General features: G+C 44.0%; 2 protein-coding genes across 3 annotated transcripts; both read left to right on the top strand.

The window, feature by feature from the left end:
* Nucleotides 1-864: 864 nt before the first annotated feature.
* On the top strand, nucleotides 865-18943 carry LOC141141113 (catechol O-methyltransferase-like). Its single transcript, XM_073628824.1, has 5 exons — nucleotides 865-999; nucleotides 5828-5999; nucleotides 9150-9343; nucleotides 10075-10206; nucleotides 18537-18943. Exons 2-5 carry the CDS (start codon nucleotides 5861-5863, stop codon nucleotides 18714-18716), a joined length of 645 nt encoding a protein of 214 aa, XP_073484925.1. The 5' UTR covers nucleotides 865-999; nucleotides 5828-5860; the 3' UTR covers nucleotides 18717-18943.
* An 18077-nt stretch (nucleotides 18944-37020) lies between these two features.
* Nucleotides 37021-98690, top strand: LOC141141095 (catechol O-methyltransferase-like). Of its 2 annotated transcripts, none has more exons than XM_073628814.1 (5): nucleotides 37021-37170; nucleotides 63146-63318; nucleotides 70167-70360; nucleotides 92111-92242; nucleotides 97546-98690. In XM_073628814.1, the coding sequence occupies exons 2-5, from the start codon at nucleotides 63180-63182 to the stop codon at nucleotides 97723-97725; spliced, it is 645 nt and encodes a 214-aa protein (XP_073484915.1). In that variant the 5' UTR covers nucleotides 37021-37170; nucleotides 63146-63179; the 3' UTR covers nucleotides 97726-98690. The 2 variants fall into 2 exon arrangements, with proteins under 2 accessions (XP_073484915.1, XP_073484909.1); XM_073628808.1 differs by lacking the exon at nucleotides 37021-37170 and adding an exon at nucleotides 52535-52693.
* The last annotated feature ends 7302 nt before the right edge of the window (nucleotides 98691-105992 follow it).

Raw genomic sequence — 105992 nt, 5'->3', positions numbered from 1 at the left:
TGTGCCCCCCCACTACACTGATCACCCCTTCCTGTCCACATCCCCTTCCCTCTGCTGCCCAGATAGGCTGTGTGGGGTTATGTGATATCTAACAGCAGCCCTGGATACCCATACATCAGACCAAAAGAGGGACAACTGAGGCTGCGCAAGGGGCAGAGGGATGGGGTTCAAAAAGAGAGTTGGCAGGAATGCAGTACATCAATGTGCATCACAAAACATATTAAACTAAAGCTGGCCACAGATCAAATCAATTCCCTCATCCACACATTCGAGGTGAATGGAGGAATCTCCCGCTGTGCTATTATAATCTGGCAGCAGGGACTTTTCTGCTGCCAAAATAAATTGATCAGCACTGCATACTATTGACTGCAAGTGGCGATTGTGCAAAAATATACTGATAGTCCTATTTGGGAGGTAATGATCACTAGATTAACTCCTCTTGAACAGGAATGGATCGAAATTTGGCTGAATCCTGCTGAACCGGGCAGATTTCAATCCATATATGGCTAGCTGTACAGTAATTTTCAGCTTTATCTGTAACGTTCCACAAACTTTCTAATGCCTTTATTCAGCATAATCAGTTTGGCAGGCCATCCTGACATGTAATCTAGTTAAATTCTTTTCAAAGCCTGGCTCAGAACAGCCTTGTATCAAAGGGCAAGATTTTGCAGACAAAAAAAACTTGTTTATTTGCCTAGCACAGTTCTGATTACACATTCTGTGAGGGAGAGTAAATTGACTGATTTGTATTAAGCAGAATGTTATGTGCTGAACACTAATAAGTTGTGAATCTCATTCTTTTTCTGCCAGGTAGGACAAAATCCAGTGACCGTACGTGTCTGCTTCCAACCTACCAGGAATGGCAAGCGTTTTGCAATGTCATTGCTTAAATTTTCCTTGCTGCGGACTGGCCAGTTCTAAAGAAAACAATAGAAAAAATAGCACGTGATTTGAGGCCACTTCCTGACTGAGCGCTGAGAAGTATACACTGTATACACTGTAAGTATGATTTATGGTAAAGACTGTACTTGGGATAAACAAATGTCAGGAAACATAGGATGCATGAAAATAATCATTTACTTCTACTTGAAAAACCAGAGGCTTGTACTACAAATCTGTAAAAACATTAACATGCGTTAGCGAAAAATCTTGTAGGGAAGGCAGTCAGACCAGATGTGTAGACTGGGAGAGGAACATATTCAGGAACTCACTGCCTGAGCCCTCTACATATCTGCGCTGTAGTGTCTTTGATTACTGTTCAGCCAACATCAGCTGGACCTGAAACAAAGGGTCATTTATTCCTGTGATCGCTGTACCAGGAGTATACACATTAACAGTGCAAGGTGTGCTGTGTCCAGTGCTTACCCTGCAGTGTCCCCTTTGCAATGAAATTTACTAAAACTGGTGCACACAGAATCTGATTGGTCACTGTGCACAGCTTTCAGCGCTGTCACACTTTGAATGACAATTGCGTGGTCATGCAACACTGTACCCAAATGACATTTTTATCATTTTTTTTTCACACAAATAGAGCTTTCTTTTAGTGGTATTTAATCACCACTTGGGTTTTTATTTTTCGCTAAACAAACAGAAAAAGACAGACATTTTTGAAAAAAAAAAAACCATGTTTCATAGTTTGTTATAAAATTTTGCAAACAGGTAATTTTTCTCCTTCATTGATATTTGCTGATGAGGCTGCACTGATTGGCACTGATAGGCCTCACTGATGGGCTGCACTGATACGCACTAATAAGACGGCACTGATGGGCACTGATGAGTCGGCATTGATGGGTGGCACTGATGGGTGGCACTGATGGGCATTGAAGGGCACTGATAGGTGGCACTGATGGGCACTGATGGACATTGGTAGGTGGCACCTATGGGCACTGGTAGGTGGCACTGATGGGCAGCACTGGTGATGAGGCACTGATTGGTGACATTTATAGGTGGCACTGTGGTCACTGGTGGGTGGTACTGTGGGCACTGGTAGGTAGCGCTTGTGGGCACTGGTTGGTTGCACTGTTGTACACTGGTTGTGCACTGGCAGGTGGCACATGTGGGCACAGATGACTCTGCAGAGGCTCTCCACGATCGGGACTGACGTCCCTCTCACAGCCACCGGTGATCGGCTTTTTTTTTCTCCTCACGCTATTAGCGTGAGGAGAAAAAAGCCAATTACGGCTTTGTTTACATCACATGATCAGCTGTCATTGTCTGTCACGTGGTAAGGGGTTGGCATCGACCCCTTACTCCGATCTGTGATCAGCCGAGTCTCATAGACTCGCTGATCAGAGTGCGCGCGCACGCTGCAGTGGGCACGCAGGCCACTCGAGCACAGGAGGACGGCTATTGACGCCCTCCCGGGCAAAGTAAGTCTGCGCTGTAGCTGTCATTCGGCTATAGCGCAGACGGGAAGAGGTTAAAGCTAAACTCCAAGCACAACACCTTTAGAGCAGCTGTAAAATTAATTTTTTCCTGAAATAATAAACATGTTATATTTACCTGTTCTGTGCAATAGTTTTGCACAGAGAGACCTCCTCTTCTGTGGTTCCCTGCTGGCAATCTCCACTCCGTCTCTTCTCTGAGTGCCCCCATAGGAAGTCTGCTGCTATGGGGGCAATCAAGTGGGCGCACTCCCGGACATCCGTGGACAAACCCATGTGTGCATCCATGGACAAACACAATGCGGCTCAGCCTCACCCAGTGCCGGGACAAGGTCATGTAGAGCCCAGGGCCAACATGCCAAACTATGCCCCCCCAAGATTTATGAGCTATATGTGCAGTGGTGGCTTGTGTTTTTTTTTGGGGGGGTGGCACACAACTACGGCCCCCCTCCACCCAGGTGGGGTGGGCTCCTACAGGTGGCCGCCGGGTTGTGGGTTCCTATGTGCGGGTTGCAGCTCCTACGGGCGGGGGGGTTGCGAGCTCCCTTGGGCGGCAGGTTGCGGGCTCCTATGGGCGAAGGGCAGCGGCTCCTGTGTCCTCTCTGCATCACGGCGGCTTCCACTGTGCAGCTCCTCCCTCCTCCTCCTAGGTGTCCAATAGAATCTGTCCTTTCAGCCAATCGGGTGACCGGTGTCAAAACCTGATACCGGGAGGAGGATCGGTGTTACAACAGCGAATATTCATTCACTGTTGTAACACACCTGGGTTGGCTCGAAGTGCAGTCTCTGCGTCCCGAGCCCACCCTATATTGAAACCTATTAGAGCCTCTCGCTCTAGAGCCTAATTGCTCTAATCGGTGCTTCAAAAAAACAGCCCCTCCACATTGGAATCCATGGTCTGGTGTCCTGAAAGGGGCCGGATGCATGGATAGGGGAGGCGGCGATGGACGGGGGGTGGCACCCGTGTGCCCCTAATGGACAGGCCGCCCCTGATTATGTGTCAGCAAAAATCCCCTCACAAAAACACTGAGCCCTAATCAGCATGCATAAATTCCCCCTCCTCCAAGTACAAATCCGCCCCCTGCTGAATTACCACCTCCAAATCCACCAGTTTAAATGCCCCCCCCCAAAGAAATTCACCCTTCCTAATACAAATCCTCTACCACTAAAATGTCCACCCCTAGTACACAATCCCCCCACTTCAAATCTCCCCTTCCCAGCACCAAATCCCCCCGCCTAGCACAAATCTCCCCCCATCCTCCCTCCCTACACAAATCCTCCTAAAACACCACTCTTAGCACTCCCCCTCCTAGAACAATACTTACTCCCTGCCGCCCCCCAAATTCTCACTTCCAACACAAATCCCCTCCCATCTCTTTGTGGCGCCCCCCTCTCACCTCACATGATACAACAGTGCCCAGGGCAGCCGCCCATACTGCTCACCTCTTGTCCTGGCCCTACCCTCAGCTCCCTCCTTACAGGATTTGACTGACAGCAGCAGGAGTCTATGGTTCCCGCTTCTGCTGGGTTTCCTGTGAGAGGAGAGAGAAGGAAAGGGAGTTGCTGCAAATGGGCACAGCGCTGGGTCAAGGTCGAGCTCAGGTAAATGTTTAATGGGGGGTGGGGGGAGAGGCTGGGGGGAGCAGCTATTGAAAGTTTTTTTTACTGTGATGCAAAAAGAGGCAAACTTCTGCCTTTATAGCCACTTTAATTTAAATGTATACCTTAATAATTGTGAAGCATAAAAATCAACTTTGAAAGCACCAAATGCCCTTGCAATCCCAGTTATTTCCTTGTAAACGTGGTAACACCACCACTGTGCTGTACTTAGCCTCTGCAGAGAGCAGAGATTTGGGAGGTTCACAGCAGGCCCCACCCACTGCATGCTGCCTGCACAAAAGGGTTGCAGACAAGACCAGGACCAGTAGGCAAAACTTTACGCTGGATTACTGCACAGATCTGGAAGAAATACACAAAGCCCAACAAGCTTCAAATAGGAATACATGTTAATCTAGAATGCACCTTTCTAGTACGACTAAAGCGCAACAAAATTATTCCCCTTTAAATCCTATGTGACTTTTCACATTTTGAAAAGTCCTGCATGCTGCATCTTTGCTGCACTTTTCAAAAGCGCACCTTCCATTGTAAGTTAATAGAAAAGAAACAATCCCTGTGTGACATAAATTGGCATGGGGCCACTCGCTGACATCATCTGGAGGCCCCGCCGCTTGTGAGGTCGCCACCCATCATGCCCCGGTGGACGTCACAAGGGGCAGGGCCTCTGGATGACGTCACCCGGTGACCCCCGCCCCATGCCAATATAAGTAGTGGCACACTGCGCACCTAGCATTTGAGCGGGAGAGAGCGTTGAGTCAACATCGGAGGAAGAACAGATGAAGAACAGAGGGAGAAGACAGCGCAGAGAGGGGACCGGGCAGAGGCAAAAGACAGCGGACAGAGGGAGACAAACCGGAGAGGACTAGAAGACATCAGCGGAGAAGAACCAGAGAGGGGAGAAGAACCGGCAGAGGCAGAAGACATCAGCGGAGGAGGGAGAAGAACCTGGGAGTGGAGAAGAAATCGGAAGAGATGCCGGAGCTGCCTTATTAAATTATTTTAAAAACCTGTGTAATGTGTTTTATTTTTCTCACTTTTTTTTTTTAATGCGTTGGGGTATACTCATTCACATAGGGTGGGGAGCAGGGATATGGGGGCCCCCCTTGTTGAAATGGGCTTCCAGATTCTGATAAGCACCCTGCCCACAGTCCCCGACAACCAATGGCCAGGGTTGTCGGAAAGAGGCCCTTTTCCCCAACAACATGGTGGCAAGGTGCTTTGGGGTGGGGGCGCAGGGCTCCCCTCCCCCCTGTACCCTTCCCTACTGACTCCTGTCCTCTGTCCTGCTGACCCCTGTACCCTTCCCTATTGACTCCTGTCCTCGGTCCTGCTGATCCCTGTACCCTGCCATACAAACTCCTGTCCTGTTGACCCCCTGTACCCTGCCCTACTGATTCCTGTCCTCTGACCTGCTGACCCCTGTACCCTGTCCTACTGATTCCTGTCCTCTGTCCTGCTGACCCCTGTACCCTGCCCTACTAACGCCTGTCCTGCTGACCCCTGTACCCGGCTCTACTGACTCCTGTCCTCTGATCTGCTGACCTCTGTTCCCTTCCCTACTGACTCCTATCATCCAGCTGACCCCTGTACACTGCCCTACTCATGCCTGTCCTGCTGACCCCTGTACCCTGCCCTACTGATTCCTGTCCTCCGTCCTGCGGACCCCTGTACACTGCAAGAAATGTTTTCCATTTACATATTATTTATTTTTGTGCATTGCTTCATAAAGACATGCTCAAGATGCTCTCTGTCTGCAATAGGGACCACAGAAAAATTCTAAACATGTATATGTGATAATGAGCCATGCTGTCATTTTAACTCTCTAGGTACCAGGACTGAACTGAAGCTTTGCAGTATCTATGGCTGAAACCAGGGAACAGAGGATCCTGGAGTTTGTGCTGCAGAATGCAGTACATGGCAACCCCCAGAGTGTGCTGGACCACATTGATAAATATTGCCGAGAAAAGGAATGGGCCATGAATGTGGGAGATGAGAAAGGTATTTCTGGAAGTAAAATGGGATCTACTGGTACTGGTACATTGTCTTACTAGTTATGTTTATATATAAACATAACTATACAGTAAAACCTTGGTTTGCAAGCATAATTCCTTCCAGAAACATGCTTGTAATCCAAAGCACTTGTATATCAAAGCATTTTTTTACAGGGTATAAAAGAGAAGAGAGGCACCTCTAATGCCCCGTACACACGGTCGGATTTTCCGACGGAAAATGTGTGATAGGACCTTGTTGTCGGAAATTCTGACTGTGTGTAGGCTCCATCACACATTTTCCATCGGATTTTCCAACACACAAAGTTTGAGAGCAGGCTATAAAATTTTCCGACAACAAAATCCGTTGTCGGAATTTCCGATCGTGTGTACACAAATCCGACGCACAAAGTGCCACGCATGCTCAGAATAAATAAAGAGATGAAAGCTATTGGCTACTGCTCCGTTTAAGTCCCGACGTACGTGTTTTACGTCACCGCTTTCAGAATGATCGGATTTTCCGACAACTTTGTGTGACCGTGTCTATGCAAGACAAGTTTGAGCCAACATCCGTCGGAAAAAATCCTAGGATTTTGTTGTCGGAATGTCCGATCAATGTCCGACCGTGTGTACGGGGCATTAGTGTAGCAATAAGTTGCTAAATGTTGTACCTTCATTAAATGTAACCATATTGCTACACTTAGAGACTCCTCTCTTCTTTTTTATACTCCAGTTGTGACATGACGCTACTCTTATATCAAGACATCGCTTGTTTATCAAGGCACAATTTATTAAAACATTTTGCTTGTCTTGCAAAACGCTCTCAAACCAAGTTACTCTCAAACCAAGGTTTTACTGTATTTGAAACTAAAATTACACGTGAGACTGCATGTGTTAAAGCCCAATTTCAACCAAAACATGTATTTTTTTTTAGGTTTTGGTGGAGGGGTGAAGATTATAATCTCTGTCTTCATTTTACTGATCTTTGCTCCTTTTAGGGAGATTTCACATCACTGTGGTGTCCGTTTATGAAGCAGTGAAATCTATTCACTGCTTCATTCTCTGGCATTCACAGTAGAGAACGTTTTCCTCTGTGTGCCTGTTTATGAAGGGGGACATGACAGGGGAACATGCTTACAGTGTTGGGGGGTCTGAACGAGGTAGAAGGAAGTTAAAAATCTTCCTCTTTCCTCCTCAGATCCCCCAGGATTCTCTCTTCACTCCCCGATTCACCACCTCTGAGCTGGTGAACCTAGGAGTGTGAATTCTGACTCAGATCGCCAGTGAAGCGGTGAGATCACCGCTTCATAAACTGGCCGTTACTGTGCCATTCAATGAGGATTCTCCATATGCTGAGATCATCCGCGGGAGAAAATGTTCAAACACTTCTCCCCCCGATTATCACTGTTTCATAAACTGTTTATGGACTGTGATCAGCGGCGATCCTCGGGATCGCCGCTGATCACTGCTTCATAAACGGACACCTTTCTGTGTATTCTCCAAGATAAGAAGTAAGGATAGCTCTCTGCAACAGTGAAACAACACTACATATTTTATAGTATACTGGGCACATGAGTATTCTAACAGTACAAACAAATGGCCACTGCCCCCACCTATAACTAGCCTTAGCAACAAGGGCAACGCATGTAAAACAAAACCAAAGAAAGTTCCCAGCTCAACTTGTCAGTCAGCCTGCAACCAACCAAATTACTGTGTATCAGTTTACATTAAAAAGGGTTTAGTTTGCACACACTTGCAAATACATGCGTAAGCTGCAGAGGCCACAACAAGGTATCCCATTATTATCCACAGTCTTAACTCTATACATTTTTGAGAGCCTCCATAATAGAAGCACATGCATTATAGTAGATAGGCAGAGGGGTGTGCCTGGAAGGAGCCCACCCCTCCTTAAAGGCACATGGGTGCAATGGACACCCAGCATATTATTATAACATGAATACATTTACTACTTTTTAGGATTTTGACAATCGTGTGTGCAGGCAACATGTGTTTTTGTGCCTGCATCTGCCCTGAGCTGTGTGCAGGCAGCCTATAGAGGTAAATGCAGACTCAGCTGCTACATGGACACAGCTGTATTCCAAAATTTGACATGCAGTGCAAGAGCAGGTGCACAGATCCGAATGCGCACTGTCTGTGTTTTGTAACCATAAAACTGCTCCTGTACGCATGTCAAATTTTTACATGTTGTCCCAACGCAAAACTGCGCTTGGATGATAATGCTATCCACAGTAAAAAATATAAAAACCAGCAACTCTGCTGTGAAATATCTTCCACAGAACAGATTCAAATTTGTCAAAAAGAGACACGCTATAATACAGTGATAATCACCGGGGACGGAAAATGGGTAATTGGGCCCAATTTTGACATTTTCTCTTAAGGGTGTATTCACTTTTGTTGCCAGCGGTTTAGACATTAATGGCTGTGTGTTGAGTTATTTTGAGGGGACAGCAAATTTACACTGTTATACAAGCCGTACACTCACTACTTTACATTGCAGCAAAGTGTCATTTCTTCAGTGTTGTCACATGAAAAGATATAATAAAATATTTACAAAAATGTGAGGGGTGTATATATGGGCACAAAGCACATGCCTAAAATTTTACTTGAAATGCACGCAAGCTTTTTTTAGCACAACCATACATAATTCACTATCCAAGAAAAAAAGATTCTAGCACTGCATAAAACATTTAATTGCAGTGATATCAAAATGATCAAATACACAGAGGATTTAACAGCTAGACCACGGATTTTTCAGTAATAATTCAGTTTGCATACAAAACTCATGAATTTAAGGATAATAGGGAACATGCATATGTAGGATCAACACTGTATTGTATAGTCTATAAATACACCTGGTGCAGTTTCAGTAATTCCATGTAAAAATTTGACTTTTTAAAATTATTTCATTTTTTTGCCATATTTGAGGATGAATATGCGGGCATTCGTTAGGAAGCATGCATGTGTTGAATTTTTTTTTTAATATTGCTGTTGTAAAGTGTGCTTTGAGAAATCTTGTTGTATGTATACAATGACAATAAAGTATTATCTTATCTTAACATTTATCCATCATGTGTACCTCTTAGTACTGCATTCACTATCTGCATTTCAGATGAATGTTTTACTGTTACTCCACTTTTAGGCCTGATCCTGGATAATATGCTACAAGAAACTAACCCCTCCACAGTTCTAGAGCTGGGCACTTATTGTGGATATTCCGCCATCCGTATAGCTCGCTTACTGAAGCCTGGATCTCTGCTGCTCACCATAGAGATGAATCCTGCGCATGCTGATGTGGCCAGACAAATTATTGAGTTTGCGGGAGTTAAAGACAAGGTACACTTGGCATATAAAGTGACACTGAAGACCAAGATTAAACCCAGTACAGAGCATTTAGCGTTCCTGTGAAAGGCTGCTTTGAGTTTTATAATCCTCCCTCTCTCTCAAATTATTTGAGGTTTAAAAAAATCAACTTGCATTTTATATAGAAAATAGGAAAGTAAAAGTATTTCCACAAAAGTTTTGGATTCACCAGTTTTATTATGGGTGGGAACTAATATCCATTAGAAATTTTCACTATGCTTTTATTTTGTATGTTTATACAGTATCTGTAATGCATTTGTATATTTTTTACAATAACTAAGTAATTATGATCTATTTGACATCATTAAACCAGACTTTTCTCTACAGATGGCCATAGGCATTGATATGTGTATTGCGATTTTCAAATGCAGTATGACCTGCCAGTTTTTAGTGCACAATAAATAAACCATATAAGGTTTAAATCTGTATGATGATGAACAATGTTTGCAAGCTCTAAAAATTGATAGGATATGTAACCACTAACTATGGTTTATAATGGCATATAATATATTCCCCATAACCACAGAAATAATGGAAACATTTTCATTTCCATAATTCACACTGGTTTACAACCATAAAAGAAATAACCTATGCTTTACATCTTCAGTAGATTTTCCTCTGTTATTATAATGATAAGGTCTCTGTGTGGGTTAATTGGATTCTGCCCATATATCTGATTTTTAATCCATATAACTCTTCTGTAGGTGAAGATATTGCAGAATTCCACAGAATACATCATCCCCAAGCTAAAAGCAGAGCATGGAGTAGAACACTTTGACTTTGTGTTCATTGATCATTTTGGAAACAGATATTTGCCAGATACTAAGTTACTCGAGGTAAGGGAAATATTTTCGTTATTATAAATAATAAAATGAGTAAAGAGTTTTTTTTTTCTTTCAATGGTTTTTATTGAGTTTTAAGTAGAAAAGGTAATACTCAACAGGTACATTAATTACAATTAAGATACAGTTGTTGTGCATCAGGATACAAAAAATTCTCAATGAACGAGGAGATCATATGGTCAATATGAATTTCACTATGTTTGGAACTCATAACGGTCCAGATTTGTGCACAACAAAAATATGCCTTCTCCTGCCCAATCACATTTCATCTCTCCCCTCCAACATCTTGGCTCGGGAAGTAGGAGGTAGGGATAATGTTGCGGTGCAAAAGAAAAGAAGGAACATAGAAAAGCAATGCAAAGGCAGGTGTGCACTCTAGTCTGTAAAGAAAATAGTAATGTAAATGTCCTATGCGGCATTCGAGAGATATTTAATCCATAGGTCCCAGATTTTGTGAAAAAAGGCAATTTTATCATTTAGGACCGCCGAAAGGCGTTCATTCACCATCATATGAGACTTCCATGATCTGGCGTGGCAATCCTAGCCACCAGAAAAATTAATGTTGCGATTCCTCTTTTGTATCCTGGGGGGCCTCCCCGGGGGGCCCCAGAAGTGCCTGTATAGGTGACTTAGTAAGGTTCACCTGAGTGAGTGAATAAATGAAACTGGAGGTGTGGATCCAAAATCTCCTTACTTTTGGGAAAGTCCACCAAATGTGAAACATTGTGCCCTCCATTCTGCAGCCTCTAAAGCACAGCGGGGAGGCCCTGGCGAAACAAGACGCCACTCTCACTGGCACCATGTACCATTTAATAATACTTTATAATTTGCTTCCATCAGTGAGGTGTTGATAAGCAATTTAGATGCATATTGTGCTAACTTACACCAGTCTTCCATTTCCCAAGTCTCATTTATATAATTTACCCATTTGTTCATATAGAACTGCTTAGAGAAGGTAGAATTCAACATGGTGTATATTTTGGAAATGTGACCAGTGTGTTTGTCTAAGTTCCTGCATAGGTATTCCATTGCTGTAGTAGTAAAACCTTGAGGATGGAGACTTGGGGTAAAGGCAGGATTGCCCAATAGTGGGGCCAGAGGGGCATGAGGAGACTTGAACCCGTATCTTGTCATCAGCCTATCCCATAAATTCAATGAAAATGACAGGGTGGGGCACATCATAATTGGTCTGTCCTTGGCTCTCAGCCACATCAGATGGCTGATTTTCCTAGTTGGACAATGAGATGATTCAATGGTCATCCAAAGTGGGGCGGTGTGTATGAAAGCAAATCAACTGGGTCAATTAAGTTGCTTGATAATATTTAATCAGACTTGGTACTCCCAGTCCACCCCTTAGCTTATGGGTATATAAGGTGTGTTTATTCACCCTGGGTCTCTTATCCCCCCCATATGTATCTCAGTATTTTCCCTTGAAACGACTTAAAGTCCAACATATTTATCGAGACTGGGAGGGTCCTAAAAAAATATAATATCCTGGCAGGACATTCATTTTTATCGAATACAGTCGCCCGAACCACAACGGAGGATTGTTTAACCACCTTTTAAGATCTTCCGACAGTTTTTTATAAAGTGGTGGGAAATTCTTTTGATACAGCGTGGAAAGAGATGTAGTTAGAAAAATACCTAGGTAGGGAAGGGCATCCAATTGCCAAGGGAAGGGGAATGAATTTTGTATTGCACGGTCAGTGTGATAGATTAAGCGCTAAGGATTTTGAGTGGTTAACCCTAAGACCCGAAAGTGAAGTGAAGCGTAGCAGAACCCTATATTGATTAGGTTTTAATGTAGCTGGAGACAAAAGGAGCATTAAAACATAGTCCGCAAATAGGGCACATTTGTGCTCCCAATCTCCACAATATATCCCCTGGATATCTGATGTGCTTCTAATATTAACAGCCAGAGGCTCCAAGGCTAATATGATTAAGAGTGTAGATGGTGGGCAGCCCTGTCTTGTACCTCTATGTATATTAATGGATTGGGAACTTGGATTGGGTGTATCCTTAACTGAAAATGGGGCTGTGGGTTCACTATAAATAGCTTTTAGGGTAGTTAGGAAGTTTGTGCCAAATCTATACCATTCTAAAGTAAAAAAAAGGTAGTCCCAGGAGAGAGAGAATCGAAGGCCTTATGCGGGTATGGAGATAACAGCATACCCTTCTGTCTCTCCTGCCTGTCCCAGTTAGAATTCATGGCGGATATAATGTCTATTAGCCGTCTAGTTTGGTCCGGCGCCTGTCTATTGGGGACAAACTCCACTTAATCTGGATGAATAAAGTTGGAGATAAAAGTGTTCCGACGGGATGCTTTTCATCATTATTTTGAGATCTGCATTTATTAGTGAGATCGGGCGGTAGTTTGTCCAGTCTCCATGATCCTTACCTGGTTTGGGAATGACACGGATGAAGGTGTTATTTTCATATGGTGGCAGGAGACTACCTTTTTGCAAATCATTAAAAAAAGAGCATAAGTGAGGGGTCAGAATTTCAGCTTATTTACGATAGTAATGTCCAGAAAAACTGTCTGGACCCGGTGCTCTGGATGGATTAAGGCTTTTGATAGCCATCATGATCCGCCCTCCGTAAAATCGAAATCTGTTAGTTCTACATGAGCATGCTCTATTTGGGGGAGAGGGAGGTCTTGAAAGAAATCTTCAGTCTGGGCTGCTGAGTAGAAATTAAAAAATTTCCTTACAATCAACTGTGGGTTCTGGATCGGCTTACCATTCTGCAGTCACAGTTTCGGCAGGTCTGAATTAAAGGGCCTGGGGACTAGTTTTCTCACTAACAATGTGCTGGGGTAATGAGTTTTTTTAATTAAATTAGTGGTATTTTCCTATGAAGGTGACCGATATTATTATTAAAAGACTTTTAAAGAGTCTCATGCATTTGAATGATATTACATGCCATCTGTGGCCTGGAAATTTGTAAAAGTATTTATTGGTTATACATATTGATTACAACAGCTCTTCATTTTCCATCAAATGAGTGTATGCAGATATTTCCATTTAGCAGGAGGGCAAGAAGAATAGGAGCTCATTTGCATTCACTTGTTGCACTTTTTAGCATTAAATTCATTTAGAATAGCCCCAATGAACAACTAGTAGGCAACGCATTGACACTGCAACACACCACAGCGCACATGTTATGCATTGTGGTGCGCTGCTTTAAAAAATAGGGTCATTCCTTTTTTTATGCATTAAAGTGCACTACCAGCTAATTTAATGTTATTGGGCTGCCTCAACACAGCAACCCTTAACACATAGTAGCGCATTGCGTTAGTGCATGTGTGTTAATGCATATTGTAAGATTTTGGAATAGGTGTTAATTTGTCATTGCCAACACAATCTAATACAGTTCAGCACAAACTGATTAAAAAACACCAATTAAAACCACTTAAAGTGGGGTTCCACCCAAAAAACAAAAATACCTGGAAAAATTCTAAAAAAAAAAACAAAAAAACATTTGGATATTTTTTTTTTTTTCACTTACCTCTAAAATGCCTGTTGCTAGGTGGTCCCTCGTAGTCTGCCTGTTCCTTTACCTGGGCTGGTGACATCACTTCCCCCCAGGCACAGGAAGGGCTCCGCTCTGCTCCCTCCCTCCTGTCAATCATCTGGGACCCATTACAGGTCCCAGGTGATTGAGCGGCCAATCACGGAGCGCGGCGCCGCTCGCGCATGCGCAGTGGGTGCCAGGCTGTGAAGCCACAGCCCGGCGGCCACAGTTGAAATGCCGGCGCCGACGAGCGGAGGGGGGGGACGAGCGGGGCTTCGATCCCCCGCATCGCTGGACCCAGGGACAGGTAAGTGTCCAATTAAAAGTCAGCAGCTGCAGTATTTGTAGCTGCTGACTTTTAATTTTTTTTTTTTTTTTTTGACGGCCCCCCTGGGTGGAACTCCTCTTTAAAGAGGCAGTAAACGCTTCCTCTTTTTTTTTTTTTTTTTTGCTGACCTGCAAAGTAAAGGCATCGCTGTCGCCGCTGGAGGCCGCATTCATCTTCGCCTGTCTTCCTTCCGGGTTCGCGGACTCCGGCTGTGTGACGATAGAAAATTAATTTTCGCTATTTTCACACTAACCTTCCTCCCTGCCAATCAGGAGTCAGGGTGTCAGATCTGTTGCCTGATTGGCCAAAGCACCGGGCCACCCTATTGGATGCCTGGTGCTTAGGAAGATGAGCAGAGGAGACATGTGCTGGAGTGGAGGTCGCCGCTTCTCTGGTGCACAGAGCTGCTGCCTGGCGGTAAGTGTCGGGGCTGCATGCGGGGGGTTTGGGGGTGCTGCCAGAGCCGTGCGGGGGGGTTGGGGGTGCTGCCAGAGTCGTGCATGGGGGGGAGGGGGTTGGTGGTGCAGGAGCCGCGCATGCGGGGGGGTGCTGTCAGAGGCACGATATATCGCAATAGGTGGGGCGCTCCCAAGGGGATGGGGGTGGGTAGTATACAGAAATAATATAATATTTTCAGTAGTAGGGTCATTTTTAGCTGCAGCAATTCTGCTAGTCTATGCGAGAGTGTATGTCGACCATGTATTTATTTCCTCCTCCATAGAGGCATACAGCGGTATATAATAGGCCCAGTACAGTGGGTTTATCTTTGAGGTGAGCTTAATACCTAAATATGGCAAGGCCTGAGGTTGCCATGTGAAGGGGTATGAGGTTTTAGGTGAGACAAGGATCTGGTCTGAGAGGTTAATATTAGGAACTTCTGATTTAGAAGGATTGAGTCAAAGGCCCGATAAGGCACCAAATTCCCACAGGAGTTGGAAGAGGTTAGGGAGTGCAGTGATGGGCAAGGTCACAAACAGCAGGAGGTCCTCAGCAAAGAGCGCACATTTGTGTTGTTTCCCTGCACTCTGGACTGCTTTTATATTGAGGTTCAGAAGAATTGCAATTGCCAGCATTTCTATTGTGATTACAAATAATAAGGGTGATAATGGGCAGCCCTGTTTGGTACCTGTTTGTATTTTTATTGGCTCTGACTAATAGCCATTAATGTTTATGTTGACAGTTGGATTCGAGTATAGGGTGTGCAGAGAAAATTTGGACCAAAATTCCAATGCTGCAATATAGTGAAGAGGTATGGCCAGGGCAGGGGGTCAAAAGCTTTATGTAGATCTAGGGATACCGTGTTTCCCCGAAAATAAGCCCGGGTCTTATATTAATTTTGGCAACAAAAGACACAGTAGGGCTTATTTTCGGGGTAGGTCTTACCATGTAATGTGCTGTCTTCTCTCCCCCTCTCTCTCCCTGCCTGACAGGAATCTCCAGTGGGAACTGAGTTAAAATGCTTGTAAAATCCTATAATCCACTCTATTGTAGTAGTATATAATGTACAATGTGCGTGTTTCTGTAATATAATTGTGCCAAATACCTTCATTATAGCGCCGCTCTGCACTTCTGTGACCCGCCGGGGCTCTCTTGCCCACATTTATATTACAGAAACACACACATTGTACATTGTGTACTACTGTAATACAGTGGGTTATAGGATTTTACAAGCATTTTAAACTAGGGATGATTTTCGGGGTAGGGGTTATATTGCAACCCTCCTGGAAAATAACGCTAGGTCTTATTTTCGGGGTAGGTCTTATTTTTGGGGAAACACAGTAGTAACATGCCCTGACGGGTTCTGCCTCTGTCCCAGTTGGACTATAGCAACTAGACAATGTTTATCTCCCTTCTTTTGACTTGATCTCTTGCAATATAATATTCCAGAAATCAGTTGTTTCTGTTGGCAGTTAGCAGTTTTAGATTGTGGTTTATGAGGAAGATGGGCCCGTAATTCATCATCACGTTGCTATGGTCCTTATCAGGTTTAGGCAGCATGCATGTAGTAGCTTTATTAGATCCCACATCGAGAGGTACTCCCTCTTCTAGAACATTGAAAAGTTTTTGTAAGTGTGGAATTAATGGTGGGGAATTTCTTAAAATACAATGCGGAAAAACCATGGCACTTTGGATGTTTTAGCTTATTTGATGGCTTGTAAAATTTCTTCTCCCAAAACTTCCTTTTCTAGTAGACCTCTGGGGGAAGCAAATAGGGAAGAAATCATAAGGCTATCCGAGAAAGCTGTCATTCTACTTTTAGGGATAGTTTCTGTGGTGGTGTAGAGCTTTGAATAGTAAGCTTGGAACAGTTGTAAAACCTTCTGAGTGAAGGAACCATTTGGTTCCTCAGTTTTGGGATAGCAGTATATTGGAGGTGCTAACAGCGTTCCAGGGCGATCTGCTTAGGTATAAAAATTCATGCATGACAAGCGAAGGCTTTTATCTGCTTTGGTGATCAGGCAAGCATTGAGTTATAACCTGGCAGAGTCAATCTTATCCTTGACATCAAGGTATGGACTTTTCTTGTGTGCTTCGAGAAGGTCCTCCAGGATTTGTTCCTTTTGTTTGATTTGTTCCTTGGAGGAGTTCTTCAGTCTGGATACTATTTTAATTTTGGTCCCCTGGATTATGGGCTGCACAATTAATGATAGGATAGTGTCAGAATGGTCATTATGATCAAAGAACTCTTTTGTTTGCAGTTCAATGTCAAAGCACACAGAGGGGTTACCTAAGAGGGAGTTCTTCAGTCTCCAGGAGGTGGGACATGTGGGTCTGCGGAGGGAGGTGCAAACCGCTAAAGGAGGTGAGTTGTCTGACCAAGCGGCATTATTAATTCTGCTAGAATAGAGCAGTGGGATATTGGAGGAGGAGTGGTAGTGCTGGAAGGCTTTTCATCTTTTTACCAGCGAGCTTAGGCCCTGGACATTGTGTATGAGAACTGTGGCCATGTAGCGGGGGGATTAGCCATCATAGTTTACAATAGAGAGATCTGTTCATACTGAATATAATACAGGTCCAGAATCAATGTTCCAAAGGGGCATGCGGTGAAGGAATGGGGTAAGAGTGAAAGCACTGAGTGAAGTGAGGAGAGTAGAGATTGGAAGAAATGGAAGACCAGAGTGGGAACAGAAAAACAGGAGAGTGCAGATTCCCCTGCAAAGAAAAGAAGTGAGATAAGTAATAAGAAAAACTCTTAAGTATACTGAGAACAACATTCTGAAATGTGGAGGGAAGTCCACAAACAAACATTACCTGGTGAGAAAGCACTTGGTACCTAGTTTGAGTTCAGTCCTGTCACTAAGGAAGGTTAGGGTCAAACAGGGACACAATGCTGCCACGGACGGCCGTAGCCTAATATAGATAAAAGAAAAAAAAATGAAGACCATTGGCAGGGAAGTCGAGTACCCAAAGCAACTGTTTAAATATGTGTCAATTGAGCAAGTAGTGTAACCATATTTTGGCAGCATTCTCCAACTGACATTGTTAGGTAGGATAATTTCCATCTCATGCCAATACATTATAGCTGCTAGATGTAAGATGGACGCCCTAGCTGACATAGGGCCTAACGGTGACAAACAGAGTCCAAAAGGGCAATTGTAAAAGATGGGAGTTGTTTTTGTCTTCCCTTTGGCCGTGTAGGGGTGCCCCAGCATGTGTGGAAGCAGAGAGGGTGGTACGCGGGCTGAATCGGGTCCCAGATCGGCAGTGCTCAGCTATAAACGACTGGCGCGGAGCCGGGCTCTCGTACATATGCCATGTCCAGCTGCGTGCATGCACCCTCAATATCATAAAATGTTTAAGTATTTTACACCTACCTGACAAAAAATGTCTTATCTCTTTAAAATGACATAATGCGGAAATCAAGAAACTGTTTATTGTCCAAAGAGAAACGATAAGAAGTGATGAAGTATTGTACATCTTAGGTTTGCAGTCACTGTGGATACTTAAAGTGTATCTAAACTCAAGAACAAATATGTTTTATATTGCAGCTTACCATTCCTAAGATGTGGTGGCTGCATTCATTTTGTTTTTTAGTCTTTGTTTTTCTTTGTGATCTAGCCAGTAACACACCACCTGTCTTAGGGTGGGTACCACTGTTACATTGAAGAAACAACGTAGTCACCCTTGGACGGGGTAGCATGGTCAACCTGTGGAGATATTAGATAGACAAGTACATTTAGATAAACTTTGCAAAAGTGACTAACAAATAATTTCCTTTTACAGCTAACATTTTTAAGCAGTTATGGCAACAGATTTTTTTTCTTTAATGGATAAAGTTTTACATAAGTAAAAGCTGATCATTGTAAGCACCCCTGTCAGTGTTAAATGGCTGGTCTCAACACATATAGTGAAACTGTTACAGAGGGGAATTTTGAAAAATAAAGCCTACGGTTTTATTGCCAGTGACAGACTGCATCATATCTGTCATTTTTGGTTTTGCCCATAGTTTCACTTTAACTAATTTATCATTCATCCTCTACAGGAATGCTGCGTCCTCAGAAAAGGAACGGTGTTATTAGCAGACAATGTTTCCTTCCCGATGTCTGCAGACTTCTTGGAATATGTCAGGACAAGCGGCCACTATGACTGTACCAACTATCCTGCTCATTTAGAGTACTCAGATAAGCCTGATGCAATGGAAAGGGCTGTGTATAGGGGGTAGCTGTAAACAGTAGAAATGATATAATATTAAGAAACCCACAAAAGTAAAAAAGAAAAAGAAAAGTCAGATTATACATTAAAGCAACTTCAGCAAATCTGCTTGTAATTTTCAGGTATATTAAAATGGATCATAATATAAAACAATGCATCATTTTTCATAGATAAAGGTATAAAATAAAAATAATTATACTTAACAGAAAATGTCAATAAAAAATCATTGCTGACAAAGTTTGATATCCTGTCATTTATCCACAAAGAGTTAATGTGTTGCTTCAATACTCTATGTCTGTTTTAAATGACTACAGCAAATTTGCCTTTCACTGATTGCCTTTAAGGGCTGGAGGAATCCTAAGGGCTCATGTACAGAGTTGCATTAAGGTAATGTGCATGTCTGAAGACACAAAACAATTTCATTTAAATATAGTCCTCAACAGCCTCAAAAGATATAAATCTACTTTTTATGTAACAAATGGCTTTGTAAAACCAGATATTATCTTGTAAAAGTAGTGCTGACGTAGTCTGTGCAGGGAGAAAAGCTGTGGGAGGGACCAAGCAGCTCCTCCCACTACAGGCTGCCTGCATAAAAATGGGATCCAGGGACCAGGAGGGGCGACTGTCCTGGGCATAGTGTGGGAGGGGGCGCCGGGTTGACAGCAGCAACATGCAGAAGAATCTGTGCACAGAATACTAAGGCTATGGATCCACTTGATGTTACAACCTGCCCAAACAGGGGGATAAGGATGTACCCATACATATTGCCTGCCTCCTCTCTACAGCGGCAACCTTGCCCGTCACAGAGGGAGAGGAACTCCCTCTCCCGGGCTTGATTTCTCATTAGTCTGGCCGGTGTTCTATTGATTTGTGCCCTCCATCGAAAAGTGCCCACGCATGCCCAGAACGAATGGCCACCCCAGCTGAGTTACCGATCAGCTGGAGTGACGTCCTGCCCAGGCCAATTTTCAGCTTTCAGCGCTGTAACATTTTGAATGACAATTGCGTGGTCATGTAACACTGTGCCCAAATGACATTTTTCCCTACAAATAGAGCTTTCTTTTGGTGGTATTTGATCACCTCTGCGTTTTTTATTTTTTGCGCTATAAACAAAAAAAATCGACAAGTTTGAAAAAAACACAATTTTTAAAATTTTTGCTATAATAAATATCCCAATTAAAAAAAAAAAAAAAAAAAAAAATCTTCAGGCCATTTGTACTCTTCTACATATATTTTTGGTAAAAAAATTAATTTAAAAAAAATGGCAATAAGCCTATATTGATTTATGGAATATTTATTATTATTTTACTGTCACTGGCAGGGAAGACGTTAACACTAGGGGGCGATCAAGGGGTTAAATGTGTTACCTAGGGAGTGATTCTAACTGTGGGGGATGGGACTGACTAGGGGAGGAGATCGATCAGTGTTCCTGTATGCTAGGAACACATGATCTGTCTCCTCTCCCCTGAAAGGATGTGGATCTGTGTGTTTCCTGCTCTGTCACAAGCGATCGTGGGCGCCCGGCGAAAATTGCAGCTGCCGGGCACGCGCATTGGCTCCTCGGTGATGCGGCAGCTCGCCCCCTATACTGCTGGGAAGCCGATGACATCATGTGACGTCCACCCAGGATGGGAGATTCCATCTGCGGACCTCATATGACAATGGACAGGATGTGAAGTGGTTAAACATGTATGACTCCACTTAAACCTTGGACATGCATTTTGCATGTAAACTGTATATCCATTTCAAATCCAATATGTCACTGTGGAAGTCTATGATGGACAACAGACCAGGTGAACATAATATAATAGGTATTTAAAGGATAAGTTCACCTTTTTTTTTTCTAAATTCCAGTTCCCCTTTGTACCAATATAGCATTCATGTACTTTTTTTGCAAAAAATGTTAAAGCTTTCCAATCTACAGACACGTAGCTTGCTGTTCTACATCCATGATTCCAAACGTATCTATTGCTTCTGCCCTACGTCCTTACAGACTGTAGGTCATGACACAGGCAGGAGTTGACCAGCTGACCTCATTAGCACACATCCTGTATCATCCACCCACCCATTGCCAGGTGCAGGTTTTTTTAAATGAATTGCAATCAATCAGTGATAACCCTTCTCACTAAATACACAATCAGATTGCATAGTGTATGGCCATCTTTATACAAGGACATAGGAGGGAGTGGACAGAAACACTCAGCGATCAAGGCCTGTTCACATCTCTGCATAGCGGGAACTCACATTCCCACCTTGTTTTTGTTTTGTTTTGTTTTTTTTTTAGCGAGGCAGGGAGGTGTTTTGGAGCATTTTCACTCATCACACATAGGGCAGCCAACCCACCCGAATGTGCTGCCCTACACACAGCAGTCGCCCCAAAGATGCTTCAGAACTTTTTTGCTTGGTGCGTTTTTTACTGCGATTTTTGGTGCAGCGCATTTCTGAAATGCAAGGAAACACACAGATGTGAATGGAGCCTCATTGTTCTTGTGTTACCGCACCAATTTCACTTTCAGGCCCCATTCACATCTAGCATAGTGGAAGTGAACGTTTTGTGTCTCGCTTTTCCTGTGACACGCATAGGGCAGCCCATTGATTTTAATGGGCTTTGCTATATGTGGCTTATGGGACATGTTGGCGTTTTGTATGTTGTGTGATTTTTACTGTACATTTTGCAGCATTTGCCACTCGTTTTTTCATATGTCAAAAATTTGTATTTGCTTTCTGTGTTTGGTTTACCGTTACCAATTAATGGCACTGAAAGCGCAACCAGTAATTTTAGGTGTATAAAGATGGCCATACACTATACAATCTGATTGTACAATCTCCTTTAGATATACCAAATTTATATAATAGGAGGAAACGCTAGCTAATCACTCTATATCCAATCCAGCAGGTCCTTGCACTACATAATTGATGGCGGATCTAAAGGAGAATGTACAATCAGATTGTATAGTGTATGGCCACCTTTATACACCTAAAATTACTAGTCGCGCTTTCAGTGTTAACACACAAAACACAGAAGCAAACACACATTTTGCCATGTGAAAAAATGAATGGCAAATACTGCAAAACGCACAGTAAACACGCAACCCACAAAATGCCAAAATGTCCCATAAGCCATATATAGCACAGCTCATTTAAATCAGCAGGCTGCCCTATGCGTGTCACAGGAAAAACGAGACACAAAATGTTTGCTCCCACTATGCTAGATGTAAATGGTGCCTGAAAGTGAAAATGGTGTGTTTAACACGAGAACAATAAGGCTCCATTCACATCTGTGTGTTTCCTTGTGTTTCAGAAATGCGCTGCACCAAAAATCACAGTAAAAAATGCACCAAGCTCCACTCTAAAAAAAAAAAGCTCTGAAGCTTCTTTGGGGCGATTGCTGTGTACAGGGCAGCCCATTTAGGTATATGGGCTGCCCTATATTTGATGAGTGAAAATGCTCCAAAACACCCCCCCCCCCCTCTAAAAAAAAAAAAAAAAAAAAAAAATGCATGTGGGAATGCGAGTTCTCGCTATGCAGAATTGTGAACTGAGCTTAACAGCTGAGTGTTTCTGTTTACTCCCTCCTATGTACTTGTATAAAGATGACCATACACTATGCAATCTGATTGTATATTTATTGAGAAGGGTGATCACTAATTGATTGCATTTCATTTAAAAAATGTGCACCTGGGAATGGGAGGGTAGATGATGCAGGGTGTGTGCTAATGAGGTCAGCTGGTCAACTCTTTCCTGTGTCATGACCTACAGTCTGTAAGGACGTAAGACAGAAGCAATAGATACGTTTGGAATCATGGATGGAGGACAGTAAGGTACGTGTCTGTAGATTTTATAGAAAGCTTTGATATTTTTGCAAAAAAAGTACACGAATGCTATATTGGTACATAGGGGAGCTGGAATTTTGAAAAAAAAAAAAGGTGAACTTAGTCTTTAAAGCGGAAGTAAACCCATCCATAAAACAGTTTCATTTCCGTCACATGCCGGAAATGTAACACTCCCATTGGTTGTGCTCTCAACCAAACTGTCAAACAATCCAATGGCTGGTGTCATAATTGGTCACATGTGCAGCACCATGGCAGTTGTAGATTAAACAGAGGCAAAGATGGCAGCTTCCTTGGCTAAAAACAATAGGAGGGTTTACTTACACTGAGCCTGGGTTCACACATGTGCGGTGCGAATTGAAGCTCAGGTTTCACTGGGAAGATAAAAATCAGTTGTTCAAAGGTTTCTCTGTGTTGTAGCTGCAGAATAGTGAGCAGGGAGAGGGGGGAGGTGTAGTGAGGAGAAGGAGAAAATCCATGTTCAGAACGCAATGCATGTGCGAATCAGATGCATTCCCATAGGAGATAATGGGCTTGTAATTTGCACCGCAATGCCCAAAAACGCACACGTTTTTTGTGCAATGCGTAGTGCGAATGCAATGCACATATGTGAACAAGATACATTCAAATGAATGTATTTTAAAATGTCCTGCGAATTGGATGCGGTGTAAGCCGCATCTAATTCGCATAGGTGTGAACGGGGGCTTAAAGTAGAGTTCACTGTTATAGTATATAAAATGCAGCTTGGTCCAGAGGAGGACTGGGTGCCTCAAAACCACAGAAATTATACTCACATGCTGTAGTTGGACAGTATACGATCATATGTGTCCCAGCGAGTTGTAACAGGTACCCTTAAACATTCAAAATGCAGGTCACATGTGGTGATCTGTAGAAAAAAGGTGAAAGCGTGGTCCAGAGGAGGGTTTCAGTGTGGTAAGTCTCTCTACCTCTCGCACACGCTCATAGCTGGCCACTGCAGATTTAAGAATAGCTGGAGGATCATCTCTGGTGTCTAGTAGGAACATAGTCAGTCTACTTTAAATAACTATCATTCTATGTTCACCTGGATGGGATCTGTTGTCTATCATAGACTTTCACAGTGACACATTGGATTTGAAATGGATATACAGCTCACATGGAAAATGCATGTCCAATGTTTAAAATGGACGTACCATACAGCATATATGGATAATGAATGTCTCACGTATTTCATAAAGAGGGATTTTTTGCTATCTTTGATAAGGAACTGCACTGACCATATACAGTATCTCACAAAAGTGAGTACACCCCTCGCAACCTATTGAGCATCTGCTGGGCATCCTCAAACGGAAGGTGGAGGAGCGCAAGGTCTCTAACAACCACCAGCTCTGTGATGTCGTTATGGAGGAGTTGAAGAGGACTCTAGTGGCAATCTGTGAAGCTCTGGTGAACTCCATGCCCAAGAGGGTTAAGGCAGTGCTTGAAAATAATGGTGGTCACACAAAATATTGACACTTTGGACCCATTTTGGACATTTTCACTTAGGGGTGTACTCACTTTTGTTGCCAGCGGTTTAGACATTAATGTCTGTGTGTTGTGTTATTTTGAGGGGACAGCAAATTTACACTGTTATACAAGCTGTACACTCACTACTTTACATTGTACAAAGTGTTATTTCTTCAGTGTTGGATAAGGGAAAATTATTCCCGCGCTATCTAGTATGGAAGAGGCTGTGGGTGGAAAAGCCGCAAACACCGATAAGGTGAACACCTAACCTTTTAGATAAATGTATATAAGTGAGTGGTGTTGCGCTGATCCTTATTATAAAAACAGGTGAACAATGAATAATAATAGTCAATGCGCTAGATAGGAAAATAGTGAAATAGCGTAAACGTGGGAAATGATTCGTATTAGAAAATGTTCATTTCAATAATCAATATCTTCAATAGTGCATAAAAAATAACGTAAGTATACTCAAATAAAATATCACTTCAATAACCTAAAAATACAATCCACGTGAATATAACGTGATACTATCAGGGCACCAGTAATTAGCTCTGAATTTAAATTAAAATAAAGTGCATAATCAACATACATGTATAATAGGACCAGTGAAAATAAAAAGTGCAGACCAGAGTGCTATGTGCAACTCGGAATTTAAAAGAGAAGTGACTAGCTATTTCTATATAAAGTGCATATTGTGCATATTGACATCAGATAATCCATACAGGTGAAAAATATTTCAAATGGGAGAAAATCCTGTTTTGCACAAAAAAAAAAAAAAAAAAAATTGAATGTGATGTGACAGCAACGTGCTAACATGCACACGTTGCAATTAAAGTGCTACCAGATGCATTCATAAATGTTCAAAAACAGTCCTTGTGTATAATTGTGACAGCAACGTCCTGGCATGCACACGTTGCAGTTAGAGTGCTGGGGTGAATCACATCTATTTCTTCGTGTGCTAAACACTTTGGTGGGTAATGGCCCCTTACCTTCAGGTAATGGGGCAAAAGCAGGTAACAAAATAATTGTTAGGGGCGTCCGCCTATGGATTCCAGCACATCCCTCTTTATCCTGGATCTTGGGTTGGAGTTCCCTCAGGTATAATGTAGGGGGATTGTATTCATAGGGGGTAATCTTTTGTTGATTACCCCCTATGAATACAATCCCCCTACATTATACCTGAGGGAACTCCAACCCAAGATCCAGGATAAAGAGGGATGCGCTGGAATCCATAGGCGGACGCCCCTAACAATTATTTTGTTACCTGCTTTTGCCCCATTACCTGAAGGTAAGGGGCCATTACCCACCAAAGTGTTTAGCACACGAAGAAATAGATGTGATTCACCCCAGCACTCTAACTGCAACGTGTGCATGCCAGGACGTTGCTGTCACAATTATACACAAGGACTGTTTTTGAACATTTATGAATGCATCTGGTAGCACTTTAATTGCAACGTGTGCATGTTAGCACGTTGCTGTCACATCACATTCAATTTTTTTTTTTTTTTTTTTTTTTTTGTGCAAAACAGGATTTTCTCCCATTTGAAATATTTTTCACCTGTATGGATTATCTGATGTCAATATGCACAATATGCACTTTATATAGAAATAGCTAGTCACTTCTCTTTTAAATTCCGAGTTGCACATAGCACTCTGGTCTGCACTTTTTATTTTCACTGGTCCTATTATACATGTATGTTGATTATGCACTTTATTTTAATTTAAATTCAGAGCTAATTACTGGTGCCCTGATAGTATCACGTTATATTCACGTGGATTGTATTTTTAGGTTATTGAAGTGATATTTTATTTGAGTATACTTACGTTATTTTTTATGCACTATTGAAGATATTGATTATTGAAATGAACATTTTCTAATACGAATCATTTCCCACGTTTACGCTATTTCACTATTTTCCTATCTAGCGCATTGACTATTATTATTCATTGTTCACCTGTTTTTATAATAAGGATCAGCGCAACACCACTCACTTATATACATTTCTTCAGTGTTGTCACATGAAAAGATATAATAAAATATTTACAAAAATGTAAAGGGGTGTACTCACTTTTGTGAAATACTGTATATATGGGGCTGCCTTATGAACCACCAGAAAAAGTAATCTTGACATGGGATTACAGAGCATTTATCAGGGCATCTACACATATTATGCTTGAGCAATATGGAGGTTATTTTAGATCTCAAATGTAATGTTTACATGTCTTGTGTACAATAAAGTGGATTAATTTAATGCTTTGGCTGTAAATCCATAAAGCGTATGTAAGAATATATGTTTGGGGACCGCTACAGATCTGGCTGAGTCCATAACTAGTGTTATAATAATTTTTTTTTCAAATCACAAAATTAACAAAGATGGCCAAACATATAGTTTGAACCTCTCGCTCAATATAGTCAATCCTAATAATTGCAGAATGAAAACCTAATTTGCCTCTGTGACTGCTCCAGTGAGGAAAGAATGTTGAAAGCGGGCAAAAGTATTGGGGCCCGCTTTCTTAGGACTGGGGCCACCTGGCCCATATGGGTAAGAGTAGGCGGTTCTGTCCATCTAATTAGCTCAGGTACAGGTGAGGGATGTCCAATGGATATCCAGGGAAGTTTCTGGTTCCCCAGGGAAGTTTATTTAAGGACTGCAGAGGGTCTAGGGCTTCCTCTGCAGCGATCTAGGAAGAAAGAAGAGCTGCACTTGCCTGTGATGGAAGCCCTGATCCGTGGCTTCGTGGAGAGAGCAGAGAGCCGAGGGGGTGAGGCCTGGCTGCGGCGCTGCCTGGAGATGCCAGTGGAGGAGGAATATGAGCTACGCGGGGCGGACGTGGAGGAGGATGGACAGCAGCATGACGGTGCGGAGCAGTGCAGCCTTCCCCTAGACGGCCCACACGCCGGAGTGTGCCCCCGGAACGACAGGGGAAGGAGGGCAGTGTATCTGCTACCAGTGCGGAGGTAGTCAGCGGGGCGGTGGAGCCCGGTCGGCGGTCTGGGCAGAAGAGGAGGCTCCAGTCAAAATCCCCTGCGAAGAGGAGGGGCGGGAACTCACAACCTCGGAGAGGAGGAATCTGAAGAATGTCGCCGCCTGTCTCTGTGGGCGCCGGACATCAAGTGGCAGCTTCCTCTCAGCTGCTGGCTATGCAGAGCGGCCTGATTTCAGGCACACTACTCAGCAGGGTGCAGACAGATCCTGCGGCATCAGCTTGGGGTCCAGCACCACCAACGTCAGTTCCTGTCACAGCGCCAGCACCAGCTTCAGTGCCAGGTCCAGTATTGGTTACAGTACCAGCGCCAGTTCCAGGTCCGGTGCCAGCTCCAGTACCGGATCCAGTGTCAGCTCTAGTTCCAGGTCCAGTATCGGATTCAGCGCCAGCCCCGGTGGGGCAGGGTGAGTCTTTAATGCATAATGTGTTGCCTGATGTAATGGTTTACCTGTCAGCTATTTCTGCTGAACTTTCTTCTGCTGGTATTCCTATTTCGGTGGGTTTACCTGCTTCTGCATCCTCCTTGGGCTCTACCTCCTGTTCTGTTCTTCTCATGCTGCTAATGCTCCTGTTTCTAATGTCGCTTCCGTGTCACACAGTTTGTTAGGTAGCACTGTGCGCAGCCCTGCTTTGCGCTCACCTCACAGCGAGATTGTCAGTCCCTGAGGTGAGTATGAAGGAAGTGTTGCCATGTGAGATGTCCCCTTTAGGTTATCTACCGGGGTCAGTGAAGGAAAAAATTTGGGCTGGGGATTTTGTAGATATGCTATCCCTTCTTCCGGCATCAAAGGATTTTATTTTTAAAACGGAAAAAAAGGGGAGGATAGGCAGGAGGAGGATAGGCGCAGGCCTATTGCTCGATCGTTTAATAATTGGTTGCAGGCATTTTTTGTTTTTTTCAGTGTACTGGTTGAAAAACAGCCTGAGCTGAGCGGAGGCCTTTTTCAGCATATGGATCATGTGCTAGAGGCCTATAAAAGTTTTGGCGGATTGGGCTGGTATTTTTATGATGAGTCCTTTCGCCAGAAACTGGCGGTGCATCCGTCACTAAGGTGGGGGATGAAGGATGTGGGCCTATGGCTGAATTTGATTGTTCCTCAGAGACCGACCATAGGTAAGTTGGTCCAGGCTAACCCTGTTAACGCAGGGTACCGCAGGGGTTGTTGCTTTGCATTTAATGAGAGTTCCTGTCGGTTTAATGCAACTTGCAAGTATAGGCACGAATGCTCGGTTTGTGCGGGGCCCCATCCGATAGTAAAATGCTTCCGGAAGACGGCTCCACAGTCTTCGCAGGATATTTTTCCAAAAAGCCTGCACGCCAGTGAGGCTGGGAAGCATGCGCCCCTGGTTGGACCTGTACCCAAACAGGGAGGAGGCGCTTTTATTAATTGAAGGTTTTTCGTGCGGTTTCCCCCTTCCATTTTTTTCAGGCACAGGTTGTACGGTAGTGGAGAATTTAAAATCTGTGCACTGTTTTCCGGAGGTAGGGAGAAGGTGTTTAAGGAAATAGCGGAAGGGCGAATGGCAGGGCCTTTTTCTTTGCCTGCTTTCCACAATTACCGTATTTCACCAATTGGGGTGGTGCCTAAAAAGGAGCCAAACACCTTCCGGTTGATTCAACACCTCTCTTCCCCAAGGGGGGTTCGTTGAATGACGACATTGATGGTGCTTCCTGTTCGGTGGTTTATGCCACCTTTGAGGAAGCTATCGTAAAGGTGAAGGCGCATGGCCGTGGGGCTCTTTTGGCTAAAGCCGACATCAAGTCGGCCTTCTGGCTTTTGCCCATCGCCCCGGCAGCATTCAGTTCATTGGGTTTCTGTTTTGAAGGTGCTTATTTTTTCGACAAATGCCTCCCAATGGGGTGTTCCTTGTCTTGTACTTATTTTGAGACTTTTTCCACTTTCCTACATTGGGTCATGTTTTTCGAGTCTGGACAGGATGCGGTGGTGCATTTTTTAGACGATATTTTGTTTGTCGGCCCGGCAAATTCAGATCTCTGTTCCCGTTTGCATTTGTTTACATTAATTGCAGGACATTTTGGTGTTCCCCTGGCAAGGGAAAAGACTTGTCTGCCTACAACGCAGATGGAATTTTTGGGAATTCACATGGACACTGAGGCCATGGAGTTTAGTTTGCCTTTGGCCAAGGTTGCGAGGATGTGGAACCTTATCGCTTTCTTTTTGAGGAGACAGAAGGTTCTTTTGAAGGAAATGCAGTCATTGCTGGGCCTTCTGGCTTTTGCATGTAAAATCATGCCGATAGGAAGAATCTTTTCACAACGTTTATATCTCGCCACTTCCGGTTTTAAATCCCCGTTTGCGCACATCCGTTTGACGAAGGCTTTAAAGGACGATCTGGTGGTATGGGCCGATTTTTTGGCAGAGTTCAATGGTAGGTTCCTTTTTCAGTCAGACTTTATTTTTGCACCAGATTTTCGCCTATTCACGAATGCAGCTGGTTCCAAAGGTTTTGGGGCTATTTGGGGGTCACATTGGAGCTGTGGTGCCTGGCCGGTGGCTTGGGTCCACAAGAAAGCGACGAGGAATATTGTGCTCCTCAAGCTTTTTCCAATACTGGTGGCTGTCGCGCTGTGGGGACGGTTCTTCACCAATAAGCGGATTTTGGTGGAGACCGACAATAAAGGGGTCCTTTTGCGGTCAACTGTCTCTCTTCAGGTTCCTTATTTGTGGTTAAAATCCTGCGACATTTGTTTTTTTTTATGCCTGAAGTTTAACATATAGATTAAGGTGCAATATACGCCAGGGAAGTTGAATGTGGTGGCAAATTCTCTCTCCCGTTTCCAGATGCAGCGTTTCCGTCGGTTGCTTCCGGAGGCGGACGAGGAGGGCACACGGTGCCCAGACTACCTGTGGGAGTTGATCTAACACCAGTTTGGGATGTTATCAGACAATCAGTGGCTCCTCATACATGGGTGGATTATTCTACTGCTTGGAGGAGGTGGGTGTCGTTTACTGGTAGTGCCGGTTTTGCTTGGGGTGCGCCATCTGAATCTGCTATTTTGGCATTTCTGGTTACCTTGATGGATCGGCAGTTTTCCTACAGCTACATTGCAAAGACGCTAGCGGGGGTATCCTTTTTCTTTTGACTATGGCAGCTCCCGCCTTGCTCCGGTTTTTTCTCAGTCAAGCAGGCACTGAAGGGATACAGGAAGCGACATTTCGCCCCGGATGGGAGGAGGCCCATTAGTGTTGAATTACTAAGGCGGATTTGTGAGGCTACGTCGGTAATATGCTTTACAGGTTATGAGGCCTTGCTTTTTCAAACAGCCTTTGTATTGGCATATTTTGGAGCATTTCGGGTCTCGGAATTGCTTCCGGGTTCCGAGAGGTGTTCTCGGGGGATGTTGGCTGAGCATGTTTTAGTGGAGCAAGGGAGGGTATACCTTTTCCTGCGTCAATCAAAAAGGGACCAACTGGGTCACGGGGAATGGGTTACTTTGGTAGCAGGTGAGGATAGCTCCCTGTGCCCAGTGGTGGTAGTCAGCTGTTTCGTGGTGGTTCGTCCGGGGGGTGGGGGGTCAGTTTTTATTGCATTTAGATCTGTCCCCGGTCACCAAGTATCAGTTTTCTTATGTACTAAAGCGATGCGTGGCACATTTAGGGCTAGACAATTTGACGTTTTCCTCTCATTCCTTTAGGATAGGGGCGGCATCTGACGCAGCCGTTCAGGGTCTCCCGGCTTCAGCCATTATGGGTTTGGGTAGATGGAAGTCCGATTGATTCAAACGTTATGTCAGACCTAACCTCTCTTTTTGATATAGGTTTTCATCATTTTGTTTGGATTCTGGGCCATTCCTACATATACTGGGCACGGAAGCGTGCGGCTCAACGTGGGTATTCGACTAATCTGTCGTTACAGCCGGAATCCTTCACTGTTTATTGGAAAGGTGTGCGAGGCATGAAGTGGAACCAGCTTTATTTTCAATTATCACAGTTGTGCCAGGTTTGGCCATTTCCCTCGATACTGTTAGTGCATTTAGGTGGGAATGATTTAGGTAAGACCCGTACGCTAGACTTGTTGTCCTCGATTAAGAGGGATTTGTCCCGTTTTCATTTAACCTCCCCGGATACAATCATTGCGTTTTCGGAGATAGTGCCACGATTGAGTTGGCTGTTATCTCCGTTGCACAGGGTGATGGAAAAAATGAAGGAGAGGGTGAATCGGGGGATGGATAAATTTATGCCCTCCTTGGGGGGTTTTGCATATCGGCACGTTGATCTGGAAGGTGGATTCGCGGGGTTGTATAGACAGGACGGGGTCCACCTTTCGGATGTAGGTGCTGATATCTTTAACCTGGCGCTGCAAAACAGCATTGAGATGGCTGTGTATGTGGGGTAGGCCGGGCTTGTTGCTCAAGTCCCGCTGGTGGGGACATATTTGGTGTTGATACAGTGAAGCTGCCCGAGTTCCAAAAACTGGGCAGAGATTATGTGATTTATGGTATTAGTATTAAAGTGTTTCAGTTATATTTGGTTATATAAATATGTTGTTAAACCAATAAAGTGCCGCGGTCATTTCTGCCAAATAAACTGGTTTGGGTGTTTGTTTTATATGGTTGTATCTGGGGAATAGGTGGGGGAGGGTGTGGCCTACAGTCCCATGGTTGAGAAATGAAAACTTGACAGGCCTAACGTATCTAATGTTTTGGAAAATACTTTCCAAAACTGAAAATAAATAACAGGTGAGGCATCGTCATGAATTAAAATGGACCCAAAAGGAGGAGGACTAAAAGCCAAATATTCATGGACCCTAAATACAAGACAAATACTAACCCTGGGAGAGGATTTAGCACTACCCAGGAACCACAACTAGCTTAATAACACGGAAAACGTGGATATATTTTGACATAATCTTACAACATAAGATTTCATCACACAAACTAATGGTAGCTATAGAGTGTTTATTGGCTGCAGTGATCTCAAGAAGCTGAAAAACTCCAAAAAGGAAAGGGAAAAATCTGCCTGAAACAACAGTCTCGTAGCTTAAAAAACCAAATTTCACCTAAGATGCCTTTATTTTAAAATAACAAATCTATAGACATACAGTAGGTCATCTATCATCTGGATATTGAAAATGCCTCTGCATACCTCTAAGGATTTAATGAGTCATAATAGTGTAGCCAGTCACAGTCCTGTGATCACCACACCAGCCACAGTGTCTCCAGACCAGTGTAGCTAGAATCAGTGTTCCTGTGGGGTTCAGCAAGCAACAGTTTCCGTCCGTCCCACCATTCCCAGTGTCACCAGCCCAGTGTACGTCAACAGCAGTGTTCCTGATTGATGTCACACTAGTCCACAGTGTCACCAGACCAGTGTAAGCCAGAAACAGTGTTCCTGATAGCCACTACACAAGTCCCACTATCAACAGTGTTCCTTATCACCACCACGCCAGTGAGGTGTTGACTCTGCATACCACCTGTATTAACCCTGGCCTTTTTATTGACCACATTTCTGCAGTGCTGCCTGGACCTATCATTTGCCTGTTTGCTGACCATGTCTCTACCTGCCTCCCGAACTGTCAATCTACACGTCCGACTGACTATGTTACTGCTAGACACCAGTCACAGCCATCCCCTGTGGACAACTGCACTCTTGAAACCACAGGAACTTCTTTGTTCTTTCTTTCTTCAACCTGGGGTTGCCATCTCATCCCTTTAAAACAGAACACATATTAATTACACAGGTTCTGTGGCTGATTATCTCTAATGCCCCGTACACACGGTCGGACTTTGTTCGCACATTCCGACAACAAAATCCTAGGATTTTTTCCGACGGATGTTGGCTCAAACTTGTCTTGCATACACACGGTCACACAAAGTTGTCGGAAAATCCGATCGTTCTAAACGCGGTGACGTAATACACGTACGTCAGGACTATAAACGGGGCAGTGGCCAATAGCTTTCATCTCTTTATTTATTCTGAGCATGCGTGGCACTTTGTCAGTTGGATTTGTGCACACACGATCGGAATTTCCGACAAGGGATTTTGTTGTCGGAAAATTTTATAGCCTGCTCTCAAACTTTGTGTGTCGGAAAATCCGATGGAAAATGTGTGATGGAGCCTACACACGGTGGGAATTTCCGACAACAAGGTCCTATCACACATTTTCCGTTGGAAAATCCGACTGTGTGTACGGGGCATATCAGAAACAGCTGTGTAGGAAGCTTAAAACTACTAAGGTAAGGCTATAGAAGACCGTTTCATGTCACAGATCATACACCATGACAAGATTGAGCATAGTAACAAATATACTGCATCAGCAAGGTCTCTCCCAAGCAAAGTCTTCAAAACACACTGTGGTTTCAAGATGTGCTGATCAAGCTCTTTTGAAGAAGCAAAAATAAATGGGCGCCATTGAGGACCATAGACACAGTGGTCAGCCAAAGAAACTTAATGCAGCAAATGAAAGACATAATTAATGCTTACTTCCCTTCGACATCGAAAGATGTCCATCAGTGCCAACAGTACAAAACCAGCGTAGACCAGTGGGACCCAGGTACATGCATCTACTGTCCATTACTGTGGTGTAGAAAAATGGCAGCAGGTGCTCTGAATGATGAGTCAGTTTGAAATATTTGGCTGTAGCAGGAGGAAGTTTGTCCACTGAAGGGCTGGAGAGCATTACAATAATGAGTGTCTTAGGCAACAGTGAAGCATGGTGGAGGTTCCCTGCAAGTTTGGGGATGCATTTCTGCAAATAGAGTTGTAGATTGGTCAGGATCAATGATGTCCTCAATGCTGAGAAATACAAGCAGATATTTCTTATCCATCATGCCTGTTTAATGGTCCTGTGAGGTTAGCCACAAACTTTCAAAGCACTTCTGAGATGTCCATTTTATTTGTCTTCAGACTCAGTGTTACCATCTCAGTCCTAGTTGTATTAACCCCAGTCTGTCTTCCAGTGAGTGGAGGGAGTAAAAAATGCAGATAATAGTGTGTGTTGCTAAGTTTTCTGCAGGCTTCACTGTCCAAGTCATTCCCCTCTTTGACATATAACAAGGAGATTGTTGATCTGTGTATCTTCCCATGTACACTTGTTGATATTTTTTATCTACCGTGTTCACCATAAGTATACGCAGCCTATTGCATTAGGGTGTGCATCCCAAAGATCAAACACACATGCGTGTGTGTGAATATACAGTACTGTGCAAAATTTATAGACAGGTATGAAGAAATGCTGTAAAGTAAGAATGCTTTCAAAAACATATATTTTAATTGTTTATTTTTTTTAGCAACTTACAAAATGCAAAGTGAGCGAACAGAAAAGAAGAAAAAATAAATCAATATTTGGTGCAACTAATGCGACCGTGTGTATGCTCCAAAGTCACACAGGTACTTGATTTGAGGGCCGCTCTGCCGCAGTATGTGTACGTGGAGCGGTTAACTGCAGATCATTATCCTTGCACCATCTCCACAACATATCTATTTCTGCCTGATATAGATCCCATAGGTGTGTGCAGCCTACTGCATTAGGATGTGCACCGTAAAGCTCAAACACAGTGCTGAGTGGCTTACTGTTCATTCACAAGCTGAAGCATAGTAAACACAGTTTACTATGCTTTAGTTATGAATCGACACAGTGAGCAAGTGTGTAAATTACATATGTACTAGTTCCTTCCCCTGGTCTCCATCCTGAAACATCTCCCACAGCAGCAGGGGGAGAGGAAAGGAGGGAAGCCAACAGCATTGCGGGAGGGCCAACAAGGGGGGGAGGGCCCAGGCAGTAGAGGGAAATCGCCATCACACATAGTGATTTGGGTGTGCCCAGGCACACCTGGCACATCCCCTGTGCACACCTATGATAGAACCTCATAATTATTTGTAATCCTGCGTACAATAGTACTGTCCTCCACAAATATAACATAATTTCCCTCAAGGAACAACACAATCGGAGGTATACAAGATAAAGAATAGTGGAGTACCTGTATGTCAAAATAACAACAATTTTAACTACCTACAGCCTATATAGTTCCTAAATATATTAAGTTCTTATTTATGAAAGGCTCAAAAAAAAGTTTAATTTTTTATTTTTTTTTAAATGACTGTGATAAGATTTATATGTGGCTGTGAAACACATAAAAAGGCCCTGTCACCCACTTTTTTATTTAGATGATTTTATTAAAACATACATACATAACAGATACATGTGTACTCTTTTAAAAAAAAAAACTGATTGGCTTTTCCTTTATTTATAAACCCTGCAAAATGAGAAGAAATCCGACACTTCAGTGTCCAATCTTATTGTCTTCCAGCCCTCCACTCAGTGGCATTGCTATGTGGGTGCAGGGGATGCAGATCGCACCCGGGTGACACCCGCCAGAGGGGTGACACCAACAAGTAGGAAGTGATATCCGACTGCAATGGTGTCATCCCTATCTGTGACAGCACATGGGTCAGCGCACCGGAACTAAACAAAGCATTTACAGGGGCTGGTTTGGGGTGAGCTGCCGGCCTAAAACGAGCCTGACCAGTGCCCTGGGCACTGTGGCAGGCTAGACAGGAGACAGCCCAATGTGCTAGCCTGCCCTGTGTCTACTACTCTGTCCTGCTTTCACTCTACAGCAGCAGGACAGAGCACTGTGCCAGGTTAGATAAGGGTGAGAAGTGAACACCTAAATCAAACTACTAGCCTGCTCAGAGCCCTTCTTCTCTTTTCGGTCTTTACTGCAGGGCTCTGTGGTAGGCTAGATAGTAGACCTGGCCAAGGAGGAGCCTGGAGGGTGGAGGAAGATACTAAATCTGGACTATGCATATTGCGTATAAGAATGAGCTCAGGCGTGTTCACAACTAGCACGTGCAGAGCCCGCCAGGAGGTCGGCACTGCACAGCGCTAATCCCAAGCAGTGAGACATTGTCCCGATGCGTGGCTGCAGAGATCGAGGAATGTCTCACTGCCTGTGATTAGCGCAGTGCCGACTTCCTGGTGGGCTCTGTACGTGCTAATTGCGAACACGCCTGAGCTCATCCTTAATTGCGTAGTATACGCAATGTGCTTAGCCAGAATCTGCCTCCCTCCCTGCTCCTGTTGTCTGGCTGCGGCCCTGTTGTCCTGCTAATTCTTCATTGGCCTCTGGGGAACAGTAAGTGCTGAAATGCTGAAAAGCGTGGCTATTCTGCGTTTATCAGCGTTTTTGAGCCAAAAGCTTTTGTGAGAGTATAGTTTTGCTAAAAAACGCTACTGCAAAACTCACTCTACAGCTACAGCTTTCTACAGGTAATGCTATTGGCTTTTTTATAACATTTAGTGTGCATGAGGCCTAAAAGTATTTCAAGATTTTATTTGCTTTTTAACATTTGATTTTGGAATAAATGGACTTTACTGAACAAAAAGCACATACCCTGTTAGGAACCTTTCACACTAGCAGAACGATTAGGTGCATCTGTCAGTTTTTCAGGCATATCTAAATGGGCTCTCCAGTCTTTTCTATGGAGTGGCGGGTGTCAACTGACATGTGTCTGACACCCACTTTCGTCCAATCCGATTTCAGTCTGCTAAAAACGGATGGGGATTTATTCCACATCTGTCTGGTGGACCGGATGGCAGTCGTGTGTAAATGGACAGACAGTCTGTTTACATCCAACCACCCATAGAGGAGTATAAACAGAATGAACATGGATCAGCTACCTGCCTGCTCAGTGGGGACCAGCGGGCAGATACCCTGCTGAACAGACGGACTCCAACAGAGCCCCCCCTGTGTGGAAAGGGCCTTAGAAACTTTTACAGTGCAGAAAAAATGTTTATATCTTGCTCCTTGGAATTTTCTCATCCCTGTGGTCAAAAAGATGATTTGATTGTACTAATGATTAGAAAAACAATCAACAGTCTCACAATTAAAAATATTGAATGAAATTCTACTAGTGTATATGCAGCCTTACAAGTCTGACTGGAATATACTGACTTATTTGTTAGTATTAGGAGGAATGTTTGTGAATGGAATGGAGCACACAGCTCCCAACGAGTCCCCCCACCTCCTCAGCCTCCTCATTGTGTAGGAGAACACTGTACTCAGTACTACACACACACTTCTGCTTAGTCATACCCAGTGTAGGCCTCTCTGAGGAAAAGATAAATAGCACACATGTGTAATAGGGGAACCATTCCTTCCTGACTACAGAGGAGAGCATACACAGAATACACAAGGTGAGAGAACGTATATATGTGTTCCATGCAGGGCTGTGAGTACACAGCTCAATGCTCCTGTATCCCGGGTGTACTCCTCATGGACAGCACCTGGAACCTGTGTGTGTCTGACTTTACCCTGTTATCATGTATTTCTATAGCTAAGGCTGGCTATACACTAGTAGAATTTCAGATGGAAATTCTCAGAACATTCCATTGTCGTTCAATAGGTTTTGTTTGCTTTTAACATTTGATTTTGGCATGAATGGAGTTTACCAAACGAAAATTGCACACAAATTCATACATTCAAGAGACATTTTCCATCCTGCTCCTTCAAAATTTTCTCCTCACTGTGGGTCAATTTGATTAGAAAAATGAACAAATGTTTTTACAACAAAAAAATGTTGCATGCAATACTACTGGGGTATACCCAAGTTTAGAATATGTATGGAAAGAAACTTTCAGGTGTGATTACAATGGAAATCCTAGCTATTGTAGTGTACAGAGAATATGGACAATGTATGCCACCGCAGAGGACTTCAGCTGCCATTAATGGCAATGATTTGAGATTTTATTGTAGCGTTTGTCACTCTATGACTGATTTATAATATAATAATTGAGTTTCACTCATACCTACTACAACACTTTTTGGGTTCATTTCAGTTTCACATTTCACAATCCACCACCACATGGTGCGTTTGGTTTTGGATTTATCTATTGTGGGCATATGTATACACATTTTCCCTGGCTGTAGTTCCCTTAGTTAACACACTCCATATCTCTGCAGTAATTACACACCATTCATCGCCTTCACTCACTCACAGGCATGGGTTCATCCCATTAATAATACATTCATTTCACATGGTTCTATATCCTTGCAGAGCAGTGTGGACTGTTAAGCATACACCAGATTCACATGGTCATGACGTGGTCGCCTGGTCTTCACCTGGCTGCTGTCTCTGGTCTGGATGGGATTCCTCACCTCAGCCCCGGGGGGAGATCATCATCCCTGTCCCCTGTCCTTCCTTGGACATAGGTTGGGCATCACCACTGGGCCGCATTGTAAGTTATAGACCTTTATTTTGAGAGATTGTTCTCATTTTAAAGGGTATCCTATATTTATAGATATCGCTGATTTAATTTCAGAGTATTTTACTCCTGATGATTGGCATGAGCCATGTAACGTGCGTCGAGTATACATCGGACTGATGCCCAGACAAGTTTGGCTCATCATGAGCAATTGTTTATGTTCATTGCACTTTTATGAATGGATGAGTGTTTTTATGTATTGTATCACTAATTATGTTATATTTTATTTTGAATAATAACTATATATTCATAGAAGTGTATCATAGTACATTGTGTCCTGTATCACAGATTGACACTTTTTATAACGTGATTTGAAATTAGTAAATCTATGAATGTTATGAATAAGGTATCCATTCAGTGACATGCCTCACACAAAGGCCCATTCCTTTTCTCTTTCCTGTTTAATACAGTGGTCATCAACCCTGTCCTCAGGGCCCACTAACAGGCCAGGTTTTATGTATTACCTTGGGTAGATGCAGACTAGAATACTGCAATCACTGAGCAGCAAAGGAGATCACCTGTGATGTATTTCAATTATCTTGCAAACCTGGCCTGTTAGTGGGCCCTGAGGACAGGGTTGATGTCCACTGGTTTAACACACATTAGGGATGGAGGCTTGCCACTGCTATAACCAGGTTGTGTCAGGTCACATTATTATATTGCTTTATAATAGATTTCAGCACTGCATATGACAGGATAGAAAATCATTTCCAACAGTACATTGGTGTGCACAGCCTATCGCATTAGAGTGTGCACCCCTAAGATCAAACACATGTGCGTGCATACGTATATAGCATATATATACAGTATCTCACAAAAGTAAGTACACACCTCACATTTTTGTAAATATTTTATTCATTTATCTTTTCATGTGACAACACTGAAGAAATTACACTTTGCTACAATGTAAAGTAGTGAGTGTACAGCTTGTATAACAGTGTAAATGTGCTGTCCCCTCAAAATAACTCAACACAGCCATTAATGTCTAAACCTGACAACAAAAGTGGGTACACCCCTAAGTGAAAATGTTCAAATTGGGCCCAAAGTGTCAATATTTTGTGTGGCCACCATTATTTTCCAGCACTGCCTTAACCCTCTTGGGCGTGGAGTTCACCAGACCTTCACAGGTTGGCACTGGAGTCCTCTTCCACTCCTCCATGATGACATCACGGAGCTGGTGGATGTTAAAGACCTTGGGCTCCTCCACCTTCCATTTAAGGATGTCCCACAGATGCTCAACAGGGTTTAGGTCTGGAGACATGCTTGGCCAGTCCATTACCTTTACCCTCAGCTTCTTTAGCAAGGCAGTGGTCGTCTAGGAAGTGTGTTGGGACATTGTTATATTATGTAGGAATACTGCCCTGTGGCCCAGTCTCTGAAGGGAGGGGATCATGCTCTGCTTCAGCATGTCACAGTACATGTTGGCATTCATGGTTCCCTCAATGAACTGTAGCTCCCCAGTGCCAGCAGCTGTAAAGTAGTGAGTGTACAGGTTGTATAACAGTGTAAATTTGCTGTCTCCTCAAAATAACTCAACACACAGCCATTAATGTCTAAACCGCTGGCAACAAAAGTGAGCACACCCCTAAGTGGAAATGTCCAAATTGGGCCCAATTAGCCATTTTCCCTCCCCGGTGTCATGTGACTCCTTAGTGCCAGTTCACACAGGGGCGCCACGAGTTGCAGGTCGACTCACCGAGGCGACCTGCACACGACTTCAGCGGCGACTTGCAAAATGACTTCTGTATAGAAGTCAATGCAAGTCGCCTGAAGTCGCCCCAAAAATACTACAGGAACCTTTTTCTAAGTCAGAGCGACTTGCGTCGCTCCTGTTAGAACGGTTCCGTAGTAGAGAATGGGACGCGACTTGTCAGGCTGCTAGGTTGCCTGACAAGTCGCCCCTGTGGGAACCGGGACTTAGTGTTACAAGGTCTCAGGTGTGAATGGGGAGCCACTGTGTTAAATTTGGTGTTATCACTCTCAATCTCTCATACTGGTCACTGGAAGCTCATGGCAAAGAACTCTCTGAGGATCTGAAAAAAAGAATGGTTGCTCTACATAAAGATGGCCTAGGCTATAAGAAGATTGCCAAGACCCGGAAACTGAGCTGCAGCACCATACAGAGGTTTAACCGGACAGATTACACTCAGAACAGGCCCTGCCATGGTCGACCAAAGAGGTTGAGTGCACTGCTCAGTACCAGATTTAAAGGTTGTCTTTGGGAAATGGACGTATGAGTGCTGCCAGCATTGCTGCAGCCTGTCAGTGCTCAGACAATACGCCACACACTGCATCAAATTGATCTGCATGGCTGTTGTCCCAGAAGGAAGCCTTTTCTAAAGATGATGCACAAGAAAGCTTGCAAACAGTTTGCTGAAGACAAGCACACTAAGGACATGGCTTACTGAAACCGTGTCCTGTGGTCTGATGAGACCAAGATAAACTTATTTGGTTCAGATAGTGTTGAACATGTGTGGCGGCAACCAGGTGAGGAGTACAAAGACAAGTGTGTCTTGCCTACAGTCAAGCATGGTGGTGGGAGTGTCATGGTCTGGAGCTGCTGGCATTGGGGAGCTACAGTTCATTGAGGGAACCATGAATGCCAACATGTACTGTGACATGCTGAAGCAGAGCATGATCCCCTCCCTTCAGAGACTGGGCCACAGGGCAGTATTCCTACATAACATAACAATGTCCCAACACACTTCCTAGACGACCACTGCCTTGCTAAAGAAGCTGAGGGTAAAGGTAATGGACTGGCCAAGCATGTCTTCAGACCTAAACCCTGTTGAGCATCTGTGGGACATCCTTAAATGGAAGGTGGAGGAGCCCAAGGTCTTTAACATCCACCAGCTCCGTGATGTCATCATGGAGGAGTGGAAGAGGACTCCAGTGCCAACCTGTGAAGGTCTGGTGAACTCCACGCCCAGGAGGGTTAAGGCAGTGCTGGAAAATAATGGTGGCCACACAAAATATTGACACTTTGGGCCCAATTTGAACATTTTCACTTAGGGGTGTACCCACTTTTGTTGTAAGGTTTAGACATTAATGGCTGTGTTGAGTTATTTTGAGGGGACAGCACATTTACACTGTTATACAAGCTGTACACACACTACTTTACATTGTAGCAAAGTGTAATTTCTTCAGTGTTGTCACATGAAAAGATATAATAAAATATTTACAAAAATGTGAGGGGTGTATGGGGCTGCCTTATGAACCACCAGAAAAAGTAATCTTGACATGGGATTACAGAGCATTTATCAGGGCATCTACACATATTATGCTTGAGCAATATGGAGGTTATTTTAGATCTCAAATTTAATGTTTGCATATCTTGTGTACAATAAAGTGGATTAATTAAATGCTTTGGCTGTAAATCCATGTAGGGTATATAAGAATATGTTTGGGGACCCCTACAGATCTGGTTAAGTCCATAACTAGTGTTATAATAATTTTTGTTTTTTCAAATCACAAAATTAACAAAGATGGGCAAACATATATAGTTTGAACCTCTCGCTCAATATAGTCAATCCTAATAATTGCAGAATGAAAACCTAACTTGCCAGCCTCTGTGACTGCTCCAATACGGAAAGAATGTTAAAAGCGGGCAAAAGTATTGGGGCCCGCTTTCTTGGGACTGGGGCCACCTGGCCCCCTTTTAGGTAGTAAGGGGTTAAGGTGATATGGGTAAGAGTAGGCGGTTCTGTCCAGCTAATTAGCTCAGGTACAGGTGAGGGCTATCCAATGCATATCCAGGGAAGTTTCTGGTTCCCCAGGGAAGTTTATTTAAGGGCTGCAGAGGGTCTAGGGCAGTGATGGTGAACCTTGGCACCCCAGATGTTTTGGAACTACATTTCCCATGATACTCATGCACTCTGTAGTGTAGTTGAGCATCATGGGAAATGTAGTTCCAAAACATCTGGGGTGCCAAGGTTCGCCATCACTGGTCTAGGGCATCCTCTGCAGCGATCTAGGAAGAAAGAAGAAGAGCTCCCTCCCTCCCTTCCTGTCGCGGCATCTTATGTGGTTGGGTCAGCCCGGAATCCGGGGGGGACATATTTGGTGTTGATACAGTGAAGCAACTGGGCAGAGATTGTGATTTATGGTATTAGTATTAAAGTGTTTCAGTTATATTTGGTTATATAAATATGTTGTTAAACCAATAAAGTGCTGCGGCCATTTCTGCCAAATAAACTGGTTTGGGTGTTTGTTTTATATGGTTGTATCTGGGGAATAGGTGGGGGCGGGTGTGGCCTACAGTCCCATGGTTGAGAAATGAAAACTTGACAGGCCTAACGTATCTAATGTTTTGGAAAATACTTTCCAAAACTGAAAATAAATAACAGGTGAGGCATCGTCATGAATTAAAATGGACCCAAAAGGAGGAAGTCTAAAAGCCAAATATTCATTGACCCTAAATACAAGACAAATACTAACCCTGGGAGAGGATTTAGCACTACCCAGGAACCACAACTAGCTTAATAACACAAAAAACGAAGATATATTTTGACACAATCTTACATTATAAGATTTCATCACACAAACTAATGGTAGCTATAGAGTGTTTATTGGCTGCAGTGATCTCAAGAAGCTGAAAAGCTCCAAAAAAGGAAAGGGAAAAATCTACAGACATACAGTAGATCATTTATCATCTGGAGATTGAAAATGCCTCTGCGTACCTGTAAGGATTTAATGAGCGATAATAGTGTAGCCAGGCACAGTGATGGGATCACCACCACACCAGCCACAGTGTCTCCAGACCAGTGTAGCTAGAATCAGTGTTCCTGAGGGGTACAGCAAGCAACAGTTTTCCTGAACAGCGTCCCACCATCCCCAGTGTCACCAGACCAGTGTACCTCAACAGCAGTGTTCCTGATTGATGTCACACTAGTCCACAGTGTCACCAGACCAGTGTAAGCCAGAAACAGTGTTCCTGATTGCCACTACACAAGTCCCACTGTCAACAGTGTTCCTGATTACCACCACGCCAGTGAGGTGTTGGCTCTGCATACCACCTGTATTAACCCTGGCGTGTTTATTGACCACATTTCTGCAGTGCTGCCTGGACCTATCCTTTGCCTGTTTGCTGACCATGTCTCTACCTGCCTCCCGAACTGTCCATCTGCATGTCCAACTGACTATGTTACTGCTAGACACAAATCACAGCCATCCCCTGTGGACAACTGCACTCTTGGAACCACAGGAACTTCTTTGTTCTATCTTTCTTCAACCTAGGGTTGCCATCTCATCCCTTTAAAACCAAACACATATTAATTACACAGGTTCTGTGGCTGATTAACTCTAACAGAAACAGCTTTGTAGGAAGCTTAAAACTACTAAGGTGAGGCTGTAGAAGACAGTTTCATGTCACAGGCCATACACCATGGCAAGCTTGAACATAGCAACAAATATACTGCATCAGCAAGGTCTCTCCCAAGCAAAGTCTTCAAAACACGCTGTGGTTTCAAGATGTGCCGATCAAGCTCTTTTGAAGAAGCAAAAATAAATGGGCACCATTGAGGACCGTAGACACAGTGGTCAGCCAAGGAAACTTAATGCAGTAGATGAAAGACATAATTAATGCTTACTTCCCTTCGACATCGAAAGATGTCCATCAGTGCCAACAGTACAAAACCAGCGTAGACCAGTGGGACCCAGGTACATGCATCTACTGTCCATTACTGTGGTGTAGAAAAATGGCAGCAGGTGCTCTGAATGATGAGTCAGTTTGAAATATTTGGCTGTAGCAGGAGGAAGTTTGTCCACTGAAGGGCTGGAGAGCATTACAATAATGAGTGTCTTAGGCAACAGTGAAGCATGGTGGAGGTTCCCTGCAAGTTTGGGGCTGCATTTCTGAAAAAGGAGTTGGAACTTTGGTCAGGATCAACAATGTCCTCAATGCTGAGAAATACAAGCAGATACTTCTTATCCATCATGCCTGTTTAATGGTCCTGTGTGGTTAGCCACAAACTTTCAAAGCACTTCTGAGATGTCTATTTTATTTGTCTTTAGACTCAGTGTTACCATCTCAGTCCTAGTTTTATTACCCCAGTTTGTCTTCCAGTGAGTGGGGGGAGTAAAAAATGCAGATAATAGTGTGTGTTGCTAAGTTTTCTGCAGGCTTCACTGTCCAAGTCATTCCCCTCTTTGACACATAACAAGGAGGTTGTTGATATGTGTGTCTTCCTATGTACACTAGTTGATATTTTTTATCTACCGTGTTCACCATAAGTATGCGCAGCCTATTGCATTAGGGTGTGCATCCCAAAGATCAAACACACATGTGTGTGAATATACAGTACTGTGCAAAATTTTTAGACAGGTATGAAGAAATGCTGTAAAGTAAGAATGCTTTCAAAAACCTATATTTTAATTGTTTGTTTTTTTTATCAACTTGCAAAGTGAGCGAACAAAGTGGTGCAACTAATGCGACTGTGTGTATGCTCCAAAGTCACACAGGTACGTGACTTTGCGCTTAAGGGCCGCTTTGCCGCAGTATATGTACGTGGGGCGGTCCTTAAGCGGTTAACTGCAGATCACTATCCTTGCACCATTTCCACAACATATTTCTGCCTGATATAGATCCCATAGGTGTGTGCAGCCTACTAAACGATCAAGGGGTTAATATGGCGTACAATGGAGGTAGCCGAATACATATAACTAAAAATGGTGGGGGGAAGGGGGTGGGTTGTGGGTTCCTGAGAGGGGGAACTTGATGGTGGTAGTTTAATGTTTCACAACAAGTTCAGGTATTAGTCCATGTAAGGATAAAATGATGCTGAATGAGTGGAAGGCAGCCAGTCTATAAAAGCTAGAAGAAGCTCTGGAACAATAAAAAAGAAAGAAGGACGGCGCACTCTAAGTGCAGCATGTATGTTAAAAATATTTATTACAATAGATAAAAACACTCACATTTGAGTTGCTAAAAACCAGCATGTAAAGTAGTTTCATCAGCGTGCTCTCCGGGGGATGTGGGTGTCACGGGCCAGTGGGGGGGTTCCTGGGATATGAGTCCTGTGACCTGGGTCCTGGTAGCTGTTCCGGTGGTGCCGAGGGTCCTCAGAGCCTCCGGGCGGCCAGGAAGTTGGTCAGGGATACTCCGTGGAGCACTGTGCTGACCTGCGTCTTCACTTCCGGGAGCGGGGTGAGGCGGGCGGTGCTTCGCGTTCGGAGCATGCGTGCTCCTTCATCAGGCTATGCTGGTGGCCATATTCAGTGTGGGAATTTATACCATAGGCACTGGGAGGGGTGGAGAGGTAATTGAGAAGAGGGCGGGACTATGTATAATGATTGGGCGCGTAGGTAACCATGGAGATGGGGTGTACACAATGTGGAAGGGGAGTGAAGGGAGACGGGGAGTGAGGAGGGGGGGGGAAAGGAGATATGCAAATGAGTATGTTGTGGTAAGAACATATATGTGTGTATATGGATCGTGGGGTAAGGAGAAGGCGGTCTATATGAAGAGGAATGTTGTATTGATCATAGTGGACGGGAACAATATATATATATATATATATATATATATATATATATATATATATATATATATATATATATGGGCAGGGAATACAAAAATGCAGAAAATGGTATATAATTAAATAGGTATTTAATTATAGGGAGAGATTGGTGGTATATATGAGAAGAAATGACGCAATGATGGAAAAGGAATAAAACATGTACAATGTATATACGTGTCTAAACACAAAGAACCATTTATAAAGGATCCCTTCACACACACATACACATATATACACATTTAAATGACGCGTAAGATTGGGACAAAGGCGGGGGGGAGTGTGTTTCCAGACGGGTATTTGGGAATGAGAGGAATGTTATGGGAAATACTGTCAAATAAATAAAAGTAAAAATATATAGAAATATAAAAATAAAGATAAATATATATATAAATAATAAAAATAAAAATACAAGTACAAATAAATAAAAATAGAAATAAATATAAAAATAAAGAAATTAAAAATAAAAATGTTTTAAATAAATATAAATATAAAAATAGGAATAAAAATAAAAATGGTATGTGTTATACACTAGGGCTATGTGGATAGGGGTAATGGGTGGGAGACAGGTATACACTCACACTAGTGTACGGGTATACCCATACACGTGTTCCACGTAGACTGTAAGTTAATGGGGTAGTGACTAGATGATGGATAAAACAATAAATGAGACAACAGGTAGGACAATGGATGAAACAATACGTGGTGAATTGAGATGAGATAATGTGATGAGGCAGGGATATGGTTGGGGTCACAGCAAAATTTCAATGCCTTCATTGAGGCCTCCTGGCGATAAAGTGTCCAGTGTGTATATCCAGTAGTTTTCTCTTTCACACAACCTTTTGTAGCATTCAGCGGTAGGGAGGGTGGGTGGAATAGACTCAATGACCCACACGCGTAGCCCTGAAGATGTTTGTCCATGATGTTCTTTAAAATGTCTTGGTACACTATGCTTGTCAATGCCCTTCTCTACAAGGTTATGATGCTCACCAAACCTTTTGCGGAGCGGGCGTATAGTGCGGCCTACGTATAGTAGGCCGCAGGGGCATGTGAGGCAATAGACCACTGAACCACAACTGAAGAAGTCGGGGATGACCTATAGTTTACCCTTATTGCGTAACATGGGCGCATGTGCGGCAGAGGGGCTTCCTACATTGATACATGCCTTTGATGTTAAAGAAGGTTAACGGGGCACTGGCGGTGGGGCGTGCTGTTTTCACTTTGCTTGGTGCTATTTGGGCCTTTATATTCTTAGCCCGTCTGTAGGTGACCAGTGGTTTATCACTTATGGTGGGTTTTAGATGCGGATCCTCACGCAGAATGGACCAGTGTTTGGTGAAGATCTTTTCCATTTGCTTAAATCTGTTGTGGTATTGTGTCACAAATCTGACGGGTTGGGTAGTGTCGTCTGTACTGGTTTGTCTCTTGTCCTTCGCGTTTTCACTGAGATAGTATTGGAAGGCATCTTCTATGATGTGGTCTGGGTAACCCTTGTCTTTGAATTTGGCTTTGAGTAGTAGGCCATGTGTTTCATAGTCCTGTAGGCGCATGCAATTATGTTTTAGGCGGCAGAACTGGCTTTTTGGGATGTTTTTAACCCATCGTGGGTGATGGCAACTGTTAAAGTGTAGGTAAGAATTCCCTGAGGTGGATTTTGTATAATTCTGGGCGCAGATGGTGTTTTCATAATGGAAGAGTTCCAGATCCAAAAAGGCCAGTTTGTTATTGTCTGTGACTGATGTAAATGATAGACCCATGGAGTTGTTGTTGCAGTGTTTGTTATATTCTTAATATCTAAATTTTAATTGGCTTTATTAAAAAGGATATGCATTTTCCATATTTTGTGTGAATGATAGGACTTTGAGCTAGTGATATCCAGATGACGACTCATTGACTGAAAATGCAGGTCAAGACCCTGTCAGAATTTGATGGATTTTGTAAATAATATATGTATGGGTTGAAAATCTTCCTATGTAACCGATACTTTGTTTGATATATGCGTTTATGTTTTAGATGGTCTGATGTTTAGTCTGACACATATATCTGGTTTCATGTTTAAAAGGTTTGGTTAAGTTAAAAACAGATGTTGCTCTCTGTTAGCCACCACTTTTAGGAAGGAGGAGAAAGGGGAGTGTATGGGAGGGATTTGTGTTTGGGCGCAAATTTGAAAGACTGAGTTCATATATTCAAAGGATAAACAGCATCCTGTCTCTTTGCATACATCTCTTGCTCCAAGCTACATCTTCCTCTTCAAGACACAGCCCTCCTATGCACACAGAATTCCTTCCAGGACACAAGAAGTTAATCGGCCATTTTTAATAGGCTATGACAAAAGGGAAGCACATGGTCTAATGACTTTAAGAACTCTTTTCAGATCTTTGAAACAAATGAACTATATTTGAACATTTTTTGCATATATGAAACAACACTAATTCTGAATATGAATGTACTATTTTTGTAAGTATTTTCCAAGTTTCTGTGTGTACAATAAAACACACAGTTTGATTTAAGCTGACTCAAGCAGAAATAATTCCAAAATTCGTCTCACGAGAAATCATCATTATTGAAGGCTTTTTATACAATATTAAGCCATTTATTTCAGTGTTGGACAAAGGGTAGGATGGTGGTTTCTGGACCATCCCAGATAATGACCACGTCATCTATGTAGCGCCCGTAATAGACTATGTGGGGAGCATATGGGTTATTGTTGTGTATATATTGTAGCTCCCAGTAACCCGTGGTAAGGTTTGCGTAGCTGGGGGCAAAATTGGCCCCCATGGCAGTTCCTTGTGTTTGAATGTAGAAGTCTCCGTGGGATTCGAAATAATTGTGGGTTAGGCAGAATTCTAATATTTCCAGTAAGAATTGGTTCTGACGTGGGTTGAGTGATGGATCATTGTTGAGGTAGTGTCGTACAGCTTGTAAACCAATGTTATGGGGAATGGACGTGTATAGTGAGACCACATCTAGCGAGAGCCAGCGGTATGTGGGTTCCCAGGAGTAGTATCGTAGCATGTTCAGAAGGTGGATGCTGTCTTTAATGTAGGAAGGTAGGTTCTGTACTATACCTTGTAGAAAATGATCAATGTAGATAGAGAAGTAGCTGGTTACGCTTTCCATGGCCGCCACTATTGGTCTACCAGGAGAGTGTGTGGGGTCTTTGTGCACCTTCGGAAGGTGGTAAAAGTAGGGCCTTTTGTAAAAGTCGTGTTTAAGAAATGAGGCTTCGGATGCAGTAACTATACCATCTGCTTGTGCTCGATCTATTAGGTTGTGAGCTTCAATAGAGAATTTGGGTAAGGGATCTCCGGAAAGTTTTTTTTGTATGTGGATGTGTCAGATAGGAGTCTAGTTGTTTCCAGCATTTAGTCTGCACGGTTCTGGACTACGATATCACCTCCTTTATCTGCGGGCTTAATAACCAGTTGCCTGTTGTTGGTGAGTGATTTAAGAGCCGTGCGTTCTGCTGGGGTTAAGTTAGATGGTGGATTGGAACGTAAGTTGGACATTTGACACATTTGTAGTATATCAGTATATACAACCTGATAGAAGATCTGGACGTAAGGTCCTTTGGCAAATGTGGGATAAAAGATAGATTTCGGTTTGAAATTAGTGTGTAAGATGGGTGAAGAGGTAGGTGGATGTTGAGTTAGAGATTCAATCTGGTTGTCAATGTAGAGATCTTCCAACTGGTCTAGGGCTACGAGTTCTGCGGGTCCTAGGGTGGAGGAGTCTTCTGTAGTAGTACTGCATTCAGCGAGGTCATTAGTAGTATATGGAGTAGTGTTTGGGGTAATGTTTGGGGTACCATTACCTTTCTTAGAGTCTTAAATGTTGAAATATCATTTGATGGTGATATTTCTAATGAACCTATTGAGATCCAAGAAGAGATGCTGTGGGGGCAAAGGTGAGCCTGCGTGCTAGTAGAGATTTTTCAGGCATGGATAAGGTGTGATCAGAGAGGTTGAAGATTTTTACAGTCTGCCCAATTTCTCCTTCCTTTTTGTGTCTGTGTCTCCCCCCTCTCCTGCCTCGTCGGTGAGCTTTCTTTTTGGGCAGGGTTGGGGGGTGATCACTAAAAAAGAGGGGGTAGGGGTGGGAGATATGTTTATTGGTCGGACTGTAAATGGGGGGTGATAGGGGGTGATGAGATGGCGTGGATACTGGGGTGGTCTATGGTGGGCCCAGATGCATGAGTGATCTTGGGCTGTGCGGTGTGTAGATTCCCAATACCAAAATCCAGAGTGGATGACTGGGGGTCCTCATAAGTACTGTGATCTGATATGGCACTGCCGGTCTGTGTATCTTTGAGGGTAACCGGTATGGAAGGGATTGAGGTAAGGATGCCAGTGTGGGGTTTCTTCTTTATACTCTTGGAAGTTTTGGGTGTACTGGAGGAAGAAACTGGCACGGGGGGTGGTGGACGATGATGATCCTCTTTTGGTGTGGGTGTGGGCTGTGGCCGTCTGGAAGGTGCCGGTGGCCTATGTGGTTTATAAGGTTTGGTGGAGGGGCCTTGACAGGATAAGAGGGCCGTGGTGGGCCTTGGTACACATTCCATCAGGGGGACTGGGGTGTGGTTCTCTTGCCCTGATGGGGTGTGGAGATTGGGGTGGTTGTTAACTTTGGGGGGTGTATTGCCTCTGGGTTTTTTCCAACAGTGGATCCTGTTGGAGTTGTAATCGTCAAAGTCTCTGCGTATCTTCTGTAATTTACATTTGATGAGGCAATCCTCTTGGTACTTAGTGTTAAGTTTCAGTTTTTTGTACCATGAGGTGGGTAAGGGTGTAATGTACGATCTTAGTTCATCTATAAGATTGGTTAATTTGGACGATAATGAGTTGAATAGGGTATCCCTTTGCTTGATGATGATTTCCATCCATTTTTGAGTGCAGAATTCGGATATGGTGGACCATTCAGCGGCTAAATCTGCGCCCAGAAATGAGCTTCTCCTTCTTCTTCCTTCTTCTTCCTTCTTCTTCCTTCTTCTTCCTTCTTCTTCCTTCTTCTTCTTCCTTCTTCCCCTGCAAAATGAGAAGAAATCCAACACTTCAGTGTCAAATCTTATTGTCTTCCAGCCCTCCACTCAGTGGCATTGCTATGTGGGTGCAGGGGGTGCAGGGGATGCAGATCGCACCCAGGTGACACCCGCCAGAGGGGTGACACCAACAAGTAGGAAGTGATATCCGACCGCAATGGTGTCATCCCTATCTGTGACAGCGCACGGGTCAGCGCACCAGCAAAAAGCTGCATTTACAGGGGCTGGTTTGAGGTGAGCTGCCAGCCTAAAACGAGCCTGACCAGTGCCCTGGGCACTGTGGCAGGCTAGACAGGAGAAAGCCCAATGTGCTAGCCTGCCCAGTGTCTACTGCATTGTCCTGCTTTCACTCTACAGCAGCAGGACAGAGCACTGTGCCAGGTTAGATAAGGGTGAGAAGTGAACACCTAAATCAAACTACTAGCCTGCTCAGAGCCCTTCTTCTCTTGGTCTTCACTGCAGGGCTCTGTGGTAGGCTAGATAGTAGACCTGGCCAAGGAGGAGCCTGGAGGGTGGAGGAAGATACTAAATCTGGACTACGCATATTGCGTATAAGAATGAGCTCAGGCGTGTTCACAACTAGCACGTGCAGAGCCCGCCAGGAGGTCGGCACTGCACATCGCTAATCACAGGCAGTGAGACATTTTCCCGATGTGCGGAATGTCTCGCTGCCTGTGATTAGCGCAGTGCCGACTTCCTGGGGGGCTCTGCATGTCCTAGTTGCGAACACGCCTGAGCTCATCCTTAATTGCGTAGTATACGCAATGTGCTTAGCCAGAATCTGCCTCCCTCCCTGCTCCTGTTGTCTGGCTGCAGCCCTGTTGTCCTGCTAATTCTTCATTGGCCTCTGGGGAACAGTAAGTGCTGAAATGCTGAAAAGCGTGGCTATTCTGCGTTTATCAGCGTTTTTGAGCCAAAAGCTTTTGTGAGAGTATAGTTTTGCTAAAAAAACGCTACTGCAAAAATGCTGCAAAACTCACTCTACAGCTACAGCTTTCTACAGGTAATGCTATTGGCTTTTTTATAACATTTAGTGTGCATGAGGCCTATATGGATAAATGGATAAATGGACTTTACTGAACAAAAAGCACATACCCTGTTAGGAACCTTTCACACTAGCAGAACGATTAGGTGCGTCTGTCAGTTTTTCAGGCATATCTAAATGGGCTCTCCAGTCTTTTCTATGGAGTGGCGGGTGTCAACTGACATGTGTCTGACACCCACTTTCGTCCAATCCGATTTCAATCTGCTAAAAACGGATGGGGATTTATTCCACATCTGTCTGGTGGACCGGATGGCAGTCGTGTGTAAATGGACAGACGGTCTGTTTACATCCAACCACCCATAGAGGAGTATAAACAGAATGGACATGGATCAGCTACCCGCCTGCTCAGTGGGGACCAGCGGACAGATACCCTGCTGAACAGACGGACTCCAACAGAGCACCCCCCTGTGTGGAAAGGGCCTTAGAAACTTTTACAGTGCAGAAAAAATGTTTATATCTTGCTCCTTGGAATTTTCTCATCCCTGTGGTCAAAAAGACGATTTGATTGTACTAATGATTAGAAAAACAATCAACAGTCTCACAATTAAAAATATTGAATGAAATTCTACTAGTGTATATGCAGCCTTACAAGTCTGACTGGAATATACTGACTTATTTGTTAGTATTAGGAGGAATGTTTGTGAATGGAATGGAGCACACAGCTCCCAACGAGCCCCCCCCCCCACCTCCTCAGCCTCCTCATTGTGTAGGAGAACACTGTACTCAGTACTACACACACACTTCTGCTTAGTCATACCCAGTGTAGGCCTCTCTGAGGAAAAGATAAATAGCACACATGTGTAATAGGGGAACCATTCCTTCCTGACTACAGAGGAGAGCATACACAGAACACACAAGGTGAGAGAACGTATATATGTGTTCCATGCAGGCTGTGAGTACACAGCTCAATGCTCCTGTATCCCGGGTGTACTCCTCATGGACAGCACCTGGAACCTGTGTGTGTCTGACTTTACCCTGTTATCATGTATTTCTATAGCTAAGGCTGGCTATACACTAGTAGAATTTCAGATGGAAATTCTCAGAACATTCCATTGTCGTTCAATAGGTTTTGTTTGCTTTTAACATTTGATTTTGGCATGAATGGAGTTTACCAAACGAAAATCGCACACAAATTCATACATTCAAGAGACATTTTCCATCCTGCTCCTTCAAAATTTTCTCCTCACTGTGGGTCAATTTGATTAGAAAAATGAACAAATGTTCTTACAACAGAAAAATGTTGCATGCAATACTACCGGGGTATACCCAAGTTTAGAATATGTATGGAAAGAAACTTTCAGGTGTGATTACAATGGAAATCCTAGCTATTGTAGTGTACAGAGAATATGGACAATGTATGCCACCGCAGAGGACTTCAGCTGCCATTAATGGCAATGATTTGAGATTATATTGTAGCGTTTGTCACTCTATGACTGATTTTCAGTTTCACACTTCACAATCCACCACCACATGGTGGGTTTGGTTTTGGATTTATCTATTGTGGGCATATGTATACACATTTTCCCTGGCTGTAGTTCCCTTAGTTAACACACTCCATATCTCTGCAGTAATTACACACCATTCATCACCTTCACTCACTCACAGGCATGGGTTCATCCCAATAATAATACATTCATTTCACATGGTTCTATATCCTTGCAGAGCAGTGTGGACTGTTAAGCATACACCAGATTCACATGGTCATGACGTGGTTGCCTGGTCTTCACCTGGCTGCTGTCTCTGGTCTGGATGGGATTCCTCACCTCAGCCCCGGGGGAGATCATCATCCCTGTCCCCTGTCTTCGCTTGGACATAGGCTGGGCATCACCACTGGGCCGCATTTTAAGTTATAGACCTTTATTTTGAGAGAGTGTTCTCCATTTAAAGGGTATCCTATATTTATAGATCTCACTGATTTAATTTCAGAGCATTTTACTCCTGATGATTGGCATAAGCCATGAAACGTGCGTCGAGTATACATCGGACTGATGCCCAGACAAGTTTGGCTCATCATGAGCAATTGTTTATGTTCATTGCACTTTTATGAATGGATGAGTGTTTTTATGTAACTGTACCACTAATTATGTTATATTTTATTTTGAATAATAACTATATAGTCATAGAAGTGTATCATAGTACATTGTGTCCTGTATCACAGATTGACACTTTTTATAACGTGTTTTGAAATTAATAAATAATTCTATTAATGTTATGAATAAGGTATCCATTCAGTGACATGCCTCCCACAAAGTCCCATTCCTTTTCTCTTTCCTGTTGTTTCACACATTAGGGGTGGAGGCTTGCCACCGCTATAACCAGGTTGTGTCAGGTTGCATTATTATATTGCTTTATAATACAGGTACAGATTCCGGCACTGCATATGACAGGATAGAAAATCATTTCCAACAGTACTGACATTGGTGTGCAAAGCCTATCGCATTAGAGTGTGCACCCCTAAGATCAAACACATATGTGTGCATACGTATATAGCATATATACAGTATCTCACAAAAGTAAGTACACCCCTCACATTTTTGTAAATATTTTATTCATTTATCTTTTCATGTGACAACACTGAAGAAATTGCACTTTGCTGCACTGTAAAGTAGTGAGTGTACAGGTTGTATAATAGTGTAAATTTGCTGTCCCCTCAAAATAACTCAACACACAGCCATTAATGTCTAAACCACTGGCAACAAAAGTGACTACACCCCTAAGTGAAAATGTCCAAATTGGGCTCAATTAGCCATTTTCCCTCCCCGGTGTCATGTTACTCCTTAGTGTTACAAGGTCTCAGGTATGAATGGGGAGCAGGTGTGTTAAATTTAGTGTTATTGCTCTCACTCTCTCATACTGGTCACTGGAAGTTCAACATGGCATCTCATGGCAAAGAACTCTCTGAGGATCTGAAAAAAAGAATTGTTGCTCTACATAAAGATGGCCTAGGCTATAAGAAGATTGCCAAGACCCGGAAACTGACCTGCAGCATGGTGGCCAAGACCATACAGAGGTTTAACAGGACAGATTACACTCAGAACAGGCCTTGCCATGGTCGACCAAAGAGGTTGAGAGAGGGGTAGAGAAGGAAGCGCCACCTGAGTGTAGTATTAACAAATGATGTTTAATGACACCAGGTAAAAACACACTTACAGAAGGTGGATTACCAGCCGGGAGCTCCTTCTGTGGCCATCAGGAAGAGACTAGGGGCCGGCGTGGAGCGCACGTGAAGCGTGCATGACGTCACAGGTCCTCCGTCTGCTTCTGGATTCGGTATCCAGGGGAGGGATCGCCCAGGGAGGAGGGCTAGCAGAGAGGTTGAGAGAAGGCTACGCGCTCGGAGCCACTGCTCCTTCAATAGGCCTAATAGGGAGGTGTCTGCAATGTGCTTTTATATGGCAGTGCTGTGGGATAACAGGTCCCAGCGTCTATCACAAGAAAGCACAGTGCCACCTGTGGGCGGGAGGGGAACTACAAGGTAACAATGTACACAGAGAAAAAAACAGGAGGTTATATAATAGTCAGTGTCATGGAAACATATATATGAAGAAGTGCATGGTAGTAAACATGGAGACAATAATATTAACAATAGTAAAAATGGGAGTAACAATGGGGGCAAAAGATGGAGGTAAGTATAAGCCCGGTTTCACACATGTGCGGTGCGAATTGAGCTCAGGTTTCAGTGGGGAGATAAAAATCTCCTGTTCAAAGGAATCAAAGAGGTTGAGTGCACTGCTCTGTACCAGATTTAAAGGTTGTCTTTAGGAAATGGACGTATGAGTGCTGCCAGCATTGCTGCAGATGTTGTAAGGGTGGGGGTCAGCCTGTCAGTGCTCAGACAATACGCCGTACACTGCATCAAATTGGTCTGCATGGCTGTTGTCCCAGAAGGAAGCCTCTTCTAAAGATGATGCACAAGAAAGCCTGAAAACAGTTTGCTGAAGACAAGCAGACTAAGGACATGGCTTACTGGAACTGTGTCCTGTGGTCTGATGAGACCAAGATAAACTTATTTGGTTCAGATAGTGTCGATGTGTGGCAGCAACCAGGTGAGGAGTACAAAGACAAGTGTGTCTTGCCTACAGTCAAGCATGGTGGTGGGAGTGTCATGGTCTGGAGCTGCATGAGTGCTGCCGGAACTGGGGAGCTACAGTTCATTGAGGGAACCATGAATGCCAACATGTACTGTGACATGCTGAAGCAGAGCATGATCCCTCCTTTCAGAGACTGGGCCACAGGGCAGTATTCCAACATAACATAACAATGACCCAACACACTTCCTAGACGACCACTGCCTTGCTAAAGAAGCTGAGGGTAAAAGTAATGGACTGGCCAAGCATGTCTCCAGACCTAAACCCTGTTGAGCATCTGTGGGGCATCCTTAAATGGAAGGTGGAGGAGCCCAAGGTCTCTAACATCCACCAGCTCCGTGATGTCATCATGGAGGAGTGGAAGAGGACTCCAGTGCAAACCTTTGAAGGTCTGGTGAACTCCATGCCCAAGGGGGTTAAGGCAGTGCTGGAAAATAATGGTGGCCACACAAAATATTGACACTTTGGGCCGAATTTGGATATTTTCACTTAGGGGTGTATTCACTTTTGTTGCCAGCGGTTTAGACATTAATGAGCAGTGTGCGGTGAGGACAGGCAGTGTGCATGAGAGAGAGAGAGTTCGGCCACACCCCCGCCCACCACCTCAGCCCATTGGAGATATTGCACAGCTGATAGTCCCCTTCAGCTGCAAGCCTCAGCATGCTGTGTGTGGGGCACCAGAGGAACTATGCAGCTGTGGTAGAAATTCAAAGGCAGACCTTGCCAACTCAGTGACAGAGATGGGAGCAGTGGCGGCTGATGCTCAAAATTTGGGGGGGGGTTGCGCAAACAAACTGAAAAATTCTGAAAAACAACAACATAAATTGCAGACTCACTGTGCCCACCATATGCAGCTTCTATGCCCACCATATGCAACCTGTGCCCATAATATGCAGCCACTGTGACCCCCGCTCGCCCGCCGCCAGACCGGTACTTACCCCAGCTGGCAGCGAGCTGTGGGACAGGCAGGCGACGGCTCCTGCATCCTCCATGGTTCCCATGTGTCTCCTGCTCTGTTCCGCTAGGCGTCCAATAGGATTGTGGTTCAGTGTTAGCAAAGCAAATATTCATTTGCCAGGCTGACATCCGTACGCTGATTGCTGCAGCTGATTGTCCTTTCTTTGATGCATGCTGTTTTGAACCTCAATTGTAAGTTATTACATTAAAGTTTTTTACATACTATTACGGGCTTCACTATGGGTCCTTCATTTCTCTCTCTGGGTTTATGATGACTACATGCCTGAAAGCCATAACTCTGAAGTGATCATTGGGAGTTGTACATATATGAAGGAAGTTACACGGAGGTTGTTGTCTGACGAGGGGTTCCGGTTGGCTGGATTCGCTGGATGCTTTTTGAGAGATAACCATTCATGCCTAATCCTTATTATGTAGCAGACTACATTATCACGTGGTGATGAGTGACTTCTCTACATCTTCACACTATATTTGGTGATTGTATTCCTCCCACTCTTCAGATTGAACTATTTTTTTAGCGCCGCAATAATTTTTAACGAAAAATAGAACTAGGCAGACAGCAATACAGAATGAGGTCCTTTAAGCTGAATGCAGCAATCTGTATCTTGTAGCAACCACTGTCTCCTATGGCAACAAATTCTCACAGTAACCCACTGTAGATGTTCTAATTCAGCTCAGTATCCTACTGTAGATCCTAAGCTCAGCTCGCCATCTCACTCACTAGACTTCTTGGACTCTCAGCCACCCGCTGTATTCCCCCGAGCTTCACTCACAGCTAACCACTGTACTTTATCTTCAAGCTTTACTTACACCTACCCGCCGTACTCCTTCCTGTCCCTGGTTAGTGAAGCGTCTGCTCTGGTACTCCTTCAGAACTTCATCCTTTCCAAACTTGCCTCCAGTAACAGGAGTGGTTGTCCCTTTTGTGGCAACTGCTTCTCCTTTACCTCTGACAACGATCAGGCTCCCCTATGGTCGAGCCTCTAACACACGCGGTCCCGCCCCAAGCTTTAGGCTTAACCTTGGCTGCTCCTCCTAAACTGCTGGGTAGGCCTTAAGTGGACCTAGCAGCCAGCATGCCTCCTGCATAGGCCTCAGGCTTCAGGCTTAGCAACTAGGAGCTTCTCAACACACGCCCACCCAGGCCGTAGCTTCGGGTGGGAAGAACCCTGAACATCTGACTCCTCCCAAATAAATAGCCTATCCCAGTATACACAGCGGTTAAAGAAACCCCTGCTGATTGGCTGAGACAACCTAGTTACCCATTACCTGGATTTATGGTAATCCATCATTCTAATGCCAAAAGCAACAGTGCCACCTATTGATAGAAGAGAGAGACTACACCAAACTCAGACTTAGGGCAGGAATCAGTGGATTACCTACCAATTAGCCAGGCTAGTTAACATCTAGCACAACTAGATTTATTAGCAGCCCTGTTTAGGACCAGTTTGCTACATATGTTTTCACTCCTACCCAGCTCCTCTCTTACAATTGCCCTTTTTTTTGCTTTTAATGAATCATTGAATTTTTACACTTTACTGTTGTTTTAAGCACAAAATAATAATTCTTTATTATACTTGTAATGTAAAAGACAAACTACATTGAGCTTACTCTGGGCTGAGCAAGCACCAGTGCTGTCACATGGGAGGAAGCGGAGCGTGTACTGGCTTTTTCTTCCATCTCTGCTCCTCTATTTCACTACTGGAAATCACGGGGAAGTCTAACATGTGTGGTTTGTGATGACAATGTGACTATGCATGGACAAAGTGCAAGTTTACTTATGTCTTTTGCCACAGAATTTCTTTTAACTATTTATTTTTTTCTTTAAAAAAACCCAAAAAAAACTGCACCCTTTCTGCAATAAACACAGACATTATCAGAATAGAGATAAAGATCAGTTTCATATTCTGGTCTCCAGTCATTGACCCCAAAAGATCAGCTGTTATGGATGGTGAATAGTCCTATAAAAAAATATATTTTTTATGTCATAAATTTGCAGCATATTGTTTGAAAACACCACATATAGTAGGAAAGAGTTATTTGATATTCAACTGCTTACAAAGAATATCATTCTAAGTGCATTCTATGCTGCAATGCACTTTTATTGATTTATTGATCCAAGAATTTCTAAATTTAAAAACATTTAAACACCACCGCCTATGACCATTTCTCGTGCAATCTGCAGAATTTTTCACTGTATATTTTGGGGTTTTTCTTGAATTTTGCATCAGTAAAAATCCATTGAAGCTAAAAGTGTCCCCAAATTGTAATTCATTTTGAGCAGCAGTAATGACAATTTAAATAGTGGCACTGTGTTCACATCAATTCAGTGACATCCAATCTTATACATCAATATCTCATAACAGTGAACTATACAACTTTAAAGTGTCCATAATAATAAATCCAAGTGTATTAACACTACAGCAGTGAAAGTAAAACATAAATAAGTAAAAATAAAAAGTGGAATGAAGATATCAAAAATAATGATTATTGAAAAAGTCCATGCAAAGCACTGTGTTTCACATAGCATTAAGTGAATAATCTTCCTACATAATTCAAACTTCCTTCCACCACACCGATAGTGATTGTGATCCACTCCTTTGAAACCACACTCACCACAAAGATTTGCCTTGCTCTCTCATGCTCGGCATGTAAGCTGTTAGAAACCCACCAGGGTTAATCAAGGTAAGTTAGACTCTTCAATATCCAGCAGTGCTCAGCATAAGGAGATGTATCCACATAAAATGAAAAAGATGCCTCCAATAGTGTGATGACGTAAAAAACATTTATTAAAATAAACACACGGTATCCACAACCATTGTACTCACATCCTTCCAATATTTAAAGAGCATTTCTGGGTAAACTCGTGTAACAAATCTGTGGCGGTGTACTGTGGTCACGGCGGACACGGGATGCAGCTTTAAACCTCACCCCGCCCCCCCTCCCGTGGGTTCCTCGGCAACACAGGGCAGTCACAGCCGAACACAGCAGAGCGTCACACGTTACGATAGGTTGCCGTACAGCCCCCCCGACATGTTTCGTCATTTTGACTTCTTCATAGGATTCCTATGGGAATCCTATGAAGAAGTCTCATTTTTGCTCTGCTCTACTAATGGAACCCCTGGCAGCAAAGATTAGGGTGGACAAGCGCATTTCAGGCATTGTGCACAATGATCTGGATCATAAAATAAGTCTCTTTGCCAACAATGTCATACTTTTGCTCACTAACCCAGTCCATGCCAGCGATCCAAGACCTACTCAACCAATTTATCTTCGCCTCCTTCTACAAACTCAATTCCTCTAAATCCCTGGTCCTTCCGCTAAACCTCACACATAGGCAAAATTCCCTCCTGGAAAGGTCTCTTCCTTATACTTTGACGAGTCAATCTATCCCATACCTAGGGATAAAATTTGCCCCCCTCATGGCACCACCACTATGACTACTACCGTGCTTTCCAAAAACTACTTCCACAACTACTAAATCAAATGCACACAAATGGCCTATCTAAACTAGGAAGAATTGCCTCCTTCAAGATGTTGATCCTCCCCAAACTCCTCTACTTATTCCACACAGTATTGATTCCTATACCACATTCTTTCTTTATATAAAACAATACTACTGCAGCGCAAATAATAAAAAAAGAAAAGTCCTTGTGAACACATCAATAATCAATTCCTCTTGGCAAAGGGAGGCTGATCCATTTCCATAAGGCACCAATATTCGTCAATTCAATCATAAGAATGCGCTTACCGGAAAAGGTGGACCTCTTAATTACAGGGGGTCATGCAAGCCTAAATTCCATGCTGGATAAATGCTGTGCAGCTTATCTGGGTCTCGTCTGTGATCACCAACAGTCAGCTTTCCCGGGTAAAGCACATAAGCCTTCAGTGCGGTGTAACATGTGGCAGTCCCAAAAATAAAAAAAAGGTACGAAGTGTATTCCGTATGAAAAGATTTATTCTGTAAAAATAATGTAAAGGAACTGCTGTATAACAAGCACTAAACAGCGCAACACAATGGATAAATATTTTTTTACAAGCTAAGACAGTCTGTTCGTGTCCGGGGGTGGAGCCTTGCTTCTGACGTCACCCGCTGCCATCTCAGCTGTTCGGACGCGAACAGACTGTCTTAGCTTGTAAAAAAATTTTTATCCATTGTGTTGCATTCTTATGATTGAATTGACGAATATTGGTGCCTTATGGAAATGGATCAGCCTCCCTTTGCCAAGAGGAATTGATTATTGATGTGTTCACAAGGACTTTTCTTTTTTTATTATTTGCGCTGCACTAGTATTGTTTTATATGTTGTTATCTAGGTTGGTGAATCCTTATAGTGTTCAGCTTGCATTTCTCATCTTATTATAGTTTGCGCTGATTGTCTCTAGTTTATTACACATTCTTTCTTTACCTCAATACAGAAACAAATCTCAAGATATGTTGGACACTAAACCACCCAGGTGTGCCCACCACATCTTAACTAGACATCATAAACGAGGAGTAAGTCTCCCTCACATATAAGCCTACTATCACGCTTCTATCCTCAAACAGCTTTACTACTGGTGGCACCCAGTTCTCAAGATGTCCAAAATTCCCGCTGAGATCAAGATACCAGAGCCACTCCACAAATTCTACACCTGTGCAAGGTATCCAAAACATGGTATCTCCACAATGTACTCAGGCCTCTGGTCACGAGCCTTTAAATTCACCTTCACAGCCTCCACTGCTCCAATCATTGGGAATCCTACCAAAAAACAATACACAGGTTGTATCTGACACCTTATCGGCTCTCCAAATTCTTCCCAGGACATCCTTCTACTTGCTGGAGGTCCTGTGGAAGTACTGGCAACGCTATATACTGGCCTAGGCCGGCACTTTGCAGGGGGGCAGCACGGAAAGAGTCCTCGCCGGCTTACGCTACACAGTGTAGCGCCAGTCTTATGGGGCGGACTGGGCTGAGAGGCAAATTAGTCTAGTGTCCCCATAAAGCGGCCGCACTGCTTCCGGTATGCAGACGGCCGGCATTCCGCAACTGTCGAGGGGGGGGGGGCGCTTCTAATTTTGACCGTCCTATCCTGGACCACAAACCTTCCTCACTGTGCTATGTTTTCTGCTGCACCATTGGTATGGTTATACCTTCTTAGTCCTCTCCATAAAATTATCAGAAATTTGTGCTCAAAGTAGAACTATAGGCAACACTTTTTTTTTTTTCATGTTGGATAGAATAAGGGAGGGTTATAGCCCCTGTCAGTTTATTTTTTACTTAAACAGCAAGGGGTGGGTCATATTCAAATTAGGGGGTGCACGAGTTTAGTCAGGCCTAGGGCAGCATAAAACCTAAATACACTACTGAGTACTGGTACTATAGCACACATCATGTGGTTTTATAGATCCATTTGCTCATACTGGAAACAAATATTTGCCTTGATCTTCAGAATCAGTCACCAACTGCCCCTAACCCTTCACTAGCATTACTACATCTTGGGATAGAAAAATTCCCCTCCAGATCATGGGTGGTAATAATACACCTGGTGGCAAAACTAAATATCGCTAAACTCTGGAACACCACTGAGCCCCCTTCCATCTCCAATTCGATTGCAGATATAAACCTACAATGCGAGATGGAGAAACTAGTTTCTAGGAAAACTCTAAGTATGGAGAAGAGATACCCATCCAGGTATCGGGTCGATCACTGCCTGTTCACCTTGCAAGTTTCGCTACCAGTCATCTCAATCAGCCATCAGCAAGAGATCCAGTGCCTTACAACATCGCTAAGAGCATCAGAAGCCTGAACCAGCACCTGGGATTAGCGTTGTGTTATCGCACAGAGGACTGGTGATGCTTGTTTGGAGTTGCCATCTCTAGTAGTTTGTCCTTTTAAATCTCAGAACATTCTAGATGATTTCTGCTCCACGTGAGTTTGTTTTAAACCTACTCTTAAAACAAGAGCCCCACCGTTTGCTAGCAGAAGACACTACTAATCTTCACCTCAGGACCTGTAACGTTACAGAACTGTGCTTACTGTACTTGTGTAACCCATTTCTTTTCTTTGTATGTTTGCCTCTCAAGGGTGTTTGCAGCCCAGAAGGAGTTGAGAAGTTGACCAGTCATCTCTCCTCCCTCTCAGTGCCTGTGTTAGTGGCATATAGATATTATTTGTGCTGATTAATTTTATTTGGTACACAGCCATGACATATTTGCCCTAACAGTAACTTAAGTGTGCTTAGTGCTATATCTGTTTATTTGACAGATCGAAGTCGGTGAACAGAAGCTCTGTAGCAGCTATGGGTGGAGAGAAGGAAAAGAGGATCCTGGAGTTTGTGAAGCAGAATGCAGTGAGAGGCGACCCTCAAAGTGTGGTGGATCATATTGATAAATATTGCAGCCAGAAGGAATGGGCCATGCATGTGGGCGATGAAAAAGGTATTATGCAACAGGATATTCTAGAATATGTTCTATAAGCATATACTCATAGCAGCATGTACTGTAGGGCCGGTTCACTTTTGTGTAGTGTGTTTTCCTTGTGTTTTAAGTGTGTTACTATTGAACTCTATATAATGTGCATTTTCATGTAAGCACATCAAAGATGCAGGAAGCAGGATTTCTTTTTAAATAACTGCATTTAGGGTATAAAATTATAAAATGTTTCATAATGTTAAAGACATACAGGGGAATTCAGAGTGTCTAAGACGCACTTTAATATTCTAATGTGCCTCCACAAAACAAATGTCAGTGCAGGTGGCAGATTCATGTACCTTCTGTAGACAGATACATAAATCTGGGCCACACACCAATTGTGGTGGCGCTCTGAGACTGGCCTCAGTGGAATGATGCTTCCTCCCTGCTGCTGCATAGGTCCAAAAGTGCAGCGGTGGGGTGTTTTGCACCTGGTGGGGGGCAGAGCCTGATGGGAATTCAGACACTAGTTCCCCATCAAGTCCACTCCCCGTTGTGATCGACAGCAAGCAGTGGGCAGATTCTTAGCCAATAGACCGCTTGCTATTGGCTATATATAAGCCCACTGCCTGTGGTCAATTACAAGGCAGGAGCAAACCTAATGGGGGCCTAGTGTCACAGCTTCCCGATCAGGCTCCACCCACTGGTTGCTAGGCAAATGGCAAAGGCCATTTTAAAGGTCAGTAGTTTCTTATTGACAAACATTACACATGTTTGACACACAGGGAGATGAAGATGGGTTTCAGCTTGTCAGGACTATAAATGTACAACTTTTTAAATCCAGCATATTTTGATCTGTCAAACATCTGCACTAGCTCTAAATGGTGTTAGTATTTAATATAGCTTTTATAGTTACAAATGGTTATTACTCTTTAAAATGACTGATTTATAATTTATTAGATGACTGCAAAGCTCCAAATTCAAGAGCAATTTTTCCAAAGTCTTTCTGGCAAACTTTCACAGTACCTGTTAGAATGATAACTAGTTATAACAGAAACATTTGTAATTGTAATAGCACAGCTAAAGCTTATTTTCTGGTACTGACATTTTTGGGTTCAGAACTGCCCAAAATCAAATGGCTTTCTCCAGAATATGATTAGGCAATTGTTCTTGAAAATTAAGGTTATTACTTGTGTCTAATAGTCAGAAGACTAAAGTTAACCAAAGGTGTCTATTCCTTCATTAAGAGACTGTTGCCTAGCTTGCTTTGGAACTCTGAAACAAGTGAAGGCCCATTTATTCGAATGGATAAGAACAATTGCCAGGAAGAGGAAATCTGTCCTGTGACTTTGAAACGATGCGTGGTGTGGCTATACTGTTATCTGGGAGTGTCCTCTGCATTGATTAAAAGGCACAGAGAGGACATTGGAGGCCCCATACTGCGCTCTGCATTTCATTAAAAAAAAGTGTAAAATGTGGATGCAATTATGGTTTAAATTAAACTGAATGCATGCAGAAAATTAGCGTTACTAACTGGCAACGTCTTTCCCAGGAGTCTTGCAGGACAGCCACCTATGAGAGACCTCAGTTCCTCCCTTCTTAGGAAACACCGCCTAGCCTAGATTTAAAAAGCATGCTTCCCCGTCGGCTCCTCAACTCCGGCCAGCTGGGTAGACACAAGAACACATACACCATAAATTACTTTTTGATGGTTTCTGAGTCAAAAGGATACCAGGGTGGGTACACGGTGCTGTCCTGAGAGACTCCTGTAAAAGACCTTACCAGTAAGTGGAGTTGCACGATTCTGGCCAAAATGAGAATCACAATTTTTTTGCTTAGAATAAAAAGATCACAATTCTCGCAACGTAAAATCTTTCACATTATAAGATAAAAAAATGGGCTAACTTTACTGGTTAGTTTTTTTTTTTTTGAATTTTTTTAATTAATTGCATTTGAAAGACCGCTGCGCAAATACAGTGTGACATAAAATATTGTAACAACCACCATTTTATTCTCTAGGGCAGTGATGGCAAACCTTGGCACCCCGGATGTTTTGGAACTACAATTCCTATGATGCTCATGCCGGCTGCAGTGTAGTTGAGCATCATGGGAAATGTAGTTCCAAAACATCTGGAGTGCCGAGGTTCTCCACTGCTCTAGGGTGTCTACTAAAAAATGTTTGGGGGTTCTAAGCAATTTTCTAGCAAAAAAAAATGATTTTAACTTGAAAACAACAAATGTCAGAAAAAGGTTTAGTGTTTAAGTGGTTTAACTTTTTTCACTTACACACACGCAGTCTATTCCATTGACAAATTGTTGCAATGTTTATACTTAAGTTCAACTGATAAAGAATGTTTTGATTCTTGGCAGACTGCCCAGTTTTCTCTTCCTTTCTTTTGATGGCTGTGGCTTCATAAGAGCAGAGAGAATTCTTTGCATAGAAAGAATTGTGAAACACTTTAGTAAAGATTGCGATAACGATTCTTGACGATTAATTGTGCAGCTCTACCAGTAACTCTAATTTTCCCATATCGTCTTTCAGTACAGCCACCTATGAGAGGATAAGCGAGCACTTGCCCTTAGGGTGGGACTACGGCTTACAGGACTCTGTGTCCAAAGAGTCTTATCCCTTTGCTGACAACAAGATCAGCCTCTAGTGTCAAGTAAAAGGTGGGAGAGCTGAATCATGTTGCCGCTGCACAGATCTGGCACGTAGTAGCATCGGCTTCTCTGAGATCTCCCTACATATAGGCTTGTCCGATAGTTAGCTAATGCCATCTTGCCCAGGTACTGCTAGATATTTTAACCCTTACTTTAGTCCCTGCCAATGAACAAGGAAGGAAACCCCTTACTGACACATGAACCAAAGTTCAAAGGAAAGTCCCACGAGGGCCTGCAATAAGTAAAGTTTTGTCCTACTTGGGAGACTGCAGACCTAAAACTGGTCCAGCTGCCGTAACACTTCCAAATCTCAGATAAGCGGAGCATAAAATATAATCTTGAGGGATCCTTTTTAGTGGCCAGACCACCAGTTTCCCAGAGCCCTCAGGACAGAGAACCACTGTCCTTTAAGCCTGTGTTATACAATGAGAATGACTGTAGTGTTCTCTGCCCACCGGTAAGACTGCAGGTGGGCAAGATGGCTTAGCACCTGGGGAAACACCAGCACTGATCGTCTGCATCTACCCAAGAGTTTCAACCCTATACCGGCCCAAAGAGGACGTTTTATGGGAGGAAACCAGAGTTCCCGGAGAAAACTCGAGATCCAAGGGTTAACCGCCCTATAGACGGTCCAGATGGAAGTGCCCACAACTGCAAGAGGATGTCTCCACGGAGTTTAGTCTTAACTTCCGTGATCAGATGAGATTGGGTGCATTCAGGGTGCTGTGGCCATAGGCCAGCATTCCTACCTGTGTCATGCTTGTATTTCACAGGAAGGGCTTTCCTGTCTGCTATGCGATTCAAGAATCGCCTCTGACCCAGGACAAAGAACAGGTCCCCTGTGGGAGAGCGAGCGCACAGTCTTGGACATGCTGTTCATCACCCACCACTTGGGAGGCTGCCTGTCCTCTTACTGACCGTGCATCAATGTGTGTCTGCAATTGTGTCAGATAATATTCTGAGATGCGCGACGCCAGTATAAATGCCAGAGTAGTTAATTTTCCTACGATGAAAAGAATCACAGGTCCCTTTCAGAAGAGAGCGTTCATTCTCTTGAGCATGGAATCCAAAAGTACCCCTCCGTCTCCCAAGACTAGGCCTGTAAGTCTGGATCTGTGGAAAAAAACTGCGTCTGGTGGGAGCAGAGGGTACTGAACCGAAGCCTTCCGAGAAACTGAACCATAGTCTTCTCCAGCTTCCATCAGACCTAATGGACAGGAACGCCTTTTCCCACTGCTCTGTCCTTGGTCGTGGAGCAAGAGTGTTTTTCTGATCCTCCTGCAACCACCTCCTCCAGAGAAATTTTGTAATGAGGAGGCCTACTGAATTCACCATCCAGGCCTTCTCCCACTTCTTAACAGGTGTTCTAGAAACCTGTGTATCTTTCTAGGGTCTGGTCACCTGAAGGTCTTTAACCCTCCATGATGCCACCCAGGGGGCCACCCCCTGATATCGGGCCCTGGTCACCAGAGATCCCCTGTTAAGTTTCCTATATCGGGTGCATACAGGTGATGTAGCCATCAGGCACCATCCGGCTGGCAACCCTGTAACCTCAAAACACTAGTGAAACATGATAGCTTGGATGGGATTCAAACTCATGACCTCAGTGTTTAAGGCACAGTTTAGGTGCAACACCTTCAATGTGAGCTCTTTTTCTTCACTGTTTATGGGTCAACCAGGAGAACCTGAAGACCCTTGCCTGAAGATTTTAGGTGAGCTGGTTCTACACAGGCAAAGTTTTCACTACAGTGCCTATAGTGCAGACTCTGTGTGAGCTGACCCTTCTGGTCATGAGTGCACGCCACCCAGCCAATGTGCCACATATATCAAATGCCAGCATGTGTTTGGGGCATGTATGATACTTCACATAAACACAGGGAGAACCCCCAACTTGACGCAAGTACTGGAATGTTGGGGATCTGAACCAACCACCCCAGTGCTGCCAGGCAGAATTGTCAGCCACCCAGGCCTTCTCCCCTGGATAGCCTCGCCAGAGTGACCAGGAGGCTGCTCAGGGAACTGACTCTCAGCCCCATCGAATCAGTGACCCCAGAGCTGAAGAGTTAACTGGTGCCACTGCATAAAGTGACTTGTCAAAGGTCAGAAGGAGCTGACATAAAGATAAGATCCTATGTCTCCAGGAACACTCCCATGGCTACACCGGTTGCGAGCTATGACTGCCTCACTATCGTTGCCTTTCAGCAGCCAGCCTTGTATTTTACCACACAGTGTAATTTCAGCCACGCATACTCCATACACCTTGTGCAGGAGGGGGAAAAAGTTTCCCCTTCACCCAGTCCCTACTGGTTACAAGGGGGAAAACTTTCAAAGTATGTGCATGGAAGAACAGACTCTTCAGGTTTACCTGTGAGGTGCTGGGGCCTGCTTCCGATGCCTGTGCAGGTGTCGCAGAGGAGTCCATCCCATCCCATCCCTTTGGTGGTCCGCAGCCTCTGCTGGGTCTTTACTTTTTTAACACCAGCGCACTAAAACCTTGCCCACTGCCCTGTTCCACCAGCAGGAGGTGGAGGTGCTGTGCAGTACCTAGGACACACACAGCTTCTTGGGTCCCCAGCAGACCAGTCAGAGCCCTAAGGAATGGCTTGAACTCACAGCAGCCAGAGGACTTGCCACCAAGCCAACTGCTCCCTTTGTAGCAAAGCATGTTCATCCTATGTCTTCAGGACTTAGGATTAGAACTGGTGGAATAATGGCATGATCCCATGGAGCCAGCACACCCCCCAGAGCATGTAACACTGAGCCAACTGCTCCTCCATCAAGTCTGGATCCCTGTTTGGGCCGTATGGAGACTGTAACCTCTCCGGCGCCCGCTGATGATGTCATACACCCCGGAAGTGACCCCGCTGAATGCTTCCTGTGGGCCAGCTTGGAGCGCAATAGCCCCCCCCCTGCGCGCTGCGTTTTTCCTCTTTTCCCTACACATACCAGCCATGCTGTCGACGGGGAAAGTACGCCGTCATGCCGCCTATGGGACCGACACCACCATGGGGCTTTTTCATGTAACCAACAATGGAAACCTCCGGCCCCCTTTCCTCCCTGGAGGGGGTGACCGTCAGGAAAGGGTACGGTACCCTACTAACGCTGGTGAGGCACAGTCTGGGGCTGTGGGATTTATCACCCACCCCGTTTCTGTGAGGCAGTCTGAGCCCTGGGACCTTCCCCACCCACCAGCCAGACCTGTAGGGACCACCCCCAGGAGAGCACTTAGAACCACCAGCCCCCAGGTTCCATGTGCCTCCTCCCCTCTGACCATCAAGAGGGACCCCCGCCTGTGGAGCTGCAGGTGACAGACAGGTAAGGGACGCAACCCCCTGGTCCTCCTTACCTTATGATGGCTGATGTCGGCCGCGCCAGGATGGCCCCTGCCTCTGACACGCTTCCACTGTGAAAAGGAGGGTCTTGCCTCTGGAACCTCCAGCCGCCTGTGCGACCTTTCTGGCTCCCCATCAGCCAAAGCCTGGCCCACCTACAGCATCTGTGGCTGGAATCGGAAGCCGCGGATCAAGGAGAGGTGCACCCCCCCTCCACCCGCTGGACCGCTGGAAGTGATGTCACCTGCCACACGGCCCACTGTGAGCTCTGTGCGGCTTGCAAACAAAAATGCGAGGGGGGGGGACAGCTCCTCCTCCTGCGTCTCCACTGAGAACCTGAAAGCGGGCCCCCAAAGCATCCCACGACACAACTTTCGGAGAGCTGGGGTGGCAAGGGAAAAACAGTGTGGCTGCCAGGTAACCTCTCTCCGAGGCATCGCACCACCACTAGTTCCCTGAGACCTCTGTCTCCTTCCCGGACATACAGGCTTCAGCCTCCCTGGCTGTCTTTAGCCACGGTTCCTCGCAGTGTCTCCTGCTGGAGGAAACGCCAAAAACTGAGGAGCCGGCAGGGAAGCATGCCTTTTTAAATCTAGGCTGGGTGGTGTTTCCTAAGAAGGGAAGAGCTGAGGTCTCTCGTAGGTGGCTGTCCTGAAAGACGATATGGGAAAATAGATATCGCTTTGTATTTTAAATCAGCCCCTGAGATTGTTATATTCTAAACACAGGTACAGATTTAAACCTGAACATGTAAAATAAAGCCATTCACCTAGCTTGATTTCATCCTAACTTTTGTCCACCTCACATCTTAGTTTCTTAGCTGTAAGTTACTATTTTTGTGGTGAATGTGCCTCAGCATTTATATTGATATTTGTGTAACAGGTCTAATACTGGATAAGGTGCTCAAAGAAACTGACCCATCCCTGGTCTTGGAGCTTGGCACATACTGTGGGTATTCTGCTGTTCGCATAGCCCGGTTACTAAAGCCTAATGTTCGCCTGATCACCATCGAGATGAACCCAAATAATGCTGCTGTGGCAAGGGAGATGATTGAATTTGCTGGACTGAAGGACAAGGTATACTCTATATAAAACATTAAACAATAACTTGATCAGTTTAGGAAATTTGCTGTTAAAAGATTATATAAATGTTGCCATGTAATGAAAGCATTGGCTGATCAAAAACCTGTTATAACATTTGGTAGATGCTGAACAATCTTACAGTTCCTTGTTTTTCTCAAGACTCGTAGGTCTTTCTGCACAGCTGATGTATGCCCCACTCTCTTGGGGTCTCTTGGGACAGTGACCCTGTCAGGAGTATTAAACTACAAAGACTATCCCACAAAAGAAAATGGAAATATCTTTCCTGCTACCCATGCCACTAAAGTCCACTCTAATCAAAAGGGATTGTCTGTTGAAATGTTCTGCAGAACTGATGTGTCTGCACTCATTGGTTCCACCTGCCAATCACCACGTTACACAAAGAAGTGACTTAGAAGTTGACAAGAAGACCAGCGAGTGTAGCAGGGGAACCAGGAGACTGCCACTCCCAGAAGTGATGGTCTCTGCAGAAGATTTCAGCAAACAATAACTCATAAATGGAGCAGCACAGGCTGCGTGTCAGGTGATACAGGAGAGCAGGTACTCTGTATTACCAACACGGATGACACTGGGAGCTAGAGCATGAGATTTCACAGGACTCGGAATCTAAAAGCCAGCAGGTGTTCACCAAAGGCCCCTAGTGGTGGGGATGGATTTAGCTGCAGTCTGGCTCCGGGTCGCGACCCCTAGGGCCTTCCAGCTCACACTCACGGTAGATGACAGGGAGGTACAGAGGAAGCAACAGACTGTGATAACAAAGGATAGTCAGGAGATAGCCAAAGGTCGGGGCAACAAGCAGGTAAGGATAGTCAAGAACAAGCCAAGATCGGTAACTGGAATCAGACGTAGAACACACAGCAAGTAGCACACGGATGCCAAACACACAATATTGATCGGCAGGGCTGGCTTGCAGTGCACAGGTTAATATAGAGTTCCCTGATAGGGACTGAGGTGGAGCCATGCTTTGAGGAGAGATTACTTAAGCAGCCAGGTGAGAGTGGCTGGCCTAATAAGCTGAACACATGGAGAAGTAAGCTGACAGACAATCATTACTGCATCTCCATGACACTACGGAAATATAAGAATTTACATTATTCTTTTGCAGGGGTTTTCTTCTGGCCATTTTTAAAATTCCAGGCAGAGTAAATTAAACTTATTTTGTATTAGTGTGTGGACACCGCAGGATGATGGGAACCCCTAAACCTTTAAAATGCTGACTAGTGAAATAATATATGGAATATGCCTTTTTTAAAATGGCGCTTTTTCTGTATTTTGAAATGTGTTGATGCAGTGATATCGTAGTATTGTAGTCTGGATAGCCACACTGACCTTCATGTGTAAAAGTCTTGTTACTCAGGGTAGAGCTGACAATCTCGTGAATGAGAGAACTCTTCATGTATAGATTGTCTTTCTGATCCTGAAGATCATTTGCCTTCCATAAACCTCTGATCCTGCTGCGTAATGGGATGTAGTAAGCACAGCAGACCATTACATCATAACACATATACTGTATGTAGAGCCAGTGTAGGAATTGACATGCGTTCTACATGTGCTTCATTTTCTGAGGCTGATTTACTAAAGTAGAGAATGTTTACACAATAAATTGTGTGCATATTCACTTTAATTGTCTATGCATGCACAAATGCAATAAGTAAATATGGGTTTGCTTTTCACGGTTGGATATTTTAAGTAAATCTTTTCAAAATTAATATTTTTGAATATTCTCAACCAGTGGTAGAGCTACTGTCATAGCCACCCACATGACCGCAATGGGGCCCAGCGCAGATGTGGGCCTGGTTGGAATTAGGAGGAGTGAAATATCCATTTGCTGTTCTGTTATTTGCACGGCTGCTAGTGTTGCGCCACCCCTCTCCTGCCTTCTCCCTGTCAAGTGATTCAAGTGCAGGACAAATGCCAGCTCTGACATCAGAACTACAGTGTTTCCTCAAAAATAAGCCCAGGTCTTATATTCATTTTGGCAACAAAAGACACAGTAGGGCTTATTTTCGGGGTAGGTCTTACCATGTAATGTGCTCTCTTCTCTCCCCCTCTCTGACAGGAATCCCCAGTGTAAACAGAGTTAAATGCTTGTAAAATCCTATAATTCACTCTATTACAGTAGTATATAATGTACATTGTGTGTTTCTGTAATATAATTGTGCCAAATACCTTTGTTATAGTCCTGCCCTGCACCTCTGTGACCCACCGGAGCTCTCTTCCCCACAACTATATTACAAACATTGTACATTATATACTACTGTAATAGTGGATTATAGGATTTTACAAGCATTTTAAACTAGGGCTTACTTTCGGGGTGGGGCTTATATTGCAGCCCTCCTGGAAAATAACGCTAGGTCTTATTTTTGGGGTAGGTCTTATTTTCGGGGGAAACACAGTAGTAGGTGTTGGGGAGGAGAAAGTGTATGCAAGCGTGCTGACCTTAAGGTACTGCCAGTTTAGTTGCCACCAATGCCACTATACTGGAGACATTAAGAGGCCAGGAGATGTTTTAGCAATGCACAATGCATGTCATCACTGAATCTGGACATATAAATACTAACACTGCCACCAATGAAGCTGGGGGAAAGGTAGGTTATAATTACACTTTGTAAAAATGCTCTTTCCCCAGCTTTATTTGTGGCAGCATATTTTTCACTGCTGCTGCCACCAGTGAAGCTGGGGAAAAGCAGGGGGTATAATCAGGGCTGGAACAAGGGGGGCAGGAAAGTCAGTTTCCCCAGGTGTAGTGGTGTTAAGTGGAGTGGGGGTTCTGTGTGCCACCTGACCCTATCCAGACCTCCATCAGCACAGGATAGCACAAGATTTTGAAAGCTCACCCAATTGCCACTGTCAATTGTAAAAACAAAAGCTGGCAGAATTCCTCTGACAGATTGTGACTATGATAGATGTCATCTTTTGAAAAGTGTGTTGTTGGTGATGTAGCACCCTGATGTTTAGGCAGGGTTGCTAGTAAATTTACCTGCCAAGCATAGTTGCCTTGGTCAATCAATAGATCAGTTGATTCCACTCTTATTCTGGAATTGCTGCACTTCTCTTTTCTGCCACTAGATGGCCGGGCATCTGGTGGCATTAGATAAGACAAGGGCATTGCAAGGACAGATTAGGAATAGATGGGGTGTCTCAGCCAATGGACAGGGATCTTCTTGGGTCTCTTGGCCTGCTGGGAGAGCCTATTTATTTGGGTGAGGTCAGGTGATCGGGGTTTGGTGCCACCTGGACGGCTGTCTGGGTGGACGTGTGTTGTATTGCTCTGGGCTGCTAGGCCAGATCCTGAGGCCTATCCCGGGGACATCTGGCTGCTAGGCTGTCTGAGGGCCTATCCAGAAGCATGAGAGCAGCGCTCACAGTCTGCGGCTTGCAGTCCAACCAAAGTGATGGTTCTGCCGGCTGGAGAACCTATTGTGGTCGGAGGTAGAAGGGAAGCTGTCACCACTAAGGGACCATCCACCTTGTTACCAGGGACCACCATGAGTAGCTGAAGCAAGTATCTGAGCAGTATTTCCACCAACCGGGGACGGTGAAGATTTAGGAAACTTCAGCAGGTGTCAAGCCAGGGACCCATCCAGCAGAGGTGATGGTTGCAGAGCAGTCTTGTGTTCCAAGCCAGGGACTGAGCAGGCCAGTGGGGTTGATGCTTGAGGAGTATCTGTGAGTGCCCAGCTAGGGACCCAGCAGGGATGCGGGGGTGACGCCTGAGGAAGATACTCAGTGAGAAGATTGGAGGAGCTCAGTAGATCCAGTGGCAGTGGAAAAGCGGGTCTAAGTGATAGACTGGGACCTTTCCCTGCATGGCTGTCCACTAGGCATGAGCCCGCGGTTCGAGTCGAACGTAAGTGCAAGTTGTGCAATTTCTCCCACTTAAAAAGATGAGGGGCCTGTAATTGTCATCATAGGTATACCTCAACTATGAGAGACAAAATGTGGAAACAAATCCAGACAATCACATTGTCTGATTTTTGAAAGAATTTATTTGCAAATTATGGTGGAAAATAAGTATTTGGTCAATATCAAAAGTTCATCTCAGTACTTTGTTATATATCCTTTGTTGACAATGACAGAGGTCAAACGTTTTCTGTAAGTCTTCACAAATTTGTCACACACTGTTGCTGGTATGTTGGCCCATTCCTCCATGCAGATCTCCTCTAGAGCAGTGATGTTTTGGGGCTGTCGCTGGGCAACAAGGACTTTGAACTCCCTCCAAATGTTTTCAATGGGGTTGAGATCTGGAGACTGGCTCGGCCACTCCAGGACCTTGAAATGCTTCTTTTGCCCGGACCGTGTGTTTGGGATCATTGTCATGCTGAAAGACCCAGCCACTTTTCATCTTTAGTGCCCTTGCTGATGGGAGAAGGTTTGCACTCAAAGCTCTCTGCAGGCCATTCACTAGGTCCCCCCGTGTGGTTCTGGGATTTTTGCTCACCGTTCTTGTGATCATTTTGACCCCATGTGGTGAGATCTTGCATGGAGCCCCAGATTGAGGGAGATTATCAGTGGTCTTGTATGCCTTCCATTTTCTAATTACAGGGGGTCCCCTAGTTACAAACATCCGACTTACAAACGACTCCTACTTACAAACGGAGGGAGACAACAGGAAGTGAGAGCAAATCTACCCCTAGGAAGGGAAATTCAGTCCTGTAAGAGCTATTATGGGGAAAAGGTCCTCCACTGATGCTTTATCACCAATCCTTGTTTCCACAACAACCCAAAATTTTCAAAATCCAATTGTCATTGGGACAGAAAGGGAGGTGAAATCTTCTGAACAGGGGCATACACAGCAAAACAAATGTTACAGGGGTGTTAACCCTTCCCTATGCTATCCAAAAAGCTTAAAAATAGTTTTTTTGTCTGGAGCTACACTTAAAAAATGTACCTGTTCCGACTTACAAACAGATTCAACTTAAGAACAAACCTACAGTCCCTAACTTGTTTGTAACCCGGGGACCCCCTGTATTGCTCCCACAGTTGATTTCTTCACACCAAGCTGTTTGCCTATTGCAGATTCAGTCTTCCCAGCCTGGTGCAGGGCTACAATTTAAACAGAAAAAGAAACGGTTTTGTTTCTACAGCTCTTTGGTCTTCACCATAGTGGAGTTTGGAGTGTGACTGTTTGAGGTTGTGGACAGGTATCTTTTATACTGATAACAAGTTCAAACAGGTGCCATTAATACAGGTAATGAGTGGAGGACAGAGGAGCCTCTTAAAGAAGAAGATACAGGTCTGTGAGAGACAAATCTTGCTTGTTTGTAGGTGACCAAATACTTATTTTTCACCATAATTTGCAAATAAATTCTTTCAAAAATCAGACAATGTGATTGTCTGTCTGGATTTGTTTCAACATTTTGGCTCTCATAGTTGAGGTATACCTATGATGACAATTACAGGCCTCTCATCTTTTTAAGTGGGAGAACTTGCACAATTGGTGGCTGACTAAATACTTTTTTGCCCCACTGTATATATATATATATATATATATGTATGTGTGTATATATATATATATATATATATATATATATATATATATATATATATATATATATATATATATATATATATATAGTATCTCGCAAAAGTGAGTACACTCCTCACATTTTTGTAAATTTTATTATCTTTTGATGTGACAACATTGAAGAAATGACACTTTGCTACAATGTAATGTAGTGAGTGTATAGCTTGTATAACAGTGTAAATTTGCTGTCCCCTCAAAATAACTCAACACACATCCGTTAATGTCTAAACCGCTGGCAACAAAAGTAAATACACCCCTAAGTTAAAAATATCCAAATTGGGCCCAAAGTGTCGATATTTTGTGTGGCCACCATTGTTTTCCAGCACTGCCTTAACCTTCTTGGGCATGGAGTTCACCAGGGCTTCACAGGTTGCCACTGGAGTCCTCTCCGACTCCTCCATGCGACATCACCTTGCGCTTCTACACCTTCCCTTTGAGGATGCCCCACAGATGCTCAATAGGGTTTAGGTCTGGAGACAGGCTTGGCCAGTCCATCACCTTTACCCTCAGCTTCTTTAGCAAGGCAGTGGTCGTTTTGGAGGTGTGTTTGGGTTGTTATGTTGGAATACTGCCCTGCGGCCCAGTCTCCAAAAGGAAGGGGATCATGCTCTGCTTCAGTATGTCACAGTACATGTTGATACAGTTCCCTCAGTGAACTGTAGCTCCCCAGTGCCGGCAGCACTCATGCAGCCCCAGACCATGACACTCCCACCACCATGCTTGACTGTAGGCAAGACACACTTGTCTTTGTACTCTTCACCTGGTTGCCGCCACACACGCTTGAAACCATCTGAACCAAATAAGTTTATCTTGGTCTTATCAGACCACAGGACATGGTTCCAGAGTAATCCATGTCCTTAGTCTGCTTCAGCAAACTGTTTGCGGGCATCATCTTTAGAAGTGGTGATGACAGCCATGCAGACCAGTTTGATGCAGTGTGCGGCGTATGGTCTGAGCACTGACAGGCTGACCCCCCCACCTCTTCAATCACTGCAGCAATGCTGGCAGCACTCCTAAATCTATTTCCCAAAGACAACCTCCTGATGTGACGCTGAGAACATGCACTAAACTTCTTTGGTCCACCATGGCGAAGCCTGTTCTGAGTTGAACCTGTCCTGTTAAACCACTGTATGGTCTTGGTCACCGTGCTGCATTTCAGTTTCAGGGTCTTGGCAATCTTCTTTATAGCCTAGGCCATTTTTATGTAGAGCAACAATTTTTTTTTTCAGATCCTCAGAGTTCTTTGCCATGAGGTGCCATGTTGAACTTCCAGTGACCAGTATGAGAGAGTGAGAGTGATATGGCTAATTAGGCCCAATTTAAGCATTTTGACTTGGAGGTGTACTCGCTTTTGTTGCGAGCGGCTTAGACATTTATGGCTGTGTGATGAGTTATTTTGAGGGGACAGCAAATTTACACTGTTATGCAAGCTGTACACTCACTACTTTACATTGTAGCAAATTGTCATTTCTTCAGTGTTGTCACGTGAAAAGATATACAAAAATATTTACAAAAATGTCGGGGTGTACTCACTTTTGTGAGATACTGTATGTGTATGTGTGTGTATCGATGGCCATATCATGTAATTCTACCTTCTTTATGAGTGCCCTTTGCTCAATACTTAATAGAGCAAGTTCTTTTCCGTAATATAATCAATAATCCTAGAGTAATTATTTTAGCTTTCTCCTCATATCTATTCCCCACCCTGTCAATGAAGGGAACCAGGCCCAGGCCTGGTCTCCCTTAGTAAACAATTCTCTTTTCATTTTATGCCTAAGGGTATCTTGGATACATACTGGCCTCAAGTAGGTGGTCTTCCTTATTGTTACCCATTACTCCCATAATTGGGACTAAAGAGGCCAAACAACACCATCCTTGGACATGGAGAGGGACCCAAGGATAACATCCCCTCCTACAACACACATACAGTTCCTTGCAAAAGTATTCACCCCCCTTGGCTTTTTGCCTATTTTGTAACAGTCTTTAGTTCAATGTTTTTTTGGTCTGAATTATATGCGATGGAGTTGGTGAAGTAAAATTAGAAAAATATATACGTAAAACTATTTTTCAGAAATAAAAAACTGATCATTGGCATGTGCGTATGTATTCACCCCCTTTGTTATGAAGCCCATAAAAAGCTCTGGTGCAACAAATTACCTTCAGAAGTCATATAATTAGTGAAATGATGTCCACCTGTGTGCAATCTAAGTGTCACATGATCTGTCATTACATATACACACCTTTTTTGAAAGGGCCCCAGAGGCTGTAACACCTAAGCAAGAGGCACCACTAACCAAACGCTACCATGAAGACCAAGGAACTCTCCAAACAAGTAAGGGACAATGTTGTTGAGAAGGTACAAGTCAGGGTTAGGTTATAAAAAAAATATCCAAATCTTTGATGATCCCTAGGAGCACCATCAAATCTATCATAACCAAATGGAAAGAACATGCGCAACAGCAAACCTGCCAAGAGATGGCCGCACACCAAAACTCATGGTCCGGACAAGGAGGGCTTTAATCAGAGAGGCAGCACGGAGACCCAAGGTAACCTTGGAGGACCTGCAGAGTTCCACAGCAGAGACTGGAGTATCTGTACATAGGACGACAATAAGCTATACGCTCCATAGAGTTGGGCTTTATGGCAGAGTGGCCAGAAGAAAGCCATTATTTTCAGCAAAAAACAAAATGGCATGTTTTGAGCTCGCGAAAAGGCATGTGGGAGACTCCCAAAATGTATGGAGGAAGGTGCTCTGGTCTGATGAGACTAAAATTGAACTTTTTTGCCATCAAAGAAAATGCTATGTCTGGCGCAAACCCATCACATCACCCAAAGAACACCATCCCCACAGTGAAATATGGTGGAGGCAGCATCATGCTGTGGGGATGTTTTTCAGTAGTTGGAACTGGGAAACTGGTCAGAGTTGAGGGAAAGATGGATGGTGTTAAATACAGGTTATATTCTTGAGCAAAACCTGTACCACTCTGTGTGTGATTTGAGGCTAGGACGGAGGTTCACCTTCCAGCAGGACAATGACCCCAAACACACTGCTAAAGCAACACTTGAGTGGTTTAAGAGGGAAACGTGTAAATGTGTTAGAATGGCCTAGTCAAAGCCCAGACCTCAATCCAATAGAAAATCTGTTGTCAGACTTAAAGATTGCTGTTCACAAGCGCAAACCATCCAACTTGAAGGAGCTGGAGCAGTTTTGCAAGGAGGAATGGGCAAAAATCCCAGTGGCAAGATGTGACACGCTCATAGAGACTTCTCCAAAGCGACTTTGAGCTGTGATAGCCGCAAAAGGTGGCTCTACAAAGTATTGACTTTAGGGGGGTGAATAGTTATGTACATTGACTTTTTCTGTTATTTTGTCCTATTTGTTGTTTGCTTCACAATAAAAAAAAACATCTTCAAAGTTGTGGGCATGTTCTGTAAATTAAATGATGCAAATCCTCAAACAATCCATGTTAATTCCAGGTTGTGAGGCAACAAAACACGAAAAATGCCAAGCGGGTGAATACTTTTGCAAGGGACAGTAGATATTTTTGTCCTAGTGCAAATGTTTTCTCAGCGATAAGCCTGTGAGTGTACTTGTCCTGTGCTGGGATTGTGAATTGGTGTAGTATAGCACTTACATTATCAGGGAGGGAAGAAAAGTTAAAAAAGGTATTTTTTAAATCAGGATCAGATATATGGAACAGTGAACAGGCAGAGTTTCCCTTAGGTTTACATGTGGAAATGTTGAATATTGACCTACTGCATGTAGAGGGGTTAGTCTGTGTGTCATTTCCTAAATTGAAACACCAGTCAGGGAAATGACTTCTACCAGTTATTGGAAAAGTAACGGTGTTGTTTTCATATAAACTTGATATGTTGGTTAAAACAATGGGAGGAGTTTCATTTAAAAAAAGGGTGATATTTTAAACCTACAGCCATAAGGGGAATACGTGCTGTACCAGGATGCAATTTACTACATATCCAACATTTCTCAAAACCTGATTTTTGTGCATATGCATATTTGAACTTCATCAGTAACATTTTATCATGGAATGTGGTTAACCCTTCCCCTATCTCATTTTCTCCCAATGATTCTCTTTTTGACCTGTTACATGTGTCATGTATAGGTTGTGCTCCACATATGCCTTTTTGTGGCACCCAAGTCCTCTGGGTGATATATACAGTTAGTTATGATCCATGTGGGTAGGAACACAATCAAAGTGATCAAGAATAGGAGGCACAAGGCCTTCCCAGAAGTCTGTGGTGAAATAAGCAGGGTCATCTTTTTCAGAGTCTTGACCACGTGCTTCACTCACTATTCGAGGATTTTCACTGCTTACTTCACCTCCTTTGTCTTTAGTCTTCCTCTTGGGGGTTTAGTTCACCTTTTTCACGTGACTGGTATGAATCCAGGCCTGTTGTCCCTCTGTCAGAATAGCTGTGCGGGTAACTGCGATCACTGTGGTTGGGGGTCCGAAGGGATACTCCTGTTTCTCGGTGCGGTTCGGCATTTCTGGTGAAAGTAATAGCATTTGTATGATCGCTTGTGGTGTAGCTGCTGCTTCTTTAGCTGTTTTGTCTGCAAGGGCATTTCCCTTGGCTATGTCATCCTGCTGACCTGTGTGTGCTTTACAGTGCAAAATAGCAATGGATTTTGGTAGTTGTATGGCTTCCAACAAGCTTGTGACAAGTGTGGAATGTGAAATTGACTTACTATCTGCTGCTGTATAGCCCCTTCTTTGCCATATGATCCCAAAATCGTGCACTACCCCGAAAGCGTATTTTGAGTCAGTGTATATGTTTACATTTTGTCCTTCAAAAAGCTGACAAGCTCTTGCGAGGGCTATTGGCTCTGCAGCTTGTGCTGATTTTAATGGGACAGAGTTTGCTTCCAGTATTTTATCTGGCAACTGTACAACAGCATACCCAGCATGGTATGTTTATCATTTGGTCTTGAACAAGACCCATCCACAAAGAGATTCTGTGCTCCAGGGAGAGCAGTTGAAGACATGTCTGGTCTGCGGGATGTGTCTTGGTGGATGAGGTCCATGCATTCATGTTGAGGCACTAACTCATCTTCCTCACCTTTCAAGCCTGCCAAGGCATTCAGGATTGGAGCTGGGCCAGAAGTGGGAGAGGCATATTTCATCCCAAATTTTGGGTTAGAAAGTAAAATTACTTCATAACCGCTCAGCCTCTGGGCTGACATGTGCTGGGTATGGATAGTTTTTAGTAGTATGGATACATTGAGTGGTGTGTAGGGTGGTGGCATGTCCTAGAGTGAATGAAGGAGCCATTTCCACCACCATCGCACAGGATGCCAGAGCTCTGAGACACGCCGGCATGCCCTGTATCGGCATAGGCACCACCCTTGAAAAAAAATGAAATAGGGCGGAGTTTGCCCCCATTCTTCTGCGCTAGGACCCCCGCCATTGTTTTACAGTTGTCCCTGGCAAATGCGTGAAACATCTTGCCATATTCAGTTAATCCAAAACCAGGGGCTGTGACCATTGCAATTTTAAGATACACAAAAGCATTGTACATTTCATCGTTCCATTGCACACAATCTGGCATGTCAGTGCCTGTGGCTTGTCTCAGGAGATTATCATAGTAGCAACAATCAGGTAACCATTGGCGGCAGTAACCAATCATACCAAGAAAGGACAGCATGTCCTTAGTGAGTGGGCGGGGCAGACCCATGAGAGCCGCAGCTCTCTTATGACTGATTTTTCCTTTATCCTTTGGAGAGTACAAAGCCAAGGTATTCAACAGTCTCCTGACACCATTGTAGCTTTTTCTTAGAAACCTTGTGACCATTATCTGCTAACCAATGTAACAGATCTAAACCCATCCTCCTTGCATGCAACCTGGCTTGGACTACACAACAAAAATCATCAACATATTGGAGTAGGACGGAACCATGCCAGGGTGTCCAGGACTGCAGAGTTGCCTGGAGGACCACTGAATAGACTACAGGGGAGTCTACATAGCCCTGGGGCATGCAACACCAGGTCATCTGGCGATTTTTTTTTTTTTTTTTTTTTTTTAAACAAATACAGGATTGGCTGTGTCTCCTCATCCACAGGAACACTAAAAAATTAGTTTGTTAAATCAATCACAGAAAAATACTCTGCATCGGATGGTATGGATGTAAGGAGTGATGTCACATCAGGCACTATAGGCGCAATGGGCACCACCAGGTTATTTATAGCTCGAAGGTCTTGAACAAACCTATAACTGCCATCCGGCTTTTAAATTGGGTTGATGGGTTTGTTGTAGAGGGATACAACTTCTTTTAGAATGCCTTTTAAGAAGTGTTCTACCATAGGGGCAATGCCTTCCTCTTTTTCTTTTGACAATGGATACTGTTTGTGGTAAACGGGTTGTGCCCATTCCTTGAGAGTGGCCTTATATGGGGTACAGGATATGAGCCCTACATCTAGAGCGCTCTCTGACCAAACTTTGTCAGAATCACTGGGAAGTCTTGTGTCTGTCTCCTGTACTTCAGTATTTAGCATTATGGGCCATATGGGGACCTTTTTAGAATGAGCAATTGCACCTCCCTGATTAGTTATCTCTATTCTAATCCCCAATTTACCTAGTAGGTCTCTCCCCAAAAGATTGACAGGGTAGTTTGGTATTATTCTGTATTAGAACTGTGGTGCAACAACACTGATCCGCCTTCTACATTTACTACTAGGAGGGGAGGGGTTTGGAAAGTTTTGGTGAGTATCCAATTAATTCCCATCGAAGGCTCAGCATTAGTTGTCTCTCCTCTGTAATAATCCTCACTCGGGGTCAATTTAGTCACGCCTGAATCGAGAAGGAAAAGAATTAGCTTTCCTTGGACATGCAAAGTCACTATTGGTTGTTCATCAAAGGAGCGAGAGACCAGGGGGAATGCTGGGATACTACCTTCTGGGCAGCTTCATTGCTGTTGTGGTTTAGGCTGAGTCCATGGGATGGGGTATTTCACTCCCTGATTTGGCTGAGGGTTCTGTATCTGGGCAGGGGCTTGACTATTTTGTTGTTGGTCAAAAGGTTCATATGGGCATTGATTTTTCCAGTGGCCCTCCTGACACAGTTGAAACAACTGGTTCTGGTCTGTTTAGTTCCTTGAAAATCCTCTTCCTCTGCTTCTACCTCTTCCTCTTCCCCACTTCCCAACATTATCTTGGGGAGGCACTTGTTGCAGCCCCACTTTGATAATGGGCACTCACTGGTTTGTCCCTCATATCAAAACATCCGTATTGTCCGTTTTTAGGTAGAAGATTACATATCTCTTTGTTCGCTGTAGCCCACCAGAATGCCTTCCTTTTGCTGTATTGATAGTCCTATTTCCAGTGCTAGCACATCGTCATGTGCAAAGCTCCTTTTATCAACAATCCTCTTCAAGTGATCTTCTCACCAATATCTTAAATGCTCACAAGATAGTGAGAGCCCTTCTGTATAATGGCATTGTTGCCAACATTCTCCAAAAATATTTGGGGACACTTTTTTGCCTGTAGGCGGAGTATTTTAATTAGGGGTGGGGCAGTTGTTTTAGGCGCGGCCTAGCAGGATTTTAAAAATGTGACGCGCGAAGGCAAAAATGGGTGTGGTACACTAAATAATGAGTGTGTCTTAAAGGGGTGTGGTTAAATAGAGTGTGAGATAACTTGCATAGTGAAGGATGAGGTAAAATGTAGGGAAAGAAAAGAGAGAAAGAGGGATGGAGGGGGAAAGAAAGGGGAATAGAGAGAGAGAGGAATGGAGGGCCTAGGCTATCCTCTGAGACAATTCTGAAGGACTACAAGTCCCAGCAAATGTAATTTCCTGTCAGCAGTTAGACTAGAAGTATTACAGGAACACAGTCCGTTGCCTACCTAGATTGGGTATGCTGGCAGTTTTCTTGGTGTTGCTTTTAAGCTTGGAAAAACCCATGGCCGAATGATGACCTGGCTTTACGGATGCCAAAGACCTCCTCATCCCCTTCCGTGCTGTGGCTGCTGTGTCTGGGGGGGGGGGGGGGGGAGAGAAAGAGACTCTGCTGCATACAGGTTCGGCTATACTTTGTTCTTCACAGATTTCAGTACTGTTCACCTCACCAGACAGTAACGCGGCTCCACAGCAGCTCCATGCACACGGCCGATAATGGTGCCAGCGCATCCGTTGGATGGGACAGAAAGGCCAGACAGAGCACCCATTGGCTGGGATGTGCTGCAGCCCGCCTCCTGATACCTCCTCAGCCAGTAGCTGACTCAAGTTGTCTGCTACATCCCTCCCTCTCTCTCCGACTACCAGCCCACTCAGCTTACTATGTGGGCAGCTCAGGATGGCACTGGGGGACGGTGGAGCGATTCGACCTTTGTTATGGGGGACCAGACACCCTCGCCCAGTCCGGCTCCTGCCCAGGACAAAGCCTGTTTTCTGGGATTCTGGCTGGCCAAATCGTGACTGTTGGCAACTATGTAACGGGTCAAATTACACTTATGCTCAACAAAAATCCAGTGTCACTCTCCCCCCCCCTCCCCCCCCCCCCCACTGCTTTTCACACCTTCCGTTCAATAATTCTTCATGGACATATGAAAACAAAAATCACCATAGCAAGATATTATCAAACCAAAATTGTGCTCCCCACAGATTATTTATCATCAGTCTTCCACCACCAGGTATCCTCTCCATGCAGTGGAACCTTACCAGAGCCTTGCGATCACAATCTGTCTAGAACACACCCATTCTCCACTCTACTATTCTCTTATACTTTCTCCAATCCACCTCATAAAAAAGAGCTTCCAATAGTGTAGTATGTTTAAGCAAAAAACATATATGTATTTTCCAATATGCTTACATATACAAGAGAACCATTAACACATCCATTCAAAGATGGCCACACCACAACTTCCTGTTCTTGTGACATACTATCAGATCCTATGATGACCTTACTTCCTTGACGTGTTTGATCCCATTGGACTTTATCAAGAGGAAGTGACACCCTCCAAAAAGTTGCTTATATACCTCACTACTGCACATACTAATTTGCACTTCTTATCTTCAACAATAAACATATTGCATGCACAAAAATATATTATTTATTGCATGAGCATATTCTGATTGCCATTTACAAAATTTACCATACCAAAATTTCTTATTGCAAAACCCATAATTAAAACCATCATCACGCTTATAGGGGCCATCTTGTGATCAAGGTGTCCGTTTAAGAAGCAGTGATCAGCGGTGATCCCGAGGATCGCCGCTGATCACAGTCCATAAACCGTTTATGAAACAGTGATAATTGGGGGAGAACATGTTTGAACTTGTTCTCCCGCCGATTATCTCTACACATGGAGAACCCTCATGAATGACACAGTAACGGCCAGTTTATGAAGCGGTGATCTCACCGCTTCACTGGCGATCTGAGTCAGAATTCACACTCCTAGGTTCACCAGCTCAGAGGTGGTGAATCGGGGAGTGAAGAGGAAATCTCGGGGGATCTGAGGGGGAAGGAGAAAGATTTTTAACTTCCTTATGCCTCGTTCAGACCCCCCAACACTGTAAGCATGTCCCCCTGTCATATTTATGTATATACATATATACATATAATGTGTATATGTGTGTGTGTGTATATATATATATATATATATATATATATATATATATATATGTGTGTATATACATGTATATATAATATAGGGGGACTCATTATTTTATTAACATTAATCCACGCCGTCTGTCCCTGTATTGAGCGGTGATAATTTATCACTGCTTAATAAACTGACATCTTGGTGTTTCGGTGAATTTCTGGTGCTGTAATCTCATAAAGTCTCATGAGATTCCAGTATCAGGGGCCGTTCTCCACTTTTAGAAGCGTTTGTAGATCGCTTCACTCCTCAGAAGGTGAAGCGATCTACAAAGCTTCATAAACTGGCACACAGAGGAGAAAGATCTTCACTGTGAATGCCGGAGAATGAAGCAGTGAATAGATTTCACTGCTTCATAAACGGACACCCAAAGCAGGTAATAGAGAATTCATACGTGCAATATAAATAGAAAAACCTATGCAGCATAATGTGCCATCTAGTGTTTAAAACCTATTATTTCATCTAAGATACAATTGATAGCAAATATAATAATAATAAAAATATAAAAAATAAAATTATCATTATTTGTTTAGCATCATCTCCAGCTTCAACTTCTACAGCAGGTGGATCGAATTGTTCAGCTTTGTGATTGCAAATCTGCCATCTTTCAGCAGCTTGGATTCAGCACTTGCCAGCTTGTAGTATTTTGTTTATTGGCTGGGCCCATAACCTGTTGGTGATGTCATAGTTGCCAACAGTCCCGATTTTCCCGGGACAATCCCGATTTTGGGACCCTCGTCCCGATTGGAGGCTGTCCCGAATTGGGATTTTCCATAAGGAAAATCGGGAATGTTGTTTTTTTTTAATTTTTGGAGCAGCTGGCTCTAGCAAAATGGCGGCCAGCGCTGCCGCTCGATCTTCCCCCTAGTGTTAGGTCAGTGGAGAGAGGAAGGGGGCTCGATCCGTGCAGCCAATGAATCGGCTTCTTTAGCTGCACGGCCCCTCCCCTCTCCACTGAAAACACGGTGCCCCCGTGTCTTGCCGAAAAGTTCCCCAGCTTGGCTATTTCAGCCAGCTCATACTGCACAAGCGCTGCGCCTGCGCAGTACAGGGGGTCCTTACTTGCCGAGGGGGAACTTTCTCGGCAGAACACCGGCCGCTCCTAGACGAGGGGAGGGTCTGCACTTAGGGGGGCTGCACTAATTGAGGGGGGCTGCACTAATTGAGGGGGGGGCTGCACTAATTGAGGGGGGCTGCACTAATTGAGGGGGGGCTGCACTAATTGAGGGGGGGGCTGCACTAATTGAGGGGGGGCTGCACTAATTGAGGGGGGGCTGCACTAATTGAGGGGGGGGCTGCACTAATTGAGGGGGGGGCTGCACTAATAGAGGGGGGGGCTGCACTAATAGAGGGGGGGTCTGCACTAATAGAGGGGGGGTCTGCACTGAGGGGGGCGCTGCACTAATTTAGGGGGGCTGCACTGAGGTGGGGTCTGCACTAATAGAGGGGGGCTGCACTAATAGAGGGGGGGCTGCACTGAGGGGGTTCTGCACTAATAGAGGGGGGGCTGTACTGAGGGGGGTCTGCACTAATAGAGAGGGTCTGCACTAATAGAGGGGGGGTCTGCACTAATAGAGGGGGGGTCTGCACTGATGGAGGGGATCTGCACTGATGGAGGGGGTCTGCACTGAGGGGGTCTGCACTGAGGGGGTCTATACTCACTCTGCTGGGGGCACCTGATGCGAGGACAGACTCTGCCGGGGGGCACCTGATGCAAGGACAGACTCTGCCGGGGGCACCTGATGCAAGGTCAGACTCTGCTGGTGGCAGGCGACGTGGCTAGTGACACACTCAGGGATTATGGTGAGTTGAATGATTTAATTTTATATTACAATGTAATAATAGAAATAATGCGCTTCAATCATCCTGACACCATAACAACCCTGGTGGCGGGATGATTGAAGCGTTAACACTAGGTGTTTGGAGTATCTTTATCTGCTGATTGTTAAACTTTCTAGAATACACATATTTTTATTGTGTAGGATCTGGGGCTGCTGTCCCGTCATTCCGCTCTCCCCCTTTCCCTCTCCCTCTCCCCCTTTCCCTCTCCCTCTCCCCCTTTCCCTCTCCATCCCTCATTCATCTCAGACTCTAACCACACCCTCTTGAGCCACGCCCATTTAAGCCACTCCCACTATTTCACGTAAGCCACGCCCATTTTTTGCAGCGGCGTGTTTCGGGCGACGCACTTGTATTTTTTTGCTAAGCCACGCCTACAAACAAATGCCCCACCCCCTAATTATTGTACGGCTCCGCCTACAGCCAAAAAAGTGTCCCACATATTTTTTGCAATGTTGGCAACTATGTGATGTGTTATGATGAGGCACTGAGATGTTGAGGATTGTAGAATTCAGCTTTACATGCATAGGAGAACAGCATACATGTAGGAGAACAGCATTACAGGTATTACAGATGAGGAAGTGTCATTAGCCATCAAAGCTTTGAAACCGTGTAAAAGACCGGGACCTGATGGGTTTTCGGCAACTAATTATAGACAATTCTTATCCATTTTGACTCCTATGTTAACAAGCGCCTTCAACTCTCTGCTGAAGGGACACTCATTTAGATCTGAGACACTAATATCCATAATCTCCATGTTACGCAAACCTCGATCTGACCGTTTCTCTTGGACAAACTATCGCCCCAGCTCTCTCCTGAATCTCGACATTAAGCTGTTAGCCAAAATCATAGTAACACCTTTGAATACCATCATAGGCTAACAAATCTATCGCAATCAGACAGGATTTGTCCCCATTCGTCAAGCCGGCGACAATGTTAGATGCGCCCTCCTCCTATCTCACGCTGCCAAAACTAGACGCATCCCAACATGCTTTCTATCTCTAGACATTAGGAAAGTCACTTGGCCATACTTACAATACACTCTTCAACGCTGGGGTTTTGGGTGTCATTTCCTAACATGGGTCTCCTCCCTCTATAATATCCCGTGGGCATACATCAAGTACGCCGGCTATAAATCCACAATGTTTGATATTTGGAGAGGCACCAGGCAGGGCTGTCCCTTCTCCCCTTTGTTGTTCACCTTACTCATTGAACCTCTGGTGCAACTGATCAGATCGGATCCTGATGTTAGAGAGATAGAACTCGGTGGACACCAACACAAAGTATGCCTGTTTGCGGACAACATACTAATTTTCCTATCTTATCCCCACACCTCTGCCCCTAACCTGCTTTCACTATTAGAGAGCTTTGCCCACATCTCCGGCCTACATGTTAACCCAAAAAAATCGAATGTGCTTAACATCCCCCCGTCTCCCTCGGAACTCCAAAATGCCAATACTTCGCTGCCATTTGGGTGTCCCATCAACTTCCATACTTGGGTGCATAGGCGTTGCCAGGGGGTGGCTATCGAGGCTGGAGCCCCGAATCTGGAGCCCATAGCCCCAAGTCTCAGCAGGTCGCGGCTGCGGCAGGCGGCATTGGAGGTGGAGGAGAGAGACGAGCAGAGATGACATCATCTCTCTCCGCCCGCCCATCACCACTCTTCCGCCCTCACAGCTGGGCCATTTCAATGTGGGAGCGATGTGCAGCGGGGAGCAGAGAGATGACATCATCTCTCACTGCCCGCCACACATCAGCACTCTTCCGCCCTCACAGCGCGGGCCTCTTAAATTTCGGAGGTGCGGCGGGGAGCAGAGAGATTACATCATCTCACTGCCCACCCTGCATCTCCGCTCTCCTGCCCTCACTAAATGGACCAGTGCTGCCAGCCTGCCACCAATGCAGCGACAATGCACATTTGGTGGCACTGGCTGGCATGGCAAGTGACCCACATCTAGTGGCAGGTGACAATCTGCTAATGGTGGCAGGTGACGTGGCAAGTGGCAATCTGCAAATGGTGGCAAGTGACGTGGCAAGTTAAATCTGCAAATGGTGGCAAGTGACAATCTGCAAATGGTGGCCGGTGACAAGACAAGTGATGTGGCAAGTGACAATCTGCAAATGGTGGCAGGTGATGTGGCAAGTGACAATCCACATCTAGTGGCAGGTGACGGTGGCAAGTTAAAAAGCTGCATCTGGTTACAGGCGATGGTGGCAAGTGACATGATGCATCTGGTGGCAGGAGATGTGGCAAGTGACACGCCCAGGGCTCCCACTGATTCTGCATTATGGTGAGTTGAAACACTTCATTATATATTAGAATGTTACAATAGAAACAATGCGCTTTGATGACCCTGACACCATATCAACCATGGTGCCATAATGTTTGAAACACTAACACCAGCCTTCCTTTGCCCGCAAAAAATTGCTTACCACCCGGGGGGGGATTTATGCTGGGAGGGGGAGATGGGGGAGGATTTATGCTGGGAGAGGGGGGATTTATGCTGGGAGGGGGAGATGGGGGAGGATTTATGCTGGGAGAGGGAGATGGGGGAGGATTTGTGATGAGAGGGGGGATTTATGCTGGGAGGGGGAGATGGGGGGATATATGCTGTGAGAGAGAGAGATAGGAGAGGATTTGTGCTGAGATGAGGATTTATGCGGGGAGGGAGAGCTGGGGGAAGATTTGTGCTAAGAGGGGGGATTTGTGCTCGGAGGAAGAGATGGGGGAAGATTTGTGCTAAGAGGGGGGATTTGTGCTGGGAAAGGGGAGATTGAGGCAAGGGTTTGTGCTGAGAAGGGGGATTTGTACTGGAAGGGGTTATATGAGGGTGAGGATTTGTGCTAAAAGGGGGTATTTTTGCTGCTAGGGAGAGATGGAGGGGTCGGGGGTCTGGCTTTAACAGGAAAGGTGGGTCGTATTTAAATTAGGGGGTGCATTCATTTAGTTAGGCCTAGGGCAGCACAAAACCTAAATACACCACTGCAAGCATATATAAACACACAGTCGCTAGTATATCACTGCAGTGCCATCTATAGTTCAGAGTGCACAGTACATGCTGTTGCGCTTCCAACATGTGTCAGAGGAGGCAGGTAGTGGAAGACTTCCTCTGGCAGCTGCTGTGTTTATAAATGACAGCAGTGATCAGGTGAGATTCCCGTGCTAATAGAGGCCTGGATGAGGTCCAGCAGCCCAGGAGGACCAGCAGAACAGAAGGTCTTCCACCCAACACTTCTCATCTCATCCCTTGGGTTCTGACTCCAGCGCCCTGCCCCCCAATTCCTGCACATCCACTTCCAGATTTCCATCCGGATGGGGTCAGCCTGAGCTGCAGATTTTGTTTTTTAAGCTATTTTTGGGGTGCTTTGTAGTATTGTTCACTGTCTCACGCTAATGTATATACCCTTTCCCGCAACACCTTATTTTGTATGCTATATTGCACCATCCCTGTTGTGTGCTTCCTCATTCCATATGCAATGTTGTGCATTTTCTGTTAAACACTCCCCCATTCTGTATGCAATGCTGTACATTCCCTATGCCACCGAGACTTATTTTGAATGCTATTCTGTATATTCCCTATTCAACATGCCCTCTTTTAAATCTCCATGCTGTAGGTTCCCTGTGCCTGATTGCCCTATTCCATATCTGTGCTGTGCATTTCCTATCCCAAAACACCTAATTCTGTACACCATGCTGTACGTTCCCTATTCCACAATGCTTATATTTTCTATTCTGCAACACCTCATTCCATATACCATGCTCTATGTTCCATATTCTACACCATCTCACCTTGAATATCATGCTCTACTTTCCCTATTGTATGCCATCTCATTCTGCACACCATGCTGTACGTTCCTTATTCTACACTGCTTCATTCTGTATGCCATGCTGTACATTCCCTATTCCACATTGCCTCTTTTAGAATGTCATGTTGTACATTTTATATTCTATACTGCCAAATTCTGTACAATGTGCTGTAAATTCTCTTTTCTGCATGGTTTAACTCTGTGCACGATGCTATACGTTCCCCATTTCACTCTGCCTCATTCTGCATGTTGTGCTTTACAAAGGTCTGTCCGGATCACCACCAAGGACCAAGAGCTTTTGCTCTGCAGATTTAATATAATGTAATATTGCAGCTTACCAGTCCTTAGATGTGTTGGCAGAAATGTTGTCATTGTCATGTCCTGTTGGTTGAACTGGAGGCAGAAAACCATCTTATCTTCCTTGTTTAAACAACCAATCCCACCAATTCTCATGTAATGGAGATGAACAAAGGCAGACATGTTTGAAGTCCAGCCTAGTGTGACAACCATGGTTGCCACTACAGATAAAATAAAGGTGCAAAGTAGCCATGCAGAGACAGCAAAGAGTGGTCTGCAGAATTACCAGGTGAAAATAAAGCCTAAAACATAAAACTAAAGCAGGGACTCGTAAAGCAGCAAGTTATTACGTTTTTTTGGTTTACACACACTTTAATAAAAGGAGTAGACTGTTCACTTTGTTAAATCTGGTAAATACACTTCAATGTAAAAACTTCAGTGGTAAATGTTTATTGGCCTTCTTTACATCTATACTATAATTTATGCTGTCTACCCCATGTGTTGTCACAGATATCCGTTGCTCATGTTATCCACATTTACTGTTGTTTATACAATGATACTCCTTGCACTTGTGTTTTTCTGATGATGAGAAACAGATGCTAACCAATTGGCTGTAACTGTCAATCTTTATTTCTCCAGATAGAGATAATAGAAGGATCCACAGAGAAGATCATTCCAAGATTGAGAGTGGACTATGGTGTGGAGCATGCAGACTTTGTGTTTATTGATCATTTTAAGGAAAGATACCTTGTGGACACCAAATTGCTTGAAGTAAGTAACTTCATCAAGGCTGCTGAAGAATTATCTAGGAAAGCATTTGATGGAATTTGAGTTGCAATGGGGTACATGGGCCAAGTGTTGCTCGTATTCAAATTCTGACTAATTTCAGACTAGGCGTTCTTCCAGGATGCAATTCATTTACTATTCCGTTCACAAATTTAGCACTGGTGTGTGTTAGGGCTGTTTCAGACAGGTAATGAGTCCCTTTTCTGTGTCTGCATCCACCTCCGAGCTGCATGCAAGCAGCCCATAGAAGTAAATGCAGACACAGTAGCAGCACAGACAGTTACAGGTCAAAGCTTGACATGCAGGCAGGAGTGGGTTCATGGATCCAAATGTAGACACTGTGCATTCAGATGCCACACACAGCTTGCAGGTCTGAATGAGCCCATAAAATACAGGTTTCACTTTGCACACGTATTACATGATGTAAAGTTTCCTAAGATGAAGCTGACCTTACAGTTCTCACACTAGTTGGGTTTCAGCAGCAAAACAACTTAAAATTGAAATGCAATAAAAGTGAATTTTTGTGCCAAGCCTTTTAAGAAATCTGTTCTGCTCCAGGTCAAAGCAGTATCATTCACATATACTGTGTATGTATGTGTGTGTGTATATTACCATTAATCACTTCAGTTCTTGTACCTGTATACACCCACACCCCCCCTTCCCCCATGTATTATAGCAATTTTATATTTCTGCTATGAGCCTGTTTTTTCTGCAATAATAATAATACTCTGCAACTTAGGGTCATAACTCATAAGGCTAACTAAAGTGAAACTAAACCCTCCTATCATTTTCAGCCATCTTGGCCTCTGTTTGATCTTCAACTAACACCAGCCATTTGATGGTTTGACAGTTTGGTTGAGAACACAACCAATGTGACAGTTACATTCCCGGCATACCAGGAATGTAACTGTTTTTTGAAACCATTAAATCGATGGGTTTAGTTCCACTTTAACCACTTAAAGTGGAGTTCCACCCCCCCAAAAAAAATTAGTAAAGTGCTTTTAAAAAAAAAAAAAATTTGGAGAATTTTTTTTTTTTTTTTACTCACCTCTAAATGCCTGTTGCTAGGGGGTCCCTTGTAGTCTGCCTCCTTCGGTGCATGGGCTCCTGACGTCACTTCCCTCTGCGCAGGAAGGGAGATCACCTCTCCACCCTCCCTCATGTCAATCATCTGGGACACGTGACCGGTCACATATGTGGGTGCGACTTGCGTATGCGTTCACTTCTGTGCGTGAGTTCGGAGGGACGGGGCACTTTACATTTTTTTTTTTTTTTTTTTTTTATTTTTACACTGTCCCTTTTTTTTATTTTATCACTTTTATTCCTATTACAAGGAATGTAAACAACCCTTGTAATAGAAATAAGCAGGACAGGGCCTCTTTAATGTGAGATCTGGGGTCAAAAAGACCTCAGATCTCACATTTACACTTAAAAACAATAAAAAATAAGACCAGATGGCGGAAGTGACGTTTGACGTCGCTCCGGTCCTCCAAGGGCATAGAGTCGAGTGGGGGCCATCTTGCCCTCACTCGACTTCCTGCCCATCTGTACAAGGGATTGGATCATTTCCGCCACTACCGATCTCTCCGGTAAGTGGCAGAAATGACCGGGAAGAGGCAGGAGGGGGCACCTCTCCCGCCGCCCATAAAAGTGTGGCGAAGCCACCTCTGGGACCATTTTTATATTAAAGCAGACATCCCGCAGTTTAAAGATATACCGGGGTTATGGCAGCTATTTGCTGCCATACCAACGGTGTATAAGTAGCGAAGTATTTACATGGTGGGCGGTCCGGAAGTGGTTAAATGGGAACAAATTTTTTTTAAAAGTGGTTGTAAAGCCTAATTATGGAGGATTCCCTTACTGACCTCTTAAAATACTAAAAAAAGCAACAAAAAAAATCCTAAAAAAGCTCCCACTCTGTCGCATACTTTTTTTCCGAACCTGGATGGACTCAGAGTAGGTGTGGGTAAACTGACAGAAGTCAGTTTTACCTTAGCCAGCCCTTAAAGATGTATGGAGCCTGTGTCAAAAGGCCCTTAAAGCTCCATGCACCCTAGCGTTTTTTGAGCCGATGAAAAACGTTGATCATAGCGTTTTTGTGCCAGTTTGTAGTATCGTTTTAGTAGCTTCAAGGAGTGATTAGGAGCGTTAGTTTTACAGTACATGAAGGGCAAAAAAAAGCTCTAAAAAACTGTTGAGTGTTTTATTAGCGTTTAGAGGCATTTAGGAGCGTTCAGCGTTTTTTTTTTTTTTCTGCTGGAAAAATGCTCCAAAAAAAAAAAACTCAACAAAAACAATTTTTTTTTTCTGCTCCTAGACACTGAAGCTCAAAAATTTGCTAATAGCCTAAAGTAGTGTGCATGGACACATAGGTGTATCCTATTTAGCTTCTAGGAGCAGAAGAAAAATGCTAAAAACAGCTTCTAGGATCTTAGGGCTCATGCACACTGCAGCTCAAAGAAGCTTGCTCCTACAGGCTTTTGAGCTTTTTTGAGCTCTCGTTTTTTCTGCCTGGAAACTCCCCTCCATGTTAGCCGATGTTTCCATGCACACTATGGCTTTTTCAGGCGTTTACAAGCATGTGCACTTGAAGGCAAAAAAGAAACCCCCACCAAACTAGCATTTTTTTTAGAAGAGTTTTCAAGCAGAAAAGACGCCCAAGAGTGCTAAAATGTGCGAAAAAGCGCAAAGAAGCTCAAACACACCAAAAAAAAATTAGTAAAATAATATAAGACGAGGGTTTGTGAAAAAAATGCTTCTGCTCAAAGGAGCTCAAGGAAGCTCAAAAAAAATAAATGAAAATAATAATAATTAAATAAAAACTCAGATGCCTGTAAATACAGCTGCAGTGTGCATGAGCCCTTAAACGCCAGGGTGCATGGAGCTTCAGAGATCTGTCAGCAAACCAGATGCAATGGGGGTTATTTACGAAAGGCAAATCCACTTTGCACTGCAAGTGCACTTGTAAGTGCAGTCGCTCTAAATCTAAGGGGTAGATCTGAAATGAGTGGAAGCTCTGCTGATTTTATCATCCAATCGTGTGCAAGCTAAAATGCTGTTTTTTTATTTTCCTTGCATGTCCCTCTCGGATCAACAGCGACTTTACTTCCAAGTGCACTTGCAGTGCAAAGTGGATTTTACTTTAGTAAATAACCCCCCATGCTGCAAGTCTCCTCTCCCAGCCGCTATATTGTAACATTTGATTTGCAACCCTTCCAATTTGAAAAGGCTTCTTAGTATTTACTTGCAAGTTGGGGCCCATTCACACCAGAAACTGCAAGTAACTGCATGTTTTCTCCTTGCACCTATGCATGCATTTAATGCGTGTGTTACAAGCATTTGACACGCATTTACAAGCAGTTGACACGTGTATTTCTATCTGCATTTGTCCAGTGAGGTCACTCTCTTCTTTCTTTCCATGGGCTTCCATGTGCACTGTGATGTGTTGCAGTGTGTTTGCATGCTTTCTTGCACGTTTGCGGTGCAGAAAAATGCAGCATGTTGTACTTTGCTGCACTGCAATGGTGTGAACAATGCTCATAAGATAGCATGGATTTTGAACTGTCTATGCAGTTAGAGTGCAGTCCAAAATGCATCCAACTGCGTTAGGTGTAAAACGTCCCTAAAGCCAGTCTCATGCTGCTTTTCCAAAGCTACAATCACCCCAATCTTTTTCCATCTGCTTTCCTGCCCAGTGCTCACAGCAGTGGTGTCTCCCTCCAACTGCTTCCAGGTCTGCAGGTAACTCGCAGCTTCTTCTAGGATTAACTCTTCACACTGCAGACACACCTTCCTCTGTCTTCACACAGTTCTCTGTGCTTGTAATTTCTCTATCGCTTGCATAGGTATCAGAACTAGGATTTCAATCTCCTCAGCCAAGTGAAACTCAGAAGTAAGAAATAACACCTTGAAGGTAATTTAGAGGTTCAATCCAATACTGTGCAGATCTTGACAACAGTTAACATCCAGATACTGTAGGTCAAAAGATCATATTGTGATTGAATCCAGCAATACACATGAGTAGAAAAAGAAAAAACTGTGCTAGACTTATTAAATCATAGAACCAACAAAGGCAGCAACTCAAATGTGGGATACACACAAATTAGACAAAGAAAATGGAGGAGAGCTGCGCCAATCACAATATGTAAATTAACATTGGTAAAAACGGTAATCCATAAATTCAATCCTTCAATGACACCACAGTGACTTCACACATTGAAAAGAGTGCCCGGCCACCGTATAAAAGGCCTGCTTACCAAATAGCAAGCAAAAAGGGGTGTTTGGCTGTAACCCAGCCACGGCCTTTAGCTTGCAAGGATGACTGTTGGACACACAGGAACTGGACCTTGTTGCTGGCAACCCCCTAGGCGCCTCCCAAATTCGTAGCCGTACTTGAGGTGTACTCAAGTAATAGAGTTTGACCATTAATTAAAAGAAAAAAGGGTATTATTTCAATGGGGTGCCCCAGTGAAAACGTCACCTATGACGAAACGCGTCTGGGAGGGCACGCACTAATGTCACCATGCTGTTCGAGAGGAAGACGGGCTCCTGTGTTTGCCGGCCAGGATTTGTTTTTATGCAATTTCTACTTTTTTTATATGTAAGTGCAATACTACTCTTTTTTTCTTTTAATAAACGGTCAAACTGTATTACGCTGTGGTCAGTCTTTGTTCTTTCTGAGCCCATCCTGAGTACACATATGAATAGGATGGTGGCTGAAACATTATGATCATAGCCACACTGGAAGGGTGACTGTCTGTGCCCAAGAGCGGTCATTCACAGGTGATCACTGTTTGAGGCATTACATGGGAGAGGCCACGAATAGCTCTGGGAACAGTTAGCCTCACATTGTTTTCAATGGGCCTTCCACCTGCAGCTGATCGCAGGGAACCCTGCTGGGTCTCCCGCATCTAATTTGCAAGTGTGAATGGGGCCTATTCTGAGCTATGTCAGCACATTAGGACCGCCCTTACTTTTTACCTCCTATATTGAGGACCTTTGTAACTGATGTGCTCAGAGCACATCACTTACCATGCCGAGTTTCTGAAGGTCTACTTTGATGCAGCTTGGTTCACATAATACATATTAGGCCTTAGCAAGCTGCTGTGTGTACTACAGGTTAATTTTTAATTTATAATTTTAACATAAAAGGCCTGCCTGTGTGTGTTTATGCAATTTTCAGTGTTGTTGGTATCACCTTGTTTTTTTTTATTATAATGGTAAATAATTGAAACCTGGAATGTTTGTAGCTACTTTAGATGGGTAACTGTCTTCTTCACTCTCTGCAGGACTCCAGTTTACTCAAGAAAGGGTCAGTGCTATTAGCAGACAATGTTGTGTGTCCTGGTGCTCCAGACTTTCTAAAATATGTAAGGACAAGTGGTCGCTATGACTGTACCAACTACCCGTCTCACGTAGAATACTCGCATAAGCCAGATGCTTTGGAAAAAGCTGTATTTAGGGGATAGTAAACATCCATGCAACGGAACCGGTTAACAAAAAGCATCCTAAATACTCTACAGTAAAATGTTGAAGGAATGGAACATTGGACAAAAGTATTTGACACAGCTGTTATCTGAAAGTACTGTACAATTTTAAAGGTTTGCACAAATATGGGGAACTAAGGTCAAGCACAACGGAAATTAATTTTGTAAAACAGAAGGGATATCTAAACCCAGAAACAAGAATTGAATATATTGCAGCATACCAGTCCCTAGATGGGGTGGTTGTTTTTTTTTTTGTTTTTTTTTAATCTGTTAATCCTGAGGCTTTGCTTATTTTTTCATTGCATCTATGGAAGTCACATGGTTATCACACAAGCTGGACTTCAAACACGTCTACCTTTTGTTCCTGTTCATTACATGGTGGATTGATGGAACTAATAGTTTAGATAAGAAGGATGGGGATTTTGTGTTTTTCACCTACCCAGGAAGTAACAAGAGAACTGTATTACTGGCAAGACCAAAAGGTAGTTTCTGTACTTGCTAAAAAAAAAAGTGTTCTTGGCCAGAAAAAAAGAAAACGAATGCAGCCATGGCATCTATGAAATGGTAATCTGTAATATTATATTACACTTTTGTTTTTGGGTATAGATATACTTTAAAAGCAGTGGATGTTCAGTAATGTCAGCCAAACACTTAAATCATCTCTTGATTATACAATATCTTTGATTGTTTCAAATGATCTGATTTCTTTAACACAAAAAATAGCATTACTCTGTTGAAAAATGATTGTTCGTTGAATAAATTGCACATCTAATGAAAGCTACTAAATTCACTATGGAAAAATAATTTCTCTTTTTAGTCCATTGTAACATTGTGTATAGTATGTGGCCAATACAATATATGACCAATGTATCTGATCCTATTACACTTCAAAATAAATGATGAACACGTTGACCAGTTATGTAATTAAAGCCTGAACCCTAAATGTTCACTGTTGTACTGTTTTTTTCCATATGAAAATCATCATAGGAACCAGGTAGTGGATACACTTGCCTGCAAGAGGCAATTCTAGTTAGAGCACCACTAAATGCATTGCCTTAAGGTAAAAAATGTCCCGCTAATTGTTGTGCCCCTCTCCCTAAACTCTTGCCTGACTCCTCCACCGACCCAACGCTGTCACATCTGCTGCACCCTCTTTCTGATCTCACTAGAGACACTGGGGGCAGTGAGAGCCATAGGCCCCTGCTGCTGTCAGTCAAATCCTGTGAGGAGGGAGTGGGGGGCGTGGCTGAGCTGCACTTTGTGTGTCCATGGATGCACACAGCCCAGCTCAGGCGCATGCCTGTGCAAGTGCCCCTTCAGCATCTGGCTTGCTGAAGGGGCACCCTCAGGAAGGAGTGGAGAGCACTGGTGGGGGACTGCCAAAGAGGAGTCACTCTGTACAATATGAATGCGCAGAGCAGATAAGTATAACTTCTTTTATTTTATTAAAAAAAAAAAAAAAAAATAGCCCTCAATATCACTGTGCAGCAGAATTGGTGTGATGCTGCAACTGAACTGCTGTGCTGCACTGGGGAGTAGAATGTCCTCTATGTGGCTGTTCACCACCATGACAGGAGCTGCTCTGTGCTGACCAGGGCTGAAATTCTGTGAGTTTCTGTGGATGTCTCTCAACCTTTCTCTTTCTGGTCATCCTCAGGAGTTTCTCCATGGGCTAGGGAACTTCCAGATGTGTTTCTGGAGCGGTAAGGTGCTGAAAATCTGTCTGGGCACTGAGTGTTCAGGAGAGCTGAATTAATTAGGAAGCTTCCATGCAGCTCTCTTGCCGGCTCCGCTCCCCTTTATATTGGCTTTTGAAATTTACGAATGCAGCGATTTAGAAATTGATGAAAGGTTTATCACTGTAAAATAATTTGATAAGTAGTGCATTTTTTTATCCAGCTATATAGATCAGACCAAAATGAGGGAAAAATGAGGACAAAGGGACTTTGTTCTAAATGAGGGTCAGTCCCTCAAAATCAGGGACAGTTATGAGCTAGGCAGTTTATAATGCATATACATACATATGGATTTGCAGAGGGTGTGCAGTACAGATTCTGTCTAAATCCACTGTGTGATGGTCCTTGTTATCACGCACATTAGTTGCTAATTATACGTAATGCAGGAGCCTAAAAAGTTCAGTAAGTCTGCTTCATTACCAGGCTGATGAATTCCTCATGATGTTACCGCTTGGCCACATGCAGTACTGGGATAAGGTCATCCAGTGCCCAGGGCAGATGGTAGACTGCACCCCCTTACGTGGAGGAGGGATGGGGCTAATTGTGGCATGTGCAGCGAAATTGCATTTAGGAGTTAAAACAGGTGGCGAGGAGGTGACATAGCAGCTCCTCAGTGCCTGTCAAATGCCCTCTGAAAAAGGCAACCACTGCAGATTTCTCTTTAGAGGGCTACAACTAGCACAAGTATAAACAAGCCCTAAGTTAGTGGGGTAGCTAAGAGGCTAGGGGAAGGGATTTCTGAGGCAGAGAGGGGAGGTTTGGGGCTGACTTGTCCCCCACCCTCTCTGTACCCACAGTTCACACCTGAGCATGACACCTGCCCATCTCAGGTCATGGGATATGACAAGGGGAGACAAGAAGGTCAGTCTGCCCTCATGCCCCATCGACACTCCACTGAGACTGAGGTGTGTTCTCAGCGTGTGCTCTTTGCCCACAGTAGATTGCTATTGGAGGGAGGAGAGAGCAAAATCCTCCCTCCCGCAGCTAACATATATCTGCTCCTTCTGACAGCTGTGGGACTACAGTCACTCCTCTCAGTAAGGAGCAAGAGAAGGGGAGGTACAGGAAACAGTACAGGGGGCATTGCTAGGATTGTAGCAGACCTGGAGCAGTAATGTAATGTGCTGTGCATGCTGCAGCGAACATTGAGTGTCGTCAAACTGTTCACAGTGGGAGTGATGTAGGGCCATAGATAAACAAAACATATTTATTGCTGTGTCACAAAGAATGCAACAAGAAATGTAAGGGTGCAATTAGGGCGGCTAAGATAGAACACGAAAGACACATAGCGGAGGAGAGCAAAAAAAATCCCAAGAAATTCTTTAAGTATGTAAACAGTAAGGCTCCATTCACACTAGCGCGTTTTTTGATGCATTTTGCAGAAATGCATGGGAATTTTTTAACATGGGTTCCTATGGAACATGTTCACATCAATGCCTTTTTGTTTCTCTGCATTTTTGGAAAGGGTCAGGGACTTTTTTTCATGCAAAAAGCAGCGTTTTGCATTTACTGGATTTCAATGGACAAACATCAAAAACGCAAGTGCACCGTTTTTGCAGCGTTTTTGCAGCGTTTTTGATGCGTTTTTGCCGTTTTTTTTTTTTTTTTTTTTTTTTTTTAATTTTTTTTTTTAGACTGTAAAAAAAAAACTAAAAAAAAAACAAAAAAAAAAAAACACGCAAAACGCAAATCGCGGCAAAAACGCCGCAAAAACGCTGCTCAAAAACGTGGCAAGCATGAAAAAAAAACCTCCAAAAACGCTCAAAAGCAACATGCATAGGTGTGAATCGAGCCTAAGAAAGGGAAGACAGACCATATTGGCCCCATAAAGAATGAGGAAGGACATCTGGTTACAAAGAATGGTGAGATGGCGAAGGTATTGAATTTATTCTTCTCCGTCTTCACGAGGGAATCAGGGGGGACTTCAGTAACCGAAACTGCAGTGCTTATCCTTATGTCATATCACAGGAAGCACCTCCATGGTTAACAGAGGACAGAATTAAAATTAGACTTGGGAAACTTAACATTAATAAATCACCGGGACCAGGTGGCTTGCATCCGAGGGTACTTGGGGAACTCAGTCAAGTAATTGCCAGACCACTGTTCCTAATTTTTACTGACTGGAATAGTACCAGGTGATTGGAGAAAAGCCAATGTAGCACCAATATTTAAAAAGGGCCCAAAATACATCCCTGGGAATTACAGACCAGTTCGCCTAACATCTATAGTATGCAAGCTCTTGGAGAGGATGATAACGGACTATATACAAGATTTTAGTAATGAGAATTGTATCATTAGCAGTAATTAGCATGGATTCACGAAGAGTCATCCTTGACAAACCAATCTATTAATCTTCTATGAGGAGGTGAGTTGCCATCTAGATAAAGGAAGGCCCGTAGACGTGGTGTATCTGGATTTTGCAAAAGCATTTGACACAGTTCCCCATAAACTGTACAAAATAAGGTCCGTAGGCATGGACCATAGGGTGGTGATAAATGGGGAGTACTCGAAATGGTCTGATGTGGAAAGTGGGGTCCCCCAGGGTCAATCCTATTTAAATCATTCATAAACGATCTGGAGGATGGGATAAACAGCCCAAACACAGTATTTGCGGACGGTACTAAGCTAAGCAGGGCTATAATTTCTCTGCAGGATGTGGAAACCTTGCAAGAAGATCTGAACAAATTAATGAGGTGGGCAACTACATGGCAAATGAGGTTTAATGTAGAACAAAGCAAACAGAATATTGGCATGCATTAAAAAGGGGATCAACTCCAGAGATAAAACGATAATTCTCCCGCTCTACAAGACTCTGGTGCAGCTACACCTAGAGTATGTTGCCCAGTTTTGGGCACCAGTCCTCAGGAAGGATGTACTGGAAATGGAGCGAGTACAAAGAAGGGCAACTAAGCTAATAAAGACTGTACTGGTGACCCCACAATAGGGATAAAACTTTTTGCGGAAGGGAGTTTAACAAGACACGTGGCCACTCATTAAAATTAGAAGAAAAGAGGTTTAACCTTAAACTACTTAGAGGGTTCTTTACTGTAAGAACGGCAAGGATGTGGAATTTCCTTCCACAGGCGTGGGTCTTAGCGGGGAGCATCGGTAGTTTCAAGAAACTATTAGCTAAGCACCTGAACGACCGCAACATACAGGGATATACAATGTAATACTGACATATAATCACACACAGGTTGGGCTTGAAGGACTTGTGTGTTTTTTTTTCAACCTCATCTACTAATTAACTATGTAAGAATCCCACAAACATATATAAACCTCAGCAAAATCCTTATTAAAAAAAATGGTTCCATAATATAAGCTTTAAGCACACTAAAAACAGACGATGAACACTTTCATAAGAACTATGTATTGTAAATTATAGTGTATATAGTGCTGGAGTTTGCAAGGCAGAGTGCTGGGGTGTGTAATGCATGATCAGGAGTATGTAACACACAAAGTGCTGACATCAGTGTTGGGTTTAGGAATACATAATACAGAGTGCAGGAGTCCGGGGTGTGTAATGCAAATAGTTGGAGTAAGGACGAGCTTGATGTTCGGGTCGAACATAAGTTCGACTCGAACATGGGGTGTTTGCCCGTTCGCCAAAGAGCAAACATTATGGGGCGTTCGCTGCAAATTTGAGTGCCGTGGAAGGCCCCATAATGCACTGCAAGATCGCAGTGCATTGCTGTATGATGATTGGCCAAAGCATGCACCTGACCTGCATGCTTTGGCCAATCACAGCACGCTCTGCTAAGAGAGCCATAATTGGCCAAAGGCACCATCATGGCTCAGGGGGACTAAGTCCATGCCCCACACTGTATAAGGCTGCTTTGATATATATATATATATTCAGTTTCTCACAGAAGTGAGTACACCCCTCACATTTTTAAAAATATTTTACTATATCTTTTCAGGTGATAACACTGACAAAATGAAAGCCCCACAGATGCTCAATAGGGTTTAGGTCTGGAGACATGCTTGGCCAGTCCATCACCTTGGGACACAATGGGGCAGAAATTCTGTCAGTTCTGCAGGGGCAGGCTCAGAGATGGTTGATGCCACGCCAGCTTCAGCCAGGAATGGTTGTATGCGACAATTGCACCTTCTCTCCACCCTCCGACAGGGACACTTAACCCATGTTCCATGTTTGGCACATGTCCTAAATTTGGTGGTGCAGCGGCTCGTGAGCAGGTACCCAGGCTTACAGGATCTCCTGAGGCAGGCCAAAAAAGTCTGTGGTCATTTCCGTCGGCCATACAATGCCAGTCTTGGCTGGCTGACATTCAAAGGGATTGCAACCTGCCCACAAACTGCCTCATTTGTGACATGTCCACCAGGTGGAACTCAATGTTGGCAATGCTGCAGCGGCTGCACACACAGCAGAGGGCCATCAATGAGTACCTGTGCGAGTATGGCATCAGGACAGGGTCAGGGGAGCTTGGCTTCTTTTCACGTCAGTGGCTACTGATCAAGGATGTATGCACTGTCCTGTAACCATTTGAGGAGGCCACAAGGATGGTGAGCAGTGACAATGCATGCATCAGTGACGCTGTTCCTCTAGTCTTCCTGTTGAAGCACACGCTTCGTGGAATAATGGACAGGGCACTTGGGGCAGAACAGCGGGAGGAAGAGGGGGACTTCCTTACCTCTCAAGGCCCCCTTTATCCAGATAGCATTCCTGTGGGCCCACCAAACCCACAGGAAGAAGAGGAGGAGGAAGAGGATTGTGTCAGCATGCATGTAGAGGATAACACTCAGCAGCAGTCTTCAAGAGATGGTTTTCAGTCCCCAGAAACCTAAGGAGTTGTATGTGGCTGGGAGGAGGTAGTTACTGATCACGTGATCCTTAGTGACCCAGAGGACTCAGAATCAAATGCTTCTGCAAACTTAGGCTGCATGGCCTCCCTGATTCTGCAAAGCCTGCGAAAGAACCCTAGGATTCGTGGTATCAAGGAGAGGGATCATTACTGGCTGGCAACCCTTCTTGATCCACGTTACAAGAGTGAAGTTGGAGAACTCATCCTGCCTTTGCAGAGGATGAAACCTCTTCAGGAGGCCTTGAAAAAAGGTTTGTGCAATGCATTTCCAAACCCTGGGAGGTTACAATTTCCTGGTGCTGGACAACGTGTTGCTGAGGCTTTGTTCAGTCAGAGGAAGAGTGGTGAAGAAGGTGGCCAGCTGACCGATGCCTTTAAACAATTTTTCAGTCCTCAGCGCCAAGTTCTGATCAGTTCAAGCAACCATCGCCAGCGTCGGCATTACATGGTGCAGGAATATCTAGGGGCAAGAGTAGACTTAGAGACTTTTCCAACAGAGCATCCACTGGGTTACTGGGATGCTCTGTTGGAAAAGTCTCCTGCGCCCAACAAGAGTAACTGTGAGGGCTTACAGTGTTGTGGCACCACCACCACCACCAAAGGCCGAATTTTTCTGCCCCTGTTTAACAGGGGCATGTAATTACAATTTTCTATATAGTATTTCACAGCAGGGCCCGTTCCTGCGCCCACCAAGAGTAACTGTGAGGGCTTACAGTGTTCTGGTACCACCAACACCTAAGGCCCAATTAAGGGGCCTTATTAAGGGTTCCAATTAGTATCAATACCAGACCCAAAAGGCCTGGTAATGGACTGGGAGGGGGGAACCCATGCCGGTTTTTTTTTTTTCAATGATTTTCATCTATATTGCTGGGACCCAACAATAGTAACAACATTATAGCCGCGAGTAGTTTTAAATGACATTTTTTCCTTTAGAAGTGTAATTTTGCTGTGGTATTGTTCTAAACACGGGAAAAATGCGCTACTTTACAGGCATAGTAAGGACACCCCCCAGGCACGATATTTAAAGGAATATTTCATTTTTATTGTTTCACTTTAAGCAGTATTAAAATCACTGCTCCCCAAAAAACCAGACATTTTTAAAACTTTTTTTGCATTGATACATGTCCCAAATTTTTTGCCTGTTCGCATGTTCTGGATGCGAACTGAACCGGGGGGAGGGTAGGGTGTTCGACTCATTGCTATTGAAGAGTCATGAGTATGTAACGCAGTAATTCCAGGTTTAAGGGTATTTAACACAGAGATAGCAGGGGACAGGTGTGTGTAATGCTTAACTGGGATCAAGAGCACAAAACGAAAAGCATGCGGCAGAAATCATCCCCCGTCTACCCTCCAAAATCTCTCTTCCCAGAACAAGTCTTCTCCATACCAATCCACTTCCCAGCATAAATCCTGTTCCCCTACAAATCCCCCCTAACAGAACCCCCACAAATTCTCCCTCCTAGCACAAATCCTCTTCCACTCCCTCAAATCTCTCCTAGTACAAATCCCCCCTGCCCTCTAGTCTCCCCTACCAGCACAAATCCTCTCCCCTCTTCTATCACACATCTTCTCCATCCAAACTCCCCCTCCACCATAAAGCCTCTTCCACTCCCAGCACAAATTCTCTCCACCTCCCCAAATCTCCCTTCTAATGCAAATGCTCTTCCCCATCAAACCGTCCCCCCAATTC

The sequence above is a fragment of the Aquarana catesbeiana genome, linkage group LG01 (genome assembly GCF_042186555.1).
Source record: "Aquarana catesbeiana isolate 2022-GZ linkage group LG01, ASM4218655v1, whole genome shotgun sequence".
Lineage (NCBI taxonomy): Eukaryota > Metazoa > Chordata > Amphibia > Anura > Ranidae > Aquarana > Aquarana catesbeiana.
This window is presented reverse-complemented; position numbering and strand designations above follow the sequence as displayed.

What these genes read in the sequence shown, in the direction of transcription:
- LOC141141113 (XM_073628824.1), top strand. Translation starts at nt 5,861, where the DNA reads ATGGCTGAAACCAGGGAACAGAGGATCCTGGAGTTTGTGCTGCAGAAT. An exon ending in GAATGTGGGAGATGAGAAAG is followed by an intron (nt 6,000 to 9,149) that starts GTATTTCTGGAA and finishes CTCCACTTTTAG; the next exon opens with GCCTGATCCTGGATAATATG. An exon ending in TTGCGGGAGTTAAAGACAAG is followed by an intron (nt 9,344 to 10,074) that starts GTACACTTGGCA and finishes ACTCTTCTGTAG; the next exon opens with GTGAAGATATTGCAGAATTC.
- LOC141141095 (XM_073628814.1), top strand. Translation starts at nt 63,180, where the DNA reads ATGGGTGGAGAGAAGGAAAAGAGGATCCTGGAGTTTGTGAAGCAGAAT. An exon ending in TTGCTGGACTGAAGGACAAG is followed by an intron (nt 70,361 to 92,110) that starts GTATACTCTATA and finishes TTATTTCTCCAG; the next exon opens with ATAGAGATAATAGAAGGATC. An exon ending in TGGACACCAAATTGCTTGAA is followed by an intron (nt 92,243 to 97,545) that starts GTAAGTAACTTC and finishes CACTCTCTGCAG; the next exon opens with GACTCCAGTTTACTCAAGAA.